Source organism: Mytilus californianus, unplaced genomic scaffold (assembly GCF_021869535.1).
Source record: "Mytilus californianus isolate M0D057914Y unplaced genomic scaffold, xbMytCali1.0.p SCAF_5, whole genome shotgun sequence".
NCBI lineage: Eukaryota > Metazoa > Mollusca > Bivalvia > Mytilida > Mytilidae > Mytilus > Mytilus californianus.
Window position 1 is genome coordinate 120,396,580 of NW_026262701.1, and position 144,179 is coordinate 120,540,758.

Consider the following 144,179-nt stretch of genomic DNA (forward strand, 5'->3'; position numbering starts at 1 on the left):
GCTATGACGTATTTCTTGACGTACAAGGAAATAAAATACAAAATTTATACTAGATACTTTGAAACTCATTCAGCCCAATTTTGGCTGCAATTGATTCAACGTTTTCAAAGGAGAAGATTTTTTAAAGTAAGCAAACTAGTTGAACAAATTGTAAAAACATGTCTTTAAAGGACAATAACTCCTTAAGGGGTCAATTGGCAATTTGGGTCATGAAACCTATTTGTAGATCTTACTTTGCTGAACATTTTTGCTGTTTACAGTTTATCTTTATCTATAATAATATTCATATAACCAAAAACTGCAAAATTTCCATAACATTGCCAATATAGTGGCAGCAACCCAACAATGGGTTGTTAGATTTATCTGAAAATTTCAGGGCTGATAGAACTTGACCTAATGAACATTTTAAGCCATGTCAGATTTGCTCTAAATGCTTTAGTTTTTGAGAGATAAGCCAAAAACTGCATTTTACCCCTATGTTCTATTTTTAGCCATGGCGGCCATGTTTTTTTTACGAAACAGAAAATAAAACACAAACTCTATTCAAAATACCCTAAGGATCATTCAGCTTAAGTTTGGTTGCAATTGGTTTAGTAGTTTCAGAGGGGAAGATTTTTTAAAGTTAAAAAAACATGATAAACAAATTGTGTAAAATTGTCCTTAAAGGGCAATAATTCATTAAGGAGTCAATTGACAATTTTGGTCATATAAAACGTATTTGTAGATCTTACTTTGTTGAACATTTTTGCTGTTTACAGTTTATCTTTATCTATAATAATATTCATATAACCAAAAACTGCAAAATTTCCATAACATTGCCAATATAGTGGCAGCAACCCAACAATGGGTTGTTAGATTTATCTGAAAATTTCAGGGCTGATAGAACTTGACCTAATGAACATTTTAAGCCATGTCAGATTTGCTCTAAATGCTTTAGTTTTTGAGAGATAAGCCAAAAACTGCATTTTACCCCTATGTTCTATTTTTAGCCATGGCGGCCATGTTTTTTTTACGAAACAGAAAATAAAACACAAACTCTATTCAAAATACCCTAAGGATCATTCAGCTTAAGTTTGGTTGCAATTGGTTTAGTAGTTTCAGAGGGGAAGATTTTTTAAAGTTAAAAAAACATGATAAACAAATTGTGTAAAATTGTCCTTAAAGGGCAATAATTCATTAAGGAGTCAATTGACAATTTTGGTCATATAAAACGTATTTGTAGATCTTACTTTGTTGAACATTTTTGCTGTTTACAGTTTATCTTTATCTATAATAATATTCAAGATAATAACCAAAAACTGCAAAATTTCCTTAAAATTACCAATTTAGTGGCAGCAACCCAACAATGGATTGTTAGATTCATCTGAAAATTTCTGGGCTGATAGAACTTGACCTAATGAACATTTTTATCTCGTGTCAGATTTGCTCTAAATGCTTTGGCTTTGAGATATAAGCCAAAAACTGCATTTTACCCCTATGTTCTATTTTTAGCCATGGCGGCCATGTTTTTTTTAACGAAACAGAAAACAAAACATGAAAATTATTCTAGATACCCTAAGGATCATTCAGCTTAAGTTTAGTTGGAATTGGTTCAGTAGTTTCAGAGGAGAAGATGTTTTAAATAGTTTACACCGGACGGACGACGACGGACGCCAAGTGATGGCAAAAGCTCACCGTTCGTTCCTTCGGAACGGTGAGCTAAAAATGTAATTTTTTCCACATAGTTGATTAAGTAACGTTCATTTCGCTTACACTTACAGTTTTAAGTACGACTGAAAATGAGCGATTGCCTTGATCAAAAAGATATTTCACTTAACTATATATCTTTCAAGACAAAAGGAGGGGAATGCAAGTTCTTCCCTTCGAAACATGAAAAATAGGGACACATCATACGGAGCCTCAATGACTACCGTTATTGTAACGCATACCTCGAGAAAAACACCGCGCTTTTTTTGGAACGTTTCGAGAACGCAAAAACGAAAATTAAAACCTAGAATCTGAACTTATCCGTTCGGTTTAATACCGAAGTTCAGATGGAATCACATGCCTCCCTCTTTTTCTCGTTTATGTCGTTTATGAGATCACTGTGGTATTATAAACATTTTATTGTCCACATAGTTCATTTAATAACGACAATTTCACTTAAAAGTTTTTATTGTGACTTAATATGAGCAATTGCCTTTCCCAAAAAGACATCTTTCTGTTGAACACTTCAGTCAAAAATATCGTTTGTATGAATATTTTGAACTTAATGTAACAAAAAATAAAAGTTCTGTATCAAAGTCTAGTTCAAATTCTCGAAAATTATAAAAAATGAGGGAAAAGGAAAGTAAATGAAGATAAAAACTAGCGGTCGTTAAGTAAAAGTTTAATTCTTAGAAAAATTTCCAATTGCATGTATTTCATAATTGTGTAAAGCAATGCTGAACGTGGTGACTTGAAATTTGTTTATCTACCGGATTAAAAAAGAGAATGGAAAGATATAATGATAATAAAGGTAGTTGAAGAAAAAACAAAACATGATAAACAAATTGTGTAAAATTGTCCTTAAAGGGCAATAATTCATTAAGGAGTCAATTGACAATTTTGGTCATATAAAACGTATTTGTAGATCTTACTTTGTTGAACATTTTTGCTGTTTACAGTTTATCTTTATCTATAATAATATTCAAGATAATAACCAAAAACTGCAAAATTTCCTTAAAATTACCAATTTAGTGGCAGCAACCCAACAATGGATTGTTAGATTCATCTGAAAATTTCTGGGCTGATAGAACTTGACCTAATGAACATTTTTATCTCGTGTCAGATTTGCTCTAAATGCTTTGGCTTTGAGATATAAGCCAAAAACTGCATTTTACCCCTATGTTCTATTTTTAGCCATGGCGGCCATGTTTTTTTTAACGAAACAGAAAACAAAACATGAAAATTATTCTAGATACCCTAAGGATCATTCAGCTTAAGTTTAGTTGGAATTGGTTCAGTAGTTTCAGAGGAGAAGATGTTTTAAATAGTTTACACCGGACGGACGACGACGGACGCCAAGTGATGGCAAAAGCTCACCGTTCGTTCCTTCGGAACGGTGAGCTAAAAATGTAATTTTGTCCACATAGTTGATTAAGTAACGTTCATTTCGCTTACACTTACAGTTTTAAGTACGACTGAAAATGAGCGATTGCCTTGATCAAAAAGATATTTCACTTAACTATATATCTTTCAAGACAAAAGGAGGGGAATGCAAGTTCTTCCCTTCGAAACATGAAAAATAGGGACACATCATACGGAGCCTCAATGACTACCGTTATTGTAACGCATACCTCGAGAAAAACACCGCGCTTTTTTTGGAACGTTTCGAGAACGCAAAAACGAAAATTAAAACCTAGAATCTGAACTTATCCGTTCGGTTTAATACCGAAGTTCAGATGGAATCACATGCCTCCCTCTTTTTCTCGTTTATGTCGTTTATGAGATCACTGTGGTATTATAAACATTTTATTGTCCACATAGTTCATTTAATAACGACAATTTCACTTAAAAGTTTTTATTGTGACTTAATATGAGCAATTGCCTTTCCCAAAAAGACATCTTTTTGTTGAACACTTCAGTCAAAAATATCTTTTGTATGAATATTTTGAACTAAATGTAACAAAAAATAAAAGTTCTGTATCAAAGTCTAGTTCAAATTCTCGAAAATTATAAAAATTGAGGGAAAAGGAAAGTAAATGAAGATAAAAACTAGCGGTCGTTAAGTAAAAGTTTAATTCTTAGAAAAATTTCCAATTGCATGTATTTCATAATTGTGTAAAGCAATGCTGAACGTGGTGACTTGAAATTTGTTTATCTACCGGATTAAAAAAGAGAATGGAAAGATATAATGATAATAAAGGTAGTTGAAGAAAAAACAAAGCAAGATAAACATTAACTTACCCTGAACGTGTTTGCTTTAGCATGCTGTTCTAAACTTGAGATAGAATATATGGTCTGGTCACTTATTTTTAATCGTACAAGATGGAAAAAAGAAACAATGAAAAGTTCTTATTCATTGGAGAAAACCAACAATCAATAAGATATCGTAAAAAGAGTTGTATTGTATTGATAATTAATCAGAAGATAAAATACAGAAAATAATTAATAATGGATATTAATTATAGATAATACGTAAAATAATAGGATATAGCATTCATTATTTATATTTATCCTGGAATCGACCTTTCTGCTATTCAAATACATACTAGGTAGTCTCCTGGTATCCTGCTTCTGTTGTGAGCGAACGGTTATATTCAAATTACTGTTTTCGTCACAGTTTAACATGGGGTATTCATCGCGGTCTGCGTTTAAACTTTAAGTCATGTTGATTTCATTCAAAAACAAATTCAACAGTTTAGAAGTAAAAAAACCCATACGATTAAGAGTAAATGTTAAATTGCAGGATGAAAAAAATATTCGTACAGGGAAATATAAAATGTATGAGTACTCGCTACGAAACAGGCAAGCCTATCTTTTCTCTCTCTTGCTAAAGCTCTTACAAATACACATTTTATATTTTCCTATATATTTATGTTTATGCCTTTTTTAAATTTTTTATTCGAGCGTTACTGCTGAGTCTTTTGTCTGTCGTACAAAATTATAAACCTGGTATATTTGATGAGGTTTTATTTATGACAGTTAAAGAGGTCATCATTGAAGCATTTCATTACAATACCGACAACTAATAGATTAAAACAATAATACTTTCGAAGCAACTATAGTGAAACTTAAATGATTATTATCGAATCAACTAATAGTAAAAAAAAAGTTGAAAAAAAAAAATTACAAGCTAAAGAAAAAGAGGCCTCATGTGATTGCCAATGAGACAAGCTTACCAAAGGATAAAGATAACAAAACGAGAAAGTGAATATCTACACATATGAATTTGGGCTGTATGCAAAAAAAAAAAAAAAAAAAAAAAAAAACAATAAGAAAAGGAAAAGAAAAGATTGAGCAAATCTGTTTTGTACTATTGTAAATACATATTACTTGAAAATGTTCAAAATCACTGCATTTACCAAAAGAATTGAGCAAATACTTAAACATGCAAACATATTTATGCACTTTGCTTATGATAAAAAAATAAAACCTCAATAGCCTAGCAGTATTTAAATATATCATAAAATGACAAACGATGAAATAATCTAAATAAATATTGCAATCAAGCATAATGACGTATAGAGATTAGTTTCAGATGTAGTTTATGTAACATCTTAATTCAGTAATTTGTGAAAGTTAGATTACTTACCCCTTAAGATGGAGAAATTCGTTTTGACCGATCTTATTTGGTAACATAAAGTATTTGTAATCTGATTTTATAACAAACTTATAACTATGTAGCTATGGCTAACAATTTTATTCAATGAAATATTTGATCATAAACAACGGTATTATCAAGGGTCAACTTTTTATCTGTACTTTGATCATTTAAGTCCTCGAATGTTGCAACAATTGAATGTCTCATCATTTTAGAACTGTTTATACACACAAAGTTTGACACCAATTTACTGGTCAAATGAACAATTATAGTTTCGACGAATCGTGATGAATACACAAGTATCACAATAATATTGTCTGGCTTTTGAACTGCTTAGCTGATAACCTATCTATGATAAGCAGATAGATTTGGGAGAAATCCCTTTGCGCCAAAAAATGCGGCCTTTTGCGCCACTACTCATTTGAGCCAATGCCTCAATTTGAGCCACTAATTTTTAAAAACCCTAGTATCATTTGCGCCAATAATAAATATACGATTCTGATAATTGATTTTAATAATAATAATAAGAAGAAAACAAGCTTGTGATGGTAATTTACACTGACGGAGTTAAAGTTAAAGTCAATTAATAGTTCCTTTTAAAGATATGCAAGTAAAACATCAAACTACTTACAGTCAGACACCATTTTTTAATTGCATATTCAATGTGCGCAATGAATATAATACTATCGGATTTTGTTTTGTTTCCTTCCTTCGTTAGTATAATATAAACAACAAACAAATTGAAATTAGAGAAATTTGGCTGATTATTTCTCATGGCATTTATTCAACAATATTCAACAATATTAAACCAAAAACAACCAACATAAACAAACTGGCCAACAAGTGAAAACTTGATCACCGACGGGGGAAACCAACAGTGAATGTAAAACAATTTCTAGCTGCTGGGCAGATCCATAACAGCTCAATGATCAATATTTGAATAAATAACTGCTTGATGTTGACATCTAATACACTTTCCTCAAGAACTGAATGCCTTGAAGAGAGACATAATTATTTTTATTCATATATTGGTGTACTCTTTGAATTTTTGGTTTTCATTGCTACTGCAAATGAATGTTGAACTTCTCAGTGACATTGATGATGATATACATGACAATCTTAATTGTACATTCAACACATATGGATCTGTTCACCATGCAATCTGAAAAATAATCTAAAACATCAAAAATGTTGTTTATTAAAAGGAGGAAGGGTGGGTTGTAATTACTTATTGAACATTTGATGTGGAATACAATTTTAGCGGGAACACGTGTTTATATATAAACAAAGTCCACGAGGCACTTCAAATCATATTCTAACATAATTTATTAAAATAGATATGTGTACAGGTAAATTGACTCAAATAATTACATTACATGTATGGTTCGTTATAATACGTTATTTTGATTGGCTAACAGCAATCTCGCGTCATTCTGAAATTAACCTTTATTTAAAAATTTCAAAATGAAATGTAACATTCATGATGACACGAGCTCCCACAATAAAGTGCACAGGTAAATAAAAGAAAAACTTGATAGAAATCGTTTTTTCATGATCCTAGCAAAAAAATGTAATTATAAGTTTTGAATGCTTCTTTTAGTAATTGTATAGGGTTGTAAAAGCGTTGACCGTGCGCACATTTTGTAGAATGAAGCGCTTCATACAAAATGGACTTCGGTCAACGCTTTTACACCCCAATAAATTCGCAAAAAAAGCGTTCAAATCTTAAATGAATTCCGTATTATGGCGCAATCGATACCTTTGAAAATAGTATTTGGCGCAAATGATTATCTTGAAACTAGCAATGGGCGCGAATTTTTTTAACACTTTAAGCCAATTTTTCTATTCTTTATTCTTTGTGTGTATTATTCTGTATTCTTAATATTTAAGCACCGCACTACTCTCTTTTTTTTCCTTTTTTTTTTCCTTTTCCTTATTTTTTTGGAATAATTTTTCTCTATTCAGGAATCCCTATCGAGACCCTCGTGTATAATGGGACATTGTAATTAACAGCCAATGCATTGTCCATATGTAGATCTCACTTTTACAGTTTTTTTCACCATATACTCTGAGCTAAACACTAAACAAAAAAGTGCATTATTTTTTATAAAATTTGCTAGAATGTTTTCATATTTCTTTTTGATAATTCAACATGATGTAATTTTTACAATACGGTTTTTTGGCTTTTGGACCTTATAGTCTCGAATGAAATCTATATTATGTAGGGAGAAATAAATAGCCATTTCTTAATTGTGTTTATACCTAACATATAACCAATAAAAGTTTTTTAAAAAACTTGCCCAACCTTAGCAATCATTTATTATCATTTTGTAAGGGATTTCATAAATCACAAGACGTCGACATGCAGCATGAGAACTTAACACTATACAAACTTGCATATGAGGACATTTATTCCCGTTTTCTATAGGAACTTTTTTGACACAGGAATATGCTGGGAATGTATGTACTTCATATTTCCGGTTTTGTCGACAAATAACAACGATGTCGTGGTTCTAAATGTTTTTATTCACAGTGGGATAAGTGTTGAGTCGAGAAGGACCAAAAAAAAATCTGTAAAACTATGTTTTTTTTAACATGCAAATACATATAACCTTACATTATTATTTTTCGAGAGAATTTCATTACAAGTTTGCAATGATATTCTAAACATTTAACTCTTTGCGGGCATATTGTCTTTTTATTTTTGGCCATGACGTTGTCAGTTTGTTTTCGATCTATGAGTTTGACTTACCCTCAGGTATCTTTCGTCCCTCTTTTGTTTAAGATAAGGAAAATTTTTAAGCGTCCAGAAACTCTTTCCACAAACCAATTCTCAGAGAGTTCTTCGAAGTACTATAATCAGGATACAATTTTATGCTTAGGACTATTTTCAACAACTCTGTTTTTCGATCACATCGGTCTAATAATTGTTACGGGAACGTTTGATATACAAAATACTGTCTATGTCAGAATATAATGATATAAAAATCATGGCTGTTCAGGTTAGAATATCTAATGGAAAATAATTTTACAACGATAAATATCCGTTAAAAGATTTTACATTATTTTTACAATTTTTTGATAAATTAGGGCGTTTAAATTTTTACACAAATATGGCGTCTACTCGATTTATTCACACTACATGTTTATGTCAGAATAAGGTCTATTTGAATTTGCCTGTTGGCGTTAATTCAAAAGTGTTAATCTTTGCTGTTTACAAATTGAAGTTGGTCTGTTAGGATATTGTTCGAATATGAAACTAATTTCACACAAAACTCCTATAGTCTGCTATTCTCAACGTTTGTTATATTTATAGGAAAACAATAAGATCATATGGTTATTCTGTTTTATTTTAATTCATTTTCATTATTCACCAGAACTTTTTCTTGCGAACTTGTAATCAATGGTGTTCTTGCAAAGAACATGCCAAACAGGAGGGCGATAGTTGTGTCAACGTTACTGTTATCCCAATACTTGTATTTACCTTGTTGATAGCAGTTGAATGTTATACTCAATCCACAATATAAGTATACAAGTATTCAGTCATCTGGTCATGTGATCTTATTTTAATTCTAAATCATAAGATGTTTTTTTGCTTTCCATATAACTTTTTGTGTCTCCCTTTTAATATTTTAGTAGATCAATTGCACTAAATCGCTTGCAACAAGAGTTTAATTCTTCGTTAGTAGCTTACTTAACATCTTGCATTCACTGTATTCTTTTCGTGGTAAAGTACAATGTTATATTTATTTTCCGATTTTGAATTTAAGTGTCAGAGTGTATATCAAACAATATTCTGCTCTCAACCAAAAACGTCTTCAATCATCCCAAAAGCCAAAATGAGAATATGTGTTTCAAAAGCCGTATATATGCATAATGAATGACTTCAACAACATAGTTGACTGATGAATTGGCCGCAGACTGCGCAATTACTATACCAATGTTGCAGCTGTGTACACATTTCTTGGGTCTGCCCAAAGACCACGTCTACATACGATTGTTACTGAGATCGTTTGGGAGCCATACAGTGCCTTACAATAGTTTACATACGATTGTTACTGAGATCGTTTGGAAGCCATTCAGTGCCTTACAATAGTTTACATACGATTGTTACTGAGATCGTTTGGGAGCCATACAGTGCCTTACAATAGTTTACATACGATTGTTACTGAGATCGTTTGGGAGCAATACAGTGCCTTACAATAGTCTACATACGATTGTTACTGAGATCGTTTGGGAGCCATACAGTGCCTTACAATAGTTTACATACGATTGTTACTGAGATCGTTTGGGAGCCATACAGTGCCTTACAATAGTTTACATACGATTGTTACTGAGATCGTTTGGAAGCCATACAGTGCCTTACAATAGTTCACATACGATTGTTACTGAGATCGTTTGGGAGCCATACAGTGCCTTACAATAGTTTACATACGATTGTTACTGAGATCGTTGTGGAGCCATACAGTGCCTTACAATAGTTAACATACGATTGTTACTGAGATCGTTTGGGAGCCATACAGTGCCTTACAATAGTTTACATACGATTGTTACTAAGATCGTTTGGGAGCCATACAGTGCCTTACAATAGTTAACATACGATTGTTACTGAGATCGTTTGGGAGCCATACAGTGCCTTACAATAGTTTACATACGATTGTTACTGAGATCGTTGTGGAGCCATACAGTGCCTTACAATAGTTAACATACGATTGTTACTGAGATCGTTTGGGAGCCATACAGTGCCTTACAATAGTTTACATACGATTGTTACTGAGATCGTTTGGGAGCCATACAGTGCCTTACAATAGTTAACATACGATTGTTACTGAGATCGTTTGGGAGCCATACAGTGCCTAACAATAGTTTACATACGATTGTTACTGAGATCGTTGTGGAGCCATACAGTGCCTTACAATAGTTAACATACGATTGTTACTGAGATCGTTTGGGAGCCATACAGTGCCTTACAATAGTTTAAATACGATTGTTACTGAGATCGTTTGGGAGCCATACAGTGCCTTACAATAGTTTACATACGATTGTTACTGAGATCGTTTGGGAGCCATACAGTGCCTTACAATAGTCTACATACGATTGTTACTGAGATCGTTTGGGAGCCATACAGTGCCTTACAATAGTCTACATACGATTGTTACTGAGATCGTTTGGGAGCCATACAGTGCCTTACAATAGTCTACATACGATTGTTACTGAGATCGTTTGGGAGCCATACAGTGCCTTACAATAGTTTACATACGATTGTTACTGACTTGTTCCGTTGTGGAGCCATACAGTGCCTTACAATAGTTTACATACGATTGTTACTGACTTGTTCCGTTGTGGAGCCATACAGTGCCTTACAATAGTTTACATACGATTGTTACTGACTTGTTCCGTTGTGGAGCCATACAGTGCCTTACAATAGTTTACATACGATTGTTACTGACTTGTTCCGTTGTGGAGCCATACAGTGCCTTACAATAGTGTACATACGATTGTTACTGACTTGTTCCGTTGTGGAGCCATACAGTGCCTTACAATAGTGTACATACGATTGTTACTGAGATCGTTTGGGAGCCATACAGTGCCTTACAATAGTTTACATACGATTGTTACTGAGATCGTTTGGGAGCCATACAGTGCCTTACAATAGTTTACATACGATTGTTACTGAGATCGTTTGGGAGCCATACAGTGCCTTACAATAGTTTACATACGATTGTTACTGAGATCGTTTGGGAGCCATACAGTGCCTTACAATAGTCTACATACGATTGTTACTGAGATCGTTTGGGAGCCATACAGTGCCTTACAATAGTTTACATACGATTGTTACTGAGATCGTTTGGGAGCCATACAGTGCCTTACAATAGTTTACATACGATTGTTACTGAGATCGTTTGGGAGCCATACAGTGCCTTACAATAGTCTACATACGATTGTTACTGAGATCGTTTGGGAGCCATACAGTGCCTTACAATAGTTTACATACGATTGTTACTGAGATCGTTTGGGAGCCATACAGTGCCTTACAATAGTCTACATACGATTGTTACTGAGATCGTTTGGGAGCCATACAGTGCCTTACAATAGTTTACATACGATTGTTACTGAGATCGTTTGGGAGCCATACAGTGCCTTACAATAGTTTACATCCTCGTCGTATGGTTAAAGGTTACTGTGGACAGTTGTCTCGTCGGTAATCATACCACATCTTCTTAATTTTATTTATGTCATGTAGGACATTCAACAATGAGCAAAACCGCTACCGTAAATAGACAGCTTTAAAAGGAGCCACCATGACAAACTGTGAAATATATAAACCAAAAAAATTCTTAACAAAACGATAAACGAACAGTCAGAATCGTCAAAATCATTTGTTGCTCCATAAGCACTGTGTGGGATTTGCTTTTATTCTCATCGCTTTTGTTGTAATGGCTCGCTGCTTATACTAGTAGCTCTTGAGAACTAATGGGTTTCCCTGATATCAACCGATGGCTTTTATTTTTTCTGACTTCATCTATAGGCGGACTGTCTTCATCATAGTGTTGTCTCTCCCGTTGCAAATATTGTTTTCCGTGTTGAAACCCATCTTTGCCGGATTCAATTATTCCAAGATCATCAATTTTGTAAATCTGAATTTCCTTTCCTAAATATGATTGATAATTTGTAACTTTTGATTAACAATATCTGGTATATATTCGTTTATCTACAATACCTGTTATATCTTACCTCTTGACTCTGGGAATTATGTCTGCTGTGCAAAGTTCTAACTCAAAATAGTATCATCTGAAATTATGCAGCAAGTATGTGCTGCAAACTTGAAATTCTTCAGCTGCTTTAGTAGTATCAACTACAAAAACGAACATAGTTTTCGCTTACCGTTTACCGCTAAATACTAGTAACTTAAATGCAACATATGTATGTACTAAAAACCAAAATAGGATATAGATGTGTTTTGTCCGCTAATCAAATAATAAAATTTGTAGTATAATGTTTTCAGAAGTTTTTTTTTATAAATCATGGAAAATGTGTTTGCACAAAAGACAATATGAAACTATATTCTCAGTTTGATCTAAGAAAGACAACTTTTCTTTTTTTTACAGTACAATTTTCACAAGTTTATACTTTTCAAAAAGACCATATACCAAAAAAGTGAAAATTGAAGTGCAAACAAAATAAGTCAACAAGGTCTGGTGCCACTCCACTAAAGGTCCCGTAGGCCCTTCCCATTTAGCTCTATCTAGCAGTGCATTTGAATATACACGCGTAAAGATGCTGGTTCAAAGTATAGAAGCAGGCTCAAAATTGAAAGAATTGAACATACATTACCTAAGATATATTCTATTATATTGAAAATAGTCAAATCAGACATGAAATTTGGCACCTATATATTGGATCTCCCCACTGTGTAATCCATTGTCTATCTTCAGCAGAAAATCTTGCACTGGTTCAGTTTTTTTTTGTCAGAAAGAAATCTAAATACTCATGAAATTAACCTATACTAAAAAGGACTAAAATTCACTCCCACTCCTTACGATTGACTAAGGAAGAAGACACCGTGAAGAGTTCTGCCTGAAATCACGTTTCATATTCAAAGAATACAAGATGAATCCTTTTGTTCCAAACAAGAAAAGTCTAATCACGTAATAGAGATAAAAAATGAACGATATATATAACTTAGTCGGGTATATATGTATATCCGACTTTAGGTAAATCTTTTATTCTTTTTATGCTGACTGCCATAAGAAATCGGATGAAAAATCGTGCTGAAAAATTAATATCCCCACTTAACATATGATAGCAGTCATACCGATAATGGAGGGAGTTACTTTAAGTCAAAACTCGCAATTTTTATGGATTACATATAAAATACACATTCAAAACTATATATACCGGTATGTGAATGATAAAAACCAAACATACATATAAATACCCAAACCCGGCAATCTAAAACTACGCTTTATGTATTGCTTGAAGTTTCTGTAGCACTTATTATATATTCATCATACTTTTAGTCTTTATATTCTTGAATCATTGTGAAAATGCTATAGCTACATCACAGATAGTGTGGATATAAAAAAAAACACTTAATACAAGAGAGAGTAAAATGCGAATTATTATTAGTTTTTGCTTTGGCAAGTCTTATTTTACAAATATTCCTCATAGTCTGAGAATAGAAGTTGTGCGATATTTTATGTGTGCGATTGTCAATTGTCCAAATGTCGGAAATTTTTGTTTACACTATTATATATATATCATATATAAAATATTATGATTCATCGGTTTGTGGGCTGTGGAAAATTGTACTTTTTTTTATATTTTATCGGATTTATTTCTTGTTTCAGTATTTCTCAATTCTACAATGGGAAAAGTTTTGACGTTTGTTAAAGATGTCGGAATTGTTTTGTAGATAAATTTTTAGTTCCTGCAGCCTTTCGTCCCGGAGGTGTGGGATGTTAAGTGTGGTATACGGATTGTTAGAACGCGGAAGATCCCAATATTGATGCGTGTCAATGTCCTTGTAGTACAACTAGTAATTTTCATCTTCCCTATTAAAGAGGATATATACTGAGGTCTGGTATTAATGATTTTCATTGTGAATTTTAGATTCGTAGAGATTATATTTAAATCGTGGATCGTTCAATATCGGATTTCTATTTTGTTCAAAATATGAAACAATCGTCCAGATATATATCTTTTCCAGTTTTTTGTCATGTAATTTCCAAGGTTCATATATATATGTAAAATTCAAGCACTTCGTCTCTTAAAACCGTATTTTTGTCCACACTAGTTAACTATATGTAATTCCTAAAACTTAACTCAGAATACAGCCACTTTAAATGATATACAGTTAGAAATGCGGATGTGACATGTAACATGATAAACTTTAATTTACTTTAATATACAAAACAAATTAGATTTAACACTATTTTACGAGCTACTTATCCTGCCTGGTCAAGATCATATTATGATGGAAGGTATTTACAAATATTTAATAATTTATTATTTTCGTAGTTTCATCTTTTATATGCAATATGAAACGCTCATGGTATGGTTTAAAATATCTAAGAAGGAATTTAGTAATACATACACATGTACTTGTAGCAATATTGATTAAACAGAATGATGCATCACATGACGGATTCTCTACATTTATATATATATTTAGTAATTAATGAAATTAGTTAATATAAGTATGATAGACCATACCGGGTAAATCTGGTCACAGTTTAAAAAATATGTATGTTACAGTAGAAATTAGAATTCAGTAGGATAAGGAATTATCATAGTACAAATTGGAATTCAGCAGGGTGGGAATTATCCTTGTACAAATTGGAATTCTGATTCATACAAATTAAAGTCCAATACAAATCAGAATTCCAATATCTTCTATAGCAGACATTGAGATATCCAGATTTGTACTAGGAGGATTCTAGATTGTACTAGATGATTACCCAATAAGACATAATGATACCAATTTTGATTTACTTCATAATGATTTATAAATGTTGGTTGTTTAACCAGGACGTATGCAACCAACAATCAATTAATCTTGACTACAACAAACATTTTATTGGAAGTTTTTCTGTAATATTTTTTTTTACAGATACAAATTAAATTCGTTTATGTTATTAATGTCCTTCGATACATAATTAGACAAAAAACATGTGAAATTTTTAATATTGTTTTAAAAGCAATATATAGCTCTGAATAACATTTTGATTCTAAGGAAAAATATAAAATTATTGATCTTTGTTTTAATATAAAAATGTGGAGATGTGGTATGACTGCTAATGAGACAACTATCCACCAGTTAAAATGAAGTGGTAGTAAGCAATTTTAGGCCACTTTACGGCCTTCAACAATGAGAAAACCCCATCCCTTTTCGGCTATAAAAGGTCCCTTCATGAAAAATGTGAAACAATTCAAACCAGAAAACTAAGACCTAATTTATAACAAAAAGCAATGTACGAAAAACAAATATGACAACCACTGAACTACAGGCTTCTGACCTGGGGACAGGCACATGCAGAATGTGGCGGGGTTAATATAAAGAAGAGGATGTGGTATGATTGCCAATGAGACAACTCTTCACAAGAGACCAAATGACACAGAAATTAACAAATATAGGTCACCGTACGGCCTTCAACAATGAACAAAGCCCAAACCGCATAGTCAGCTATAAAAGGCCCCGAAAAGACAAAAACCATAGAAGGGGGGCAGGATAAAAATACAGTAAAAAACATGTTTTTGGGCGCTCAACCCTCTCTCTAACCTGGGACAGTTGTTTAACAGCACAAAATAAGAACATATATATATAAGAACCTATATAGTTTTAAGTAATATCCTGAATCCTAATAGAAATTTTGTACAATCCAGAATCCTCCTAGTACAAATATAATTATCTTAATTACTACCAGTAGATATTGGAATTCTAATTTGTACTGCATGGATTTTAATTATATAGTATAAATCAGAATTACAACTTCTTCTATAGTAGATATTGGAGTTTCAGTTTGTACTGGGAGGGTCCTGGATCCTACTGGATTCCAACTTGTACTGTAACATATATATATATTGACTACGAAGAGAACACTGATTCTTTTGTATGCTTGCAGTGAGCTCATCTTTGGAAAATAAAATCCGCCCTATCCTTCCAAAAAGTAAATAACAATCTGTACTAAGTACCATTTTTTAAAACGAACAGAAAGAAATATAACGTTACACATTCTAATTTTAGAATTATTCCAGAAGCATTGGGCAATAATATGTGTTACATGACTTTCTTTTCGATGAGACTGGATATCATGTTGAGAGACACACCAAGATCAAATGCAAAATCGTGTAACCGCATCAATACTTTATATTTACAGTTCTTTATAATTATGTTCAGCATTAGCATGGTAATCGGCAAAAGCTTTGATAAATAAACATATTTTCCTCTTTTTATGACTGAAAAAAAAAGAACATTTGAAATATAAATTCAACTAGCCCTTTTCATGGGCCTCTTATAAAATGGTTGTTGCTGAAGTCTTGACCCTTAGACGTAGATATATAGATAGTTTAATTCAAATCAGTCATGCTAAATAGTCATTGCATTTCTAGTCAAAACTGTAACGTTGTGGTTTACTTTTTAAATAGGATTGGACAAACATAAGACAAAGGTCATATATATACAACCGTTTAGAAATATACCACTATAGACGCTACTTGTAAAGTTTTTGATTTCCATTTAAACCAGTACTATTTCACTGACTGAAAATCATTGTAGTTGTTGGAAAGGCAAATACTAATTGATTAGTCGGAACGAAATAAAATAAGCCAAAGGTGTATTTGACTGACGTGAATGAGACCAAAGAATAACATAGATCACGTAGATGTTTTTCCTGGAGAAAATATTGAATTTTGTGTAAAACAAGAATGTGTCCATAGTACACGGATGCCCCACTCTCACTATGATCATTTTCTATGTTCAGTGGATCGTGAAATTGGGGTCAAAACTCTAATTTGGCATAACAATTAAAAAGATCATATCATAGGGAACATGTGTACTAAGTTTCAAGTTGATTGGACTTCAACTTCATCAAAAACTACCTTGACCAAAAACTTTAATCTGAACGGCGGGACAGACGGACGAACGGACGGACGGTCGAACGAACGGACACACAGACCGAAAAACATAATGCTCCTTTACTATCGTATAGGTGGGGCATAAAAACCAGGCTCTCTCATAATGACATGGACATTTGTAGATTTTAAACCAGTCGCATTAATCTTTTCAGCTGGTGCCTCGACGAGGGGTTTCCTTCATTTCTGCATTCGTTAATTTTTAAGTCATTTTTCACTATTCTGTATATTTTTTACCCATTATTCTCTTCTTTTTTTTTATATTTTAACACCTTCTGTAATTTTTTGGCCTATATTTCTCTATTCTTAATTTTTTTGCACTTTTTCTGCACTTTTTGCACACTATTTTCTATCTGGTATTAAACCACATCCAGACCCTCGTACAACACGGTACAGTAATTTTTCATTATTCTATTCTATATTCTATTCTATTCTATCAAATAAATAAGATTTATTTAGAGTCGGCTTGGTCCAAAACAAAGGATATAAAATATGCTCTATTGAACGTTTGAAGCATGAAAGCATACAAGGGAGACAATTTCCCCGCGGTTTTATGGGTTTCCGAAAGAATATGGATAAGTGCCGGTGTATTCCGATAAAGGAAGTCGGGGAGGGGAATTCCCGATAAACTTTCCTAGCCAAATCTCCTACAAACTTTCCAAATGAGGAGGAAATTCGTTGTAAACATGGTAAATAAGGGTCGAAATGCTGTATACAAAAAGTCTATGTCTTCTACATAATTACAAGTAGTCATAATTTCAAAGTAAACTGCTTATGTTCAACACACATGATAACCATTTTCGAGGTATCAGTGGGGGACTCGTTAATCGAATAAATAAAGGTTTTTCCTGAAATTTGCTTTCATTTTTTAACGTTTTCCGTGAATGATTTCCTTGTGTTTACAGAAAAAAAGTCACAAGATTGTAAATCAGGTGGGTTATTCGGTCATAGAACAAAACCAATCACATTTTTATTCTCCACCCTGTCAAACACCTAAAATTCACAAGATTCATCATTGTTAAGCTATGCACTCCTCTGTATTAAACCCACCACTTGATATGTGTCAATTTTTTAAAACTGTTGATGTGGCAAAAAGTTACAAAAGGTAACCAATATTTCATAAAAATAACATGTTAACATGGTAATTAATAAAATAATTTTGTGTTATATCATTCATGTCATTGGAATTTTTGAATTAATATCAATGTATATAGAGTGGAGTAGTCCCTGTTCAAGTTTGAGTATAAATTTTCATACAACATACCTGTGTTACTTGTGTTGTTGTCCAGGGTCGTGTTCTTTTATTATGGGTTTCTTGTACAATGTTATATATATTACATGATTGTGACAAAGTTACCTATATCAGGGTCCATTCAGGGACTCTTTACACTAAACATTGTTTTCCCAATAATATTAACCATTCAAAAAGATTATTGTTTCCTTTCCTTTAGTGTGGATTTTAGTTTTTCTGTGAAATTTATACATGTTTGTAGGAAATTAGTTATTTGTTTACAAATTTCTAGGCTCACCAAGTGAGAGCCAATTTAAGGTCTTTGATAGGGTATCATGGGTATAGTTCTTACTTTTTGTAAATTTATCCTAATGTATGAATGTTTTAGTTGGAAATGTCATTTGATGTTTTAAGTGGCATTTGCATTGTTTCAACTACAAAACACACCATTCGGTATTATTAACAAAATGATTTTGTTCATATAAAAATAAACGTGATGTGGTACTGGTATGAATGCCATTGAGAACTTAATCGACCAAAGACAAAAGAACAAATAATGTAAAAAATCACAGATCATCATACAGCCTTGATCTTAGTTTACTATGAGGAACCCAAGGGTGACTAGGGGATAGAAAAAAGGTAATTTTGGTCTTCTTCCAATCAGAAATAAAACTGACAAAGTGGTGCTTCTGTTTGGTTGTAAGGGATGTATCAGTATAAGAAAATTATATCTAATTCCTCCCGGGTGCACTAGGTTTGGGTGTTACCTAACAATTATGGGTTCCATCTGTTCCAATTCCAGCAGACATATATTATTCAAAATGGAAGTTAGGGTTACCACTACAGCTGCACTGGCAGTTATTGATGATGAAAAATATAAAAATAAAAATTTTGCAAAGGCATTATTCTTATTTTTTCGTTGCTCACAAAATTTTTGAGTTTCATACTGTTAACCATGGAATACAGTGTGTCAAGACTAATTACACCTGCCTTCACTTTTGCGTTGGCTGCATCGATTGTTTAAAACAATGCATGACATTAATGACATTTATAATGTCAAAATAAAAATTTCTGACTTCATTAAACCAAAATGACATCTGACAGCTATTATAAAGTGTTTGTCTGAAAGAAAAATAGAGTTTTAATGCATATTTCCTTAAAATATACTTATATGCTCAAATACACTGATACATGTATATATATTCAACCAATGATTTGTATAGTCTTACTATACATGTACAAATCCTTGCTTGAACTGATTATCAATTTGCAGTTTTCAGTTCACTGTTAGCTAAAGATAATTGTATCTTTACTCTTCAGTTCCCTTCTCTGCCATTTTGAATTCTGTTTACACCTATTTTTTTGCGCAAATAGAAATGTTCAGAATGCAATTTTGTCTTGTTTCATTGAACTTCCAGTTTACTCGGTGCATTCCAATCCTCTGGAACTCGCCAATCAAGCACCACCATGTAGAAAGAGTGCCAGACTGTCTGCACCTTAAAAATCCTTCAAACAAATTATTGGGTGGTCTGTAGGTGGCCTGATGAAGGCTGTACATTGACCTTTAATTGCTTATATCTTCGTAAGTTTAACTCCGGTATATAGCTATCAGAAATTAGGACTAAGGTGTTGATGACCTACATTAAGTGAAGTGAACAACACTAGTACTCAATCTGTCTACTAAGTGGAAAACCATATCATAAACAAAATGTGAAAAAAATCAAAAGAGAAAACAGCTTGATTTAAGCTAATGACATATGATTAAAAAAAAAAAGATTATAACAGACAGCAAACAAGTACAACCACTGAATAACTGGCATATAAAGAATCGAGTGACATTAAACATGTTTGTGATCAGGGCTCGACAATAACGCTTGTCCGATTGTCCGGTACCAGAGGAAAAAAGGGTCGGACAAGTAAAAGTCATATCAAGTTTGTCCGATGGGACAAGTAAAAATCATTCTGTTTGAAAATAAATTAAATCCAACTTTGATGATCAACATTGATCAAAGTAATTTAAAAAAAGAACAAGAAAAGAAGATATTTGTTTGACATGTTTACTTGCGATCGATAATTTAAAACTGGTTCTTTGTCAGATACTCTATAACAGATAAAACGCATACTATTCTCAGAAACCCGTTTTACCGAATGTGGCTTTGTAGATAAGGTAACAAGACAGTTGGGCACCGTCACGGAAACGAATCGGCTCCATGTTTAATAGACAGTTCGGCACGGTTGGAGACATTTCGGGACCAAGACAAACCAGTACCTCGTTTTCCTACTTATTCGGTTGCTTTATGATAAATATATGATAAATTTTTTGATCATAAAATTTATAAAATCATATTTGATCATATTTAGACAAAACAATATTTGATTGTGTTTGAATAAACATTTTAATATATTAAAAACAAAACTGATTGTAGTAAGGCATTAATCATAATAATCAATATTTTATCAACTCAAAAGACCAGGATACAAACCAAATGAGTGTAGACTGACAGGCCTAACAGACTGTACCTGATGTGCAGAGTCTGATGAGACTTTGGCATTGATGAAAAATAGAACCCAAGTCCTGTGACTAGACTTGACTAGATTCAGTTTTTCTGGATTCATATTTTTGAAAAAGGATACCAAGAGATATAAATCAAATTCTGTTCTATTGTTTTAATTCATTTTGTTCATTAAATCAACCTAAAATGCAAAAAAGGTTAATATAAAGGTTTATTTTTGGACAAGTTATAATTCCATTCGGACAAGTAAGTTTTGGTATGTACTTGTCCTATTGGGCAAGTTGAAAAAAAAGTTATTGTAGAGGCCTGGTGATCTGATGTTCAGTAGTTGTCTGGATTTTAGTTAAATATAGTAGGAATCTGATGTTCAGTAGTTGTCGTTTGTTGATGTGGTTCATAAGTGTTTCACGTTTCTCATTTTTTATATAGATTTGATCGTTGAATGATTTTACACTAGTCATTTTTGGGGCCTTTTATAGCTTACTGTTCGGTGTGAGCCAAGGCTCTGTGTTGAAGACCGTACTTTGACCTATAATGGTTTACCTTTACAAATTGTGACTTGGATGGAGAGTTATCTCATTGGCACTCATACCACATCTTCTTATATCTATTATGAATGATAAACTGTCTTCATAACCTCAAACAGCTAGTGTAACAGTACATTAGTACAAACAGTAAAACGCAGTCGTAAAAGCCTTATCTCACCAGATTACTTGTAATTTAAGATCATAAAAAACTATAAAAAAAACTACACAAACTATATATACATTATTATTTGGGGAATATGTCAATGAGCATGATGAGACGGTAACCAAACAACAAAATTACAAAGATACATTTACATGAAGAGGGCAACATAAAGTCTTCAACAATAGACAGGTGTCTGTATGATTTGCCAAGATCTTAATTTTTTGAGTCCATTAAAGTGAATAACAGAAACTATGAAAAAAAATGAAAACACATTACAAATTTCATGCGTCCGAAGATGTGTCATCAAAGCCTAGATGTACAATGTTATTTAGATGTGTGTCATCAAAGCCTAGATGTACAATGTTATTTAGATGTGTGTCATCAAAGCCTAGATGTACAATGTTATTTAGGTGTGTGTCATCAAAGCCTAGATGTACAATGTTATTTAGATGTGTGTCATCAAAGCCTAGATGTACAATGTTACTGTAAATTCAGAAATTATTGCGATGTTTTTATTATTGCGAAAAATGCGACAGGGTTATAATCGCAATAATTTAAACTCGCATTTTGATATTTTTTATATGAATTAAACAGGATTTTTCTCAATATCGCAAAAATTCAAATCGCATTTTAGTCTAAAATGACAAAATCGCAATAATAAATGCACGCAATAATTTCTGAATTTACAGTATTTAGATGTGTGTCATCAAAGCCTAGATGTACAATGTTATTTAGAGCCTAGATGTACAATGTTATTTAGAGCCTAGATGTACAGTGTTATTTAGAGCCTAGACGTACAATGTTATTTAGAGCCTAGATGTACAATGTTATTTAGAGCCTAGATGTACAGTGTTATTTAGAGCCTAGTTGTACAATGTTATTTAGATGTTATTAGTGAGAACTAGGGCTGTTCCTTTGAGGTTTGTGTGTTTTTTGCTGTGCATGTACTGATTTTGTGTCATGGATGGATATCCATATCCTTTGTTTAAAATTCTATCATTGCAATATATGTCAAGATTTCATTCTCTTAGTACATGTAGTATACAAAAGCAAAGATCTTCCAAACACAGTGGCTGATTTAGGGAGGGTGGGTAGCTATATATATATAGTGTACACATCCTCCTTTTCATCAGGAAAAAACATCATTTGTGTAAAAAATATATTTTACCTTCCCTACTCCCAGCAGTATTACAACGAGCTGATTACAATTATTACAGAATCTTTCGCCCCTCTTTTCATTAAACTGTGGGTTTACTTTTGATAAACATTAACAGAAAAATCAAAATAAGATATACTATGTAGTTTAAGGCAGGCTCCGACAATGTTCAGGGCACATGCCAATGAACCAGACTTGAATTAGTTCTTAGGTTTTTGATTTGATTGTAATCTCCAATCAGAAGTGGTGTTACATGTGATTTGTGTCCACCATGGACTTGATTGTAAATCTCCAATCAGAAGTGGTGTTACATGTCATATTACATTATAATTTTTATCTTCATATTTATCTTCCCAAGTTGAATAACAAAAGGTTAATAGAAGAATGTTCAATAAAAATCAGTTCAGAAAAGGGACTTAACTCTGTCAAGTCTATGATAAAAGTATAGTAGACAACAAAAACAACACAGAATCAAGTAAAGCTATGTTTTACAGCTTGATGTATACACCTTGTATGCTGTATTGAAAAACAATAGAATTCACCTCAAATCTGCCAGTAGGCATTTATTGTACAATTGATTGGTCTATGAACAAAATCAGCTTAGTTTGAATATTTAAGATGATATGAGCAAATGTTTGCTCAGTAATAAAAATATGACACCAAAAAATACTAGGGGAAAACATCAAATTCATAATGTTGATAATCAGTCATACAAAATCATAAATGTTTAGCTAACCTGGAATGAAGGGCAACTATGACAGTTCGACATCACTTAGAAACAATAAAAATGTTTGTCACTTCAAATTTGTATTGGAAAGAAAGTAAGAATTTTCTAGTGATGATTAATTACATGTTCTTATATTTTACAGTGATTTCAGGAAAAAGATAAAATGTTGGAGGGTGTTCAGTATTATCAGTGGTATCACTGACCTATAACCTTTCAGTATGGATCATCGAAGTCAAGCTGAAGAACTTTATAAACTCACCAGGTGTAACAGTTCTGAAGACAGTAATCAATTAACTACAGTAAAAGAGTATCTACGACATTTTGTCTGTAAATGTCAACCTTCACAGAAGTTCAAGGTCAAAGAGATTCCAAGTATCATTATGAAGAGTGCGAAACAAGCAAGTTTTATATCATCTAAGGCCAGTGAATCTTTTGAGAAGTTAGAGTATTATTTCAGTCTAGTGTCAAGTAACCCATGGAAGGCTGAATTCCACACAATTAAGGTAATTTGGGGTTAATATAATACTTCTTGTTAGTCGGGAAGGCCTTTATTGAATATTGAATTTGACATAAAAGGGTAGGAAGTATATATTGCTAAGACAGCAACGTTAACCCATCAATAGAGTAATTGGTAAAAAAGACATCTAGGGGTCAACATAGTATCAAGGCTTTTTCTGACCAAAATGGGAACTGTCATGTAGACTAAATTTACCATCTATCCCAAACTTAAACAACTGAGTACAGTAATAAAGATTAGGCAAATCTATGTAAATACTTACCAGAGAAAAGTTGGTCAGACAAACAAATTTTCAGCTTGAATGATAGTACAAATAAATATAATTTTGACTAATGTTATATTCTTTATTGAAAAAGCACTTAACGCCCATATGGGCCAATGGCTTACAAACATACATATGTAACAAACAAGGAAAATACTGTAAATTCAGAAATTATTGCGTGCATTTATTATTACGATTTTGGAAGAATTAACCAAAATGCGAGATTTATTATTGCGATTTCAGGAAAAGCTGAATACATCATATGTCTCAGATATCAGAATGCGAGTTCTTATTATTGCCATACTCACCCTGTCGCATTAATAAAAACCTCGCAATAATTTCTGAATTTACAGTAGACAATACACATATGCATCTTGCAATAATTATAATTATGCTAATATACATGTATGTAGTAATAACCTGATCAAGGTAGGCAGCAAACTAGCTTGAAATGATGACAAAAAGATAAACAATGAAAACTCAAATTTATGATATTTGTAAAGATGTTTACTTTCAATGTCCAATTCTGGATATGATACCACATGAGGCTAAACCAGGCTTACAGTTCAGAATCATCTGCATTTTATAAAAGGATAAATGGAGTTATTGCTCTTAAATGACAATTTTTTACCAATTTTGGAATATTTGCCTATTACCTTGAAACTTTAGAAGATAAGTACAAACTGTTCATGCCCTGGAATAGATTTTTAGAAGTTTTGGATATTATCTTGAAAACAGTAATATATCGAGAGAAAACTGAAAAGTTAAATTAAAACAAGCATATTGAGATCTACAAATAATTATTTCATTGGTCTTTGATATTTTGATAAATTCTAAGTGGAGGGCCATTTGTATCAAGGGTGTGATATATTCTGTTCGATTTAACTTGAATGCTTGTGAAAAAAATGTTTAGAAAAAATATTTTTGATTGTTAAAAAAATATCAAATTGCCATATTGTTATCAGGTGAGTGTGTTAAGCTCTTAGAAGCCTCATGTTTAACATGTGGTGTACATTTATTATTAAAAGTTAAAATTTCAGCTTGGCAGTAAATGTAATCATGGTAATAGTAAATCTTTCTGTGGATATGGTGAGGTAATATCTTTAGACTTCTTTGTTACATTCTATATATACATGTAGTATTTTGTTTTTATTCTTTTCAGAAATACAGTGGATTTTTTCAGACAAAGATAGCATCTCATCTTACTGGAGTTGAAGAATTGTTTAGAATTGCTGGATATAGTGAAAATCCTATAAAAAATGAGTTTAAATTAAGTAAGAATATTAACAAAGAATTGCTTTTAGCATTGGCATTTGAGTGTTTTATTGCTTCTGTAGAATGCATTATTATTCATGAACTGCAGATAAGAACTAAGTTCTCGATAAATGCAGCTGAAATAGCGGACTTACGAACAACATACTGTGGTGACGTTGAAGAAATGTATTCTGTTTTGAGAAAATCGTTTAACTTAAAAAAGGACGATTGCATTATTACATCACCAGATCATACAATAAAAAATATTGATTACGTTGATCAGTTGTCTCCAAGGCAACCACAAATGAGGACACAACATGGACAAGCACTTTCTGTTGTCGAGAGTGATGTTAGACCAGAAATACAAAATAGTGAATTTAAAGAAGGCACATTGGAAGATCATATGATGGCAAGTTTGCAATTAATTGAAGAAGAAAAAGAAGAAATGTCACAGACACCTAAACAACCTTCTGTTCGACCATCAGATGAATGGTCATTTGTAAATGAAGGCTTATTGAAAAAATACGGAGAAAAATACTTCAATGGACAAAGAGGAAACATCCTACAAACTCCTTCAAGTAAAGAGAGTCGACCTTATCGTGACTCTGGAATAGAATCTGGAGTTCCATCGGAATTACCATATGCGGACGTGGATACCATAAGGACTCGAAGTACTCGTGTTATTAAGGAAAAAAATCCACATAGTGCTGTTCATGCTCAGATTTCATGGCCAACTCATCCAGAACAATCACCCCTTCATCGACCACAGTATTCATGGCCACAGCACGAGCCTCCGGTACCACCGGTTCACAGACCACAATTTTCTTCTCCCTTTCCACAAGGACAACAACAAACAACGAAAGCAGAACTTTTAAGGGCCAGAAATAAATCCGTTAGTTCAGCTTTTGCACCTGATCAATGGCCGCCAAAAGAAAATATTAAGTCTGAAATCTTAGAACAGTCAACAGCTGATGACATTGTTGGAGTTATTCGACCCTCAAGGTCAATAACAAAGACGGACTTTGTTGGTGAGACCCCACAAAACCCTACTGCTGCACCTGTTTATTCACGCATATCCAAACCTGTTGTGAATGATAAGCTCTCATCCCCTGGGCATTGTCAACCATATGCTTTCAGTAGCCATTCTGCTCCTGTTGCACGTAGGGAGCCAGAAGAAAGAATACCATCATGTAGCCTGGGAGATGAAGAGACATGGATTTGTGATCACTGTACCATGAAAAACAATAGATATGTCAATACATGCTACATGTGTTCTAAAAGTAGGGATATCGTCAAATCTCCAGATGTACGATGGGGAAAGCAGTGTCCACGATGTACATTACTAAATAAAGCAGATTCGTATGCCTGCGAAGCGTGTGATAATAAACTCCCAGAAGCTTGTGATAATCCTGTGTAGCATTGTTCGTCAGGTACCTTTAATAGTTCAAATAGAAATTTAGTAATTGATAAACTAATCTTAAATATTTCGGAAAAACTAGACTACCTGATTATACAAATATTAACCTTTTTTGACAAAGTTAATAGATTTTATTAAAATTTCTCAGCCCTGTCATGATAATTTTTTAGTTTTATTTCGAAGTTATAAACAATTGAATTATATATTTTATTTTAGTGTGAATATTTTAGATGAGTAAATGCTTTATGTTAGGACTAGTCCATTAAATGATGCAAGTATAAACTATAACAATTATTGTCAGCTGTCACATGGGTTCCAATTAGTGTGGTTCCAAAGTCCAAGAGCTGTCTTTTCTGGGAGTTACTGTTTAATTTTGAATTGCAAAAGTCAAGGACTCTAATTTTTGTCGAGCCTTCGACTTTTGTCGAAAAAGCGAGACATAGCGATCCTACATTCCGTCGGCGTCGTCGTCGGCGGCGGCGGCCACAAATATTCACTCTGTGGTTAAAGTTTTTGAAATTTTAATAACTTTCTTAAACTATCCTGGATTTCTACCAAACTTGGACAGAAGCTTGTTTATGATCATAAGATAATATTCAAAAGTAAATTTTGTAAAAAAAAAATTCCCAATTTTTCCGTATTTTACTTATAAATGGACTTAGTTTTTCTGCCAAGAAACATAACATTCACTCTGTGGTTAAAGTTTTTGAAATTTTAATAACTTTCTTAAACTATCCTGGATTTCTACCAAACTTGGACAGAAGCTTGTTTATGATCATAAGATAATATTCAAAAGTAAATTTTGTAAAAAAAAAAATCCATTTTTTCCGTATTTTACTTATAAATGGACTTAGTTTTTCTGCCAAGAAACATTACATTCACTCTGTGGTTAAAGTTTTTGAAATTTTAATAACTTTCTTAAACTATCCTGGATTTCTACCAAACTTGGAAAGAAGCTTGTTTATGATCGAAAGATAGTATCCAGAAGTAAATTTTGTAAAAAAAAAATTCCATTTTTTCTGTATTTTACTTATAAATGGACTTAGTTTTTCTGCCATGAAACATTACATTCACTCTGTGGTTAAAGTTTTTGAAATTTTAATAACTTTCTTAAACTATCCTGGATTTCTACCAAACTTGGAAAGAACCTTGTTTATGATCAAAAGATAGTATCCAGAAGTAAATTTTGTAAAAAAGTAAAAAATAAATTCCATTTTTGCCGTATTTTACTTGTAAATGGACTTAGTTTTTCTTCCAGTTAACATTACATACAGTCTGCACTTTAAGTTTTTAAAACATTTATTAGATTGATAAACTATCCTGGATTTTTACCAAACTTGGACAGAAGCTACTTACAATCAAAAGATAGTATAGAGAGGAATATTTTTATTAATTTTTTTCCTCATTTTTGTTGAGCCTGCGATTAACAGCAAAAGTAGGCGAGACACTGGGTTCCGCGGAACCCTTACGAATTTTTTACACAGGACCTTTGACTTTTTCAAGGAGGACCTTTCACATGTTTCACTTGAAAATTCAAATGGCCCTTGACCGTTTCTTATTTAAAGCAAATTTGAACCCCTGCCCCTGATGGTATTCATTGCTGATTATAAAATGTATGATATCAATTACCATGCATACATCACATGTTCTAGAATGATATCAATTACCATGCATACGTCACATGTTCTAGAATGATATCAATTACCATGCATACGTCACATGTTCTGGAATGATATCAATTACCATGCATACGTCACATGTTCTGGAATGACCTTGATACCAAAAGTTTGGCGAGCCAAAAAATAACATGTTTTATAGCATAAGAACAACAGGGGCAGAGAACAGTCAAAACTGCAGAATATGAGATCTTACATTACCATACTAAACATGATGATGAGAAACCAGTTCGTCAATATGGTGTCTTATTTTTAGGCATGTTCTCCTTTGATAGTTTTATGTTTAGGTCCTTTTGGTATTGGAACTCTAAAACATATTGCGCTCCAAATCCTATTGTCTGATTGAAGGTTATTCTAGAAATGTGCTTTGTACAGTGAAATCTATATCACCTGTATAGCCATGTGAAAGTATAACGTGATAGATAGACAAACTGAAATCTATATCACCTGTATAGCCATGTGAAAGTATAACGTGATAGATAGACCAACTGAAATCTCCTGATACAAACACCTTCAATTATTGGTAGACATTATATGTCCATGTGTCATTTTTGTCAAAATGCCAGATTTAATGGATTAGTCCTCAAACTAGACTGAAATTTACACTTGTCCTACACTCATCAAACTTATGAATTCATGCTTATATTTATTAAAAGATTTATACACTATTTGTATACATGAATATCATGGCAAGTTTTTTTGCTTGCAGAAATGTTAGTTTTTTTTCAGTAATATTTTTAAGCAACTGTACATGTACTTATATGTTACTTTTTTTTATTAATCACAAAGGTTGTTTGTATTTATGCTAAAATTGTCATGGTTCATTGCATGTACTAGTAGAAACACAATGTATGAGATACCAACATTTTATATATTACAATTTTTTTTTCAACAAAAGACATAAACATGATAATAGGATGTTAAGTTCCTCTACTCAGATCCAAAAGTTTTGTAAAATTTGAAAATAATCTTGATTTTCTTATTACTTAGAATTGATAAAAAATGTCTAACAAATCAAGCATATTTATGACACAGATAGTAAGAAAAGATAGTTCATTATTATTCCATTTATAAACAGTGTTTTAGACAATAGAGCATTATGCTACAATACATAATGAACCAATACAAACTGAAAACACTCATTACACTGATGGTACATGTTGAATATTAAATACTTAAAAATATTTGTTCACAAAAATAGTGAAAACAGAATTTCCCATTCAGACTAAAAAATAATTCCTGCTTAAAAATAACATATATTATGTTGAATAGAACACAGACGTATTATCAAATGGTTAGCAGATCAAAAAATTTGTAATCAATGTTCTTTATTTTTTTCGTATTTCCTGTCTATTTGTATTACATTATTAATGAATTTATGTCGGTATCAATATTTCTTTGTTTTCTAGCAATGTGCAGTTGATTATCCATATCTGTTCGATATTTATGAAGGATTATCGTTATAATAAACGTATCAACCAGGAAGTTCCTGGATGACAGATTTATCTCCCATTTCGTCTATGTTGTTTAAAAATGACACGTTTGCCAGTTACGTTGCTTTCGCAGGGAAATTTGATTTTTTTTTTTACCTGAATGAAATGATAGCTGAGTAAGGGTGTCGTTGATCAGAAAATCAATACATGCTTCTGATAGAAGAATCATTTAGGAAGGACATGAGTGCCTTCAAAAGGTACATAGTCACATAAAAATGTTTTTAATTATTTTTTATTTAAAGATGGGTAGGCGACTTAGATCCTTCAGGATTTTTCAGTATACAGATATGGATAATAAACTGCACATTGCTAGAAAACAAAGAAATATTGACGTTAAATACATTAATTATGTAATACAAATAGACAGGAAATACGAGGAAAAAAAATTGGAAAAACATTGATTTAAAAATTTTAATCTGCTTACCAATAACAACAAAATATCGCAAAATATTTGTACAAAACATTAATATTATTTTATGATTCTTAAAGCATGAATAACATTGAAAATTGTAAATGCACATATTCATTTACCAGTCAAAGAGTGTTTATAAAAAAATATATATAATATATATATATACGAAGGTTGTGTTTCTGCTAGAACTTTTTTTTGTTTGTCTTTGTTTTGAAAAGTTTTTAAAACATGTATTTGTCAAATGCATTATTTTTTAAAATACCAACTTACAGCAGTGTGTATGTGTGTATTAACTGGAATGGAAGTATGGAATCATTTACATCAGCAAAAGAATGTTTTATTATGTCAATTTAAGGGGAATCACTAATGGTAAGTCAATGATATTTGGTATGCAGAAGTATTAGCACTAGCAAATCTCATATCCAAAAAACATAAAACTTTATATTTATTTTTTATTTTTTTCTGAAAACAGAAAAAATAAGGTCAATCAGTCCGTAACCCAACAAATTAAAAAACCATTGGCCTTATATGTATTGTTCTATATTTTCGGATGAAAGTAAATCCAGAAAAGTGCTTTGGACACATGAAATTCTTAAAGAGTTGTTTCATTTTTGATATTTTTATTTGATCTTTTTCTGAAAAAGGAAAGAATGGTCAGTGGGTCATAACCCAACAAATTAAAAAACCATTGGCTTTATCTATCGTTATATATTTCAATTATAATGGTTATTTCTGCTAATCTTCCTTTTAAAAAATAACATTATATGATTATTATTTAACAGTACATTATTTTTTTTACTCAAAAGCATCACTCTCAACATATAACAATATCAAATATATGACAAGAGTGATTAGAAATAAAATTTTGTGAGATCATTTGAAATTTGTACTGTTTATTCTTTTCTCACACAGTGTAATGCAAGCAGGTAATGTAAAAATATGCTAAAATCAAAAATCTTGGCGAGGAAGAACTTTGTGATTTTTTCACTTACCTATGTTTGCTTATTACAAAATTTTCATGTGAAGTGATTCCTTGATTAAACACTAATACATTTTGTGTATTGGCAAGGGTGAATTGTGAGACCAAATGTACAGTGTTAGGTTGAAGTCCGTAAATATTTTTCCCTGTATTGTATATTTTTGTCTTTGTAACATGCTGTATGTACATCAATGTTCCAACAATTCTACCTCCTTTTCAATGTGGGCATACTATACTGTTTACCACAGAGATTAACAACAACAATATTCTCTTACACACCAATTCTGAAATAAATTATTAATTGAGGTTTCTATTTAACCCCATGCTTGCACGGAACTGTACTCCAATGTTCACAATATAGATACACATTTTCAATACCTACCACTTTTTTTAAATACCAGTAATGACCCATCAAGACTTGAAATTGAGCATATATTCACCCAGTTATAAAAAAGAATTTAAATGCTTTAATTCTCTTCAACTTTTGAATGTTAAAGCATATTCCAGAATAAAAAAGTTGAACTAGTGTAAAATATCCAAATAAAAACATTGGTCAAAGTAAAATATAGATGCTCTTTTAAGGCTGTTCAGCGACCTGTAATTGGTGACTTCTTTATCCTTTGGTAGTTAAAGAATGGTGTCATTAGCAATCCTCCCACTTTTACTGATTCTTTTATTTTTTCATGTCCTTTGGTTTTATTGTTTTGTTGGGTTGTCTCCCTTTAATGGCTTTATTCATGTAATATAAGCTGGAGCTATCAGTTTAAAAGTAAAATTATAGTATGCTATTATATTTCCTTTGCTTTTTAGTTCAACATGCATTTATTTCATTCACTGTAGTAAAATATTTTCCATTTAAAGTAAACACAAAATTAAAAACCAAGAACACCATCTTGAAATGATTATTTATTCATGACTGTCCTGATTTTACATTTATTGCTCTACATATGAATTAAACATTTATCATAACATATCATTACACATTTTTAGGATCATGTATTTGGTATCAAACAAAACGAAAAAGAACTCCTCAAGTGAAAGTTCTTTGGAATACCATTATTTTGAATATTTTCTGTGATTTAATTATTAATGTTGTGTTTATAAGTTATTTTATTAACATGATATTTTTTAAAATGCTTGACTGAAAGTGTAGAAGAAAATTCTTGCCCCATAAAGCATATTTTTTTGTTACACATCTTATCTACATTATAAAGTACAATATTTGTTTGAATCAATATGAAATTCCTGAAAAGAATTATAAAATTTTGAAGCATAATTTTTTTTTTTAAACCAAATGAAATTATTACATAATAAGGTGTAGGACAAGGGTGAAAATTAACATCTAGTTTGTTTGTTTTAGATATAAATGATTTTGCTATGATTAAAGGAATGAATTGATAATGTTATATGATATATGTATTTGAATGAAAAAGTTATAGAAGATCAACAAATAGTTTTCATTTTATTTGACCTCAGTCATGATTGTGGAAAAACTGTTCAACTGGATATTTCATAAAACATGTTTTTACAGGAAACATATAAAAAAAAAATTAAGTAGATATGATATGATCTATGAACAATATAGTTATCAAAGGTACCAGGATTATAATTTAATACGCCAGAAGCGCGTTTTGTCTACATCAGACTCATCAGTGACGCTCAGATCAAAATAGTTATAAAGCAGAACAAGTACAAAGTTGAAGAGCATCGAGGACCCAAAATTCCAAAAAGTTGTGCCAAATACGGCTAAGGTAAAAGAGGGACGAAAGATACCAGAGGGACAGTCAAACTCATAGATCGAAAACAAACTGACAACGCCATGGCCAAAAATAAAAAGACAAACAGACAAATAATAGTACAGATGACACAACATAGAAAACTAAAGACTAAGCAACACGAACCCCACCAAAAACTGGGGGTGATCTCAGGTGCTCCGGAAGGGTAAGCAGATCCTGCTCCACATGTGGCACCCGTTGTGTCGCTTATGTTATTACAAATCCGGTAAATAGTCTAATTCGGTAAGTCACATATGTGAAAAGGGAAGGGTATTGTTGTTACGACATAAGGAACATATCCGATATCATCTGTGAAACGGTTATTCCATAACGGTCAACCAACTCGTGATGGCGTCCGTAAAATTTACGAAGGGATGATTTCAACTTCACCATTTGGAACTCTTGGCTTAATAGCTTCCTTGTGAGCAGCAATCCTCTATCAAGGAAATCATGATAGGAAACACAAGCCCGGGAATATCGTATCAATTGGGAGATATATACTCCGTATGCAGGCGCTGCTGGAATGTTGCTACATAGAAATGGAAAGTTCACAATTGGGATTCTGAAATCATCTCTTTTGTCGTAAAGTTTTGTTTTCAACCGACCCTTATTGTCAATTTCTAGATGTAAGTCAAGATATGAGGCAGACTTAACTGTATCTATAGTATCCTTTATCTCTAGTTCGATGGGATAGATTCGTTCAACATAGTCACCAAATTTTGTATTATTTAGTGAGAGAACATCATCTATATAGTGGAACGTAGAGTTAAAGGATATTGCTAACTTCTTATCTTTCTTCCTAAGAAGTTCCTGTATGAAGTCAGCCTCATAATAATAAAGAAACAAGTCGGCAAGAAGAGGGGCACAATTGGTTCCCATTGGAATTCCGACAGTCTGTTGAAAAACACGTCCTCCAAACGTAACAAATATGTTGTCAATCAAGAAATCAAGCATCTTGATAATGTCAGTTTCAGAGAATTTTTTGTTTGAATCAGAGTGATTCTTTACAAACTAATCTATTCCTGGGATAAGAAAATCCTTAGTTTTTCGAAAAATTCAAAGTTTTGTAACAAGAGGACAATTTGGTCCTTTAAAGGAGAAGTATGTAAACAACTATATATATATAGGGAACTTTCCACGTCAATACCGCTGCTGGTGGACTATCAGTCCCCGGGGGTATCGTCAGCTCAGCAGTCAGTATTTCTGTACTGACATGATTCACAACGAAACTTTCTAAAATTAAGAAATGATTAAACAGTAAGTTTTTAACTCCTTAGGCAAGTTTGACCTTAGATACATTTGGCTATTATTTTTAGGTCCTTTTTGGTCATATGGCTCCCCAACTGTTTCAGTTCTTATACATCCTTGGCTTTCATCTTTTCGGCTTAGAGTGTTCCTAATGAAGATAAATCAAGAAAAACGTATGAAATTTATAATGTATTTGTGTCTCAACTGGTTAAAGATATGTTTTGCGGTCATAGATCATTAGATACAAGAATGATTATCTGAAATTTACCAATTGTGTTCTATTCTTCGTTGTGACATTTTGACTGACTGTCGACTCTCATGGCAGATGGATGCACACCCTATAAACGCAATTAGGATCACTTCATTCAGAGTTCATGCGATTCCATCAGCTTTTTTTTTCTACTTTTGGTTATCTCAACTGCTTGATAAAGGAATTAGGTATTGACAATTCACTTGGAAACTGAACATCTATGCCACGACACTTACCAAAGATGAAATTCTGAACAATTATTATTCAATGTTTCTTTGGAATTTCACCAAAGAATAAAAACTGAATCTTCCTTCACTGTATTGGATACATATCCTTACAAAACAACGTTATATTGCTGGGTCTTCCAAGTGTCCTCGAAACCTCTTTCTAAACTAGAAACATCAATTTGATCAGCAATCGAAGCTGGGCTTCATAGAAATTGTAGAGGCTGTGTAAATTAGATGTGGATACTTAAAAATTTCAAAGATCTGTTAGAGAACATACAATCTAAGGCTCTTTCATCTTGCAGTAGTATTAAATATTTGACTTTTCTATCCTTTACACAAGTATTCCTCATCCTAAACTTAGAGACAAATTGAAATAATTGGTCTTGCTTTGTTTCATTAAAAAAATGGCTAACATAGTACAAATATCTTATTTTAGGGAGGGACACATCATACTTTGTTAAAAAAAAATCACTCATGATTCAAACATAATATACTCTGAAACTGTCATAATTGCTTTATTTTGACAACATATTTGTTAAATTTGAAGGAGGTGTTCAACTAACAATCGGTATTCTCTTTGGAACCAACTGTGCACCTCTTTTGATCCTTTATTCATATGAGACATACTTTATGCAGGAGCTTCCTAGAAAGAATGTTTAGATGCTATATCTTTTAACTTCACGTTCCACTATATACATTGATGTCTGCTCGCTATCTAAATGTTAAAGTTTGGGGACTATGTCGAACGCATCTATCACATCGAAATTTAATTGAACAGATACAGTTAAGCCTGCATCATATCTTGACTTACATCTATAAATTTGTAATGTCTCGGTCCACACTGAAAAGAAATTCAAAAGTGTTTATCTTTACTGGTTTCTTTCGATTTTGTTAATATTTTTTTCCTAAATCTCAACTAGTTGCTTATATACACGGGAAATTTGCAAGTTCCGGTGACGTAAACAGCCAGTAGAAAAATAAATTGAGCTTGAAACGCGAGGAATTTATTCACATAGCAACATTTTAAATCAATTTTACACAAATTTAGCTATAGCTTGCTATCCTCGTCGATTGTTACATTAAGAGGGAAATGCTAACGTTATATGGTAATTTTGATTTATTTTTAATTTCTATCAATATTACTATTATCTAACGACGATTTCTTGAAAAGTTAGAACTAGTAGTGTCGTCGCGGAGATCCCTGCAAAACATTGAAAAGTTCAATAACACAGTGTTTGAAGGTGTCTCTACTGAAATTTTCCTTGAAATCCACAGCACAGTATTTTATATTGACATACAGTTGAAAGGAATGCATATATGACGTCATCATCAGAGTTCACAGGCTTATAATAAAGTATGCCAGCTGCGCAATTCCTCTACAAAAGACTCATCAGTGACTGTTTATAAAAAAAACATTAAATTTAAAGATTATTCCAAATAAATAATTTCCGAAATATTCCAAGGTCCAAAACCTGAAGACCAGCTATGTCAGCGATAGAAAAACCTTCGTTGATCGAATGATTTTCACATTTTATGAATATTATTTATTCAATATTTTACCTGAAAACGACTGCATTAATGATATTTTATGTCGGCACTGTAGTATTGACATATAGGCTTGTTACACTTGCTCTTCTATAAGAGTGTCTCTCTCAACACAACTAAAGGTAGACATCAAGACAAAAATGACGGCAATACAACTTTTGTTTTATTGATTTGGCATATATGGTAGAATCCAGGAAATCCGACACAGCGTTTGTCTTTGACAGACAGTTGTTTATCATCTTGATAAATTGTTATAGTGTTCTTTGTATTGCCTTTGTATAATTTTATCCTTTATTTGGTTATATCCTTTTGGCGTGGCTCGGTATTTATACATCCCGCCATTGTGTTATTGTGCTATGGTCATATTTTGTATTCTTGTCTTTCATTTTTGCTTATGAGCTTAGCCTATAGAGTGGCTATTTGCCATTTTGTTTTTCATTATTGACATTATAGTGATTAAGATTAAAACACAATGTTGACTGCTGTATCCCAATTTTTACCCATTATGTCGGTTTGTTTTGCTCACACTTTGTTGTAAATATAATGGAATTCTATGCGACTGCCATACAATTGAGAGGTTTAGCTAGCTATAAGTCAAGTTTAATCCACCAATTCTACATAAGGAAATGCCTGTACCAAGTCAGTCCTTCTATTAGGAGCTTTCAATTCAGTGGTTTTCGTTTGATGCTGTTATATTTAATTTTCGTTTATTGGTTTGTCATAAATCAGGCCGTTGGTCTTTTTGTTGAAATATTTTTTACATTTTAATATGTTGAGAACGAATATAGATGACTATGGATTTTGCTCATTGTTGAAGGTCGTAAGATGACCTATAGTTGCTTAAGTGAACGTCATTTGGACTCTGTGGGGTGGGTGTGTCCCATTGCCGATCATACCACTTCTCCTTATTTTATATTATATAAACTCATCAATTATATCAGGCTAATAACTCTGTACGCCAGACGCGCGTTCGTCTACAAAGGACTCATTAGTGACGATCGAACCAAAAAGGTTAAGGGGCCAAAATATGGCTTGCGGAGGTAGTTCTTTATGTTTCGATAGAATGTGTTTCAAATTTGTCTTTATGCTTGGTTGATAAAAAGTAAAATAACAAAAATACCGATCTCCAAGGGAAATTCAAAACGGAAAGTCCTTTACAAAATGGCAAAATCAAAAGCTCAAACACATCAAAAACGAATTGTAAACAACTGTCATATTCCTGACTTGGTTCAGGCATTTCCTTATGTAGAAAATTGTGGATTAAACCTGGTTTTATAACCGCATGATCATATTGTTAATCAATGTTTAATTTGCCTTTACATAGAAAAGGGTTAGCATCTGTATACCTTTGTGTCGGATTCGTCCCTCATAAAAAAACATAAACTTGATATGCAATTGTTTAAATGAAGGAACTTACATCGCGTGAGATATTTGAAGAGAGTTCAATTTTTAGATTTTATTGAATCAACATACACGTTTTATGAAGGCCAGAGAATCGATTAAGAAGACTGTTTTGAATCACTTTCAATCTGACCTTCAATGTAGTTCTTTTCGATAGCAAACAGCTCTTTTATGTTTCTATGAGGGTTTAGTTTTCAAACATTTTGACCTCGAGCATCACTGAAGAGACATCAATTGTCGCAAATCGCGTCTGATACAGTAATATCTATACGATATAATATGTTATTATGACATTGTATATGACTGGGCACCAGCGTGTCACTCGTCGTGAGCTGATAGTCCAGAGCTTCCTTTGACGATTCGGATTTTCTTGATAGAATGTTAACCCTCGGTTTTTGGTTTGGTTGTTGTTGATCAATCTTTGGTGTTTTACATTATTCTTCGACTTTTGATATACAAATATGAAGTGGTATTTATTTTCAATGAAACATCTCTCCACCAGAGATTTTAATGACGTAAAATTGAGCAACTATAGGTCACCTTACGGCCTTCATTAAAGAGCAAAAACCATACCGCATAGCAAGCTTTGAAAAACCCGACATGAAAAATGTAAAACAATTCAAACGAGAATGTGATGTAGAGCAACAAAAGACAACCGCTTAATTTGAGGCTCCTTACTTTTGACAAGCACATACAACATGTGGTGGAGTTAAACAAGTTTACGTGTGCCCAACCTACTCCTAACCTTAAACAGTGGTGTAACAGCACAACTTAAGAACATTTTTTTGTGCCTTCTTTTATTTTGGTGGTAGTGTTGCATGTCTTTTTGTCGACTTGTACTTTTTGATTGCCTCCTTGTGTCGTCTTACTGATTTCTATCACATTTATAAATGACACGTAAAGGGGCTAAATAATCCTGCAAACATTACTTAGAATGGCTAATAAAATATTATATCGAATTGTGTTTTTGTATTTTATTTATTAAAACATAATTCGTGAAATATTTGTTATCATATTATACTAAATTATATTAAAGAATCTTCCAGTTCGTCGAAGTAAGCTCAAAACTCTGATTTTATCATTGTTACTTGATCTAAGGTGTTTCACTCTTTCTATTGCACTCCACAAAAAGTCTTGCCCGGTTGCAGGTTGTATATTTACTTGAACAGACGTAAAAGTAAAACATTTAATTTCAAGCAAAGGTAATATAGAAAAAAGTAAAATAACAAAAATACCGAACTCAAAGGGAAATTCAAAACGGAAAGTACCTTATGAAATGGCAAAATTAAAAGCTCAAACACATCAAACGAATGAAAAACAACTGTCATATTCCTGACTTGGTAAAGGTATTCCCTTATGTAGAAAATGGTGGATTAAACCTGGTTATATAGCTAGCTTAACCTCTCACTTGTATGACAGTCGCATAAAATTCCATTATATTGACAACAATGTGTGAACAAAACAAACAGACATAAAAGGTAAAAATGTCATAAATAGGGATACAGCAGTCAATATTGTGTTATAACTTAATCCCTATAAAAACAAACAAATATGCCAACAAAGAAAAACAAGATCGCATAAAGACAAAGCACATAAGCAAAAATGAAAGACAGGAATACAAAAAATGACCATAGTTGAGCGCTCACAAACATGTTTAGCCCCGCCACATTCTTCATGTGCCTGTCCCAAGTCAGGAGCTTGTAGTTCAGTGGTTGCCGTTGGTTTGTGTCTGTCATATTTGTATTTCGTTTACTGTTTTGTTATAAATTAGGCCGTAAGTTTACTCAATTGAATTGTTTCATATTTTTCATGTCGGGACGTTTTATAGCCGACTATACGGTATGGGTTTTTCTCATTGCTGAAGGCCGTACAGTTGCCTATAATTGCTTACATCCACTTTATTTGAACTTTGATGGATAGTTGTCTCATTTGCAATCATACCTCATCTCCTTATTTTTATATAGCACAATAATACAATGATAGTATAAGTACCGAGCCACGCCAAAAGGATATAACAAAAAATGGACTAAACAGTACAGATTAAGTATTTACAAGGACTAAATAAAAAGAACTCTATAACACGTAATTAAGATGATAAACAACGTCAGTACCTAGAATCTATACTTCAAGACCATCATGTATTATTTGTGAAGTTTAAACGGAATAATTATCAACAAGGTCTTGGTATCTTCCGATGTACTTTTTTAGAAAAAAGACGATACGTTCTTTGATAAATAATAAATAAATAATAAATAATAAAGCCTTTTAATACAATTACTCTAATTTTAGCCGTTATAAATCTGTGCACATTCAAAACAGTAACGAAACAAACATTAAACCCGCTGCATTTGTTTGCACCTGTCCTAAGTCAGGAATATGATGTTCAGTAGTTGTCGTTTGTTGATGTTGTTCATAAGTGTTACTCGTTTCTCGTTTTTTACATAGATTAGACCGTTGTTTTTCCCGTTTGAATGGTTTTACACTAGTAATTTTTTGGGGCCCTTTATAGCTTACTGTTCGGTATGAGCCATGGCTCCGTGTTGAAGACCGTACTTTGACCTATAATGGTTTACTTTTATAAATTTTGACTTGGATGGAGAGTTGTCTCATTGGCACTCATACCACATCTTCTTATATCTATATAGCAAAATTAGATACAAAAAAAAACAAAACAAAAAACAAAAAACCACACACACATTTGACGACTTCAATTCTAAACCTACTGATCGCAACTGATCATTGTGGTGAGGCTGTGAGGTCGTAATTGACATAGTGAGGTACGTGAATAGCCATGCAGTACTTACTTTTTTTAATTAGGTAACAAAGGTATGGAGCAACATTTTGTTTAGTCATATAGCTTCCAATGTTCTTACGTAGACATGATAGAATACGTCCATTTCAATGTTTTATGTTTGAACGTTCCTGGTGAAGCTAAATCCAGAAAAGCGCTTAGAAAGCAGGGATTTTTATAAAAGGCGATTTTAATTTTCGGTCTTTGTAGGTGGATGTACTCTTTATACAAACTAGGTACTGAAAATTCACTTGAATACCAAAAACGACACTTGCATGTCCTTTATACTGCACAAGTATTTCTTAAGGCAATGTTGGTTTAGTTGCTAGTACCAAATAGTAGTCTCCAAAAGTTAAAACAAAATGGGTCTATGAACACTCATGCTGCATTAATTGTGTGTATCAATCATATAATAAAAACTGGGTGATAAGGGAATTAGGAACGAGCACTTCACCTCGAAGCTCAACATATACTTAAACGACACTTACTAAAAATGAAATCCTAAACATATATATATATAGGTTTGTATTGTGTTTCTTTGGAATTCTAAACAATTATATGGTGTGTATTTTGTTTCTTTGGAATTCTAAACAAATATGTTTTATTTCTGAGGGATACCCAAATAACATAAGTGTCCTTACAAACAACGTTTTATTGCTTGGTCTGACAATTGCTCCACTGAACCTCAGTCAAATTAGGGGTTGACCATTTGATTGGGAGAGGGGGGCAGGAGGATTTTGAAAATGAATATCCTGGCCTGGTAAAAGCTGAAAATATATAACCTTGCATAAGAAATGATGAAAATTAATCTTCTGCAACACAAAATGCAGGAAACAATTGTGTACAAAAATGAGGCTTTCAAAAAAAACAAAACAAATAAGCATGCGTAGAAACAGATAAACATGAATATATAGTCCTTCCACAAAAAATCCTCCCCGAATATCAAATGATCGTCCCCTTATTAACATATATTTTCATGACAACTCCTTGGGCAAAGTTGACCTTTAATGAATTTGGCTATACTTTTTTGGTCCCTGTTGGTCCTCTAGCTCCTTACGTTTTTATGTATTTATACATCCTTGGCTTTTATATGCTTGGGTTTGAGCTTTCTCGATTATTTGGACACACGATATAATAGTGTTTTTTCAGTTTATCACCAATACAAAACGGGCTTCAGAGTTATACCCTTTATTCCGTACGATACACATACTGTAATATTAGTTCCAGTAGAAATAAAATTACAGAATTGTTCTTGCACTTGAAACTTATATTATGAAGGAACTTCAGAAAGCATCAGAAACAAGAGCCATAAATTCTACAGTTTAAATGGACACATACTACAGCAAGTCCAGCATAACCCGTACCTAGGCCTACAAATTTCGGAGGACCTCAAATGGACCACCCACATATCAAACGTGGCAAAGAAAGCACATTCAACTAGGCTTTCTAAGAAGAAACTTGAAATACTGCCCACAAGATTGTAAAAAAACAGATTACATCTCGCTCGTCAGATCAACGATGGAATATGGAGCCATAGTATGGGACCCCTACACGTTAACTAACATAAATAAGCTTGAAAGGATACAACGTCAAGCGGCAAGATTTATCATCAGAGATTACAAGTCAAGAGAGGACGGATGTGTCTCCAAAATGCTTGCCCAACTGGAACTCCAAGATCTCCAGACAAGAAGAACAAGCCAGAAGTTAATATTTATGTACAAAGTGGTTGAGGTTCCCGCTATAGAACCAGACGAATTCCTCAAAAAAGCACGTCCGAAGAGAACCATAACTGCCAAGAAATTCGAAGAATACCACGCAACAAATATTGTGGAAAAGCAAGTAAAAAATCACTCCAAGTGTTTTGACATTCCACCAAGCAAAACACCACAATATTCAAACTCATTCTTTGTAAAGACAGTGATCGCGTGGAATCAGCTAGACGACACTGTAGTGCGCGAATCAAGCGTAGCGAGCTTCGAATCTGCTCTCACGCCCCGTCAATAAATCGGCGGCGCTCTCTCAAACCGTTGTATTAAAGCCAGTATTGGTATCGACAACGTATTCATACAGATACAGACTTCTATTTCATGACACGAATAACGTAGGAATTTACCAGTACATACATACATTCCCTAAGGGCTAAAAAATCCAAAGATCTGTTCGAGTACTTACAGCCAAAGTTAGCCTCCTGGTGCTTTAGTGTAAACACTCTAAATTCATCTCTTTGTGCAATAATATTGAAGAATTTAGCTTCTCTGTCCTTTATTAGTAATTCCTCGTTCTAATCTATGACTTACAGACATATTGAATGACTTAGTCAGACCTTGTCTCTTGAAAAAGAATGGCCAACATGAATATAAATATCTTGTTTTAGGAAGGGACAAATTAAACTATAGAAAAGTCAACTCTGCTTCAAACAAAAACTTCACTGAAACAGACTATATACAGATGCTAGATATTTTATTGACAACATATTTGTCACATTCGGAGGACTTGATTTTCAACAGACAATAGGCATTCCAAAGGGAACAAAGTACTCCCCTCTGTATATCGACTTGTTCCTTATTATTATGAGGCAGTCTTAATACAGCAGAAGACAAAGGGAAAAAGCTGACATTAACCTTTAACTTTACATTCTGTATAAAGATGATGTATTTTCAATGAATAGTTCAAAGTTTGCGGTCTTTGTTGACTGCATCTATCCCTTGAGATAAAGGATTCCACCTATATATAGAGAGGTCGACTTTCATGTAGAAATTGATAATGAGGGTCGGTTGAGAACGAAACTTTACTATAAGAGAGATGTTTTCAATTTTCAGATTTTGAATTTCCCATTTCTGTGTAGCAACATTCCAGCAGCCCCTGTATCAGGAGTATATATCTTCTAGCTGATACAATATTTCAGGAATTACTTTTCTTGATAGAGCAAATGATAAAATTACAGTAATCCATATGAAAATTTCTTGGGTGCCCAACCTGATTTGGTAGAGTGTTATGATATATTGGTGTCACAGATGACCAGTGATATATTCCATTAATTGTAACCACAATCCAGTGGTTTGTAACATATCCAAATGAGACTTGTCACCTTATTTTTACTTGAAATGAATAGAACAATAGGTGCCACTCGCAGTGCAGGAACAGCTCACCCCCAGTTTTTGGTGAGGTTCAAGTTGCTAAATCTTTAGTTTTTATATAGTGTTTTGTTATTTGTCTTTGCATAATTTTTCTTTTTGGTCATCATGTTCTCAGTTTTTATTGGGCTTCGAATTTTTTATTGCCCTCTTTAATTATAAGTCTAATGGTGATTTGGGGTATAGCCTGAACAAGAATTATAAGTTAATTGGTTATATGGCATGACCACATGGCATTACAAGTTTAATGATGATTTGGTGTATGACGTGACAAAAAATCGTAAGTTTGATGAGGATTCGATGATGCCATGACCAAGCATTAAAAATGTTGACGAATTGGGGTAAAGCCTGACCAAGTTAAGACATGGTTAGGCATTACAAGTTTGATGAGGATTTGATGTATGCCATGGTCAGACATTAAAAGATGACAATGGAAGTATGCAATGACAAAGCATACAAACTTTGATAGAGATTGGATGTATGCCCTGACATAATTATAGTTTGATAATGATTTGATGTAGGATGTGCAATGAATATCAATTATTTCATTGTTCATTTTTATAAAATGACATGGTTCAAACATTGTAATATTTTCAATATAAACCATCAATTTAAACATACAAAACTACATACATAAATATCACAGGCCTCTCTCCAAGCTAGGTCTTTGTTTCACTTTGGTGAATATGACATACATGAAAGATTATTTGTAATGGGATATATTCTTGGTTTTTAAAACAGGAGCTTCGAAATCAATACAAAAAGTTTTGTAATTCATTATCAAGATCTGTACTACACATATTCACTGTATCATTATGCTTCACTAATTTTATAATTGAAATATTTCATGCATGGTTTTCTATTGCAACTGTTTTGCATTAACAGAATCAGTAGTATCGAGTGTCATATTTGTATTTCAATAATTATTCTGACTTTGCCTTTCTGATCATGGCTTCCAACATGTCCCATTGTTCTTTAGTGACAACCTTTAAGTCGTTGAACTCACCAGCTCTACTTACGTATTCTCCACCATCAAACTTAACAACCTGTAAAGGAAATGTAAATCTTATACCATTTTCACTTTGAATGATCATCATAATCTAAAATAAATTAAAGTGAAAATGCAATCCGTCAGAGAATTTAATATGTGCATTTTAGTGTAAATCCAGTACAATCAAATTCAAATGCAACTCTAGCTATTGTAATTACTGAACATAATTTAGTGGAATTAATCTTACAAGAAAAAAATAAATGCATGCTATAAGCAATTGATGGTCCTCAGACAACATGATAAATTATTCTTTTTATATGTCTGTATATGAACAACATGTGCATATTTTTTACAATTGAATAGATTTTTTTCAAACTTGGCAAAATCTGCTTTATATCAGATATATTAAAAAAAAATACAATAAAAAGCATGGATCACTGAGCTTTTTTTAAAAGCTTGAGAATGTGCAAATTGTCAGATTTTGTAATAAAAGCACTTTTGTGTAAAAAAAAAAAGAAAAGTAAACAATAGAATTTAAAAAATAAGATAGAAGATATAGTTCTAATAATATGCTTTCAGAAAATAAAAAGAAAAATTGTGGTCACCATACTCTTTTTCTTACTAAATAACAAAATATACTTATCAACTGCATGTTCATTCCTTTTATTTGTTAATTATAAAAAAAAAGGGTTTTAACATGTTTAACAATGTTCTATATTTTGTTATTTTATTAATTAAATTTTTAACAACACAGAATTCCTCTTCATTTTGTATTTATATGAAAACCCATGAGTAATAGAAAATTTTAACTCGTCTAAAATTTAATTTGCTTGTTTATGGTTATAATAACTGCAAAATATATATCATATACAGTATGTTTTCTTACCTCTCCTGTCATCCAGCTAGCATAGTCACTAACCATATATGTTGCTAAATTGGCTATTTCAGGGACCTCTCCTAATCTGCCAACAGGTAAAACATCATATAACTTATCCTTCCATTCTCCTGTAGGATCTAACCTTCCAAATGCTCCCTGTAATGTATTGAAAAGCTTTATTGCCATATTCTCAAATTTTCCTTTGATCTTTTTTTTGTAATAATTTTCCTTACCTCTATTTTGTGTATTTTTTCTTTGCTTTTTTTTTTGTGATAGTTTTTCATATCATGCTACTTGCTGCCTTGAGATAGAAAATTATCGTCAGAAACAAAGGGCCCACATGACGTTGTCAATGTAAACATAAACAACATTGTTGGCAAAATAGCGATAAACAGATTATCAATGGTCTTTCAAACTCAATGATGTCTCTCGGCTTCATTTCATCTCAGGGCTGTTGCCCTTGGATGAGATTGTAGCTGAGAAACACCCTCTCCTCTTAAAAACCATTGATAACCTGTAAATACCACGCTACTCAAGTGATATGGGATTTTCTCAGTCAAGTAAAAAGAGAATGTATTGGCCTCATAGGTATTGCCTAAGAAAACCAGGATAAACAAATTATCAATGGCCTTTTAAACTCGAGGATGTTTCTCTGCTATATCGCATCTCAGGGCTGTTGCCCTTTGACGAGATTGTAGCTCAGCAATGCCCTCTTGTTTGAAATACCATTAACTATCTATAATTATTTTAATTTACCTAATATTCTTCCACAAAGCATTTCAATTCCTACATTTTATATGTTAATACTGTGGCTTCATTTTTTTTTCGTGACTTACAATTTTCTTGGATGGAGGAAAAATTGTTATTTTATGAAGATATTTGCTTTCGTGGTTTTAATGAAGTTTGCATATAAACCTAGAGAGAACTATGTATACATGTGAATTTAAAATATCTTGTCAATATCATTCAATTTAATTAACTTTTCAAACCCGCAGTGTGGATTGATTGATTGTTGGTTGCTTAACGTCCAGTGCCCTCATTGCAGAAGCCTTTTTTCTATTAATAACTGTCAGAGAACCTATTTTCTTTATGATATTTCATCTGACTTTCACTATTAAATTATTATTATTACAGAAAAAATCTGTTTTTTGGACTTTCAAAATTCACTCCGGACAACAAATCAGACAATAAGTTGACAAAAGGCCTAAAAGTACATCTAATGATGCTCATAAGATAGCAGATACATTTACCTTATAAAATTAAGCTGTTATTGGTTTTCAAGAGCTAAATTAACAGCTGATCATCCCTACAATGGCTTCCTTTTTAATGATTGAAAAAATTGAAAAATTAGGTGGTACAATGGGGATAAAATTTTTATGAAGTAAAAGCTTGACTGATTTGACCTCTAAATCAGACTGGTCTTAAGAGAATCATTTCCAATATTTGTTTTTTTATAGATTCCAGTTTTATCCTGAAAGTGGTTACCTATGTTTTCACTTTATTATCTGGGTTTTACCTTTGTTTCTATTGGTCCTGGTGCTATACAGTTAAATCTTATCCCATATCTTCCCCATTCTGCAGCTAGGGACCTGCAAAAAAAAACTGGTTACTGAGACTTGTAGGAAATGAAAAGTAAACAATTTATTAGGTTTCTGAGCACAAAATATGGTGTTTTCAGACTCTGAGCAGTTTGTAGTGTATGTCATTTGGTCATTTGGTGGAGAGTTGTCTCATAGGCAATCAAACCACATATCTTTTTTTTTATACAAAAAATAAATTGTAGTTTCTTATTTTTCTTACTTTGTCAAGCATTCTACTCCAGCCTTTGCAGCAGCACTTGGTGTAACAAAACCAGAGCCACTGGTGGCATATATTGTTGTTATAGCAAGGAATGCTGCACCTGTGAATAAAAATACACTAATTACAACCAACTGAAACTGTCCACTAGAACTGTGGACAATAAATATATCTGCCTTCAGCTTCAGTTTTATGCAATTAAAAACTGATCTGATATTAGTAGCTTACAAATTGTAATAACCTTTCACTACTGGTTGTGAAATAGACTTGAGGACATCTTACACCTTCTGTCCATGGCTAATTATTGTGTGATGAATAACCTGGACCCAACACATATATGTATAAAAATAGGGTCATATGTCTTAGAAACTTTTTTACTTTGACTTGACCACGGCCTTTAAAAAATTAAGCCTGTCAGACATTCTGTCCCTCCTATTTTCAACCTCTGTTGTATTTGAAACTAATAGCATACCCCAGGCAGATTAAGTGCAAGGAAACAAAGATGTGATCCTTGTAATCATTAACTACTGCAGTACTGGAACTTGCATCTGCTGTGACTTTGATCTTTCAAATATGACCTTCGTAGGACAAGACCATTGCACATCCTTTGGGTAAGTTCAACATACAGATACAAAACAAACTAATTTCTGTTTAATGATTATTGTTATGGCAAGGGAAAAAACTGCATTCATAAATATTGTTGTTACTAGGACAAGGAAGATACTGGGGTCTACACTCTACAGTAATGATAACAATTAAGAACTAGATCACACAATATGTGATTTCCACTTATACATGTTATATGTAAAATTACCTTGACCAGCCTCTATTAGTCTTTTACCAATCTCTAATGAAACCAAAGCTGATCCGTTCAGGACTATATCAACGACTGTTTTCCAGGCATTGGCAGATAACTTCTCTGATGGTGAGATAAAGTTTCCTGCTGCATTGTTGATAATGACGTGTGGTAATCCTAACTCTGATACACATTCATCTACAGCAGATTTAATAGATAAAGGATCTCGTACATCAGCAGCTATAGGTAAAACCTGGGGAAAATATGTATAAACCATTGAACGAAAATTTTATGGCAAAAAGGTCTCTAAGTTCAGCAGAAGTACCGCCAGGTAAAACCTTGGAAAAAATATGTATCGAACTCATTGAACCAAAATCTTATGGCAATAAGGTCTCTAATTTTGGAGATATAGTTGCAACCCTGAAAATGCAAACGCATATATAAAATCAGCAAGATTTGATAGCTAATGGTTCTATAATATTTACAGCTATAGGTAAAATATCTTCTAAAGGCGATTTTATGACTAAAGGGCATTAACCTGAACAATAAATGTAAAATATGTGCACAGCCGATTTGATGGCTATGGTGTCTTTTATTTCTGAGGCTTTGATACAACCTGGACAATCACCTTCTAAAATTTTATGCTGATACAGTGGCTAAAATGCCTCTTATATCAGCAGCTGTAGAAGGTACCAATTTTTTGTGCCAATGCTAATACATCTACATACCAAATATCATTGACATATTACTAAAGTTCCCCTTATTAATATACATATGTCAAATATATGATGTCACAGTGATATTACAGATGACATTTCTGCATTAAAGCGACCAGACTTCTGTAATTGTGGACATTTTCATCCAGATTATTTTTGCTTATTTCCTCATATACATAGTTTGAAGAAAGGCAGGCAACCCTATCATTGATGTGGGAATTTAACCTCTGTGAGTAGAGTTTGTGTATTGAAATCACAAAAATAACAAGCCACAAAGCCTGTATAAATAGAATGTCATATGTATCACTTATTATCAGACAATATTTGTACCTTGTTTCCTGTTTCAGAGGTAATTTCAGATGCAGCTTTCTCTAATACATCCATTTTTCTGAAGAAAATAGCAATGTGGTAAACTGTAATTGTATGCTTTGACAAATTTGACTACTATTTATGCTATATATTTTCTGTGTAGATGTACCTTTATTAAGTAAAACAAGATTATGTGTCCATAGGACACCATGTCCTGCTCGCACTATCACATTTCCATGTTCAGTGAACCACAAAATCTGGGTCAAATCCTAATTTGGCATATAATTACACAGTTCACCTAATAATGAGCTTGTGTACTAAGTTTCGAGTCAAGTGACCACAAACAACCTTAACCAAATTTTAATCTACAACAATGTATCACATTTCCTTGTTCAGTGCAATGTGAATTCCAGGTCAAAACCCTAGTTTGGAATATATATTTTAAATAGTTCACTTTACAAGTTTCAAATTGATAAGACCACAAACTACATTAAAACACAATTTTGATCTCCCTTAAAACAAAACTTTAACCTTATATGGGACGGAGACACAGACTGGAAAACATAATGCCACTCTTCTATCATGGGGGAGGGGGACAATGAAAATAGTATGAGGAGATATGTGGGCAAACCTTTATAACCATGTACCTACCCTTTTTGCAAATTTTTGCAAATCAATATTTCCCCACACTCTTTTCCTTGGACAGACATCAAAACGCTTATTTATTACATTCAATTTTAGATTATCTCCCCTACTCTGTCTAGTTCTGTTATAAAATGACAGAGGCAGTTTAAGCAGTTGTTGAAGATAAAGCCATTACTCCTTTTCTCAAAAGCAATTAGTGCTACTCTCCTTAAGAATCAAAACAATAGTATATGGATGATTGATTGTTGTTTGCTTAATGTCCAGTAAATATTTTATGCATGTTTAGGAAGAGAACAATTAATATAGTGGGTAAGTATTGTCATAGGGGGTCAACCAGGATTGAGGGCTGAAAATTAGGAATGCCACTGGAAAATGAGGGTAAATTGGATAGGGACAGAAATTAAGTCCTGCAACAGGCCAACATGCCATCAATAACCCCTCAAAGAGTTGCCTTATCTCCCCATCCATTAAATGATATATGTATACTACCTGCTTGATATAACCACTTGAGCACCTAGTCTAGACAACATGGTAGCCATGCCTTTCCCCAGTCCAGTTCCTCCACCAGTTATAAAAGCTATCTTTCCATCAAATGTTCCATCTGGTAACATCTTTCCCATCTGGGCAGGGAACATTTTGGAATGGTCTTTAACATGGCTGACAGGTGTTGTGGAGAATTTCTTTGTCTGAAGTGGTAAATGTAAACATCATTCTAATTACAAACCGTGTGATGTACAAAATTTTCAAAACACCAAAATATCAAAACAGCAAATTAAAGATACACAAATAAACATGATAAAAGTAATGTTTCATTGCATTTGATGGAAAATGGTGATTTTGTTGCAAATCAAGCCAAAATTTATACAGAAAAAAACACATACTTTCATGACTTTAGATTACTCACTTGAATGTCTACGTTATACTACCGCCTATCTAATCCAAATAATTATGATGTCTTGAAAGGCTTTTTTAATTTTGTCACAGCAAAAAATTAAAATAGCCCTTAGGCAATGTTGAACGTCATAATTATTTGGACTACAACTATTATGTCTATTGTTTATAAAAATTCCTAAACAACCTTTGAAATTAAAAAAAAAACCTTGTGCTGAGTCACTTAAGCTGAAAGAAACCTAGAATGTGTAGATATAAGAAGATGTGGTATGAGTGCCAATGAGACAACTCTCCATCCAAGTCAAAATTTATAAAAGTAAACCATTATAGGTCACAGTACGGTCTTCAACACGGAGCCTTGGCTCACACCGAAAAGTAAGCTATAAAGGGCCCCAAAAAATTACTAGTGTAAAACCATTCAAACGGGAAAACCAACGGCCTAATCTATATAAAAAAGGAGAAACGAGAAACACTTATGAACCACATCAACAAACGACAACTACTGAACATCAGATTCCTGACTTAGGACAGGTGCAAACAAATGCAGCGGGTTTAAACGTTTTAATGGTACCAAACCTTCACCCTTTTTCTGAAACAATAGTGTAACATCACAACATAGAAAGACACACTATAAAATATCAACTGAAATAGCTTAACTCAATCAAAGGACATATTAACACCATTGAACATACACTGAACAAATAAATTTGACCTATGACACAATGTAAATACAAAATAAATAAACAAAGGGTAGAATAATAAAAGTAACATGTTATATCGGTAAGAAATGTCAAACAATTTTTTTTTATTGTGTGTATTGCTGTGTGTTTCTTTATTCTACATTGGCTAGAGGTATAGGGGGAGGGTTGAGAACTCACAAAACATGTTTAACCCTGCCACATTTTTGGGCCTGTCCCAAGTCAGGAGCCTCTGGCCTTTGTTAGTCTTGTATGTTTTTTTTAATTTTAGTTCATTTATAACATTGTTTTGGAGTTTAGTATGACGTCCATTTTCACTGAACTAGTACACATTTTTATTTAGGGGCCAGCTGAGGACGTGACCTCCGGGTGAGGGATTTTTTCACTGCATTGAAGACCCATTGGTGGCCTTCGGCTGTTATCTGCTCTTTGGCTGGGTTGTTGTCTCTTTGACATATTCCCCATTTTCATTCTCAATTTTAATTATTCAATTTTCCACATTTTTTTTTCATCATGCTTGAAGATATTGACTTGATATTTGTTATATAGTTTACACCATGAAAAATTATAGATCAAGTTAGCATTTTGTTCCAGTACAATGAATTTTTAACCGGTAGACTATATATATATGTATCGCCAGGCAATCATGACTCACAGAATGCTTGTTTTTATGTTTTTGTTAATATTTTTTATCAGAGGGGCGGATTTAGAGGGTTTTCCAGAGGGCCCAGGCCCCCCCCCCCCTTTTGAGGGAAAAATTTGGTTGATTATATAGGGAATCACTTAAGCATGACTGGAGCGGGCCCCCTCTTAAGCAGTCAGTGGGCCCCCCTTATGAAAATTTCTGGATCCGCCACTGTTTATCCCTTAAATTCAAGCGACTGTGTTTTAACTATATATCTTAATTTTAAATAAAAACTTTGTTATATAGTCTTACTATACAAATCCTTGGTAGCATCAGAGACATATTACAAATGTCTCTGGTAGCACTGGAAAAAATTAGAATTTTTTTTGGTTAGGCTTTTAGTTTTACATTTAAAACATTTATCATTTAATTACAAAAATAGCAAATTTACATATAAGTTATAAATGCCTAACCTGTGTATATACATGGCTCCAGTTAGAGTAAAAATGTGTTTTTGTCAGACTGGTTAATTAGCAGACGAAAAGGGTCAAAATCTGGGACAACGAAAGGACATTCAAATGCTCTAAATGATTTATTCCAACGGCAAATTATTTAAAATACAAAATTGTTGAAAAAAAAAAAAAACTTTCATACTTTGCATAAGTTTTTCCACAATACCGAGTCGAGTTTGAAATTTAAACAAAATCTTGCACTTCGACAGGGCGCTGCCATTTTCCCCAAAGAATTTCCGAAATAGCTGTTTTTCCAGAAAGTGCAATATGAGCAAAGGGAAACAGGGTTGAATATTAAGTACCAGTACGTCCTCTTTTCGGAACAATTGTTTAGAGGTGAATCTGAAATGTTTCGATATTTTCGTCTTACACAGGTAGAAACCCTTAAAAGATAAATAAACCGTTGTAGAAATCTCTCTGTGGAAAAGCAATAACCTTTCTAACACCCGAGTGCTTTTTAAAGCAGTTACAATGTGGGTTCGAACGTTTCATAACTATGCATGGTTTGATCAAGGAAACTTCTCAGCATCATGAGCATGGCATGGGTTTCCAGTTAAAAAAAAAGGTTAAATGTTGGTTGTTCCTTGTTTTGATATTGGAATGGGGAGATTGATGAGGAATGCCCTTTACCGTCAGGCGTCAAACGGTCATTTTCGGCTACCGTTAGCGTCAAATTGGTTAAAATGATACCGTGATTCGTCAGAGGTCTCAAATAATTATCGGTAGCATTATTAAATTAATGTGATTCACAAATCAGTCGATTTTTTTATCGTTTAAAAGAAAGTGTACATTTTATCGTCATGGACCAAAAACTACCGTTAACGTCATTTGGCAAGAATTTTTACCGTTATTCGTCATGAGGGTACTCCCATTACGACCCTCATTGATAGGCTTAATGCTCATCTGATAGAATAGATTTGCAACTTTTAGTTGAATAGACGACTTTCAAATTCATGCACTTTCCCGTAAATTTAAGTAAGTAAGTAAGTAAATGTTATTTTAAGTGGGCATATATTTACACAACAACAGAAAAAACATGAGCTCTGGTGAGCTCTTTCAGCGACTATCATACAAAAACCATGCAGCTTCATGTAAACACCAATAAATAAAAATAAAAAAAGCATGCAAATATACGTAATGAAAGCAAATTAATTTGGATTTCTGAACCTCCAGGGTCAATGCTCATGCAGCAAACACCTCTATGTGAATCTGGGTCCCTTCGCCCAAAAACATTTTCGCACCCTACACGTTTGCACCCATTTTATTAGTTTTTTTGTTAAATAAATTTTCAATCGTTTTTTGGTTAGTGTATTGCTATAAATATTTTTTTTGTTCATTGTTTCAAAATGAAGTGACTTTCTAAGTGTTGAATATTTTTCTAAAAACGATTTTTGTGTTGAATAATTTTTAGTCTTATTTTGGTTATTGCATGTATTGTATTGCTATTAATAAGGTTTTTTCATCATTGTTTCAAAATAAAGTGACATTTTTTGTGTTGAATATTTTTTTAATCTTGTTTTGGTTAGTGTATTGTTATAAACTTTTTTTTTCATTGTTTCAAAATAAAGTGACTTTCTAAAAAGTTTTTTTGTGTTGAAAATTTTTTTAATTTTAAGGTGGCTTGGGCGTCTTAATTTAAATTGATAGAATTTTTTATTTTAATAATTTGTCAAAATGAAGTTTTTATCATGCTTTTTTCAAAAATATAATAAAATATGTGGGTCACCGGACTTTTTTTCAAGCTACAGATTGTGCAAAATTGTCAGATTTTGTATAGATTATGCATGGAAAATCAAATTTTGTGTGCTAAAAAGAAAACTACATGATATAAATTTAAGATATAATGTGAGAAGATAGCTCTTATAACATGCTTTCAGATAAGAAAAAGAAAAAATGGGGTCACCGAACTTGTTTTCTTGCTACAGATTAAGGTAGCAATACACAGTTAGGAAAAAAACTTAAAATTGACACTCATAATTTTTAAACACCCTCTTTCCCTTCCTTTCTAACAAATAAGGCTTAATATTTGTGTTATGCATGTGTATATTTATAGAAAGAGAATCTTCCATAGATTTGATTTCTAATGGTTATAATGGTGAAATATAATCTCTTTTGGGTGTAACCATGGCAACAATCTGCATTTCTTTGATACAAAATATTGCATAAAAGGGGGGTGAACATGTCACAAAAGTCTCCAAAATTTGGTCCAAAGGAAAATTTCAATCAATTACAGTGATACCTTTCCTGAATCCATAGACATATATCTATCAAGAGGTCCAAAAAAAATCATATGCATTTCTGCTCGTTTTTCCATAAAATTGAATTGAAAAGATCGAGCGCAAAATCTTTGTTGATAAACACTACAATAATTTATGGACCTATGGGCGGTACGGATAGGAAAATACGGACTGTCAAACAGAAAAATGGCCTATAAAACATGCTAAAAACAATCTAAATGTTCATATAAACCCACTAAGAAGGCTATATTATTCTTCAATTATCTAAAAATCAATTTTATTGTACAAAAACTTTCATATTTAAAAAATTCACCATGGCCATAATGCGGAACTAAACTTCTAACTGTGTATTGCTACCTTAAATAGGTAAATTCATAACACTTTCTATTATAAAAACTACTTTATCTGAGTTATCTCCCCTTATTTGGCAAAGTTGACAAAAAATTAATCAAACACAAATAAGGTGTTTTTGAGAAATTACAGCCGTAATTATGATAAAACACACAATTTTCTATATTTACATCAAAAGTCTTACACATAAATTACATAATACCCTCAAAATTTGCACATTTCATCAAAATATTTTTATATAAACATATACGCATTGGGTGAGAACGTGTAGGGTGCGATCGTGTATTGGGTGCAAACGGACCCGATACCCCTCTACGTGCATTGAAATGGGGGAACCAGCAATCACTGAAATATCATAAAATTCTAACAAGCTAAAAAGCACAAATGAATAAGTAAATTAAGCATTGGCATTTAGTAGCATCGAGATATCTGAATAATGCATAAAAAAGTAGAGCAAAAAGTCAGAAAATAAAAAAGAAAGAAATTTCAGCTATGAGGCAGCACTGGATGGAAATGGCACAAACTCCATTTGCACTTTTGACCACCCACTCTAGGAATTTATATAATTCCTAAATTGGTCAAAAGAGGTCATAGTTCTGGCCTCATTGGGAAGGGAATTCCATACTTGTGCTGCCTCAAATCTACAAGATCTTTTACCATAACTTGAGTTATTTTAATTAATTGGAATTGTCACAATGCTTATGTTATTACGCCGCAGTAAGAACCGATTGTTAGATGACGTTGTTAAAGTCAATTGACCTCAGCTCAACCGGTGTAACTCATTTATTAAAAAGAACTCAGGATTGGTGTATATTAGCACTGAATACACCAATCTCCAGTTGTTTTTTATGAATGAGCTACACAGGTTGACCCAGAGTCAATCAGTGTAACAATGGCATTGGGCAATCGGTTCTTACTGTGACGTTATAACACTCATGACATAAGCATTGTGACAGAATATTTACAGGAAAGTGCACGAATTCGAAAGTCACCTATATAGATATAAGAAGATGTGGTATGAGTGTCAATAAGACAACTCTCCATCCAAGTCACAATTTGTAAAAGTAAACCATTAAAGTAAACAGTCAGCCTTGGCTCACACCAAACAGCAAGCTATATATGACTTCCTGATAACTTGGCCCATAACAAACTTGGATTATAATGTAACAAATCCGGCCTAAAACACAAATACCTTCCAAATGAATTAAAAAATAGGTTTATTGATTTAAAATCAAATCTTATGCTCCTCTTCAATACAGTGTAACTTGTTGATTTCAAGTGACTAAAACTCGTGGTCAGTTCAGATGTAGCGAAAGAAAGAAGGGCTGGAAAGACTTCCTTTTGAACCCCTCTTATTTACAGAATAAGCATAGACATACATAAAGGATGATTCAAAAGGAAGTCTTAGGAATTTATGGACAGAATGACGATATGTTTGGTTCATTTGACTTACATCCATCTCTTCTTGCCAAAAAATAGCAAAATATGACATTAATGTTAAGATTAAGTTTAAATTTCTATTATTTACACTTAAACACATACAAATATACATGTAGATGCAAGCACTTTGACCAAAGGAGAACAGCAAACAAATCATAAAGAGGTCTTCTAATAATTGTCACTGAAAAAATGTTCTTCATAGAGATAATTTTCACCCTTTAACAATATCTATTATACTATAGTTGACAGCTCTATGTAGATCTACACTTAGACAAAGATGTACAGACGCAAGCACTTTGACCGAAGGAGAACTGAAGATTGTTAATGTACTCAAGGAAAAATTTCCCAAAGCTTCTGACATACAAGCTTTAGATATATCAGGTAACATTTATTATCATCTCTCACATCTCCAGAGGAGTTATATTCTTTTTTTCTGGCCTTCACTTTTTCAATGCAAATTCTTTCCCATGCTTATATTTTCATATAAAAATCTCATTTGTCTATTATTTTCATAATACTGCTGATTTATAAGTCTCCAGAGAGCAAATATTGAAGACCTTGTACAGTTACTTAACGTCTGTTCACAGAAGATTTCTTTGTTTAGTTCTTGGGATAAAAGGTTGAACTCTAATTAAAACGTTGTAAGCAAACCAGACAATTTTTTGGAGGCATGTTTTGCCCTACCTAGCCTTGAGAAATTCAGAGGTTTTGTAAAAAAAAATTGTTTATATAAGTAAATTTTTAGAGAAGAATTTGGGGGCATTATTCAAACTTTGAAAGAAAATTTAGATCTGACTAACTTACTTATACAAGTAAATTTTATTTACATCTTCAAGTATATAAAGTGGACTTGTTTAAGCACTGACTGACATATTATTTTTTGAAGATAACCCCTTTTAATGACCCAAATGATGGTTTTAATAAATGTATAAATATTATACTTTAGATTGAAAAAAGTAATTACTTTAAACAGTCTTTAGTGACAGCCATTATGGTGAAAAGAAATAACAAAAGATAAAGAGAAAAAAGTAATAGAAACTAGTTATAAATAAATGTGATAAACTCTATATTACCAATTAAATATGAAATTGCTTTTGTGGAGCCTTCAACTTTTTGTCGTTTGGTTTATATGACCTTGACCTCATTTTCTTGGATCATGTTAAGTTTATGTGATAGTTGTAGTAAAGCTTTATATTTAGGACTATCAACATAATATCAATGGTTAGTAAAGAAGGTGAGACATTTCAGCGTGTGCACTCTTGTTTCTCTTTTTTAGGAGGATGTGGGTCCATGTACAAAGTTTATGTAGAATCAGTAGAATTCTCTGGACAGAGAACATTGAATCAGCACAGAATGGTGAAAGAGGTAATGCAATTGTATGGGTATATAATATCTGTGACAGTGAACTTTTATAGCTCAAGTTTGTATTGATCATCACATTATTTTTGGGGCTTAAACACGTACAAACTCTCGTTCCCCTAAGTCTGTAATTCAGGTCAATCGTTATTTATATGTATGATGTAGGGACATGAAGTGTAAAACCATCAATATTTGACAATGAAATTGAGTTTTATCCACTTATAAATGAGAACAATTATTGTCTTCAAATAACATAGTAATAATGGTAATATTGGAAAAAATTGTCTATTTCTTTTTCATTCAACAATAGACAAATCGTCAATTTGAAAATGTGAGAAAATTTGATTGATGTTGATGATTAAATCAAGTAAATTAAATCTATTGATGATTGTTACTTGTTTTTTTTTTAACATCCAGTGAATTAAATCAAGATCTTTTTGTTATTAAATCATGTAAATAGAATTATAAAAGATAAAAAAAAGGGTTATTCCATAGCAACACATTAGACTAAATTGAATATTACTTTGATAGATATAAAATTCCTAATTCAATTGTTTCACTGTATATAATTTTCATTCAAGAGAAAAATAATAAGCTATCCATAGTTGAATGTTCTAACTGATTGATTGCTATACATTCTTACGACAGATATTTCATGCATATGGAGGATAAGAACAAATATATAACAATATATGTTATGTTAACTATACAAAGACAACAAAATCCAGGTTTATTTTGATGTGTCGACATACTTTGCCACTACTCTGGATACATCAGGACAATTATACAGATTTTTTATGCCCTCACCGTAGCGGATGGAGCATTAAGTTTTATCCTTGTCATCTGTAGGTCCGTACATCCATACAACCGTATGTCCGTATGTCCCGAAATTGGTTTCTGTTCTCTAACTTTTGTTTGACTCAACCAAATGTTATGAAACTTACACACAAAGCTTATTACTGCAAAACACAGATCAAGTTTGAATTTTGGTGGCGTCCTTTTTACTGTTCTAGAGTAATCCCCCTTTACAAATGGAAAAATTGCTGAATTTTTTCGTTTCTGTTCTCTAACTTAAGTTTGCCTCAACCAAAGGTTATGAAACTTTTACACAATGCTTAATACCACAGAACTCAGATCAAGTACTAATTTTGGCATCATCACTTTTTAGCATTTTTTGTGTCGCCGGCGACGAAAGTCGTGGAAAGCGAGACATAGGGATTGCTTTTCTGGCGACAGTGACAGTGACGGCGTCAACAATTGTTAAGTTTTCTGCTCAAGTTAATTTTATAGGAAATACTTGTGATAGATCAATGATATTTTGTATGAAGTTGCATTGCTATCAGTACATATCACTTTGACGAATATTTTGAGGCCCCGCCCCCTAGGCCATGGTCCAGTGACTTAAAATTAATTAGCAATTTTCAATGTTAAGTTTTCTGCTTAAGTTAGATTGATAGGAACTACTTGTGATAGATCAATGAGATTTTGTATGAAGTTGCATTGCTATCAGTACATATCAGTTTGACGACCATTTTGAGTTCCTGCCCCCTAGGCCATGGTCCAGTTACTTAGAATTAACAAGCAATTGTAGATTCATAGGAACTACTTGTGAAAGATCAATGATATTTTGTATGAAGTTGCATTGCTATCAGTACATATCAGTTTGATGACTATTTTGAGGCCCTGCCACCTAGGTAATGGTTCAGTGACTTTCAATTAAGTAGTAATTTTCAATGTTGAGTGTTCTGCATAAGTTAATTTGATAGGAACTACTTATGATATATCAATGATGTTTTGTAAAAAGTTGCATTACTATCATTTCTCACAGTTTAAAGAGTATTTTGAGGCACTTCCCCCTAGGTCATGGTCCAGAGACTTTGAATTAATTAGCATTTTTCAATGTTAAGTTTTCTGCTTAAATCAATTTGATAGGAACCACTTGTGATAGATCAAGGATATTTTCAATAAAGTTGCATTACTATCAGTACATATTAGTTTGACAACTATTTCAAGGCCCTGCTCCCTTGGTCATGGTCCAGTGACTTTTAATTAATTAAAATTTTCAATGTTTACTGTTTCAAGGTTTTCTGCTTAGGTTAGTTTGATAGGAACTACTTTCAATAGACTACAATATTTTCTATAAAGTTACATTGCTGTCTGTACATCTCAGTTTGTCAACCATTTCAAGGCCATTTGCACTAGCTGGTCCAGTAACTTTGAATTAATTAGCAATGTTGCTGTCTACCAGATTGTCTTTTTGTCCCCTGCGTAAAGCGTTGGGGGGATATGTAAATAGCGGGCGTCCGTGTGTCCGTCCTGTCTTGTTAGCGCTCTCACGGGTACAATTCTTGCCAGACTTTTATAAAACTTATACTATGATATCAGCAATATCTAGGACAAGTTCTAAAATGGTGGACGATCGACATTTTTTAATGGAGTTATGCCCCTTGGAAATATTGAATTTATGGAAAATGACCTTGTTAGCGCTCTCACGGGTACAATTCTTGCCAGAATTTTATAAAACTTATACTAGAGGTTAATATCAGCAATATCTCGGACAAGTTCTATAATGATGGACGTTCAAATTTTTTAAAAGAGTTATGCCCCTTGGAAATATTAAATTTATGGAAAATAGCCTTGTTAGCGCTCTCACGGGTACAATTCTTGTCAAAATTTTATAATACTTATACTATAGGTTAATATCAGCAATATCTCGGACAAATTCTAAAATGGTGGATGATCGACTTTTTTTAAAAGAGTTATGCCCTTGGAAATATTAAATTTATGGAAAATGGCCTCGTTAGCGCTCTCACAGGTACAATTTTTGCCAGATTTTTATAAAACTTATACTATAGGTTAATATCAGCAATATCTCGTACAAGTTCTATAATGGTGGACGATTGACTTTTTTAAAAGAGTTATGCCCCTTGGCAATATAAAATATGTGCAACGCAGGGGACATTGGAACTCTGTTCTTTTATTCTGAATGTTATGCAGACAGGCGAGACATATCTCTGTGTCAACAGTTTATGTTGATTTTTCATGGGTTACTGGGTATATATTTCAATTGTTAGAATAATTATGAACAACACAGCTGAAAACCTGATAATATTTTAGAGAGCTCATAATTTTGCGGCCATTTTTTTTTTTTATTTTTTGAGGCTTCATATCCAAAAATGTTCTTGAGCATCATAATTAACACTGTGCAAAGTTTCATGCTTTTACCATAAAGTGATCAATTCTGCCAATTTATAGGACTTAGCTGCTGGACTAATATGGAGAGGGAAGGTTCTGTTGAGTGGTTTGACCTTGATGAAGGTCAGGATTTTGAACTTTAAATATATTTTTTCTGTGTTGTTTAAAAGTCTTTCACACTAAGTGCTTCTTGAAGTGGCATTATAATTTTTTTTATGTTGGCAATAAGGTAATTTGTTTTCATAATTAATCTAGCAATGCTGTTCACATGATTGCAATTTTAATTTACAAGAAATTAATTTAATGTAGAATAAAGACATACACAGGTGTTATATGTTAGTAGTTCAATGTTCATATATAAACTCTGAAGTTCAGAACCAAATGCTATCAATTTTAAAAATGTTTTATAATGTTTTTGTTTTCTCTGAAATTAACAATTATTATTATTTTTTTCTGTAATGGAAAACACACATGCTCTTTAATTGATTTTAGAAATATAATACAGTAATATCAAGGGAGACAATGCCCACCTGCTACCTTCATGAGCTACACCAAGCTCTTTGATTTACCATGTTACGGAACACTTTTACAAAAACAAAATCAATAAAATGTTAAAGATGATATTATTTTATTGATATTGAAGATAGTTTAGGGATGATTTTATAATTGAATATATGAAATAACTGAAATACAGGACTGATAATTTATGCTAGCTAGCAGGCAAATGTCTAATTGAAATGCTGATTCTCTTAGGTTTTGAAAGTCTTGAAATATATATGACTAGCAAATCATTGCTAGTTACTACACACATGTGTTTGAAATACCTTTTTTAATATCATATAATAAATAGTCAATTGTAACAACATCTCAAAAGAGTTTTTGATTTTCTTTTGAAAAAAAGATCAATTAAAAATTATCAGTAGAATGACAAGTCAATCTCAAGATTCTATCCAGTTTAGCCTTCATAGATTATGTAATTAGCAATGATTTTTATCACCTAGAATCTGTGAAACACAACTTCTCATTGTTACTTCTATTGAAAAGGTCCTTTGATAGATATTGTGAGATATTTTTTTTAAATATTGCGGAGCTTTTTATTGAATTTGCATTGGAATTCAGTATTTTTGTTACATATTACAATTATATGGAGAAAAAAAAATATCTGACATTGTAAACACTTTTATGTTTTAATATTGATGTATTCTTCTCTATGAAATTGATATTAAAATTGCATATTTCTATTGTATCTGTCATGTACAAAAATTCTTGCATTGTTAATACTTTCATAGTTCTTTAGACTCTTGATAATGTAAAATGCTTGAAAAATGGTCCTGTTTTAATGTAATCCAACGCATGCCTACATGTGTGTATGAATATCATTGATAATTAGTAACTGAAAGATTTAAATTACCAATATCACACCTCGGGTAATGGATTTCATCTGTGTCATGAAACAAGATATTGCAATCAAAACAGAAAGAACCAGGTAGTGTCATCCAATAAAGGTACTGTTACTAAAACCAGTGTTTATACAAGTACATTCATACTTTGACTAAAATAATTGTAGTCATAGAATTATTTGTTTAACTGGCAATTAAAGAAGAAATAATATTAGTAATACAAACTTTTTGTTTTACAGGCACTGAAAGAAGAAATAAAAGATATGCATGGGTTAAATGTAGTGACAAAAGTACCTAGCTGACATGTACCTTGCTTTATTATACCTTGGAGATTTATATTAATCCATATAACAAACAAACACACGGAATTGTCATCTATACTATGTATATAAGGCAATTCAAAAGTATTTTGAGATCACATAACCGAACAAATATTGATGGATGCAGCTTTGTATTTTGATTTTTTCTTACATTTTGTAACTTTATCATCAGACTATTTCCAAGCATTACAAATCCATAAATGCTCTCTTTGTCGCGCAATATCATGAAAATGAAAAGTGTATGAATGTTCTCTTCTTTGTATCTTCACTACCACCATGACTTTTTATTATACTCCATGTAAAAATGCAATATTTTGATTGGCTTATACCAGGATGTTAATTTCCTCTATTCTATGGTAAATACTCTATTACCCTTCAGGGAGACGCTTGATCAAGTGTGCGCTTTATTAAATATGACTCTATCCTATGGCAAATACTCTATTACCCTTCACAGAGACGCTTGATTAAGTGTGCGCTTTATTAAATACGGATGGTTGTTATGTACAAGACGTCATAGTTTATTACTTTGAATTTGAAATTTAATCGACAGTAATAACAGAACATTCAGTATAATAAATTAAATAACACATATCTGAGAGGGAAATAGAGCAGATTGTTACCCCTCGAAAAGACATTGTCAGCCTTGGCTTCGCCTCAGTTGACAATGTTTTCTCGGGGTAACAATCTGCTCTATCACCCTCTCAGCTATGTGTTATTTATATAATGTTAGCTCATCTGTTTCAAGCATTATGTAAGCATATTGTATGACATTGTTGTCCGTTGCTTGTCCTGCATTTTAGAACAACTTTCAGTCTGTAACTATTGGAAAGGTTTAAACCAAAGTTCCCCTGAATCAACATTTAGAATATCTTCTTTAAAGGTTTGTGATTTTGTTCAAATCTCAGACTATCATGTTGCCATTGCTATACATAGATGATTTTCAGTAAGTGTATAAACATAAGATGATGTTGTATTATTGCTGATGAGTATATTTTAATAAGAAGTTCCAGATTACCTGCTAGTTTATTTGATGTTCTATTATTTACACAAAATACTAGTATTGATAAATGATCTTTGGTCTCTGAAACTTTGACGAATATGAGTTTCTCAATCATTAACAAAATTCTATGTAGATTTTAGACTTGTACATAGTTGTTGAATGAGTAGTTAAATATTGCATTTGAGTTTTGTGTCAACTTCTGTACTTTTAATATCATTGCAGACATTGGACTTACAAATTCTTAAAAATGTTTAGTTTCTAGAATTTTAATCTATCCTCTTTGCAGATATTTAGTGGATGTTTAGTATATCTATAATCATTATTATACTACTTCTATGGGTTTTTTGTAACGAACCTGACTGGCTATAAAGCCATTGCACGGTAGGCATAACTATAATAGATGGAGATAAACTTTAAAAAGCAAAAATGATCAGCAAGACAACATCCACAAATGTGAAATCGTCAAATGACTCCTTATTGGAGTTGTTTTACCAGTTTTTTGTGTTTTTGCCTAATATCTTCAAAACTATAATAGATGACAATTTTTACCCATTTTTAGTGCTTTTTCCCTATTAGTTTGAAAACTATAATAGATCTATAGACACTTTGAATAGCAAAAATTATCAGCAAGACATGATCTATAAGGGAGCTACCATTTGATTTTTATGGGGGGGGGGCTAGGATGAAATTTGAAAAAAATAGGCAGGACAGGAGTTTTGAGTAAAAAAAAAAGGCAGGATGAGACACTTTGCCAAAAAAAAAAGGCAGGATGACAATTTATGTCAAAAAAAGTCAGGATAAACTAAAAAAAAAAAAGAAGGCAGGACCGAATAGAGTAAAAAATAAAAGGCAGGACAGAGATTACAACTAAAAAAAAATGCAAGACAAAATTTTTCATCCTAGCCCCCCCCCCCCCATAAAAATCAAATGGCAGCTCCCTAAATATGTCAACATGGCCGAAATTGTCAGTCGACTCCTTGTTGGAGTTCTTGCTTTTTAATGACGACACAGGCTCTGTTGTGTTTTTTTCACAAATGCATTTTGTATGCACTTTTGAAAATTAAATTCTCCCAACTATGAAATTTTCTAGGATCCGTGTGACAAACTAAGTCCGTATTTAAAAAAAAAACTTATTCAGTTGTTTGTAAATAAAGGATATATTAGTATACCGCTGTTCAAATGTCACAAATTGATTTAATTGAAACAAATCCGGGGCACAAACCAAAACCGAGGGAAACACATCAACCACAAGAAGAAACAAAATGGAACAACAGATCACTAAACTGCCACAAAAACAAATGCAAAATACATAGAAACGGACTATGTGACAACAACCGCCACACTCCTGAACTGGCACAGGACATTTCAAGAAAAAATAGTGGGTTGAACCTGGTTTTATGGCTAGCCAAACCTTCTGCTTATATGGCAATGTTAAAAATACTGATAAAATTACAACATTACGTGACAGGAATACAGTACAAATAAATGCAAGAACATTCAGGACAGGGAAATACATAAATAAATAATATAATAGTACATTTCAACATGTAAACCATTTACGCCCACGAAGATCCTTGTGTATTCCGTGTTATCAATAATTACTAACAACCAATTTGAGTGTTTTCCGATACCTAATATTATCAGTGTTGTCTCCCTTTGAATCAACCCAGTTTTACAAATATAAACTCGAGGGAAATATATACGGTTTAACTGATCAGTCACAAGCAACAACATATTGCTTGGTCTTCCAAGCGCTACCCAAAACCTCTTTCTTTGTTTTTCGCTTGTTCCGTTGATTGATAGCTTTTGGTTTTGTCAGTTTTTATGGACTTAGACCCTTTTTGAATTTGCTTTGGAGTTCGGTATTTTTGGTATACTTTTTTCATAGTTCTTGTGCAATTACCTATGGTAGGGATGCCGTCAAACAGATGTGATTACAAAGATATGTTAGAGTACATAGATCTAAGTGTATTTCCTGTTGTTATAGTATAAAAAAACATTTACACAAACATTCCCCATTCCAAACTTAAAGACAAAATAAAATAATTGGTCTCCCTTTTTTTCCTAAAAAAAGAATATCCAACGTAAATACAAATATCTTATTTTAGGGAGACACAAAACATACATGGTAAAATATCACTCTGATACTTACAATATAAAGGTGTTTTGTTTCTTGATTGACAAAATATTTTGTTACATTTGGAGAACGGGATTTTCAACAAACAATCGGCATTCTCATTGGAACCAACTGTGCTCCTCTTTTTGGTGATTTTTAATTCATACAGGCAAACTTAACAAGAAGGTATCATTATCATTTAACTTCAATTTCCGCTATAAATATATGATGTCCCATCACTTAATAACTCAAAATTGAATGCATCTATCCCATCGAACTTGAAATAAAGCTACAACAGATACATTTAAGTCTGTCTAATATTTTGACTTGCATCTAGAAATTGACAATGAGGGTCGGTTGAGAACAAAACTTTACGACAAAAGAGATGATTTCAGCTTCCCAATTGTTAACTTTCCATTTCTATGCAGCAATATTCCAGTAGCGCCTGCAGATGGAGCATATATGTCCCAGTTGATACCATCCTCGTACCTTTGATGAGTGTATCAATACGATATTCCGGAGCCTGGATTTCCCATCATGATTTCCTTAATAGAGGATTGCTGCTTTAAAACAAAGGAGCTATAAAACCAAAGGTTCCAATTGTTTAAGTTTAGTCATCCCTTCGAAAATTTTGCGTCACGAGTTGGTTGAGTTGGACTTTGCTATTATTGTTATTACTCACCTGAACTAAATGTAAGTAAATTAACTGCATTTGCAGTGTCTTTAATATCAACTCAACTGATATTAGAATATTTTTGTTTTGAAGGCCTTAAAATTGAATCGAGCTTCCTTGATACACGCAATACATAAGTCGTATCCCACTTAGTTTTTTGGGTCACGAATCGGAAATGGTCTAGTTTAGTCTGTAAAAACATGGTTTATTTCTAGTCAAAAATTTATTTTGAACTAGCTTCTAGCAACTGCGAGTACTTTTAGATCGATACTTTGTTTATATTGTCTTTTTGTAAGGTCTTTTTGTGCTTCTCGACGATCTTACAAGCCAAGTTCTTTTCAATTGATTTCTAAAGACAAACACCAGTATACAAAACATGAAAAACTGACTACTAAGCAACACGAACTCCATTTTATGTATCAATGCGTTAACTTTGAAAACATTTGAAGCTGTTAATTGTGAAATAAAAACATTAGCACTAGGAATGATGGTGGTATAATTTTATAATTTAAAACAAGTCGACAGTAGTTTATTAATATTCAAATCGCGTAAATACATTAGGAAGAAACAAACGAAGGCAACATACAAAAACTGAGGGAATCGCATAATCTCCAAAAGGCGCGAAATCGGATGCATTCAGACGTCACAGGGTAAGCGTTTCCTGCTATGCACGCATCACCATGTGAATTCATAATCAAAATGTCACAATCGAAAATCGGACACAATCCGTAAAATTAAAGACTTACTGGTATCTAAAAAAAAATGAAGACCGCCGGGTTAACACGTCGTTAATGAGTTGATACACTGACACATCTTATCAGTCAACTGATTCGTGATGGTGACCTTAAAACTTGTAGTGTTGATTTCAGTCATTCTTCCAAATAACTTTGTCTTTGTTTTATACCTATTATGTCTGTTTGTTTTGTTCACACATTGTTGTCAATAAAATGGAATTTTATGCTACTGTTATACAAGTGATAGGTGTAGCTAGCTATAAAACCAGGTTTAATCCACCATTTTCTACATAAGGAAATGCCTGTACCAAGTCAGGAATATGACAGTTGTTTTCCATTCGTTTGAGGAGTTTGAGCTTTTGATTTTGCCATTTGATAGAGGACATTCCGTTTTGAATTTTCATTGAAGTGCGGTATTTTTTGTTATTTTTCTTTTTTCTATGTTTTATTTTGTGTACTGTTGTTTGTCTGTTTGTCTTTTTCTTTTTTACCCTCGCGTTTTCAGTTTATTTTCGACTTATGAGTTTGAATGTCCCATTGGTATCCTTCGCCTCTCTTTTAGAGCAGTTTTTATTGTGTAAGGAGCACACTAATTTGAACAACTATAGATACGTAATCAGTACTATTTTGTGAATTGCTGTTATGAAAGCATAATTTACATTGCTTTCCTTTGATCAGATTCTAATCAAGCAATATAACATATTATACGATAATAATAAAAGAACTCTAGAACTCAAAGACATTTACAGCAATATCGTATTTTATAATGATTTTTATGTTTAAATTCATAGAGATTCTAGTTTCTAATTCCGATAATTATGAACTCCCCGAGTTTCGTCATGTAACAAATAAATTCACCAGACATACTACCTAAATCTTTCATCAACTTCAAATCAACGAGCGATACGGTAACATATATGTTGCACTGTTAAACTAATGCAGTGAGTACTCAGAACCCGTCTTTTAATAACCAAAGGAATTAAATTAAGATAAAAAAAAATGACAGAAATATCATTCCTTATCTATTGCATAACAAAAAGAAACAACGCATAAGAGCTCGGAAAAATGTGTGAAATTAATTAAAAATAAAAAAAATTCTGCGAAATTTCACGAATAATCTTAACAAAAAGCAAGATCGAATACGAATGAAAAAAGTATAACAGAAATACCGAACTCTAGTGTGAACATATATTTGTTCCGCATAATACTTGTTCCACCTGGAACAAAACTATGGATACCAAAAGTTCTTGGGAACAAACACTACATAATATTATTTCCACCTTCATAAGTTATTTTCCTGGAACTAAAACATCATATGGTTTCATAATATTTGTTCCTTTAAAGAAAGAGTGACATGTGTCATGTTTATATATTAAATATTCCTGGAACTTTTATTATATAACAAATATTCTTGGAACTTTTAATTTTCAACAAATATTCTTGGAACTTTGATTACATAATAAAAATTCCTGAAACTTTTATCAATCTACAATCAACATCCTTCGATGGATTTTACCCAAACTTAGTAAACTGTCCTTGTCTTTTAGAACATTGACTTTCAAGGTCAAAGGTGAATATCACAGATGAACTTACAAATTTCAGTGTATACATATATTAATGAATTTTGCCCATACATTGTTGGCAATTTGTACCACAAATTTTGTAGAGGTCTTTTATTACAAAATGTGTATACAACTGATTCTGATTGTCAATGAATCATATAGATTTTAACAAGTTGAATGATATTGTTTGATAAAATGAATTTGTGTTTAATGTTACATGTCACCCCTATTTGGTATTGTTCTTGGTACTTCAAATGTCAAAACATTGTCCCTTATATTTATTCCAAAGAACTTCTGGCATATAACAAAGGTTCCATTGGGAACTTTCATTATGTAATATTTTATCCTTTGTATAGGAAATATTCTTATAGTATTGGATAAAATATTATATAAGGACAGTTCCCAGTGGAACTTTTGTTATATGATAAAAGTTCTATGGGACAACTATTATGGGGGAACTTATTTTCTGTCACTCTAAGGCAAATTCAAAAAGGGGAAGTCAAAAAAAAAACTGACAAAATCAAACGCTATCAATCAACTGAACAAGTGAAAAACAACTGCCGTATTCCTGACTTGGTACAAGTATTTTACAAAGAAAATGATGGGTTAAACCTGCTTTTATAGCTAGCTAAATCTCCCACTTGTATGACAGTTGTTTTAGTTCCGTCATATCGACAAAATTCGGTAAGCAACCCAAACAGACATAAAAAACCCCAAGCTGAAGATTATTCGATTACATGTACGCTTCAAATTATAAAAATATTGTATCAAAATGAAGTTCTTGAGGTAGGTGTTGTTTCACTTTTGATTCTATAGCATTAAAGTCTTATGCAACGAGTTTCTTGTCATTATAATGTTAATGATATTATTGAACCAATGTATGCGTATATACTAAACTAAGACCTCTATGGATGTTTTTTTACATTTATTACGATGCCCAAACGAATAATCAAAATATTCCCTTCAGTGATTTTTGATCAAAAACCTTAGCTGCTTATTAAATTTCAGGTTTTGTTGCCGAAGTTTAGCGATCGTGAATTTTATAAAGAATCAATAAAGAATCATGGAGTGCATGGAAAATATGTGAGTTAATAGAGCGAGATTAATTTTGTTTAATGTATTTTCTACCCGTTTCCATAAGTTTACTAAACTTTGACATAACAGTTGTTAAATAATTTGGTGTATTCATTTTTCTTTTTTTTTCGAGTCAATTAACACTATCTGCCTTTCAGTCCACGTTTGTTTACCTTTTCTTTCATCACGAGTTTTCCCTTGCCGAAGTTTCAACAATAGGTCTCGTAGTTAAGGTCACTGCATGCATACAGAAAAGCTATCGGCGAATTAGAGTACGGGAAGTCAATAATTCAATAGCAGTACATTTCATAAGAAAAGGGAATTTCCTACACAGTAAAGTCCACTGACACTTGCGCTTCGGATGTATGACATTTATGACGTGTTGTTTTCATTTTTTTTAAAGTAAAACTTATCCCTAAGTAAATAAAACATTTTCAAATTTCTTTAAAAAAATTGAAGTATAAAATAATTTCAATCCTGTTATCTACTATGAGTTTATTACTTTAAATCGAAAATCAATGGATTTCAGCAAGTCAATATGGCGGCTCACTCCTTATTTGCGACTGTAGATTTGACGGCATATAGGAGCCAATGAATAAAATGGTTAGTTAAAAATTTCTAATGTTTGGATTAAAAGTTTTCACAATAAAACACTTTTTTGGAGGGGTTATTGATGTGTATACTGGGCCGTTGATTAACAAACTTCACATAAAAGTCCTTCTTTAAATTAGTTTGTGAGTTTATCGCACCAGTTTACACATCAATAACCTCTAGAAAAAAAATGTTTAATGCTATTATGATTTTTTATTGTAGACTACCTGTAATGGTGAAATCTTAATAACTGCACTTACGAAGTGTACAATACCCTGAAGCAATTTCTGTAGGATTTCAGCCAAAAGGAAACTAATAATTCTTGGATATTGTTGTTTGTCTTATTGTTATCATGAACACAGGTGACTAGAATCATTATAAATCTTTTTTTTAAACTGAGTTCTACATATTGATAACGTTATAGTAATATATCATAAGAAAGAAAATAATAATAAATGGGGAGAAAGGGTAGGTCGAATGAAAATTTAAGTAAATATTATCTCAGACACTAGAATCAATGTTAAAATTACCGTTTATATATATATATATATTTTAATTAGATCCATTTTGTAACATCTTGTGATTCGTTTATTTGGCAATCGCCAATGACAGTCAGCAGGGTTTAAGAACATCTGTTGTTCGACCTGTTAGTCAAATGCGTTTTGTTAAAATATACTTTTTCACTTTTTTGGTCTTTTGGAGAATGTTGTTTGTGCTGTATTTAGACCCCTCTATCAAGAAATTTGTTTTGCATGCACACGTATAAAAATTGCGGTTTTTATCCAACGCAATCATAGGTTTGAACGTTGTTTTCAATTAAGACTTGTTTATATATATATATATATATATATATATATATATATATATATGTATATAGAAGTCTATAAAAAGGACCAACCAGCAAATTTACTATGTACCGGATCGTCTAGAATAGACGATACTGTGCAGATAAGGAAAAAATTATATAAGTCTAGAAATTTGCACAACGATACTTTTATAAGATATATTATACGAAGATGTTGTTATTAAATCGTGTTTACAAATATTTCGGCTTAACAAATAGCCTTCTTCAGTGTCAATTATTTTAACAATACTGATTATATGTATAAACATAGCTCAATAATACAGGTAAGTTTTGGTCTATTGATTTAATCCAAAATCCTGAACATCATAATATAAAACAAAACTCAATACTCAAATATACGTGACTGTGTATATTTACATCCCAAAAATGAGTGAAAAATAAAACTTAGTATTTTTTATTGATGCCGTTTGGATGATGTACATTTAGTTCCTTTATCCAAAAGCTTTCCCGAACCTGTCGCTGGGCATCACTCCAGTGAATGTTCTGTTCAATCACTAGGATCTTCATGCGGTTAAAGTCATCAAGTTTGTGACCAGACTGTCTGAAATGCTGAGAAACTGGGAGAAGTGGCTTCTTAGAGATATCACTCCTATGGCCATTGAGGCGTTTGTGGAAAGGCTGCTTTGACTCACTAACATATTGGAGGCCACAAACCGAACATTCTAGAATGTAAATAACATTCATACTTTTGCAGTTAACATTGCAAAATATCCTATAGTTATTTTCGGTTGCCTTACTGAGAAAAGTTGATGAGTGATGCATCTGTAGGCAGCATTTGCAGCGTTTTCATCACACGAACGACATTCTCCAGAAGTACTTCTATTATCAGACACTTAAGTTTTTCAGTGCAGTTCGTTCTTCATTGGTAAGATTGTCAAAAGGTTTATTGTTATTTCTCATAATGTCCGAATTAAAATTGTCAATAAATGATTAAAAGGTGGCATTTTTGCTCGGTTTAGGGATCCAAGTACTCTTTTTTATAAATTTGTAGTTGTTCTCGTCTTCTGAAATTTCTGAGTCGCTATCCGAGCTTCTGTTGTTATTTTCCTTCGACGCGAAATATTCCTTAATGCGTAGACTTCTGGCAAAATTGTCAAGGTCTTCCGACAATTTAGTTTCATTGACAGGGGCAGGTAGAGGACAGAAATTTAAGCCTCTCGAGAGTAGAGATGTTTCAGCTTCCGTTAACTGGTGTTTAGAAAGATTGACCACAATGTTGGAGGGCGAATCAGTCTCTAGTGACCTACGTTTAAAGCGCCTTACTCATTTTCTCTTTTTTTCAGATGGTAAAGAAGGATTGATATGTTCGATGCCATCCCTACGGAATTTTCTTTTCTGCCTTTCACTCAAATTTTGAGATTGTATGGTTGTTATGTCTTTAAGGCGAGCATTGATAGCATCACAATTGTCAGATGTGAGATCTTTTTTGCAGTTATTAAAAAGGGTGTTAAATTCGCCAGTAAGAGTTTTCAGATGTTCTTCGCAGTGTTGTTTGAGGAGGACCATTAACCGCTTGGAACAATGGTAGAGGGTTTGATCCCATTTGCAAAGTAATGTGTTGGATAAATTGCCAGGTGTTTGTGGTATGAGCTTGATTTGTAGTCCGTTAGGAATACTTTCATTATACACATAATGGGTTAAATTAGATAAGTGGTGTTCAGTTCTAATTTGTTTTTGTTTAATAGCTCTAAGTTGTTTAAAATAATCATTGATGTTCATGATATAAGAGCTGAAAACTTAAATTCACTGGGATTATGTGAATAACATAATACAGGTCATTCAGAGGAAAAATAATATAGAAGTCTGTAAAAAGGACCAACCAGCAAATTTACTATGTACCGGATCGTCTAGAAGAGACGATACTGTGCAGATAAGGAAAAAATTATATAAGTCTAGAGATTTGCACAACGATACTTATATAAGATGGTATCACCTTCCTCGATACCTCCAGCTCGCTCACAGATGGCATCATATCCACTGATCTATATTCTAAACCTACTGACACTCACCAATATCTGTCCCCTAAAAGTTGCCATCCTGCTCATTGTACTAAGAGCATCCCGTACAGTCAGGCACTCAGAGTCAAGCGAATATGTTCCATCACAGAAACAACTAAAAAACAACTACGTCAACTCGAAACCCGCTTGAAGAGAAGGGGCTACAAACACAGAACTATCCAAAAAGTTTTCAGAAAGCGGAAACTATTCCAAGGAGTAAACTGTTAGAATACAAATATAAAAAAAAAAATAAAAGGACTCCATGTGTTCTTACTTACCAACCCTCTCTCAAAAACAGTTTCGGTGTCATTCGTGAGCATTGGAAAACAGTTGAAAAGAATTCCAAACTATCCAAGATTTTTCCCGAGCCTCCCATGATAGCTTTTAGGCAACCCAATAGTCTGCGGAACCTGCTGGTGCGGGCTGAAGTGTCTGATAATAGAAGTACTTCTGGAGAATGTCGTTCGTGTGATGAAAAACGCTGCAAATGCTGCCTACAGATGCATCACTCATCAACTTTTCACAGTAAGGCAACCGAAAATAACTATAGGATATTTTGCAATGTTAACTGCAAAAGTATGAATGTTATTTACATTCTAGAATGTTCGGTTTGTGGCCTCCAATATGTTGGTGAGGTAAAGCAACCTTTCCACAAACGCCTCAATGGCCATAGGAGTGATATCTCTAAGAAGCCACTTCTCCCAGTTTCTCAGCATTTCAGACAGTCTGGTCACAAACTTGATGACTTTAACCGCATGAAGATCCTAGTGATTGAACAGAACATTCACTGGAGTGATGCCCAGCGACAGGTTCGGGAAAGCTTTTGGATAAAGGAACTAAATGTACATCATCCAAACGGCATCAATAAAAATACTAAGTTTTATTTTTCACTCATTTTGGGATGTAAGTATACAAAGTCACGTATATTTGAGTATTGAGTTTTGTTTTACATTATGATGTTCAGGATTTTGGATTAAATCAATAGACCAAAACTTACCTGTATTATTGAGCTATTTTTATACATATAATCAGTATTGTTAAAATAATTGACACTGAAGAAGGCTATTTGTTAAGCCGAAATATTTGTAAACACGATTTAATAACAACATCTTCGTATAATACCATCTTATATAAGTATCGTTGTGCAAATCTCTAGACTGATGTATATATAATATATATATGTTACAGTGAATTTGTATAATCAGGGATTCTACATAATCCCTGAAATTTTCAGGGATTATGTAAAATAACTGGTTAGTTTAGGGATTATATATAATCACTGAAATTTTCAGGGATTATGTATAATCACTAGAAAAGACGTCAGGGATTATGCATAATAACTGAAATGAAGAAACAGTTTTGTGTATGAAGAAAATGAATGTAAGTTAAACTAAATAACTTATAATATCAAATCATAATAAAACTTCATTACAAACATTCTAAAATATTTCCATACACCAAATTTGTAGACCTATTGCATACAGTATAAGAAAAACAGATCATAACAAAAAAACTGAACTATAACCACTGAACCATGAAAATGAGGTCAAGGTCAGATGACACCTGCCAGTTGCAAATGTACACCTTACAATCCTTCCATACACCAAATATACTAGTCCTATTGCTTATAGTAACTAAGATATAGACTTGACCACCAAAACTTAACCTTGTTCACTGATCCATGTAATGAGGCCGAGGTCAGGTGAAAACTGTCTGACGGGCATGAAGACCCTGCAAGGTACAATGTACGCACATACGAAATATAGTTATCCTATTACTCATAATAAGAGAGAAATTAACATTACAAAAAATATTTAACTTTTTTCCAAGTACTCACTGAACCATGAAAATGAGTTCAAGAACAATGGACATGTGACAGACAGAAACTTCGTAACATAAGGCATTTATATACAAAGTATGAAGCATCCAGGTTTTCTTCCTTCTAAAATATAAAGCTTTTAAGAAGAAAGCTAACGCCGCCTCATCACTATCCCTATGTCGAGCTTTCTGCGACAAAAGTCGCAGGCTCGACAAAAATGATAACCTTAAAGTATAATAAAAATGTTAGGCATAATATTTTAAAATGTCACACAAAATTAAAATATTAAGCACTATATATTAAAATGATAACCTCAATATATTTTACACAAACTACAAAAATGTTAAGCACAATATATTAAAACATTCATTAAATAAATTTGGATGGCAGAAACTTTTGCACATTTGCCCTGTTTTTCTACAGGCACATCTACCTGATTCGCATCTGTTTTACTACACTATCCACATTAAAAAAAAATCTTGTCTTTCTCATATCGAATCAGATTTCAGGGCATGTCTAAGAGAAATAAAGTTTGTAATACAATCATCTGAAGGTACCCAAAAAAAGGGAATCAGCAGCCGTGAACTGGATTGCTGATGCTAGCAGAATTCTGTTGCGTTATTTCTCTCAGAATTGAATTTCATGTTCTTTAACCCCGCTATGGACAACGCCCTCAATTCAACTCGAATCAACCACTGATTTGTTATAAAAACTAGTATACTTATGAGACGCAAATCATATAAATGGTACTTCTGTTTTTGTATATCTAGTTTTGACAACTTTTGCTTTTCACAAAATATATATTTGTTTCGTCAAATATTGAAGACTATCTATTTTTAGATCCATGCCCACCAACCCCGTCCCCTCCTATAGTACTGCATAATGCTGTAAAGAGTGTAATATGTATGAAATATATAGGATAATAGCAGCCTTAAAACAATTTAAATATACACTTTGTTAGCAGATAGAATTAAGCAGGATTTTAATCTTTTTTACTTGGTTCTTTTGTCATCAAAGTAAAAATACCATTTTTTGTTCCTTGTCCATAGCTTGCATTTTGTATTTTCCTCTGCCATACTTATTTGTTTGTGAAATATTGTGGTTCAACATACAGTTAAATAAAATATCACTGGTAAAACCTTTCCCTTATTTTATTTTTTTCATTATTGATAATCCCTGAAATCATATTAGGGAATTTGTAAAATAATTAGTAAAATGTTCAGTGATTATGTAAAATCACTGGTCATTTTCAGGGATTATATATAATCACTAATGAGTTTAGTGATTCTACATAATCCCTGAAAAACCAGGGATTCTACATAATCCCTGATTATACAAATTCACTGTAACATATATATATATATAGCAAAGGAAATTTGTAAGAGAGAAAAAAAAAACAAAAACAATAAATCGATAGTAAGCAATGTATCCCTTATGTCCTCTCAAAGATTATGTCATTGCTATGTCATTCCATCTGTTGAAATGATCCACACAGATGATTTAGATGTTCTTTACTTAAATGGAAATCATATTAAGGTCATATTAATAACAATTGGAAAGGATGTAATGTCATTCGCGATCATGTGAATATCTTCTTAATTGGGAAGACAATACTTACATAATAGTTATTGAAAAACTGGTCATTTTCGTGATATATGGACTGCACAAAGGACAGTGGTATTGACTAAGACAGCTATAATGACTGAGCCGTAGTCGAGGTCCATATCGCTGTCGCAGTCAATACCACTGTCCTACGGGCAGTCCATGTATCACGATAATGACCAGTTCTTCAATAACTATTCTGTTTATTTCATTGAGGAACCATAGTTTTAAAAATTCTCATAAACTCAAATTGTTCAAAACAAACTCAGTTATTGAACGATTTCTATAGGAAAGAGTAAGGACCAGTCATAGTGATAACTATAAGTCACTGCCATTCATTTAAGTGCAATTTTTTGTATATGAAAACAAAATAAAGTTTTCTATAATTTTATAACTAACGAAAACATATGGTAAACAATTCAACAACTTCAATATAAAATTGAAAACAGGAAAATGTTTTATTAAAGGGACATCTCTATCAATAGAGAAACCACGCCCCATCGGTCATTAACAAGTCTGTTAACGACCGGTTTTCTGGTCCGTTTTTTTCCCTGTTAAAGACCGATAGAATTTATTACTGAAGAATAAAGAATGTCATGTGGCCCCTTGTTATCCAATAAGAGAAGCTAATTCTTAACCGATATGAAATAATTTGTCATATTTTAAGTACATTTAAACCATATAAACTTGTATTGTCTAATGTTTAAATAAACATGTAGCATTTAACTTTATACAATGTTAATTTCATCCCTTGAACACAACTTTACATTTGGATGATGTTTTTACTCGAATTCACGGATAAACATATATAAATTGCTAATGATCACCGGTCTGTAATTAGTATATTATGAAATTACATTATTATAAGCACCGCATGCCCGCTACAGAGGTAGCGCAAACTGAATAAACGTTTGCAAAACTTTTAACAACCCGTATAACTACCAGAATTTAAAGAATGCTGTACCGTGCGAGTTGATCGAGTAGTCTGACTGCTGTAGATTTGTATGTGAGAAGCTTAAATTGTATGTACACTTTTTCTTGCAATTTCATAATTCAACAGATGATTCAATATTAGGGAAAAAAGACTAAATTTTGACACCATGTGTGTGACTAAGCTTCAAGTGTGACCGTTCAAATAGCGATCTTGGTCTTTTGAAAACTTTCTTGTGACCAATAACGCCTTTTAAATGGCTTAGGGTTGAATGACGTCTACAATAAATTAAAAGTTGGTCTTTACGAAGTTGTTGATATTTACAAAGTTATAAGTCTGGTATTTTTTATGAGTTATTTTTACTAATTAACACGACACTCTAGAAACACTGAGACTTTACTTAATATGAACATCCCGCCAAGTTAACATAGTGTAGCGTGTAGAGTCCGTGTAGGTCAGCGTTGCATTTAGCTCTCATCATCTTTATTTGCATTGTATTGAATTTCACTCTTTATAAAGTATTCTTGGATGACACCCCATGGTATTTTGTCTGGATCCGCCCTTTAGTTTTGTACCAAAATACCTTTAACAGCAACACTTACAGCTGAACAACATTTTGATTTTGATACAGACTCTCTAATCTTCTTTTCCATACGGTCGGTGGTTCTCTTCGGACACTCTGGCTTCCACCACCAATAAAAACTGACCGCCATAAAATAGTCAAGAGTGTTGAAAGCAGTGTTTAACACTAATTATCAATTAATAAATCTATAAACTTTAGATTCCAGTAAGGCTTGATAACTTTTAGATTTTCAGCCTGTAAAAACTAATCAATGATAACAGGCTTATAATTTTGTACGCCAAACAGAATACAATACCATTTAACGTACTTTACTGAGAACATGTGTTTTTTCATTGACCTACAACTCAAATGTTCACAGATTACAAAAAAAAAAAAAAGGAATTCATCTGATTTTTTTCTTCTTTTGTGTCCACGTTTAAACGATAAGTTGAATGATCAAATTAAAATAATTAACCGAGAGCCGATGAACTGCAACAGCTGATAATTTGTAGGTTATTATGCCAACAAAAACAGTTGTATGTGTTACAATGTTTAGTATGAGGCTTTCGTTTAATTAGTCTAATTCAAAGATATTGTGAACACATAATTTAATTCATGGATAGATATTGAAACACAGATTTAAAAAAAGTAAGTACAATTGAATTCTAATTAAGATTGTTGTGATCCAACAGCTGCATTTAACAGGTCAGGATTTCCATAGGAGGATTTAAGTGGAGAAACAGAGGCCCGCCCCTTAATGAAGCTTCATATATGGTTAATGTATATACAGACTTTTTACTTGTCCCTCTCCTAACGTTGTCTAGTTTGAGGGCCCTCTTTTTTGAATATGACAGTTGTGTTTGAGCTTTTGATTTTGCCATTTGATAAGGGACTTTTCGTCTTGAATTGGAGTTGGTATTTTTGTTATGTTTACTTTTTTCAGTCATTTTCAATTTCTTTTTTTGCTACTTATTGATTTACAACATATTTACAATGAACAAAATGTACCCGTTTCCCACTTACATAAAAGCATTATACAAAATAGAAAAGACTTTATAGGTATATGATTTGCCGTGCATTTCTTCATTATCCTGAGTTCTTTGCACGAACTTATCTTGTCCATTGAATTAATAGTATAAGTTACTCTTAGATGTTCCCAACGTGGGAGTATTTTTTCTTTGTAAGATATTTTGTAACATAACCCCACAAACTTTTATGATATTAGCTCTGCACATTTATTATCCTTTCAAATGAAACAGTCGGGGGTGTGATGGTAAAAAATATTTAAAACAATTTTTTAAATTTGTTTTTGGAAGAAAGTTTAATTTTATGTATCGAAATGTGAAACAAGTGATTATTGACATCCCCACTGGAAGGCTTCTGACAGACTGTGTATGCGTAAATTCATTGTTATCGCTAGCCGATGACAAACCAGTCAAAGGTAAATGATTCACTATAATTAACAACATGCATATTAAGGTCGTCCACACTGTTACGGCCTCTATTCTAATTGTTCACCCGTCTTGAATTCAATTTAAAGAAATAGCAAGCCTCCTCGCCTCTGTGGTAGCTATAATTTTAAGTTCAATGGAGCCAATAAGGAAACGGTACTCTAAAAGTGTTGTAGAAATTCTCAAAATTTGAGTGAAAAACAAGCAATGAAAGCGACTATAGAATTAGTACCATACTGTTGTTGGAATATTATTCCACCAAACTCAATAATTATGTCACTTGTGGAGCAGTTATCTGCTAAACCTTCCAGAGCACCTGAGATCAACCCCAGTTTTTGGTGGGATTCGTGTTGCTCAGTCTTAAGTTTTCTATGTAGTACTTTATGAATTTGTATGTTTTTCGTCGTCTTTCTGTTTTAGGCATGGCGTTGACAGTTTCTCTTAACTTATGAATTATATGTTCCCATGGTATCTTCCGCCAATGTTATGTAACTGTAATAGTCTCGGAAAGGGTCTTAATGATGGAATATTTAGGTGATCACATTATGTAATGTCCATTATATTTTTGTGTTAGGAGCGGTATGATAAGGTTCATTTACTACACCTTGCCCTTAAGGAAAAACTGCTTTAACTGCCAGTTTTACGCGGTTCAGAGACTTATGGGTTAGGTAATAGGCAATGATAATTGAAAAACATGAATATACAATAAAATATTCATTATATAAAAAAAACACATAACTGTAATGATACCGATATAACGGGATATCATATTCTTATTTTTGTTAATGGAGCTCGTAAGTTAAAATACGGTCCATTCAACTACGTGTTCATTTGAATAAACTCATTCTTGAATCATTGTAGTAAGAGCATTCATTATGCTGTTTCAGTACTAGCATTGATTTTATTTGCAATACTTTATTAAACATCTTAATACATACTGCAATTCATTTTAAATATTTATGGTCAAACATCCTTTATATATTTTAGAATTGCACAAAATTATGTTTTGCTCAGGCTGCTAATGACGTCTTTATGCTTAATCCGTTATATGTGAACTGATTGATATTGAAGTAATTTTAGAAAAATTAAACCAGGCATTGGAAGTTGGCTTTGAACTAGGTTTTGTAACTGCAAGTACCTTTAAATAAAAATGTACGTTGATCATTGTCATTTTGCTTAGTTTCTTCTGTTACCTATTCTAACATCTGACTCGGACACTTGTTTTAAACCGATTTTTACTATGCGTATTGCTGTGTGTTCGTTTATTCCGCATTGCCTGGAGGTATAGGGGAGGTTGATATCTCACAAAACATCTTTATCCTCGCCGCATTTTTGCACCTGTCTCAAGTAAGAATCCTCTAGTCTTTGTTAGTCTTGGGTGTTTTTCTAATTTTAGTTCAGTTGCATGTTTTGGAGTTTAGTGTGGCGTCCATTTTGCTGAACTAGTAAACAATATAGTTAGGGACCAGCTGAAGTCCGCAAATAAGTGCGGGATTATCTTGTTGCGTTGAAGACCCATTGGTGGCTTTTGGCTATTCTTTGGTCGGGCTGTTGTCTCTTTGATGCATCTTCTTTTCTATTTTCTATTCTATCACCATAGACATCAGGATTGAAATTTGTATGCCAGTCTGTTAAAGACTCATCAGTGACGATCGAATAAAAAATATTTTGTCATTGCACATGATAATACTTTCCTATACTCTTATGACATCTTGACTCTTGGCAGTGAAAACATGGTCAATCTACTAAGTTTGAATTAGGCTGTAAATTAACTTTCGGGTATTCATACAAAATGCACATAGGTTTATTAAGGTGGTACCCAAAACCTTGACAAACACTAATTTTAATCATTGAGAAGCTTAATATTTCCTTAACAACACAACGTAATTAAAACGTTTAGATGATTTTACAGAGTTATCTCCCTGTAGTGTTAGGTACCACCTTAAGGTGTTGGATGAACATGTTTGATAAACATGATCCTATGATACATATACTTATATATAGCCGGTGTGGGTAAAAATAATTCAGTAATTTATCCTCAAATTATACTCTTACAGCCAGTTTCCGCTAGTTATATCTGTAATAGATATATTCAAAATGGAATAATTGCTATGCTATTATGTTATGTCATAGATAAATACAAAAATTATTGTAATACAGGAGAACCATTCAAAATATAGCCTTCAAATAGAAACAGGAAGATATGAAAGATAATAATTACATAACTTTAATTGTGATTCTTTTAGAAAATATGATATACATTGAGTTTGTTTAATTATCCACATAAAATAGATTTAAGGCACTTAATGTTACACAATGCGTATACTTGATTTAGACAATTTGATTAATTTGCTGGAGATGGGAACTATTTAGTATTATAGACGGAACCATGAAACAGGTATAATTATAATATTTAGATAACAATGTGTATCAATTCTAATTAGATTTAAATTACATATATGTTTAAGCTCCCTGTTATAGAATGACACATGTATCGGATAGAGAATGGTTATAGAATGACACATGTATCGGATAGAGAATGGTTATAGAATGACACATGTATCGGATAGAGAATGGTTATAGAATGACACATGTGTCGGATAGAGAATGGTTACGGGGAAGATAACAATCAGACAACAACCCGACCAAAGAGTAGAAAACATCCCATGGCCACAAATGGGTCTTCAGCGCAGCGAGAAAATTCCGCACTCGGAGGCGGGCTTCAGCTTATGTATTTTAATGTTTGTAGTTCTACTGTTATAAGTCTGAAATAATTTGAATCTGATAATGACTATACTAATGCTATTTAGAAAGTACACAAAATATGTTTGACAGTCGTGGTTACAAGGAAGTAACTTGATAACTATTAAAAGTTTGAAGGTGATATAATTCTATATTGTTAATCAGCATTTATGTTACAGTATATAAGTTGAAAAAAGAACTCAACCATTATATTTTACTTTTAAATATGAACAAAACTATTGAAATATTAATGCAAATATTTTTGAATGTGTCTGATATGTTACGGGTGAAAAATTAAGGCATAATAAGACTTCATGGTATTATCTTAATTATTATTTTCGAGTACAGTTACACGGGCACTTTTTGGATATTCATGCCGCTGACTCACAAACTCCACACAAAAGATTGTATATATATGTTTTTCTAATTTTCTTGAGATCCATGAATCCTATAATACACATACTTAATATATATAGCCGACTTCATGGTATTATCTTAATTATTATTTTCGAGTACAGTTACACGGGCACTTTTTGGATATTCATGCCGCTGACTCACAAACTCCACACAAAAGATTGTATATATATGTTTTTCTAATTTTCTTGAGATCCATGAATCCTATAATACACATACTTAATATATATAGCCGACTTCATGGTATTATCTTAATTATTATTTTCGAGTACAGTTACACGGGCACTTTTTGGATATTCATGCCGCTGACTCACAAACTCCACACAAAAGATTGTATATATATGTTTTTCTAATTTTCTTGAGATCCATGAATCCTATAATACACATACTTAATATATATAGCCGACTTCATGGTATTATCTTAATTATTATTTTCGAGTACAGTTACACGGGCACTTTTTGGATATTCATGCCGCTGACTCACAAACTCCACACAAAAGATTGTATATATATGTTTTTCTAATTTTCTTGAGATCCATGAATCCTATAATACACATACTTAATATATATAGCCGACTTCATGGTATTATCTTAATTATTATTTTCGAGTACAGTTACACGGGCACTTTTTGGATATTCATGCCGCTGACTCACAAACTCCACACAAAAGATTGTATATATATGTTTTTCTAATTTTCTTGAGATCCATGAATCCTATAATACACATACTTAATATATATAGCCGACTTCATGGTATTATCTTAATTATTATTTTCGAGTACAGTTACACGGGCACTTTTTGGATATTCATGCCGCTGACTCACAAACTCCACACAAAAGATTGTATATATATGTTTTTCTTAATTTTCTTGAGATCCATATGTTGAGACTTTAATACATAGAGGCTTTCACGTTTTGTCGTTTTCCTGAAATATTTTTGCTTCAGTTGATGAGGAGTACAGATAAATATCAAAGGAAATATCAGTTAAAACCTAGTACGTTTAAAGAAAAAAAATGTCCACAGAACGTAAAATATCATTCAGACTTGAAAAAATTATACAATACACACTAATATTAAAATAGGATTGCTACCATTTGGTAGTCATTGCATTATTCATACTAATAACATAATCTATCTTTTAGTTCTAAACATGCTAAAATGCTGTGAATATAGGCGTGGTGAAAAACCATTGCATTTGTAAAGGATTGTTAACTGTAAATAATAAATTAGCTGTTTTTGTTAAAATCAATAATAAATTAGCTGTTTTTGTTAAAATCAATAATAAATTAGCTGTTTTTGTTAAAATCAATAATAAAATTGTTTCAATTTAGGTAAAAAAAAAACTTTTACTTAAACATTTATCAAACTTAAGAACGCATATGCTTTACACAAGTAAAAATTCATAATCAAAAGTATAAAACATAAAGAAAAACATTTTTTTTTCGGTCGCTCAAACAATCATTAAGATTCAAATACAGTTACTGTAATGAATATATTTCAACTGGGCAACAAGAACCCCGCCAAAAACAGGGCTGATATCAGGTACTCTGGAAGGGTAAGCAGATGCTGCAAATTAAATATAGAATCTGAATATTTTTTACGCATAGCTTTAAGAAAAACCTTTCTTTAAATAAAAGATCTGGTTTTTTTTCTATTGATTCTCAGTACAAAAACAATTTTATTAAATGTCAATCTTTAATGCATCCAGACATAATAAACGGTCTTGAGTCGCTATAAACCAAATGGCGTGTTTGATTTCAAAGAGTTCAAAATTAGGAGTAATGCTATCAAAATTATGTGATACTGAAGGCAATACTAAATTGAAAGATGTAATTGTAAAACAAATTACCATAGGTCGGTGATGTCTTCTGTTCAAATATCCATATTGCTATAGAGATAGCAAGGTAAGTATGGTTTGTTCATCCTACTCAAATCATTTGTACAAACTTCAGATCATCAAACGCCTGATATTTAAGTAACAATTGATATAAATATCAGTTTAATAGTTTTCCCACTATTTCCTCAATTAGACGATGCAAAATTACATGATTATTCTGCATTGATCAATGTACTATTCATCAATCGAACCAGAAAATGTAATTGTTAATTAATTCTTGAAAGTAAACTCGAGAGGCATAACACTTGATATTGATGGATGCAATTTCTATTAAATCCTAGCTCTTTATTGTCAAATGCATCTTTAAAAGCTGTCTTCTTGTTTTCAGTCAATTATCTCCCCAATATACCACATTTTTTTTCAATCAAGAAAATGGAAGCTATTGAAGGGATATGACGCTATCAATTAAGCACTTGAAAAAAAAACCGTTAAATTTATTCATATGACATTATTACGATCCCTTCTTGAAAGTTGTATTGTAAATAGAGAATATTATATGGCATTTTCAATATCACATCCGTATCAACCCGAGACACCAATATAATCATGAGAGCTCTGCTCGAAGGATTATATTGGTTTAGGGTTGATACGGTGTGTGATATTGAAAAAGCCATATCATATACACTTTATTATATACTTTAAATAAACAACTCATAGACAGCACAAATTCTTCGGTATACATTTCAAAGTTTGCTACATCACCACCGTCAACATCTTTCATCTTTGAAAAAGTAGCGTTATGACGTAATGACATGACGTCATACAAATAAGGGGTTTGATAAAGCCTTTGCAACCGTGCTGATATCGATATCATCACGGGTGGCTGATACAGCACGCTTGCCAATGATTGCATTACACATACAATGTATCTGTATTTACTACTAAGTATGTAATAAAATAAATGTATCAACTAACTATTAAGTTGCCTGTGCCAAGTCAGGAATTTGACAGTAAGTTGCCTGTGCCAAGTCAGGAATTTGACAGTAAGTTGCCTGTGCCAAGTCAGGAATATGACAGTAAGTTGCCAGTGCCAAGTCAGGAATATGACAGTAAGTTGCCTGTGCCAAATCAGGAATTTGACAGTAAGTTGCCTGTGCCAAGTCAGGAATATGACAGTAAGTTGCCTGTGCCCAAGTCAGGAATATGACAGTTAGTTGCCTGTGCCAAGTCAGGAATATGACAGTAAGTTGCCTGTGACATGTCAGGAATATAACAGTAAGTTGCCTGTGCCAAGTGCCATGTCAGGAATATGACAGTAAGTTGCATGTGCCAAGTGCCAAGTCAGGAATATGACAGTAAGTTGCCTGTGCCAAGTCAGGAATATGACAGTAAGTTGCCTGTGCCTAGTCAGGAATATGACAGTAAGTTGCCTGTGCCATGTCATGAATATGACAGTTGTTTTTCATTCGTTTGATGTGTTTGAGCTTTTGATTTTGCCATTTGATAAAGGACTTTCCATTTTGAATTTTCCTTGGAGTTCGGTGTTTTTGTTAGTTTACTATTCATTTACTATCAGTTCTGTACTTTTTGGAATATTGGACAGTTAGAAAAAAAACCAGTAACAAAATGATATTTTAATATTTCGTTAAAGGGCAGACAAGACATTTTCAGAGGTTAAAGACTAACTACACTAGATAAGACACACAATCAAATATTTGTTTTAGTTATGCATTTTTAAGATCCAAAAGTAAAGTCTGCCGTCAATGGATTTATTAAAAAAAATTAAGGGGGTTATTGTAAACGGTGTGTCAGACCTTTTTCTTTTTTTTCTAGTGTATTTCACTAATGAAACAATTAACATGCTTTAATTTTAATTAAAAAAAGGAGTGAAGAAAAGAAAATTAAAAAATACCAGAAATACACTGCACGAAGTTTGTTTTAGCTATTTGAACATGTTATTATGACTCATTACGAAGGTAATCATTTGACCCAAACATTAGAGACTTTTTCGAACATTTTGGTTTCCACTTATCTTAAAATAAAATAGAGTCGAATTTCTGAAAATAACCGGGACAGTACACATTGGGACGACAGGAATACATTCGAAGAGTCTTTAAATAAAGTTCAGTTTTAGCCATATGTTATGAAGCGCAAATAACTTCTTTAAATTCTTTGTTCAAAAATTTAGAAATCACTTAGAAACTAAGATTCCAACTCCATAAGCCAAGTTAAGCTAAGATGGATTTCATATAACTCATTGCATATTTAAATACTTATACATCATTGGGTCAAGGTTTTTGGCTTTCGGCTTTCCGGATTTAGGTAAATCTAGAAAAGCGCTTCGGCTGCAAATAATTTAGAAAATGTTAATTTCTTTTACTTGCACTGGGTCTTAACATATATTGGTGAAAAGTAAGTCTCCTAGTGTATCTTAAGCTCTGTGGTAAGTCTCCTAGTGTATCTTCAGCTCTGTGGCAAGTCTCCTAGTGTATCTTCAGCTCTGTGGTAAGTCTTCTAGTGTATCTTCAGCTCTGTGGTAAGTGTTTCTCCAGCTCTGTGGTAAGTCTCCTAGTGTATCTTCAGCTCTGTGGTAAGTGTTTCTTCAGCTCTGTGGTAAGTCTCCTAGTGTATCTTCAGCTCTGTGGTAAGTCTTCTAGTGTATCTTCAGCTCTGTGGTAAGTGTTTCTTCAGCTCTGTAGTAAGTCTCCTAGTGTATCTTCGGCTCTGTGGTAAGTGTTTCTTCAGCTCTGTGGTAAGTCTCCTAGTGTATCTTCAGCTCTGTGGTAAGTCTCCTAGTGTATCTTCAGCTCTGTGGTAAGTCTTCTAGTGTATCTTCAGCTCTGTGGTAAGTGTTTCTTCAGCTCTGTGGTAAGTCTCCTAGTGTATCTTCAGCTCTGTGGTAAGTGTTTCTTCAGCTCTGTGGTAAGTCTCCTAGTGTATCTTCAGCTCTGTGGTAAGTCTCCTAGTGTATCTTCAGCTCTGTGGTAAGTCTCCTAGTGATCGTCAGCTCTGTAGTAAGTCTCCTAGTGATCTTAAGCTCTGTGGTAAGTCTCCTAGTGTATCTTCAGGTCTGTGGTTAGTGTTTCGGTGCTGACATGATTAGTAACATAGCATTATCATTGTTTTGAAATCTTCTTTCATTTATTTAGAAATTATTAAGAAAATAAGGTTTTTGCCTTGGATGAATTGGTTATTCTTTTTAAGTTATCTTAAGTCATTGAGCACCTCGCGTTTTCAAGTGGATAAGTTATTCTTTTAAGTTATCTTTGGTCATTGAGCACCTCACGTTTTCAAGTGGATTGGTTATTCTTTTAAGTTATCTTTGGTCATTGAACACCTCGCTTTTTCAAGTGGATTAGTTATTCTTTTAAGTTATCTTTGGTTATTGAATACCTTGCGTTTTCAAGTGGATTAGTTATTCTTTTAAGTTATCTTTGGTCATTAAGCACCTCACGTTTTCAAGTGGATTGGTTATTCTTTTAAGTTATCTTTGGTCATTGAACACCTCACTTTTCCAAGTGGATTGGTTATTCTTTTATGTTATCTTTGGTCGTGGAACACCTCGCGTTTTCAAGTGGATTGGTTATTCTCTAAGTTATCTTTGGTCATTGAACACCTCACTTTTCCAAGTGGATTGGTTATTCTTTTATGTTATCTTTGGTCGTGGAACACCTCGCGTTTTCAAGTGGATTGGTTATTCTTTTAAGTTATCTTTGGTCATTGAACACCTCGCGTTTACAAGTGGATTGGTTATTCTTTTAAGTTATCTTTGGTCATTGAACACCTCGCGTTTTCAAGTGGATTGGTTATTCTTTTAAGTTATCTTTGGTCATTGAACATTCGCGTTTTCAAGTGGATTGGTTATTCTTTAAAGGTATTTTTGGTCATGGAAAACCTCGCGTTTTCAAGTGGATTGGTTATTCTTTTAAGTTATATTTGATCATTGAACACCTCGCGTTTTCAAGTGGATTGGTTATTCTTTTAAGTTATCTTTGTTCATTGAACACCTCGCGTTTTTTAAGTTATCTTTGGTCATTGAACACCTCGCGTTTTCAAGTGGATTGGTTATTCTTTTAAGTTATCTTTGTTCTTTGAGCATCTCGCGTTTTCAAGTTGATTGGTTATTCTTTTAAGTTATCTTTGGTCATTGATCACCTAGCGTTTTCAAGTGGATTGGTTATTCTTTTAAGTTAACTTTGGTCATTGAGCACCTCGCGTTTTCAAGTGGATTGGTTATTCTTTTAAGCTATCTTTGTTCATTGAACACCTCGCGTTTTTTAAGATATCTTTGATCACCTCGCGTTTTCAAGTTGATTGGTTATTCTTTTAAGTTATCTTTGGTCATTGATCACCTCGCGTTTTCAAGTGGATTGGTTATTCTTTTAAGTTATCTTTGGTCATTGAGCACCTCGCGTTTTCAAGTGGATTGGTTATTCTTTTAAGCTATCTTTGTTCATTGAACACCTCGCGTTTTTTAAGATATCTTTGATCACCTCGCGTTTTCAAGTGGATTGGTTATTCTTTTAAGTTATCTTTGGTCATTGAGCACATCGCGTTTTCGAGTGGGTTAGTTATTCTTTTAAGTTATCTTTGGTCATTGGGCACCTCGCGTTTTCGAGTGGATTGGTTATTCTTTTAAGTTATCTTTGGTCATTGCGCACCTCCCGTTTTTAAGTACTTATACATCCTTGGCTTTCGTTGTTTGGTTTTGGGCTTTCCTGATGAAGATTAATAAAAAAGAGCCTCGGGAGCAATTAATTTATATCGTGTAATTTTCCTTTAAAACAATTAAGCCACATCGTACGCTCCTCAGATATCAATTTACGGGAAATTGTATGCTGATTTGTAATTTTTTACAAACAATTCTGAAAAAAAAGGCTAATTAAAACCTTTTCTGGCATTCTCACACGAGATGAAGTTTATCATCGCTTTGTTGTTGAATGTTTTTCAATACATAGTGAATTACACCAAAATCGACCCTTCCGCCATTTATGCGCCATTCGGGAGGATATAAACAAGTGGAGAATCATTGAAGCAAGTAATTACATTTTAAATATCTTTGATAAAGGTTACATGTTACCGTAGAAACCTTTACCTTTGCCTTATCAGCAATTTGTACATTTTTCCTTTGATCCTACTGCCTAATATCTGTATAGATCATGGACAGGACTTAATACTCGAAAATATTAGGCAATGAAGTCACGTATCAATGCAGTAACGTCGCGTGTTCATGGACATCCGCGTCAATTTATCAATGAAATGGACACTTCATTCATACAACCGAATAACTAGCACAACGTTTTGAACGCGTAAAAGTATTTTTAATAATTAATACATTTTAGTTCATATTCTCAACCAAAAACACATATTGTTAAAACAAATTGCCGATAAAAAGAATAATGGCATTTTATTTTCTGATATTGACTTCACTGCTCGAATATAAGCTCGCCCTTGCGGGCTCGCTTGATATTCTTGCTGATAAAGTCAAAAATGCCTTTATTCTTTCAATGATGTATTAGATAATAACATATCAGCTAAAGTCTACACACAGTATGTAGATGATAAGATACTGAGAGTATCATCTTAAGACTGTATATCGCAAGTTATTTAAAAGCCTGAAGTTGTAAATTCATAACGGTTGCGGCGAATAAGACCCCGTTCACACTAGCATTTTTCTTTAATCGATCTAATTTGAATCGATCTAAATAAAACCAATTAGCGTTCACATTATCTTTAATCATAACGATCTCTATCGGTCTAATCTGAACCAGTGCGTTCACACTACAATTAAAAATGCAATTGATCTGACCTTATTACCCGTAAAACTGTAAACATTGTGTATAAATAGAACTAATTTATCAAATTGATGTGTTGATACACTGATACACACACTTGGAAAAAAAAATTGGATGAAGTTATTGTTTCTCTTGAATCACAAGTTTAAATTTTGATACTGGTGTTCTTGCAGTTTTCTTCGATTTTGAAACAAAAAACTGTAGCAACGAAGTTACAACACGACGAAATACTGCTGTTCCTGAAAAGAAAAAATCAACTTAAAAAAGAAGACACAGATTTCGCAAATTTATGCTACGGCGAAGACAACATGTTTTCAGTTTGTTTTTACGTGCATGTACACAAAGATGATAACAGAGAAATATGGGTTAAACAACGAACCAATGATATAGTTGTGCCGCTATACATGCGCATACATTATTTTCGATTTAATCGTACTAGTTTAAACCGATCTCTGCGTTCACATTTAAAGTAAGATCGGTTTACTTTAGATCGATTCAAACTAAACTACTTCTTTTGGTGTTTTAGTTTAGACCGATTGAAGATCGATTCAACGCGTTCACATTGGCCCTTAAATCGATCTAAAGTGAATCGATCTAGTTTAAATCGATCTAAATGTCCTAGTGTGAACGGGGTCTTAGACAAAACATACTAGTAGATTAGTTCTGGACTGCCACCATATTAACCTTAATTTTTATCACTTTAGATTTAAATATGAAGTTGTAATCGTGACAAGAAAATTGTTTTCAAGTGGTTTTGTTTATTTTTCTTTGACCTAAAGTCAACGTTAAATGGTGAAACCCCGAGACAGAAATTATTTCGGTTTTCAATAGCAGTCTATATTTTACGCATATAACGTTCCGTGTTTCGATTTAACAACATCGGTTTTTTTTATATTTTCAAAACATTTACTTGATTTTGGTTTTATTATTTCCGGGGTAAAAAGTGAAACTGGAATCCAGTTCTAATTGCAGGCACGTTTTGCGATGAAATAAACTCACCATAGATACCAGACACGCGTTTTGTCTACAAAAGACTCACTATAGTGCAATAGAATAAAAAAAGTTGAAAAGCACAGGTACTTGTCTCTGAAAAAAAATCCTATATTTACAGATTATCGTTGAGATGACCAATGATAATCTGTTTATCGCTATCTTACCTATGAAGACGTTGTTAATTTCCTTGACAACGGCACGTGTTCCCTTAGTTTCTAGCGATAATTTTCATATCACTCGACTCCGTTTTCATATCACTCGACTCCGCTGAGAACGGAAATTATCTTACCTCCTATACATTTCTAGGAATATGATTGGTTAAAAGCGTCCGCGTGGAGACCGTGTATATTCCATATTAGGTTAGTAGGGAGGCGGGGCTTATTTCATACACGGTTAGTAGTGGTGTTACGTCCCTTTATAAAAACAAAACGGTACTGAGAAAAAATCTTAAAGGTTTCAACAGACGAAGAAATTGATGATGAAGATTGAAATAAATTCATAAAACACATTTAAACCTAACAAGTTGTTATTGTTGGCATCTGTTTTTGTAGGATCAATGGAAGTAGTTTCTTAATGCTAACGGTATTGAAGACTTGATCATTTTGATAGGTCACTAGTCTAAATTTCACACGTTAAGATAGTCGGTAAGATAAATTCGTTACATAGTGTGCTAGTGACGTAATACGGTATATATGGGGTCAGTAAATTCCATATGGGGATTCGAGCTTCGCTGTCACCCCATATGGAATTTACTGACCCCATATATACCGTATTAGGTCACTAGCACACTATGTAACTAATATTATCAGTCAGCAACATCAATGGAAAAGTTCGTAAAATAGCGATAAATCTTAATATAATACCGGTATATAGGATTTTTTTCAGAGACAAGTGCCTGTGTTGAAAAGGCCAAATAAAGTACGAAATTGAAGAGCATTGAGGATTTAACATTCCTAAAAATACACCAAATACAGCTAAGGTATTCTATTCCTAGGATATTTTCGAGGTAAGATCATAACAAAAGAAAAAAATTACAGAATTTGAAAATGCATATACGGCAGGACGGTGTACCAAGTTACACGAAAAACGGGAGATACTCGTAAAATTACTTGTTTCAGTCATTGGCCTTGATATCAACAATTCAATCTCGGCTTCATAAGTAACCCGAACCAGTGCGCCTCCATTTATGTCCTATCCTGAACGTTATCATAGGTATTACAAGTACTTTATGTTTGAACTTAACACAGCCTACATATATGTTGAAATCACAGTTTTTAACAGTGAATATATTATGAAAATTATATGCAACATGTGAACACCAATTATCAGGGATGCACACATATACATCAATATCTTAAATTAAACTGTAGTGAATGAAAAAAAATACTTGCATGGTTTCACTTCACAAGGATTTTTAATCCTTGCATCTCACGTTCGTAATTAATATATCGAAATACTATTAATCATTTATCGTTAATAATTACAAACTACGTTAATTAAGTCATACCGTTTCAGTATGGATTTGTAAGTCTCTGCTTTTATTTTGAATAGCAATATATTCATCAATTGGAAAGTTAGACTTGAAGAAGAGATTGATTCATAAAAAAATGTCCATCAGTAATACTCGACGATTGTGTTTATTGATAGAATATTTTAAATTTTCGGAATATAATTAATAAATGTATGTAAATGAAATTTCGATTCATTTTGTTTTTGTATTAATAGTTCAATCTTATACCTTCTAAATCTTTGCAATATGGTGCGATTTTGTAAATCCGATTTGACAACAATATCGGTTTCGTTCACACACATTCCGGATTAAATGACAGTGACAAACCACTTGAGGATATATAGTTTGACATCCGAATTCAACTAACATCAGATTTAAACCTAGAATATACGTGATGACGCAAATGCATATTCTAATCTAGAATATAAGTGCGCAAGAAAACCACGTGCATGCATACATTTCACTCGCGGAATGTGAATTTTCTCATTTATTATCTAAATTCAGGACACGGCAACAGGAGTTTGACATATAACTTTTATCATGGTCATAATTTTTTGAGTTACAGTCAGGAATCTGATGTTCAGTAGTTGTCGTTTGTTGATGTGGTTCATAAGTGTTTCTCGTTTCTCGTTTTTTATATAGATTAGATCGTTGGTTTTCCTGTTTGAATAGTTTTACACTAGTAATTTTTGGGGCCCTTTATAACTTGCTGTTCGGTGTGAGCCAAGGCTCCGTGTTGAAGACCATACTTTGACCTATAATGGTTTACTTTTATAAATTGTGACTTGGATGGAAAGTTGTCTCATTGGCACTCATACCACATCTTCTTATATCTATTTGAAATTTTTTTTAAAACCAAGGATTTTTGACTCCAGGTATAGATTACCTAGCTGTATTTGGCAAAACCTTTCGGATTTTTAGGTCCTCGATGCTCTTGAACTTCGTACTTTATTTGGCCTTTTTAATTTTTTTTAGAGCATCACTGATGAGTCTTTTGTCGACGAAACGCGGATCTGACGTACAATAGTTTAATCCTGGTATCTGTTTAACCATGTTTAACCCCGCCGCATGTTTGGGCCCAAGTCAGGTACCTCTAGCCTTTGTTTGTCTTGTGTGTTTTAAAATTTTAGTTCATTGGTATATTTTGGAGTTCTGTGTGGCGTCCATTTCGCTGAACTAGTTTACATTACTGTTTATGGGCCAGTTGAAGCCGCCTACTGGTGCGGAATTTTCTCGCTGCATTGAAGACCTTTGGTGGCCTTGGGCGGTTTTCTGCTCTTTGGTCGGGTTGTTGTTTCTTTGACACGTTCCCCGTTTCCATTCTCCTTTCTATCCATACATATCTACATATTTTTTTTTATATAGATTGGTTCTTTTGAGAGCATGTTCAGGTATTTATAAAACTTCTGAAAACAAGATACTCTTCAAAACTAAGTTTTTCCTGTTGAATATTTGGATCTATTTAAGTAAATTCAGGAAATCCTTAAACTTGTGAGACAAAATAATTGTTAAAATTGAGAATGGAAATGGGGAATGTGTCAATGAGATAACAACCCGACCAAAGAGCAGAAAACCGCCGAATGTCACCAATGGGTCTTCAGCTAGCCCCTAAACAAAAATATGTACTAGTTCAGTAATAATGGACGTCATACTAAACTCCGAAATATATAAAAGAAACTAAAATTAAAAATCATACAAGACTAACAAAGGCCAGAGGCTCCTGACTGTGGAGCAGGATCTGCTTACCCTTCCGGGGCACCTGAGATCGGTCCCAGTTTTTGGTGGGGTTCGTGTTGCTTAGTCTTAATTTCTCTATGTTGTGTCATCTGTACTATCATTTGTCTGTTTGTCTTTTTTTTTGGCCATGGCGTTGTCAGTTTGTTTTCGATCTTTGAGTTTGACTGTCCCTCTGGTTTCTTTCATCCCTCTTTGGACAGGCGTAAAAATGCGGCGGGGTTAAACATGTTTTTTGAGATCACAACCCTCCCCTGTATCTCTAGCAAATGTAGAAAAAACAAACACACAGCAATACGCACAGTAAAACTCAGTTTAAAAGAAGCCCGAGTCCGATGTCAGAATAGGTAACAAGAGAAAATAAACAAAATGACAATGATACATAAATTAACAAAGGACTACTAGCTGTCACTGACATGCCAGATGCAGACCTCAATTAAACTGATTGAAAGATTATGTCTTCATCATATGAATATTAAGCACAATCCCTCCCGTTAGGGGTTTAATATCATACCATCATAAAATATATGAGAAGAACATAACCCGTATCATGCTAACAACTGGTTTTAGAATAAATGTGTTTATTTCCGATGCAAAGACCCTATAAGTGAATCAATATTAAAGCCAAAATATGACATCTTAAATGACCTGACAACAGTATTGTAACTATATTCCATCTTAATTAGCCTGTTTAAAGGTTTTGTTAGCTTTAGAGGTGAATGCCGACATTTTTGTGCATTGTAAAGAATATTACCATAAAAGATTGGATGTAAAATACCTGAACGTATAAGATGTCTGCATGTTGATTTATATTTACGAATGATATCCTTGTACCGATGTTAAAATTTAGTAAATGTTTTGACTAGTTTGTGATATCAAAAACCCTGGTGTAATAATTTTTCATAAATACATAGATTTCTTTCGCTAAAATCTAATACGTTGTTACATACACGAGCGAATCGAACAAGTTTAGATAAATAAACACCATAAGATGGTGGCAAGGAAACGTCACCATCTAAAAATGAATAATTAACAATAGGAAATGAAAAAGCATCTCTTTTATCATAAATTTTGGTATTAAGCTTCCCGTTAATGATATAAATATCAAGATCCAGGAAAAGGCAGTGTTCATTGTTAGTATTAGCTTTATTTAAAGTTAGTTCAACAGGACAAATCTCTTTAGTGTATATATTGAAATCGTCATTATTAAGAGCAAATATATCATCCAAATATCTTAAAGTATTATTAAATTTTTATATCAGACGTTGTTTAGATGGGTCTTTGCTGATTTAAGTCATAAATCATAACTCATAACAATACAGAAACAGGCCATAAGAGGCCCTAATGAAGCTGGTGTGTTACTCTGAAGAACAAAATACAAAACCTTCTTACAAGTTGCATGCCACAGAGTTACACTCCACATGGAAATTGAACTTTTAAATTCTCTATACCACCTCTACCATGAGAACAGACAGCTTCAATAATGAGGAATAATTGAAAGCATCCAGGAAACAAAATATAAAGATATGAAAGATGAAATAAATGCATCTAGATTATAAAGCAAACTGAGTGCTGACATTTATAATGAGATTGATCTGTGCAATTTGCTTAATACATCCAGTTTGCAGAAAATGGGAATTGCAATAGGATTAGGACTTTGTATCTTAAGCACGAAAAAAAAAAATGTTAACTCCTAACCTTAAAAGGTGCATTCAAATGGTAGCTGTATACACTTTTCTATTTACAACTAAAATTAAACGGTACTTTTTTATTGACTTGTGCAAGCAAGAATCTACACACACTTACATATTTTCCATAATAAAAATGTTTGTTTTAACATCATCATTACCGTATTCTATCCACATTATTTCAAATCAAAATAAAAAGAAAAAAAAAAAAAAAAAAAAAAACAACAACAACCATTCAGCCGTCTCGGGTTCACGTATTGCTTTTCTTTTTTTAAAGAAAGCAACTTGTTTTGTTTCCTTTGTTCTCTTTTTATTCGAATAACGAGATTCGAACATCGGTAAACTACTGTCGCCTTAATTTAAGTATTTTGTAAATAACGCTCAAGTTCACATTATTGCGACAAACAATGGGAGAAGTTTGAACCTTATGTCACTGATACATTGTTTACGTGTAATAAGTAATAGACGCCACTCTAATATAGATATATTTGTATTTCTTATTTTAATCATTTCTCTAGTCTCAAAATCAATTAGTATGCATGTGAAATTTTTTTTTCTGAAACCGTGCCTCATATCAATTCAAATTCATGATCAATATACATGTCAGTTTTACGTGCATCAATTATTTTCGCTATTTTTCTATATTTTTTTCCGGAAAGCTTTTACGAAATACACTTAAAATAAAACCTTAATGAACGTTACATTTGTCTGTATATAAAAGCGTGTTATTGTCGAAGCCAAGATAAAAACACGCTATGTAAATTTTAAAGAAATCCATATTCTGGAGAATGGAGCTGAAATTGTATTCAAATAACATCATGGAGACTAGTATGCGATAATAAATGATATGTGATCAATATCCTAAAAGGCAATCACCGCAATATGAAAAAGTATTTTAAACAATCGCACAACTACCACCGTCATCATCATTAATCGCACCACCACCACCTCCTCCTCCTCCTCCTCCTCGTCCTCTTTCTCCTCCTCATCCTCATCATTATCATCATCCATCACATTCTTGCTTTCTCAAAAGGTGGCATGGCATTAATAACAATAGGTTACAGAGTTGGAATGAAATGTTAAGACTCTAGACAACAGGTTAATACGTACCCAAACGGGTAACAACTGTTCGGAAAGGTCATTTCGTAACCTGGTTACTTTTAGTAATCTAAATTTCTTTTTTTATCCAAGACAAAGTTATTTACAAGTGGTTATCCCTCATTTCTCACGGTGTATCCACATTTCAGATCCTATAGACTAATGTGTTATCTCCTCTCGTCTTTAATATGCATGAACTATACGCCACAGGACGTCAAGTACCAACATTTCTTAATAAATCACAAATCCAGCTATAATGAAAGACAATAGTCTACCTGATGTTTTTTATTTATAAGAATCGTATACAAAATATAAAAGCAAAGATCCTTCATTGTATATTTAAAAAAAATGTTTGCATTGATATAGTTTTGAATAACACTATTAACCAATGAGACTGTAAATACCCCTGGGTAGTAATCTTTTATATACGCTGATATAATAAAGACCACTATTAAACGTCCTTAAACTTTGACATTCTTTTGAGCTTGACTATAGTTGTCAAAGAGAAGATGTTGATGTCAAATTGATTTTAATCAATACAAAATATATGAAATAAAAAATGAGACGACCAAATTTTTTTTCAGAAATTCGTGTGTGCTGCTTTTTGAATTAACAAAGGCATACGATCAGTTGACCCAGTACTTATCAACATTATTCACAAAGTTAAAAAAATTAGTTGAATATTTTTCGACATTTTTTAACATAATATTCCTAGCATGATAATGGTAGTGTAACAGTCTGCCCGTATGAAGCACCCGACAGCGTTGTTAGGATAATAATGGTACAGTCTGCCCGTGTGAAGCACCCGACAGCGTTGTTAGGTTCATAATGGTACAGTCTGCCCGTATGAGCACCCGGCAGTGTTGTTAGGATCATAATGATACAGTCTGCCCGTATGAAGCACCCGACAGCGTTATTAGGATCATAATGGTACAGTCTGCCCGTATGAAGCACCCGACAACGTAATTAGAATCATAATGGTACAGTCTGTCCATATGAAACACCCGATAGCTTTATTAGAATCATTATGGTACAATCTGCCCGTATGAAGCACCCGAAAGCATTGTTAAGGTTATATTGATACAGTCTGCCCGTATGAAGCACCCAACAGCGTAGATAGGATCAAAATGGTATGGTCTGCCCGTATGAAGCACCGACAGCGTTGTTAGGATCATTATGGTACAGTCTGCCCGTATGAAACACCCGACAGCGTTGTTATGATTATAATGGTACAGTCTGCTCGCATGAAGCACCCCACAGCGGTATTATGATCATTATGGTACAGTCTGCCCGTATGAAACACCCTACAGCGTTGTTATGATCATAATAGTACAGTCTGCTCGCATGAAGCACCCGACAGCGTTATTATGATCATTATGGTAGAGTCTGCTTGTATGAAGCACCCGACAGCGTTGTTAGGATCATGTATATGTAATGTGTTGTTATGCTCTCTGAATATTTCAATATTTTATTTTTGTGATATTCATTTGAATGACGATTGTATAGTCTAGTATCATCTATGTAATTTGTTATTCATTATAGATTGAATTGTGCATGCTAAGGTTATAATTAGAAACACTCCATACATCCGTTATTAATGATTCAAACTAGTCACGCTTCAAATACAAACACTCCATACATCATTGAAACAAATTAATGGCTCGTTACCGAGCATATATACACGTATTACAGGAAAACAATGTTCAATATATATTAACGTAAGTGAATATCCTCCATGCAAAAAGAAGAGAAGATAAACTATTAAACACTACAGGGAGATAACTCTGTAAAAATCAGCTAGACGTTTTAATCACGGTGTATTGTTAAGGAAATATTAAGCTTCTCAATGATCAAAATTAGTGTTTGTCAAACTGCTATATAACCAATGAAATTTTTCTGATAAAGTTGTTGGTTGAAATTTTTTGAAATTTTTATATTTTTGTCAAAGGGTCAAAGTAAACATTTTGTCAAAATTTTATGAAAATTAAACGAGCCAAATTAATATTAGTCAAGGTGTTGGGTACCAACTTAAATACCTTTTGTTCTCATTAGAAGACTATAGACATGTTTAATACACTATAACTTGTGATTGCTATTTGGATTACAAGTTTGATCTTTACTTATGAATCTTGACACAAATATGCCACATTTTCTGACTGGCCAAACAAACACCAATTAAACTAATCTTACTTTGACTTGGAAAAGAGAGGCGAAAGATATCAAAGGGACATTCGAACTCATAAGTCAAAAATAAACTGACAACGCCATGGATAAAAAAGAAAAAGACCAACAGACAAACAACAGTACACAAAACACAACATTGTAGTTACGATAGAAAGAAATTGGAAGAAATTTTTATATTCTATACCTGCTACTTAAAGAATGAATGTCTTTACCTTTTCATAGGCAAATCATTCCGTCAAAATATATCTTCAACCTGCCTTTTATAGCAAAAAGTACTTTATGGTTTTACATCATTCGTAAATATAAATTAACATGCAGACATCTTATACGTTCAGGTATTTCACATCCAAAATTTTATGGTAATATTCTTTACAAAGCACAAAAATGTCGGTATTCACCTCAAAATCTTACCAAACCTTTAAACAGACTTATTAAGAAGGGAAGGGATATAGTTACGATACTCTTGTCAGGTCATTAAGGATTGCATATTTTGGTATTAATATTGAATCACTCATAGGGTCTTTGCATCGGAAATAAACACATTTATTCTGAAACCAGTTGTTGGCATAATACGGGTTATGTTCTTCTCATATATTTTATGATGGTATGATACTAAATCCCTAGCGGGAGGGATTGTGCTTGATTTTCATATGATGAAGACATAATCTTTCAATCAGTTTAATTGAGGTCTGGAGCTGGAATGTCAGTAACTGCTAGTAGTCCTTTGTTAATTTATGTATCATTGTCATTTTGCTTAGTTTTTTTTTGTTACCTATTCTGACATCGGACTCTGACTTCTTTTTAATTGAGTTTTACTGTGCGTATTGCTGTGTGTTTCTTTATTCTACATTGGCTAGAGGTATAGGGGAGGGTTGAGCCTCTGGCCTTTGTTAGTCTTGTATGTTTTTTAATTTTAATTCAGTTATATGTTTTGGAGTTTAGTATGGCGTCCATGTTCACTGAACTAGTACACATTCTTATTTAGGGGCCGGCTGAAGCCCACCTTCGGGTGCGGGATTTTCTCGCTGCGTTGAAGACACATTGGTGTCCTTCGGCTGTTATCTGCTCTTTGATCGGGTTGGTTGTTGTCTCTTTGGTCGGGTTGTTGTCTCTTTGGTCGGGTTGGTTGTTGTCTCTTTGATCGGGTTGTTGTCTCTTTGGTCGGGTTGGTTGTTGTATCTTTGGTCGGGTTGTTGTCTCTTTGACATATTCCCTATTTCCATTCTCAATTTTATATTTTATATCAATCATTCTTGACAGTTAAATAAACACTATCGATTTGAACATATCTTTTTAGTTTTTCAAACATTCAAATAAATTGTATATTGAGAAACTTTTTTAAGAATTAAAAATAAAACATCGTTATAACTACAAGTCGGATGAAAAAAATATTAATAAAAAGCCCCTTATGAGATCGAAAGTTTAGTAGTTCATATCCCAATTCTGTTTTATAAATGTTTAGATTTCTAAGGCCCAGTATCATATGAACATTACAGATCCATGTTTTAACCAATCTCCCCATTTCGAATTTAAAACACTGACCAGCTTCAAGAACACTTCAACTACATTTTTTTATCAACACTCTCCTCTAGTTTAGTTATTCGTACATCTAGTCCAGAATCTACCGACCCTGCATGTTCATCATCTTCATCTAAAGTCAAAACATCTATGTCCTCCTCCATAATAGTCTCATTTCGTCTTTCCAGTCGAAAAACATTTTGACCATTTAACTGCAAATAATACATGTTAAAAATTAAAATTGAGAAAAATCTCCTATTAAGCTACGTACTGTTTCCGAATAAAGTTATTAGTTTTTTCTTGTAAGATTATATTAAAAAACATTGAAATATTGTTTTTTTTTTTGCAGGAACATGTTGGAAGTTTGCAGGACTTCTGCATGAAATTTGAGTAGTCATCATATCCATTTCAGTATATCAAAAGAATTTGACAAAAAGTAAAATAACAAAAAAACCTAACTCCAAGGAAAATGCAAAACGGAAAGTCCCTTATCAAATGGCAAAATCAAAAGCTCAAACACATCAAACGAATGGAAAGCAACAGTCATATTCCTGACTTGGTACAGGCATTTCTTTATGTAGAAAATGATTGGATTAAACCTGGTTTTATAGCTAGCTAAACCTCTCACTTGTATGACAGTCGATGCTCAAGAGTTGTATGTTTACCGTGTCATTCCATACTGTGGACAATTGATTAACTTCATGGCTATATAAAAAAATGTTTTGCAATGACAGTTTAAAATAATCTGACATATAAAGAGAGGCGGAAGATACCACAGGGACATTCAAACTCATAGGTTGTAATCAAAATGACAACACATTGGCAAAAAACAAATAGCGGAAAGAAAAACAGCATTTTACAAAATTTGATTTGATTTGATTTTTGGTGTTTTAACGCCACTTTAAAGCGCCGCTTTTGGGCTATTTCGTGGCGGCCAGTTTTTATTGGTGGAGGAAGCCGGAGTGCCCGGAGAAAACCACCGACCTTCGATAGGAAAACTGACAATCCTAGTCAATTAAGATTGGAGTCGAGTGCACCCGCACGAGCGGGGTTCGAACTCATAACCTCAGTGTTGACTTGCTAGTGATTACAGTAGTAACTACTTAGACCACTCGGCCACCGAGGCCCCGCATTTTACAAAACTAACCATAGAAACTCAAGACTGAGCAACACGAACCCCACAAAAAACCGAGGGTGATCTCAGGTGATCCGGAAGGGTAAACAGATCTAAACAAACAATACAAATAAATCTTAAAACCAAAAGCAATGCAGCTATAAATTTGAAATCGTCATGTGACTTTTTGTACCGTTTGATTGCTGTCTTATTTACGTATACCCACATATTTTTTTTATTCTAATACAATCAGAACTGAACACAGCAATGAAGGTATGATCACCGCATGTCTGTTTCTGGTCTTAATCTAAGTGCAACAATAGAAATGTATTTACGACTTCATTTCTAGATTCGGGCCAAATTATAACTGGACATAATTGTATTGTATCAGAAACTTGCCTCTTGTTAAAGATTGTTTGTTAAAGTCTACTTTTCTTATGTTTTGTGTTTTCTTGAGTCGTAGGATTGTTGCTGTGCTAGGGGTAACCGCCGTCTATATTAATTGTTTTACTTGGAGATGTGGTATGAATTTATTCATCTTGAAGTTCTAAAGTGGTGCAAAAAACTAAACTTGTTCAAGGGAACTATCCGCAAAAATGCATCCATTCAATCTGCAATCATTGTGTGCAAACTTAACTGTTTTGGAGACTTTATAAATCGACTGATTATAAACATATCTAGTTACTGTAATCTCTGCTGTATCATTAATGAACTGCTGCTGTGTTTGAAAACTTTTAACGAGAAAACGAAAAAAAAAAATCACTTTCTGTTATTTGAGTATCGATAATATACAGTCAGACATTTTATAATTATACAAAATTATGAAGTTGTTTGTTATCTAACGAAACGAAAAAACGAAAAGTTGAGCAAACTTGAAATTGAATTCATGATGGTCGTTGTTATCTTTGTAAATACCTCAAATGTTATCAAACATGACCGCCTACATGTACACTTCTCAAAAAGATTGATTTTCCGGAGGTTTTGCTCATTTTTGAAGGCCGTACGGTGATCTTATAATTGTAAACTTCTATTTCATTTGGTCTCCGGTTGAGAATTGTCTCATTAGCAATTATATCACTTCTTCTTTTTTTTATGATTGGTGTTTGTTCAAAGTTCAGGGGCAAACAAACCTGTTAATTCAGTACGAGAACAAATTAAAAAAAGAATAACTTAGTTAAATAGGTTCTGCGAAGTTGGTTGGCCAGGTTTGATCCACCATTTTCTACACAAAAAGAAATGCCTGTACCAAGTCAGGGATATGACAGTTGTTTTCCATTCGTTTGATGTGTTTGCGCTTTTGATTTTGCCATTTTATTAAGGACTTTCCCTTTTTGAATTTTCCTTGGAGTTAAGTATTTTTGTATTTTACTTTTTACCCGTCGAAACAAAAGATACATACATAAATAAAATATCATAAAATTCAATACTGAAAACTTCAAAAAAAAAGCAACCCAACGCCCGGTAGTTAGTCAAGATATGGATCAGACTTTTAAGTTCTATGGAGTGATGGGCTGAACAAAGATAATAAACTTTGAACTATTCAATTAGCCAAAAAACGCAGAACATGAAGTTAAATGAAAAATTATTTTATATTCTTCTTCTGAAGTTTTATGAAGTTTTACGGGAAAAAAAGTACAGATCAATAATTATTGTTTGATAATTACTCTTGTGATTTACAATTCATAAGGAATGAAATAAATAAATGAATTAAAAAAAAGCCACCAAAGGCCAGCTACTACCACACTGTGGTCAAATTATAAATTTGTGATACCAACTATTAACCAAAAATCCATTAAAAAATAAATGCCCACCATCGTTACTTAAGATAAATGATAAGTTTAGGGATACATGTTCTTTGCAATCGTTTGTTTAGTTGTTCATGACTTGCACTGCAACTATGTTTATTTGTATATTATGATTTGACAAATATCTTACCTGCGAATCGATAACTTCAGTCACCAGGAAGCAATCATATGCTTTAATTTTAGCACATAAAGGTAGAGATATCAAAACACTCAAATGTTTCGCAGCCTTTGAAATGGTAGTCACCTTTTCTAATGCACTTCCGAAAATCTGGTAACGCCCGCTTTTATCTAAAACTTTTTCATGTAAAACTTCCAAAGTAGCACATATTGAGTATTTCAAATCTTTCGGCCGTATATCATTTTGGATAATTTTGTTCAATTGAAGACACATATTTGCCGTTTCACATGGTATGGAGTTAGCTCCATTTTCAGCACAATCCATGCCAAGTATGAACACAACAGAATCGAAACTAATACTGTAAATAAATGCTGAAAATTCCTCAGCTAGAACTTTGAATCTAGAATGAAAATTTTCTATACTTTTTATTTTGTTATTTATTTTCTTCATTCCTGCAATCAGATAATGAAAATTTCTCACATCAATGTATATTAAACCAACGGGTCCTATTCGTCTAACCCCAAGTGTTTTACCATTTGTCAGAGAATGTATTATTGGTTTCGGGAGGTATGTAGTTAAGATGTGTTGTAAATGTTGTATTGTCATGTTATGCTCGACGGTCTTTTCGTCAATTTTTTCCTCTAGAAGAACCGTGTATTCCTCTATTGTTTCCATCATAGAATCCAAAACAGATTTAGTAGTCGGACTGGATCTTTTTAGCATTTTCAAAATCTGTTCAAAGGAGGGTCTATCCTCAGGAGAATGCCCCCAGGCGATCTCCATACACTGACGAACACTGATGGGCATATCGTCGATAGGTTTCGGACGAATACCTCCAATCTGAACAACAGCGTTGACTACATCTTCCGGGGACATTAAATCGGCGAGTTCCGAATAAGGATCCTCTCTCGTATAAATTTCTTGTAATATGATAGCGAAGCTATAGACATCAGATGCAGTTGTAGGGTTGCATTTATATTCCAGTCGAATTATCTCTGGTGCAACCCAAAATTCTTGATATTTTATTGCAAAGGTTGTTTCCTCCACACGGTTATTTTTGCGAAGTGCGTGTAAAGAATTCCTTTTTTCATCTTGACATATGATCAAAGAGTTGTATTCCCAATCACATATTTTAACTGTCCACTTTGAATCAATAAGGCACTTTGTCGACCTGAAATTTCCGTGGATTATATTTTTAGAATGTAAGTAATGCATTCCACTAGCAATGTCAACCGATATAGATAATTTAAGTTGTTTACTCATGTTAAATTTCTCGTTTTGTAAAAGATCGATTAGCTGACCTTTACCACAATATTCGCTGATAATATAATGATCAGAGTCTAGCTCCGTCAATCCAAAGAATCTTACTATATTATTATGAAAAAACCTATCTTTCATAACCAACATTCTCGCCTTCATAGGTCGAGTTATTTTTTTTAATTGTTGTACTTGTAATAAACGTAATCCGACTGTTTCGCTATTCCATTTCCCTGGCCACTGTAAAACTTGTTGAATTAAATCTGGACACTCTGATGCCTGTGTTGAAGAATTAAGAGAAAATATTGACTTTCCGCTAATGAACTTAGACTGAAGTGAATTCAAAACCTTCTGGTCATAAAAAAATATTACATCTTCAATCGGGATAAACCAGTCATCATTGTTGATTTTTCTATAGAATTTGATCCTTTGAAAGCATATATAACTAGAAAAACTTAGAACAACAAATATAAACAATGGTACTGAAACAGCTACAGGGACTATCCATGTCACTGGCTGCTTATTTTCTGCTGCAATATTAGCTTTCATCATATCCCAAACAGATTGACTTTGGCACGTAAACTCTTTAAGGACTTTTTCAGTGATTCTCGCCACCATACTGGTACTCAATGGTGCCATACCATAGGAAATACAAACTTTGCGTTGTTCGGAATCTGTCATGAACCAGTCTATATATCTTATAAATTCTCTTGCAGATACACAGCTTGACATTGATGTCTTGTATGCAATAAAATGAGTAAATCCAGCGATAGGATACGACGTTTCACTACCTGCGTTGTGTAAGGAAAATGTAAGATCTGAATTTATTTGAGCAAAATAATCCATTGAGTTTTGCACATTATGTGCAGTTGCCTGACAGAAGAAACCCTTTCTGTTTTCGATATATGCTGTTTGCAAACTAGATTCTTCTGCACTGCCAGCTGATAAGTATCCAATAGAAAAATCGAAAGACATTAAAATTCCTGAAACACCAGCAGACGTTTTACCAAAATAAGCTATAACATCTGGTTCCCACCTTTCATGTAAGCCAGTAACTGAATTAACACCATTTGAAAATATTCCATACGCATTATCCCATGCAGGACTAAATGAAGAGAGTGCTTCGGTAAACAGCGAAGTCGTTCCGGATTTATCAGCTCTTGCTAAGACAATTAACCGATGATACGGGAATATAAATTTTGGATTACTATGCTGGATGAGTGTATCGTTCCACCATCGAATTGTTCCATTAAAAATACCAACAACCACCTCTCTTGTCAAATTTAACTGAGAATCGAATCCTGGTAGTTTGAAGGCGAGGACTACAGCACTGAAAATAAGATGTTTTAAGAGTTTTATATTTATTTGTGTTATATGATCGCATTAAATTCAAATTTTGAATTTCAAAATAAATCGATACTACTACAACTTAACAATTAAGGGGATTTGTAACAAAATTGTCTGCTCAAGAGGGAAAACGAAAGGATATGGTCGTTAAATTATTTAATATTTATATGTGTGCGATGACACCCCATCGTTCCGCGTAAACACACAAAAACACCACCACACATCAACCATACACGCGAAACATAAATAAAAGCATTTCCATTAACCTTCACCGTAACAGAACCAACAAATATACAGACAAAAATAAAAATACCGAATATTAGCATATTTGCATAAACAAGTCTTGTATACAATTATCCAAAAAAAGTTCACATCACAAAATACATTCAAATGAATAAACTATTTATGCAATATTTTGTCCTTCATTTCTATTTTGATCGGGATGACATGAGGTACATGTCGTTATCAAATCTGTCAAAAATCATTGTTTTATCCTCATACCTTCAACTCGGGCTTTTTAAGCTGTAGTATTTTGCACCTAACATGAAAGAGTCATAATTGTACATAACTGCAAAAAAATATTGTTCTTATATGATTGGTATGACCTCAATTTGTTTGTCAAACAATAATTTTAGAAATATCAATGGCTATAAATTGAAAAACAACGAAATACTAATGTAAAAAGAGAATGCATTTTTAAAGGTTTCATAGTACGGTAAAACTACAGACAAATTGCAAATTGTGAAACAAAAAACATGACATTAAAATGCCTCTTGTAACAGTATGCTTTAATGCTGATGTTATTTCTAAAAAATGTTAACATACGTGATTGTTGGTGTTGTTTTTTTTTCTTTGTTAGACGCTGTAAGCACATACACGATATTTATAAATCCTACTTGTTTATCATATAATGTATTTGCTTTTACAGTTTTTGTAGTTTATCCGTTTAATATTGCCTGTCAAAACTTTAATCAATTAACTATAAATACGTATATATTCAATTTGATCAGCTGTCAAGATGAAGAACAGGAATAAAAGCCCTGTTCATTGATAATTTTCTATGTTTCTATGTATTGTGTGCGATTTTGTCCCATGTACATTTACTCCATATCCTTTCATTTTTTAAGAATTGAAAGTACTTATGTTACAAGTTTGATGTACATCCTTGGCTTTCAAAATATTCGGCTTTGAGAGTTCCTGATGAAGGTAAATCGATAAAAAAAAAACCCCAAAATGCTATAAAATAGCTATTTGAAACAAAGAGTGCAATAAGTAATCGATTGACTTGCATTGCTGATATTTTTTAATGTTTAATACTACTCTCTGTCTATCAAAGTTTCACGATGATAGCCAAAAAACGCAAAAATGAGTACAAAAATTGTCCTTTTAGGACAACAACTTTCCATTCTCAATTTTAACTCCTATGAGGAGACCATTGACAATGTCAGCAATTAGACTATTTGCCGCTTTCGGTCACTATATACTTAAGTTTCTTGATAACGGCTAAACAATGGTAGAAGTTGTCATTTAAGAGCAATAATTTGAGTCGATTGACGTTATCGATCATCAAAATAATTTTTATATCTTTTCTTTTTTAGATTTGCTGTCAACATTTTTTTCTCAATCTATTATAGCTTTTACGATAATTTTGAAACAGTTAGTTCTAATGCAATGCTGTTACACCAAGTCCGAAGTAAGGGAGGGGATTGGATCAGCACAATCATGTTTAACCCCGTCATTGTCTTTATATCTCATGTCAGGAGTCTGTAACCCAATAGTTGTCATTGGTTGCTGTCTGCAAGAATTGTGTTTCGTTATTTTTGTATAGAAATCAGACCTTTGGTTTTCTCCTTTGAATTGTTTCATATTTTGTCATATCAGAGTCTTTTATAGCTTACTGTATGATATTGGTTTAGTCATTAGCGAAGGCTGTTCGGTGACCTGCAGTTGTGTACCCCTCGTCTTATGGTCTCAGATTGATAGTGATTTTATAGACAATAATACCACACCTCCTTATTTGTATACGAAAGGGAAACGCGCCTTTAAAGAGTCAATTGACGATTTCGTTTCAATAGAAATATTTGTAGATCATAACGAGCGCATCGTTTTAAGTGACTTTTTAGCTTACCTGGCCCAAAAGGGCCAAGTGAGCTTTTCTCATCACTTGGCGTCCGTCGTCCTCCGTCGTCGTCGTCCGTTAACTTCTACAAAAATCTTTTCCTCTGAAACTACTAGGCCAAATAAAACCAAACTTGGCCTAAATCATCCGTAGGGTATCTAGTTAAAAAAATATATCCAATGACCCCGCCCATCAACCAACATGTCCGCCATGGCTAAAATAGAACTTGGGTGTCAAATTCAGTTTTTGGCTTATATCTCTGAAATAAAGCATTTAGAGCAAATCTGACAAGGATAAATATATTCATCAGGTCAAGATCTATCTGTCCTGAAATTATCAGACGCATCAGACAACCCCTTGTTGTGATGCTGCAACTAATTTGGTAATTTTAAGGAAATTTTTCAGGTTTTGGTTATTATCTTGAATATTATAATAGATAGAGATAAACTGTAAACAGCAAAATTGCTCAGCAAAGTAAGATCTACAAATGAGTTAACATGATCAAAATTGTCAATTGACCCCAAAAGGAGTTCTTGCCCTTTAAAGTCAATTTTTACAATTTTTCGTAAATTTTTGTAATCTTTTACAAAAATCTTCTCCTCTGAAACTACTACGCCAAATTAGACCAAACTTAGCCTAAATCATCCTTAGGGTATCTTGTTTGAAAAATGGATCTGATGACCCCGCCTATCAACCAAAATGGCCGCCATGGCTAAAAATAGAACATAGGGGTTTACTTTAGAAGTCTATGGGAAAATTGTAAAAAAATAATTTCAAATGGTCACAACTTGAAAACTAATTTAAATAATGGGGTCTTCAGTAACTATTGTAAGCCTACAATGGGATGGCCTGCTTTTAATTTAACTACTGGGCCAAATTAAACCAAACTTGGTCTCAATCATTATTGGGGTATCTAATACCGTTTTGTTATGATTTTAACCTTATTTTACATGATTTCCAAAACCACAGTAGATACAGGTGAGCGACACTGGCTCTTGAGAGCCTCTAGTCTTCTCTATCTGTTATGACTTTTTTAGATATAGCTGAACACACAAATAATTTTAATTATTGCTAGTCGGACATACGTGACATCATTTGTAGATACCCTAAAGATGACTGCAGGAACTTTTGGTCCAGATTAGCTTAAAGACTTTCGACGAGATGATTATTGAAAAAGTTATCGACGACGACGACGGAAGATGATTGATGCCAAATGATCGCAATAGATCAGGTTGACGTTAGGTCCAATTGTAGCTTTACGCCAATGTACATATGGAGTAGCTAATTTTAGGAAAATATCTTCTCAAACCGATCCTCACGGAACAAATGGCTTCTGTCTTTTAGAGTCCTAAATTAATGTCCCTTATGTAGACACCGTGACAGTGGAAGGTTAAATAAGGTTTTTCAATGATTGTCATTTCAATATCAAGTAATTACTGTAAATTCAGGAATTTTGGCGTGCATTTATTATTGCGGTTGTTGAATGAGCAACACGACGGGTGCCACACGTGGAGCAGGATCTGCTTATCCTTCGTGGATTACCTAAGATGACCCCGGTTTTTGTACGGTTCGTATTGCTCCGCCTTTAGTTGTTTATGTTGTGTTTTGTATACTGGCGTTGTCAGTTTATTTTTTGGTATCTTTTGCCTCTCTTTTTGAACAATTATTTATTACACTGTTGAGCAATTAACAAAAAAACGAGCTTAATTGTTGTAATTTCCTAAAATGCTATTTAGAAAAAAATGCTATGCAAATTTGAAATGAAAGTAATGAAAGTTTTCATTTTTGTGAAGCAGTATATGTATATAATTCATACAAAACAAATGGACGTCTTTCAGTAAGAGTAGCTACAATGGTTTTGTGCTTCCAGAGAGCATACCATACTCCCATACAGTGCCTTTAATGAACGTTCCTAATTAGTTTGAAATTTGCTTCTTTCTATTAAACATTGAAACACAATGAACCGGCTTCGATTGACAAGCGTAGTTGTAAGAGTAATGAACATTTTCAAACAATACACTTAGACAGTTGGTGCAAAGCAACACAAATAGTCGGAACATTAACAAGTACAATTAAAAATCATCCTCCCTACGTAACACAAAATAATATTGAAAAAATATCTTGAAAGTCAAGTATCCATAAAGACTAAAACGAAAAATTTAAACCGTAATAACCGATTGAAACACAAAATGAAGTATAAGTATCCTGTTGGCAGCAAAAAAGACTTTTTTGAAACAATCAACGCAATTTTCTCATTAAGTTTTAGTTTTCTAATGGTTTCGTATATTTTATTACAATGCATGTGTTTCAAGCGTAGCTCATTTGAACAACAAATGATAACTTCCGGAACCCATTTTGTAAAAACAGAAAACTTGTCAGATGGAGATTAAAATGCACTTTAATTAATAGGCAATACGTGTATCACGGTATACACCCGGTTTTCAAAAACGCGTTTAGACGGCCATTTGGAACGATTTTCACAAATAATAAGGAATTAAAAAAATACTAACAACAACAAAAGGCCATCAATAATAAACCACACACTCTTCCAAGAGTAAATAATACAGGCTAGTATAAACGATAAAATACAATATGCGGATTTGATAACCTGTTAAGGCATAACATATGATTTGGTTTAACAGGACATCTAGGTACCAAAAATATGTTCATCTAGTCTTCTCAAGTCCGGCAGTAAGATCAATGTTCAGGAGCTCCCTCAGGCTGTGCGGAATTCATACATACGAAGCCACGTCCGGTCGAACAAGGAATGTTCAATCCGATGTCTTGAGATAAAAAAAATACCACGATCTCTACTTTACGTTAAATAAACCTTGCAAATACTACCCGATGGTTTTGAGGAAGCATGTTACTAGACTCTCTTTCTGCTTCTATCCAACCTATTCTTTTTTTTCAATAGCAGGCTAAATTCCGCGCCATTCATCAAGTCCAACAACCTTGCAGAACCTTATTCTGTAATGTATTGTTTAAACTTGTTTTCATCCAAACATGAAATAGTTTGGACGTTAGGTTAACACCAATATTTCAATCAAACAATCTCCAAATATGTGAATTTATAGATAATTAAACTCATCATTGATACAAGTATTAAAATTGTGTACGCCCGTCTCCAAAAGACTCATTCGTGACGCCCGAATCATAAAATTTAAAAAGGCAAAATAAACAACAGTTAAAATGATGAGGAAGAGGGAGGCTAAAACATTAAAATTTATTGATTGTACTACCTATACATATCATAATCAAAGTGAGACTCAAACTTTTTTGCGTTATTAGGATCGAACATGTATTGTCTAAGTGAAAATCATATTGTTTTTTTTCAAAAACAGGAAGTCTACTTATCACATGATGTCTTCAAGGTGTTTAAGGTAGCACTACAGTCAGAATTTTCTGACTCCAACCAACAGTCTTTAAAGATTAATTTCTCCAAAACTACTCAAAGGATTTTTAAAATCTTTAACTCATTTTAAAGCTGAAATATTACTCTTTCTTAATCTATAGATAAATTTGGTATGATAAATCTCAAAATATTGCTCATTAATTGCCAAAAAAGTGGTCTTCCAACTTGGATGAAAATGGCACATTCAGGTCAAATGGTAGTAAAAATTTGTTTTCATCCCTTTAATTAACCATATACAAGCTACAAAACCGTGTCTCAGATTTTTGATATATGCCTCCAGTAAGAAGATATATTGATTTAACTGCTGGGTGCCAAACCTCATTTCACCTTTCATCTTTGGAGACCTATAAATTCATTTAGAAACAAATTATCCAAAAACTGGGACATGGTATTGTAGAAAATACTCCCTTTAATCACATATATCAAAGTCAAGCCAAAGGGGGTACCCATAAAGTTTATATTTTCATTTTTTCCTAACAAATCTCACGAAAAATTGTTCTGAGAAATGACCTAAAAACGGAATTTCCCCCTAAGAACCCCTATAAATGCAACATAATTACAAAAATTCCACTGGGAACACCCCAGGAGTGTTCTGACACCATTATTTTATCAATAGAACCACACACTTTGTGTCTTTGATGCTCTGATGCTGTAAATTTTGCATTATGTGTGGCACTGTGCAACACTAACTTGGCATTTCGCGGGAGTTTGACGTCACAGATTTGACCAACATCTGTGATGTAGTAATTAAACAGAGACAAAGCTCCGCCTCTGTCCAGACAGTCTAAGATAAGAGAATAACAAGATTGCCAGCTGCATATAATCAATATTTAACATCATTATTCTCACTATAAAGAATAATTTTCATTTGTATTTTAAAAAGAAATATACTATTACTGAAATTAGCTAGAACATTAAAATTGTGCATCAAAAGACATGTTTATAAAAAGATCCAAGACCATCCCCTTCTTTAAAAAAAAGACAATCCCACATGAGTTTTGAGTTTTATGGAATAGAAAAATTTCAAATAAACTTAAAATTGGTTAAAATGCCTAAAACTGTATTTAAATGTAGAAGACCATATAGAAGAAATTTATACAGGTAGTCGCAGGTTTTCAAAGATACTTTCACACTATTTTCCATATTTTTTTTCATTTTTGGTAGATTTCTTCCCTTTAGATTTTCATATCTTTTTCTTTTTCTCTGTTTATAAACATGTTATATAAATTACTTTTGTTGCAATACAATGAGATAAGACCACAAAATTTATCTTGTGGTCAGGGATTAACAACTGGACACTGGTATCAACAGATGATTGACATATTAGTTAAATTTAGACAATAAATATGAAGATTTTGTTAAAATTATACATACTGAAATGGATTTAAAGCTAAATAAACGTAAAACTAATATATATGATGGCAAAAGTAACAAAAGGAGACGAATGAAAAAATCGTGGTGGATCGACAACTTAACACTACTTTGGAACGATGTATGTAAAGCCGAGCGTGCGTGGCATAAGTGTCATAGCGGATGCAAGAAGGATTTACGCCATATATTTGTAGAAAAACGGAAATTATTCGACAAAAGCAGTCAGAAAGCTAAACGACAGTTTTGGTACCACAGTCAGGAACAACTTCTAGATGACCAACAACGGGATCCTCGAGAGTTCTGGAAGAAGATTGGTGAAGTCGGCGTTGGAAATGAACGACAGAAATCTATACCGATGGAAGTGACACTAGACGATGGGACAACTAGTACAGATACAAACACTGTGTTAAATAAATGGAAAAACTGTTTTGATAAATTATTAAATTGTAATAATCAGACCATTGACACTAATGTTAATATTAATATTCCAGATGATTTTTTAGATAGGGAAATATTGTTTGAAGAAGTAGTAAATGCTGTTGCTAAAAGTAAAAATGGCAAGTCACCTGGTATTGATCAGTTGTCAGTAGAATTATTTAGAAATAATGCATTGATGTTAACTTTGCATAAGTTATTTAATATATGTTTCAAGTATGGAAAAATTCCTTCTGTATGGGGTAAAAGTATTATAACCCCAATTCCTAAGTCTTCAACTTCAGATCCACGAGATCCTTTATCATACAGGGGCATAACTTTAGCTCCCTGTGCATATAAATTATATTGCAGTGTACTAAATGATAGATTAGTGTATTGGTTAGAACAAAGAGATATTATTCATGATGAGCAAAATGGCTTCCGTAAAGGTAGAAGTACAATTGACCATCTAAGTACATTAACTTCAATTATTGAAACTAGAAAACTGAAAAAGTTATCAACATTCACAGCTTTCATAGATTTTAAAAAAGCGTATGATACTATTAGTAGAAAATTATTGTTTACTAAATTGGATGATTTAGGAATTAGTACACATTTTTTATGTACATTGAAAGCTATATGTTCACATGTAGAATGTTGTATTAAACTTAATGGTAATATGACAGACTGGTTTAGCGTTAATTCAGGTTTAAAACAAGGATGTGTATTATCGCCTGTTATGTTCAATATTTTTATTAATAGTTTAATTGATGTAATAAAAGCACTAGACATTGGTGTAGACATTGATGGTGAAAAAGTTGGTATACTTTTATATGCTGATGACATTGTATTTATTGCTGAAAATGAAAATAATTTACAGACTCTATTAGATGTATTAAGTAGTTGGTGTGTTACCAATTGTATGAATGTGAACTTAGATAAAACTAAAGTTATCCATTTTAGGAACCCTTCGGTTCAACAAACATCTAAATCTTTTTTGTTGAATAATAATACAGTACAAATAGTATCTTGTTACCAATATCTGGGTCTACTGTTGACAGAATATCTCGATTATAATGAGATGGCTAAAGCTGTAACAAGGTCGGCAAGTCGAACTCTAAGTTTATTGATTGTTAAAAGTAAAGCACATGGTGGTTTCCAGCACAGTACCTTTACAACATTATTTGATACTCTGGTCTGGTCAGTCATAAGCTACGGTGCATCCATTTGGAGCACTCGTTCATTTTCTTGTATAAACGCTGTCCAGAACAGAGCTATCAGGTTCTTTATGGGTGTTGGCAAGTATACGCCAAATGATGCTATTAACGGGGACATGGGCTGGAGACCACCTAGTGTAAAACAATGGACATGTATCTTTAGGCACTGGGCAAGATGTAGTGTCATGACCAATGACAGAATAAATTATAAAGTTTTCAAATGGTCACATAAAAATGCTGTGAATAATAAGAAAAACTGGTGTAATAGAGTCATGAAAAAACTTAAAGATAGTAATTTTGAATTGTATGCTTGTATTGATAGTGTGCTGCATAAGAATATTGTTCTACAACTTGAAAACGTTTTATTTAATAAATATATTGCAGAATGGCAAACGAAAATTTTGTCACAGGGTAATGGTAACAAGCTTCGTACTTATAAGCTATATAAATCACAATATTGTACAGAGTTATATTTAAAACAAAATATGTCTATTAAATTTAAAAGTGCTTATGCAAAATTTAGGAGTGGTGTTGCTCCACTTAAAATAGAAACAGGACGATATGAGAATAAACCAATAAATGAAAGATCTTGTTTTATGTGTAAAAATGAAATTGAAGACGAAAAACATGTATTTACTTTATGTCCTTTATATGCAGACCTTCGAAATATATTGTATAGTGAAGCAGTAAAACATAATGATCAATTTTATAACTTGTCTAATGACGAAAAGTTTATATTTTTATTCAGAAAGAAGAACTATGTCAGGTAGTTGCTAAAACCTGCTTTAATATTTTATGTAGAAGAACAAATTTCTTATTTGTATATAGCTGATGATGTATTTTAAATCTTAGATAATATATAGTTTTAAAATTATGTTAAATATTGTATATAATTAATCATTTAATAGTCTCTCATAATTCTTAATAGAATGGCGCTTGTATATGTTTTAGTATTTAAGCTAATGATATTTTACTGTTAATTTTAATATATTATATGTTTTATATATGTTTTTCAATATTTTATGTTATACGCAATGTTTTATATGTATATTGGAATGTATAATGTTATACAAGTGGTGAGACTTTAATAAAATATTGAATCTGAATCTGAATCTATAAGCCCCTCCTAAATGCCTATGTATTTAGATTAATTACCATGTGCTTTTATTTACATAAGTTCATTATCAATTTACTCCCTGTTGTGATATGAGAATGACTTTGGGATTTTTACAAACTGTGCAGAATAATACTTAATTCAAAATTATGTGATAAAAAAAATATCTTCAAAAAATCATTGTTAGACTGTAGTGCTACCTTAATAGGACGAAATGTTTCTCTAACTGTTTTTGAATAGTAGTGGTTGCTTTTTAATAACAAGAAAATGAAAAGAATATCCAGGTATTGAAAAGAGTTGCCGCAATATGTAAATATTTTCTGTTTGTCTTTTGATTTTGATATCTTCTGCCTCTCTTAAAACAATCACGGCATAGCATATTCACTTCTAGAAATTCAACACCTCCCAATTCTTTTACTTACTATCATTACAATGGTACGTTAAATATACACCCATGTCTCTTTGTCTGCTTTTTTTAAATTGCGTTGACTGTATCCTTACTAGGGACAGAAAATTAAACCTAGCGGAGTTTGACAAGTTTCTGAGCTCTCAACCTTCCCCTATTCTAGGACAGTGATGTAAATTAAGGAAACAGTAGTTTTACGATGTAAAAATCTCGTAAACTGATTAGTATGAGAGAAATCAAGGCTACTAACACAAACTGAGGGAATCGCATAACTTCCCAAAACAGGAACGAGACAGGTTGCGTCGACGGGGAGCGTCTCCTACTATGTACGCATCACCGCCATCAGAATTCAAACTCAAACGAAAATGCAAAAATTGGGAACATTTGTATAACATCACAGTATAAGTACAAACAGAAAAAATCATTTGGATAAGGATTGCTTCATCAGATCAAAATACAATAATAGACACAAAGTACCGATCTAAGTACTGGCAGTTTAAGAAAGCTAGTTCAAAGCCAAGTTAAACTAGTTAATAAAGCATGTTTTCTTAGAATAAAGTATCGATAAGTACACATACAAAAGAATTGATTTTTAAGACGTCTGAGAAAAGCATGCCTCTACGTCTTTTTCACGTTTTATATATTTTCTATTACAATGTCTATGATAAAGTGAAGTATATTTTCTAAAGCCAAGTGGTGTTTTAATGTGAGGACCACTCACATTAGTAGAATTGGTATTGTAATACTTGATTTCTAAATTTGGAAATATTTAAAATAGAATTAATTGGTATGTGGCTGTTTTTGTTATTAGTGCTAATGGTTTGTATTCATTAATTCCCATGACCATATATAAGAATGCTTTGAAAGTTAATTTCATTTTTATTTGATAATGTTTTCTATCATTTTTCTGTGTACAATCTTATAAGTCAGGTGATTAACATAAACATCGTCAACGTATCATTAGCGTTGACTCTTTTTGTGTATTGACTACATGCCTTTATCTTAAAATAGAATTGATGACTACTCTCTTGGTAATAAGTACCTTTAAATAATATTATACATTTACATCTAAGCGATTCCGTTTTTCATTTATATATTGTAAGAATCAAGTCAAAATTGCATATGAAGTGTGCATTAAATGATAAAATATATACATAAGGCAAATTGCCTAACTGAATGGAATACAGCAACTGACGATATATCGTTTTATCATTGCAGATGGAATCTTTTTATTGTATTTCTTTCATGTATTTAAATATGCTATTTATCTTTATATTATTCCACTGAAAGATGCTATTTATTTATATGTACATTTAATCATAATGACCGTAAAATTATTGCATAGAAAGGATGATTAGATGAAAAGTAATTTAAAATTTTTCATTTGGGACCATACGGAATTTCAGTATATAGTGTATCTGGAGTAATAACGACGTAGGCGCATCGCAAGTGCACTTTTGCTCTGCAACTTCGTGCTATATTTAGTCTTATTTATTTGTTTGATTCGAGCGTCACTGATGAGTCTTTTGTAGACGAAACGCGCGTTTATCGTACAAAAATTAAATCCTGGTATCTATAGAAAATGAAAGGATATGGAGTAAATGTACATGGGATGAAATCGCACACAATACATAGAAAACATAGAAAATTATCAATGAACAGGGCTTTTATCCCTGTTCTTCATCTTGACAGTTGATGTTGGGTCTTCAACAATGAACGAATGATGAGTTACTGTAGGTATACTACTAATAATTATGCATGATTAATTAGGTAATGAATGCTTTCTAAATTCTAGACATTTTCCGTTGCGGGAACTAAAATAATTGTTTGTCATATATAGCAGTTTTTTGGAGTTTGTAAAACGTTCGCTTTTGAAATTGATGGTATTTAATTGATGCAATATTTTAATAGTATTATCTTTCATTTTTGCTGGTGTGTTTTGTACGTTTGACTTTATGTGTTTCTTTGTTACATATGACGTGGCTCTTTACTTTTGAAGATCCCACCATTTTGTTATTGTTCTATTATAATACCATTATGTTATTGTTCTATTATAATACCATTATCTATTATAATTTTGAAAATACTTTGAACGAAAAAATTATTTTACTCGCGTAGTGCTATTAACCATGTGTGGATTCTTTAAAAATTCTAAAGAAATTCTGGATAATTTTAAATCTCGGTCTTTTTCTGAAATTAGTTCTAACAAAAACTTTTGATTTTTCAACCCTGTATACCACCATTCCCCATGTGAAATTATAATTTTGAAAATACTTTGATCGACAAAATTATTTTATATTTCTTCCTGTGTGACGTTTACATTTTCTGGCGTCAAACACGCGACTCTACACTACCCGTAGATGTGAATGCAGTCACAGGACTTTAAATATTTCAATTCTTTATTATTTGATATATAATAAATATATAAGTAAGCAATGAATGCGGTTGTTAAATTTGATAGATGCTTTTTGTGCTTCTTTGTTAAATGTTTGTTTGTTTTGAGATTGTGACACAGTGATGACTGCTGTACCCATATTTTGACAATGTTACCTATTATGTCTGTTTTGTTCACGCATCGTTGTAAATATAAGGATATTTGATGCGACTGTCATACAAGTGAGAGGTTTAGCGCTATAAAACCAGGTTCAATCCACCATTTTCTACATTTGAAAATGCCAGTACCAAGTCAGGAATATGACAGTTGTTGTCCATTCGTTTGATGTGTTTTATCATTTGATTTTGCCATTTGATTAGGGACTTTCCGTTTTGAATTTTCCTCGGAGTTCAGTATTTTCGTGATTTTACTTTTTACTGCGTCAAAGAGTAGCAACATTTTTTAGTCAATAAGACAATAAGACAACACTTTTTCATTGATTGTATTTGTTGGGGATGTTAAGTATTTTTGACCAAGGAATTGTCTGCTTGTTTAATTATGAATTCAATCTCTTCTTCTTTTTTACAACGTTCTTTAAACAACAAAATAACGAATTCCAAGGTAAATTAAAAAAAAGTCCATTAAACATTACAAAATGAAGCGCTCAACTACAGCAATTAACGAAACAATTATCATATTTGAATCATTATCGCTGCGTTAAGAGTTTATGGGGTTCCATCAGTTTTTATATCTTGATTGTATATTAAAGTAGGGTTTACGAGTTTTAACGTCGGTATACTTCTGTTGACTCTCATCGTAAATCGATTCCAGGTTAAACAATTTACCAATACCATGACAAATAAAAACTTTGTTCTGCTACCTATATCTACTGTTCGTTGTCTTTGTTTGCTATAGATAATCCTTTGAGGTAGACGTCGAAGGAAACATCTTACAAGAAAAAAAAATGAAAAAAAAATACGCGACTCACGTGACTTACTTTCACCATTCCCATCCCTAAAACCTTAATCCAATTGAAAAATGATAATTTGATTATGAGTGAGTTTCTGCATAGTCCAATATAGTGTTTGGTGATTAGTTATCTCATTGGCTCGCGTTCAACATCTCCTTATATTTTTACAAATTTCACACCACATGTTTCTCGGATAAGCTCGATAACAAAAGTTAAGAAACAAAAATACATAAAATATATTCTCTTGTTGTTAGTCGTTTCGTCGTTTTTCGTTTTTTTGCCATGGCATGATCAGTTTGTTTTCGACTTATGAGTTTGAATATCCCTTTGGTATATTTCGCCTCTCTTTCACCTTAGATGATTGATTGTTTGTCTGTGTTTTAACGCCACGACACAAGTGTCAGGTTTCTGACCTGTATATGCATGTTTCGGAGAAAATTGTGCTTTAAAGCTGGTTTTATAGCTAGCTAAACCTCACACTTGTATGATAGTTGTTTATAGTTAATTGTGTTCTTTTAAGGGTATACCTCCCTTCACACCGTTCACAGTATATATGCTGTTTCGGCTCTTCATACATCATTAAATTATACGGTGATTCATAGTTGCTTTTACGTTATTTGGTCTAATTTGGCAATCCGATGCTTTCATTTATCACGATATTGACTTCCGATAAATATATATTTACATTTATTTCCTTACTGTTTTGAAATTACATGCATGTAATAATTAACTGCGGGCGTTGCACAATATCGTTTGTTTTTTAATTTAATTATTATAATCTTTTACGCAATATATATTGAAAAGAGATCCCTATCCTACAAAAAGAGAAAACATTATTTGTATAACAGCAGTCGAAATTGTTTGAGCTAGCTTTAAGTGTATGTAAGCAAGTTTGATACAGTTTAATTTATCGATAGTTTTGTAGCATTGTTTGTGTCATATCAATATACTTAAAATTAAAAAAAAGTTTTTCAATCAATCTTCCATATGGGTTGTGCCTATTTTAAGTTTAAGGTTTTCCCTTTTAAAAATGATGTCGATGGCAGATCTCTGGCTGCCTGTTTTTTTTTGTGGTAAGTGCATGCATTGCACGATACGTTTACCCTGTAGATGCACCTGCTCCTTTTTGTGTTCATATCAATGCCTCGGGTTTTGTTTGATTCCTTGATTTGTCTCATCTTGATGGACTTATGAGATTTTATCATCGGGAAAATTCTGTTGGCCTAATTTGTTCACGACATACATTCTCTTAACAACTAATGTATTTTGGGCTTGATATATAATATAGATTTTATATAGTATAGGACCCTTTGTTGAACTCGTAAGAAAGATTGTTGACTATTATAAGATAAAACCAATTATGCCTGAAGAATATTTTCAAGTTTCAGATGGGATTGCGTGTAATTTTAGACCATTGACCCTTGTTACGTGCCTACGTAATCATTATTTCTCGTATTCATGTCCGTAAAGTCCTCATTAAAACTGTTTCATCAAAAAGAAAATAATATACAATTCGAAGTTTATCCGTATAGATCATGACACTAATCATTTTCTTATTGTCTATCAAAATTCGTGTCATTTATTCTGATTTTTTTATATAGATATTAATAATAATTCCTCAGTTTTCAAGAGTTAATAAGTTAACTTATTTTCAATTTGACGCTGTACTTTTGCACATTATCAGCAATACACATGTACCAAATATAAAACATATCTTTTTCAATTCTCACAATATATTTGAAATGTTGTGAAATAATCTGTCTGAAACGGGCGAATCATTGTCTGGTATTAACTCTGTGTATTATTTTGAAAATGGTTGTAAATATGGTCACTCCCTAATGTGTCCGTACTAAAAATGCGTTCATTTGGTCCAAACATGTTTGACATCAACAGACGGCTAGAACATTATCCGTTATTCGTGTGATTCTCAAATGTATGCATTTTATATGTAAAAACGTGCCTGTCCCTTTTTGACAACAAATATTCATATTTTATTACAAAACATGACGTAATCTCGATATAAATGTTTCTGATACGTGACGTTATCGAATATGTTTACAAAATCGTTCTCATGTTGGTGTTTATGTAATTATGTTATTCATACAATTCTGTTTATTATGCTTTATTTTAATGATCACATGATACCAGCTAAACAACTTCCATACATTGTTTCCGGTAGATTAATTTTAGAATAACGAAAACTCATTTACGCTTACAAAAGTTAATAAATATTTAATCATGCATAGGAAATTGTATCAATTTGTCAGATACAGTTATTCCGTATGAAGAGTCCTACGTACTCCCGCATTTTACTTACATAAGGATTGTTAACGGTTAAAAATATATGATGATATTTCTTTATAATCTATCGAAAGCTCAGGATGTCGTATTAACTTGGATATATATACACTACAATAAAGCGCTGCTACATAAATTAATCCGATATTAGTTTACCGACGTTCAAATATAGTGAATCGATTAAAAAAGACAAATCAATGTAACAAACGAAAAAAAAAGAAATGTTCTCAGTGACACATTAAAGACCTTCTCTATTATCTTAAACATGTTAAAGTCATATGAAACTTCAAATTTAAAAAAAGTTCAATATGTTTTATATACTTGATATATTATTAAAATCTTCCTAAAAGTAGTGCAATTCACCGATATTTTCCCGTATACAGTGATCTTAACCACGAGACCTTTCGTTAGAACTACGATCGCCACACAGCGCAAGTGCGAGATGAAAACCGTGATGAAAGAATGTAAACAAACGCGCACTGGAAGGTAAATAGTAATAACTGTTTCTTATGAGAACACATTTAATACAACAATTCATGTAACAACCGTTAAGAAATACAAGAGGCTCTCAAGAGCCTGAATCGCTCACCTAATTTCAGAGGAGAAGATTTTTAAATGTTAGCAAACTTGATGAACAAATTGTGTAAAATTGTCTTTAAAGGGCAATAACTCCTTAAGGGGTCAATTGACAATTTTGGTCATATTTACTTTTTTATAGATCTTACTTTGATGAACATTATACCCAACAATGGGTTGCTCGATTCGTCTGATAATTTCAGGGCCAATATATCTTGACCAATTTAACAATTTTACCCCATGTCACATTTGCTCTAAAAGATTTAGTTTTTGAGATATAAGCCAAAAACTGCATTTGACCCTTATGTTCTATTTTTAGCCATGGCGGCCATGTTTGTCGATGGATACAAACTTCGGATACAATTTATAAACAGGATACCCTAAGGAACATTTAGTTAAAGTTTGAAGGTAATTGGCCCAGTAGTTTCAGAGGAGAAGTTTTTTAAATGTTAGCAAACTTGATGAACAAATTGTGTAAAATTGTCTTTAAAGGGCAATAACTCCTTAAGGGGTCAATTGACAATTATGGTCATATTAACTTTTTTGTAGATCTTACTTTGCTGAACATTATTGCTGCTTACAGTTTATATATATCTATAATAATATTCAAAATAATAACAAAAAACTGCAAAATTTTGTTAAAACTACCAATTCGGTGGCAGCAACCCAACAATGGGTTGTTCGATTCGTCTTAAAATTTCAGAGCTGATAGATCTTGACCAATTGAACAATTTTTCCCCCCATGTCAGATTTGCTCCAAAAGCTTTAGTTTTTGAGATATAAGCCAAAAACTGCATTTGACCCCTATGTTCTATTTTTAGCCATGGCGGCCATGTTTGTCGATGGATCAAAACTGCGGATATAATTTGTAAACTAGATACCCTAAGGAACATTTAGTTGAAGTTTGAAGGTATTTGGTCCAGTAGTTTCAGAGGAGAAGATTTTTGAAAAAGTTTACGACGACAGACGACGACAGACGACGGACGACGACGGACGCCAAATGGCATAAGCTCACATGGGACCCTTCGGGCCCCGGTGAGCTAAAAATTAAGTAACAAATAGGAACGCATGGAAAAAATCAACAAAAAAAATCTCATGGCTCTAACAATTTACTTATTTGTCACGAGCTGCACGCGCTCTGTGTTGATTGTTTATCAATGTCACGACCCAGTAGACTTCGGCAACACACTCGAACGTTAATTAGCTTCCTATAAACAATCAATGAATGAAACATTATTTGTCGATAATACGTTATAGATTCGTAATAAATATTAAAAATAAAACGTGCATACAGGACTTAGTTTAGTATGTATGCATGCACTGGTTCAATAATTTCGATAACATTAAAGTTACAAGAAACTCGTTTCATATGACTTTAACCTAATTTACTATTCTTTTCAGATGCAAGTCAAAATGTTATGACTACTGAACTGAGTCGGTGATATCCTTCAACTTCGAATTTCACCAAGATGGATGTTGTCGTCCTCAGGATTTTGACCTCCAAAATTGAAAATTACTTATTTCAACCCTAATTAATTTCATTTAAATTTTCAAATTTTCATATCTAAAATATATATAAACAAAAAATGTGCTGTTTGAAATACCATTTAAATTGGACAAGATGATTTAAAAATTCAGATTGGAGTTTATATAGAATTTACTACCATTTTAAATTCGTCAATGTTTCATACCATCCATGCAAATAATTCTGCATAATTTCTGAATCATACAGAACATATTATTTTTTTATATGTAAGCTTTATGTGACAGTAGTTTGAAATATCTGACAGCCTATGCTTTACCTTCAAGCTAAATGCATATAGACATTAGATATAACCGTCAAACTTGAAAAAAATATCTAAAACCCAAAGTCAAATGCAAGTATCGGCGTTGTTGTTATACAGAGAAGAAATTATGGCCATTTGAATATCTAAAATAATCAAAATTGATGAAACTATTGAAACACAGTTTTCATTTGCCTAAGACGTATTGCGTCTCGTTCGGTCGTTCGGTACGACGTAATTTGACGTTTACCACCGATGATAAAAAAAAGTTGGCAAAGTTGTTTATGATCAATAACAGAATAACGAATTGCAATTTTACATTGGAAGATTTTGATTTTTAATCCGATCATAAAAGAGTCCTTTGAAACTTTCGAAACAGGGTAGAACGAGCAGAACAGCGCAAGTCATTAAAATACTTTGTTCAATTGTATATGGCCTTGGATCCTATCTATTACAACCGTACCCACCATGCCTTTTTCAACATTATTGATAACGCAAATGTCTTCATTTGTATCAAAATTTGAGCATTTTAATATATTTTAAATTTCCAAAGAATTGCCTTTTTCTTACAATCGCTTATCACTCCATTGAAACGGCTATTACAGTTGTATTATCACGATAGGTCTCTGACTAGAAGATACGTATATCGGAGTGGGTGGATATAATTTGGTGTATTTTGCGATTCTGTTCATCGGTTTTTAAGTTTTAACATAATTTAATTGCTTATTCACTGATAAATTGTTTTAATATATTTTATTTAGATAGGTTTATTTATTGAAAAATCATGTACTCGTTGTTTTGTTTTATCTTTTGTTCTATCATATACAAATAAATATATGAGAATATTTTATTCCGTGTTGTTCTCTTATCTTGGAATTAATGAGATAGAACCATACTTTTTATTTTATTTTTTTAAGCCTTAAATGAATAAAGAAAAACACATTAAAACGTTCAAATAAGAAATTCGAAAATCTTTTGCTTTGATTTCGTAAAACATCGTTGAGTATACAAACTTGCAAGACATTGGATTTTTCCAAAAAATGAGGTCTTATTGAGTAAGCAAACTATCAAAAAGAATGTTATCGTTTTGGAGCAGTTCAAGTACAATTGCAGAAAAGCTCTTTGTTATATATTTGGAATCGAACATTCTAATAAATGATGTTGCAACTGACAGTTCACATGTAAAAACTGCCGGCATTCGACATTGGACATTTTGCAAGACATTTACTAAATACCGTTGCGTTTTTATTTGTGGCGTGAATGTTTTTAAAGCTTATATGTTGTGATTTTTTACCAGAGTTGCTTGTCATTGTGTTGTGCATGATTTTGTCGCATTGACGCAATAACGTGCGTAACGTCTTAAACAAAAGGTTGCTATTTGTGGATTTTAAAAAAATTAGACAGTTACCTTCTTACGTAAAGAAGAATTTATGATAAAGACCTCTGCGACTTCCAAGGTAACTAGTTAAAGGCTTTAATGCTGATTTAGTTTATATGTCAGTTTGATCAAGCCATCAGAAAATCTTATTAGCTGTTTTCTGGTCTGGAATTAAGGATGTTCGCTGCTCTGTTTCAAAATAACAAGCTTTTTAAAAGACTGTTATAAATTGATAGAATACGAATAAAGGAACTAAAAAAGCAGAAAAAAATGAAGGGTCCGTGTGCTCCTTTTCGAGATATAAGCTATTGAAAATTTGGCGGGAAATGATTCTCTCTAGACTTTTCATACATTTAACATTGGCACCTTTTTACTTTCAAAAACAATGAAAAAATAACAAGGATTTTAAAAGATTTTCAAATATGGCTTTTTAAACTATATGTAATAAAATTATAAAAAGAAAAGTAGGGGTTAGCGGGCAAAATTTTTAATGGCACTACATGGATAAAACCAGAGGATTCCGAATATCTGGCAAAAAATCAAAAACAAGAGGAGCGAACATCCTTAAATCTATACTGTTGGATGAAATGTAAATTTTCAGCGAAAAAAAGTTTATCATTGTATGTTTGGAATTAAATCGTTTTAATCAGTCACAAAATGTCTTCTTGATACACATATCAAAACATATATCACTGCATAGAATTTAAAAAAAATAGATTTTAACCTCTTTTTGAAATCATTTGAACTTTGAAAATTAGGTAAAAGCTCCTTTGGTTATTTTTCAAACACTTTAGGATAGAGCTTAATCGCAGGAAATGTAGATTTGATAAAATATGTAATTTTTGGACTTTTGACATTCCCGAGGTTTATCTTCTGTAAAGACACTGTGGGGTTCTGACTTAACCGAAGGTATATCTTCCATAGCGACATTGTGAGATTCTGACATTACCTTACGCTAGATCTTCATTACGATAATTAGGGATTGTGACATTACCGACTGCATATCTTCTATAGAGACTCTGCAGACTTTTGACGTTACCTACTGTATATCTGCCATATCGACTCTATATGATTTTGACATCGCCGACAGCGACACTGTAGACCTACTGTATATCTGCGGGCACAGGACTTTTTCGCTTTTTTTTAACTGTAACACGATAGGACATTTGCACTCCAAACATTATAGACATTTGCGCTGTATTTTTAATTTTGATACACCTGCATTAAATTGACCGGACATTTGCGCTTTTTTCCTAGTTCACATTGACACAGTCTTAAATATAGAGTTATAGACTAGTTAAGGAAAAAATGTATATCTCATGATAGACTTTTATCATTGGACAACAGTCGGTTAATCATATTAAAATTCGTTTTATTGATAAATAGGGACCTTAGTCAAGAATCGAGAAAGAGAAACTAGAATATTTATTTGAAATGTGGGCGAAATAGCAGTCAGGAAAGATTACAAGAGCTAAATTTGTTCATTCCCGGAGCTTCAAATATCAAGCAAAACTGACCCTTGATGACTATGCGTATCCTTATGTCTTTAGAATGTTTACTTTTAGCTATATATAACTATAGTTATGTGCTCTGAAATGAATTTTAAACAGGAATGAATTATGAAATGACTATTAAACTTTTAACCATATTGCAAATTATGACTTTGACTGGGCCAGGTCAAAGCTACCGGTCCTAAGCCCGGATCAAATAGGAAGGAAGTTATAATAAGCAAATATTGTAAAAGCGCAAATGAAAAAGCGGAACGTCCGATATCGACTCTATATGATCTTGACATTACTGACTGTATAGTTTCCAAGCGACTCTATGGACTTCTGACATTATCAACTGTTTATATGCCATATTGACGTCATCGGATTTTGACATTATTATTAGGCTCTTTTGAAATATATGTACTTTAGCAATCAGGTAAACGTTTTGGGATAGAGCGAAGTTACAGAAAATGTAGAATTCTGTCGGGAATGTAAAAAGTCCACAAATAACATTTTTATCAATTTTGATATTACTGACGGTTTATCTGCCAAAGCGACTCTGTGGTATTCTGATATATTCTATATGCAGAAGTTTACAGTAACGTTCTTTTCGGATAAAGTAGAAACGTAGAGTATTGTGTTTGTTTATACATTAATCTTTTTGTGACGATTATCAGTCAAAATTGTTATTACAGTATTATAAATATTCCTATTTTCAAAAGTGCGATTGCAATCCATTTATTGCATCTATTAATGGAAACAAAGCACATTCTTTGGGACTGGTTAGTGACTTCATCCAAAAAATTGTGTAACTTCAAAATATTTTTTGATTTTCTCCAATCTGTTGTATAAAAAGAATTAAGAAACAGCTAAATGTCTCAAAATTTTGGGAGAGTGGATGATTCGATATTTTTGAAAATAATGTGACAGTGATGAGAATCATAATTAAATGTAAAAGATTTGTATTTTCAAATTGATGATAGAGAATTAAACGAAGAAAAAGAACACCAAAAAGACTTCTCTGACATTTGTAACATTATCCTCCTCTTTATTAATTTATGTCCAATTTGAAATTATTTCAACAGACAGAATATATATTCAATTCATATGAATTAAGTGTTTATATTAACCTCTATATCAAAATGGTTGCAGTATTGATGGCATTAATTATTTAAAAACTTTGTAAATAATCATATTACTCCCCCAAACAATATAATTCAGATTTCAAGATATCGTTTTCCTTGCGTTATGGTTGTTTTAAACGTTTGGATTTAGGATTTAACTGAACACTTGTGAGGGTCAAAATCTTACCTGCTTTATATAAGTCATAAACAAATTTCAAATTAATATGCTGACCACTAAAACTTTGCTTTGTTTTTTATGAATCAAATATGTCAATCAAATAGTGAAGTGATAGCTGCTATGTCTCATTTTCAGAAATTACCACATGCAGCAAATGTCAGTAGGATTTGTGTTTCAGATACATGTACATGTAAATGAAATGTTATCGTTGGATTTATATAGAAGACTCGAGAGCCACGTATGTGTTATTGGATAGTTTGTTTTATACATTTGTAGTTTAATCCGCCCAATACAGAACGTAAGTGGTTTCCAAGGAGTTACAATCTTCCAGAGAAAAGAAACAGGAAAAAATGAACTTTGTTCATATAAAAAAACAGTTCATTTTTGTTTTGAAAAATAGTTATTGACGCAACTGAATTGTTGATTGGCGCAAATGCAAAACGTCTAATGAAAGATGAGTTGTGACATACGTCATTAACCAAAAGTCTTACATAAGACATCATACAGTAAACGAGACAAATGTTTTACAATATATCCTGATTCTTAAAACAGATAAATTAATAGAAACCATCAAGATCTGTCATCAACACCAAATTAAAAAAAAAATGTTAGCTAACCACTGAGAAGCTTCTCCTTGTGGGGTTAAACTCGTGGTTTTTATTTTGTTTTAGCTGTACCCCGCTTTTCAATCTATATTAATGACTAACAAAATGTACACGTGTCTTTTTATGTTGTAATGGTACACTACTGTCTCAGGTTAGGGTGAAGGTTGGCGCCTGTTAAAACGTTTAAACCGGCTGCAATTTTATGCACCTGTCCTAAGTCAGGAGCCTGTTGTTGAGTGGCTGTCGTTTGTTGGTGTGGTTCATATGTGTTTCTCGTTTCTCGTTTTTTATATAGATTTGACAGTTGGTTTTCCTGTTTGAATTGTTTTACACTAGTCATTTTGGGGCCCTTTATAGCTTGCTGTTCGGTGTGAGCCAAGGCACCGTGTTGAAGGCCGTACTACTTTGACCTACAATTATTAACTCTTTATACATTGTGACTTGGATGGAGAGTTGGCTCATTGACAATCATACCTCATCTTCTTATATTTATAAATAAAATCATTATTAGTACAATGCAAACAATAAATGATACAAAATATTGCACCGTATAAAAAAATGTTCTGTAATACTGAAAACACGGTTCAATTATTAACAAGCCGATATGCAGTCCTACACTCCAATATAGGCTGCTATATCTGCTTGATAATCTCATGCAACAATCAAATTACGGAACTGGAAGATGAGATCATGTTGCAATACCAATAAACAAATTTGGTAAACATTCGATGCATATAAACTAAACAAAAACATATTAGTATTGCTTAACACTATTGATAAGAAAATTTATGATACCCCCTAAATACCTGACATAATTATTAAACAACAACAGCATAAGTATAAACTTAATGTTACCCCCCTAAAAACCAGACATAGCTATTGAACAACAACAGCATAAGTATAAACTTAATGTTACCCCCTAAATACCAGACATAGTTATTGAACAACAAGTATAAACTTAATCGATAAGTCCATTAAGCTAAGGAACATTATTTGAATAAAAGAAATGGAATTGCAAGCCTTAAAAATAAAACTAAAAGAAAAAGCATTTCATCAAATTTCTGGATGTGGACTCTAACACATACTTCTTAAAATTAATAAAAAAAACAACAACCTTATCTCATAAGATAAGGTAAAAAGAAAACGTAATATAACGGGAAACCTATAACAACTATACTTTTTTTACTGCAGAGGAAATATTGTACATTAAAACTAAAACACAGAATCTTATTTCTATGTGCATAAAATATCTCTTGCACGTCTAAACTAACGTTAGTTGTGCACATTGAAAACAAATATGCATTTAACAATCCGTAACTATATATGTGTGTTCAAAAATGAAATTCGTGACTTTTATAATTGTAAAAAACAGTAAAGCAAATAGATAAAAGGCACTATTGCTTGTGATTGAGTTTCCTTTGGTTTTAAGCCTTGTCTAGTCAACATAATACATATCACGGTATATCGATGTTGCATTTCCGTCTTTGTACGGAACATGCATACATACATGCTGAATAAATAAAGTCAATGGTTGAAAGACGAAGAAAGTTTTGTATTTAATTATTTACATCTTCCGTACATTCTTTTGATCATAAAAATATATATATATTGATGATGTCTGACAAACAAACTATGTTCAAAGCTCTCAAACAATGCTACCATTCGATATCAATATATGTTTTTGTAAATTGTTCAAAAGACAAGCACAATGAATTAAATGAGAAAAATATTACTTTTGCTGCAAAGGAAAAATAGGAAAACCAGCTTAACATGACAGGCATTAATTGGAAAAAAATACACACTGCATGTACAAAATACACTAGAAACAAAAAGATTCGTTGTTTCCGATATAGAATAATCCATAAAATTTTGGGAACTAATACACTACTTTATTAAATGATGCAGGGTTTCTAAGATTTTCTGAAATGGTTAATTTAAAAAGATCTGATTTGAAATTTGCCGATACACATGTCTCATTGCAAAACTGATCATTATCGAGAAGGCACGCAAGTTTTAATTGCTAGAACTACTACACAAACATGCCCTGTTATAATGTTGGAGAAATATTTATTATTATCTAATATAGATGTATCATCTTCAGATTATATATATAGGTCCATGTATTTATGTAAAAAATCTAGATCTTATAGATTGAGAGGTCTTAAACCTTTGTCATATACTAGAGTTAGAGAAATTATATTATCAGCTCTGGAACCAATCGGCTTAGATATGTCTAGATTTGAATTACATAGCCTGAGATCAGGTGGAGCTACTGCAGTTGCAACAGCTGGCATTCATGATAGATTATTTAAGAATCATTGTAGATGGGCATCAGATAAAGCAAAAGACGGTTATGTAAGAGAAAATATTAAAGAAAAACTGACACTATCTAAAAGTTTGGGAATTTAATTTTTATAAATATTATTTTTGTTCAGATCTACTTGGCTTTCTTTGTCTTTCGAAAGGCTGCTACACCATTAAGCACACTTATCCTATTTATGTGTTGTTTTATTTATCAAATAATTCATATTCGTTTGAGCTTGGCGTATTAGAATATAAATATATTTATTAAAGTTATCGGTCACATGACGTTGTAACGGTCAAGTGATTGTTTACTATAAACACGTGTTTGTGTTTATACTAAGCACATGGTTTATGTTTATGTTAAATATGATTGGATGGCATATACCCGCAAATGCGGCTTTTACGGGTATTTGCAGCTCATGAGATTAGTGAAAAGCATGATTAAGTATTACTTAAGAGGTTCGTTTGAGAAATTAAAGTTATTCAAAGTTTGCCTATAGTTAACGTAGCAGCAGTATATTAATATTTATTTTGCCTCTTTTGTCTCTGTATTTGAACATCAAACATTCATATATTTAGTTATGATGTTTTATTTGTAATTCTGATTGGATATTGTTTTATGTCTTATCGTTTGTGGTTCTAATTCTCTTCTTATTTTCTATATGTATGTTAAAGTAAAGATAATTAATCACCTAGTTCATTTGTATGATCTTTGGTTAAAAACATCTATATGCACAGGATTTATTTGTTTTTACACAGTTTGATTTAGAAGAAAAACCGACTTGGTTAGAAAATACAATTAATTGAAACCATTACTAACACAATTCTATATTAATATTCTTGTAATTGTTAGAACATACATCAAATAACACCATTACAAACCTAATCCCGATTTTATATTCAATTTTTAGAAATTTACCTGTGACGTCACTTTTTGTTGCGTTGATACATTCGTGTGACGCACAGTTCATAATTCTATTATGCTGTATGTGCGTACTGTCGTAAATTAATTTTAGGTGTTCGTTGTTATTCTGTGGTTTACATGTCGAAATGTACTATTATATTATTTATTTATGTATTTCTCTGTCCTGAGTGTTCTTGCATTTATTTGTACTGTATTCCTGTCACGTAATGTTGTCATGTTAACGGTATTTTTAACATTGCTATATAAGCGGGAGGTTTGGCTAGCTATAAAACCAGGTTCATCCCACCATTTTTTTCTTAAAATGTCCTGTACCAAGTCAGGAATATGGCAGTTGTTATCAAATAGTTCGTTTCTATGTATGTTGCATTGGCGTTTGTTTTTGTTGCACTTCAGTGTTTCTGTTGTTCCGTTGTTTTCCTCTTATAGTTGATGTGTTTCCCTTGGTTTTAGTTTGTAACCCGGATTTGTTTTCTCTCAGTCGATTTATGACTTTTGAACACCGGTATAATACTCTTGCCTTTATTGTAGATAGATTTTGATTGTGTATACTATTGTGATTGGATTGGTAGTGCTTGCCCTAATATTTATAGTGAAAGACTTTATTTTGAAGCATATTTATTGTAACAAATATTAAAGGCTGCTACACCTGTAGGCACACTTATCCTATTTATGTGTTGTTTTATTTATTAAATAATTTATATTCGTTTGAGCTTGGCGAATTAGAATATAAGACAAGAAATTTGTATCTACGTAAGCCATTCTTTTTTTTTGAAGTAAATCATGACCAACTCTTTCAATTTGTCTTTTAGTTTGGAATGGGGAATACTTGTGTAAAGTGTAGAAAAGTCAAATGTTTTATTACTATTGCAAGATGAACGAGTTTTAGAATGTATGTACCCTATTACATCTTTGGAATTTTTTAGTATCCACATCTGATTTACGACACCTCTAGAATAGGTAGTTTCACAATAACTTTGAAGCCCTGCTTTGATTGCTGATAAAACTGATGTTAATAATTTAGAAAGAGGTTTCGTAGAGCACTTGGAAGACCCAGCAATATAGCGTTATTTGTAAGGACACTTATGTAGTTTAGTTATCCAACACAGTGAAGGAAGATCCAGTTCTTCATCTTTGGTTGAAATTTCAAAGGAACATAGATCAAACCTATGATTATCCAGGATTTCCTCTTTGGTGAGTGTCGTGGGTGTATATGTTGAGTTTTCAAGTAAATTGTCAATGTCTAATTCATTTATCAAGCAGTTTATGTAATGTGATTTACACACAAAAGCGATGTTGTTTGTGGCTTTATCTGCGGGGACAACAACATATTTGTCATGGAGGTAGGACAGGTGTTTTGCAACATTTGGGTCTTTAGATATTGATATAGCATTGGTGTTCATAGACCCATTTAGGTTTTTAATTCTGATTTGTATCAACGACCTCACAGCCTTAATCCATTCGGAAAGAGTATCTAGGTCTTCTTTCTCGCGTTTAACCCATTGTCTGGCATAGTCCTCGACTGAATTCATCAGTATTTTGAAGTTGTGTTTCATATTGATGGATTTAGACTCACGATATTTCGAGCCTTTGGATAAAACATTTCGCAGAGAAGTGTGTATTGACAATGTTTAGGTCACCAGTAATAACGTGGCCGGATTATATATGAAAGGGGAACTAGCACAGGTGCAATCAGGAGGTTTAGACTTGAAGTCGTCAATATTGAAATCCTGCAACACGAGTTCTTAATTGAAAATTTTAGTTGCAATTGGTTTAGTATAGTAATAAGAAAAGATAGGTACAGACTGATCTTTAAAATAGGGAGGTATGTTCGATTGAACTGATTTATGATGAAGGATATTGTTCAAGTTGATGGCACCGAAACCTTTATTGGCGAAGGAAAGTTTTGAATTGTATTTTGTGTGTGTGCTATTTTGAAATCTTTTGTATTGATTTATACACTCACATATATATACAATAACGAAATAAGACTCTCACTTTGGTTATAAGATAGCTATTTATGTTTAACCTAATAATATATCTCATTGTTGTTTTGATTAAAATTTTCTTGTTAAAATGTCTTCTGTATACCTATGTTTATGCATATTGTGCCAGTCCATTTGTTATATTAAAAGAGAAAAATATATAAAGGTCTGTCAAAACAAAATATGCTGAAAACATAGTTAGTTAAGACTCTAAATACGTTAAATGAAGACACATTATTGTAGCCCTAGACTGGTTTGCCTGTCCTTTGTCAGTTTGGCTCTAACATATTTAAGCTTGACAACAAGGGGTTTGTTGCAAGGGATAGAACTAGCCTTGTTGTAAACCTAACATTTGGTCACATTATTTAACAATTTAATTTTGTAATTTTTGCCATAAAATATTATTGATATTACAACTGAAAATTATTGATTCAGTAAATCTTCTAATATCTGAGAGGCGGACGATACCATGGGGACATTCAAAACTCATCCTTCAAAAAGAAACTTACGAAACAACGTCAAAAATCGAAAAATGAAATAAAAAAAACAAACAAACAAGTTCACAAAACTTTATGTGTTTATGATGTATGACCATTTGTTTACCGTATGGTTCGATATCTCTTTCAGAGATTATTGATATATATACACTACAATTTTTACAATATACCTTGATAAATTAATACAGGAGCAACAGTTATTTACAGTTAAATCCTTTGATTGAACGACTGCGTTCCTCGGTTTACACGGCTACTCTTGAAAAATATACATTCAATCTTGTTTTTTGTAGTCGTTGATGTTTTCTATTCAGACATCAAAGTGAGAAGGAGCCAAATGGGTTCAACACCGTAGCATATATATATATAAAGAGCTGGAAGAAGGTTAAATGGAAGTTCATTTAGTATGTGAAAGAGGAGATTGAAGGGGTATATATTGCTTAGAAAAGAGTCTCCTTCAGAAAAACATAATGGAAAGAAAAGAAACCACAGGAATAGCAATAACAAATTTACTCAACGTATTAGGACCCTAATAAAAATGTCGGTCAAATATGAATAATGATAATTGAAAAAGAATTACAAAAGTATGTTATCAAATATATTTGGACAAATGTGATGTCCCCGAGAAGGAAAACCCGTAAAATAATGTTTAAATCCTCAAGACAAAAGATACCATATAAATAGTATTCCTACGTTTTCACACGTTTGTCATAGTCTTAAAGTTTTCTTTTGGATTAGATCCCTTTGTGCATTTGAAATGATTATGGGGCCACTATCAAATGCCCGAATACAGTACTTACCACACTCTTTATACAGAAGAAATATTACCAAACGACTTTGTTGTGCTCGAAGCACCTGTCTGGATTGGCCTATTTCAGAAACATTCAGGATCAAAGCACAAACGGAAAGTAGATTCATTGAGAACATACAATCGATGTTACTCCGATATTGAAGTCTAATTTGAAATATTAGATTTGACACTCAATTCTTTTTCTTCTAATTATTACCTATTTTATTGACATTTTTATGACAGTAGCTGTACTTGAGTTTCATTCAGTTAAGAATAGATGGATTTAACTATATGTTTATCACATTATCAATATTACAGATTTTACAGATTTTATAAATTGTGTATGCATACCAATGACGCATTTAATTATAGCGATTAATGATTTACATATCCGGTTGTAACATTGAATTAAATATGGCATTATTTCACAGACCAATCTTTACCAAGAAGTTATAAAACTAAAAATGGTATCATAAGACCACATTGGTTCGATTGCGTTTTTCAAGTTCAAGTTGAGTACTACAAAATGAATCAGAAAAAGGTGACATTGGAGTAAGTAACAGTTTGACATAAAGAAAATATTCTGCTTTGGCACAATGTATTAAAGACGGAAACCATTTTAAATATTTAAACGACTCAAGAATGAACAGGATGAGGATACCAAGGGGACAATCAAAAACCAAAAATCGAAGAAAAAAAAAACAAAGGGAAAATGGACGAAAAGCGCTAATTGTGTTTTTTTTTTTGTCTTAAATATCTATAAAAAACTATTCAGATAAGTATCTGTGAAAAATAGCTCAGTAAATTTAAATAATGTGAATATGAAGTAAGTTGTGCAAAAATTTTCTACATTGAATATAAAACAACAAACAATGATTAAAAGTATAATATGATTGTATGAAAGGAAAATATATTATAATTCACAATTACTGTAAACAACTACACATTTTGACATTCAGCTTTGATAAGTAACATTTTATTCACTCACTCATTTATTCATGTATACATTACTATGGATGTATAATGAAAAATATGATATCAAAGAGGTAACGAAAATGAAAGACAGTCACAACCTTTGTCAACGAATGAGAATACAAAAACAAAAGTCCAAGATACCATACAGTAATGAACCCCGGAATATCAAGCATTTTATGTTTCTTTATTGGCATTCGTCAAATTGCTTACGACTAGCAAAACAAAATCCGGTTTAAGTCACTATATTCAACACACTAAAAGTGTTTTAACCGTCGGGCAGGATTTCCTTAGTCGTATTTGGCAAAAATATCGGAATTTTCGGTTTTAATGCTTTTCAAATTCGTTTTTTATTTGGCCTTTCAACTGTTTTGATTCGAGCGCCACTGGTGAATCTTATGTAGAAAAAACGCGTGTCTGACGTATTCAATTATAGGCCTGGTCTTTTTGATGAGTTTTTATTAAGTGATGAATGTCAATGGGCTATAATGAAAAATTTTGTCCTGCATTTTATTTTAGTTGTTATCTCTGTCCTGCCTTTTTATTTTTCACTCTATTCGGTCCTGCCTTTTTTCTTTTAGTTTATCCTGACTTTTTTTTGTACATAAATTGTCATCCTGCCTTTTTTTTTGCAAATAATCTCATCCTGCCTTTTTTTTTTACTCAAAACTCCTGCCTATTTTTTTCAAATTTCATCATACCCCCCCCCCCCCCTTTCCCCCCCTAAAAATCCAATGTTAGCTCCCTTATCTATGGTATCATTTGTAAAATACAATTTGATACATACGACCAACATAGTCACTAAACGTTTATTATTTTGGGAGGTGACATTATCTTTTTAATGAAACATGAATTCAAGGAATAATGCTAGCTTCTTTTCATTCTTTTTGAGAAGACCTTGTATATATTTAATCTACCGAATAAAGAAACAGGTCTACAAGAAAAAGGAGTATAGCTGGTTCTCATAAGAATGTTCTTATCCCGTTGAAACGAATGTCTACAAGAAAAGGAGTATAGCTGGTTCTCATAAGAATGTTCTTATCCCGTTGAAACGAATGTCTACCAAATTTAACAAATATTTAAAGAATCCAGCATCTTGATGAAACCAGTTTCAGAGAATTTCATATTAGAAGAGTTTTTTACAATTGGTAAATAAAATAATGGTTATGAGAAATGTGAATATAAGTGTTTGATACATATTTTCCAGAGCACCTGAGATCACCCTGGTTTTTTTGTGGGGTTCGTGTTGCTCACTCTTTAGCTTTCTATGTTGTATGGACTGTTCTTTGTCTTTTCATCTTTTTTCGTGTTTTGCAAGGGCGTTGTCAATTTGTATACGACTAATGAGTTTTATTATCCATCTGGTGTCTTCCACCTATCTTTTGCATTCATTTATACATTTCTTTTGAGAGATAATAAAAAATTGTGTTATAATGATGTGTTTAACTTACCCTGCCATTGTCGGGAACGTTACTAGATCTGGATGATTTGACTCGTCTGTAGAAGATAGAAGAGTATCTGATCCTGCATATTCTATATCTTTATCATCTTTAATTGCTGCTTTTCCGTTCCCACTTCCCACAGTATCATAGTCCATGTTCAATGAAATATACGGTGATCGGTACCGTTTGTAGGCTGGTATCCAATTTTTGTATACAGCTCCAGGAAAACTTGCTCCTTTCCCGCGTAAATTTATTTCTCCCATAACAGACCATAACGATAATGCAATAATAATCAAAAGCATATCAAATATTTCCTTCTTAAATCTACAGAAGCGAATTTATATGTACTAAGTATTAACATCTCGGGTGTGCTCATTGTTTTACATTTTTTCAACATCTACACTGCTCGCTTTTCAAGTGAAACGTATTAATGCTGTACAATTAACGGATGTGATAATTTATTGGACATTCTCGTAATAGCTTTATACACTTATCAAAATGATTATCTGATTGGCTCTGAATTACAAGCCATAAGACAGCCAGGCTTACCTGTATAAATATAATTAACCTTATGTATTACTGAAAAGTTATTCATTCTTTGTCTGCTGAAGCTGAATAGATGTCAAATATTTCAGAAGTTCAATTAGATTTCAAAAATATGTGGTGTTCTATCGGCAAAAATTGTATTATTTTATCTTAATCAAGTTGTTGATTATCATGCTTTATTACAACTTTAATGATTGTCTTTTCGATATTATATATTTCCTTGGTATTTATTTATGCAAATTAATCAAACACACGTGATCAAAACAAAACATTCAAACCGTCATAAATATAAAAAAAAAAAAAACACATACACATTCTAAACCACATTAGACCAAATATGCAAATGACATGTACCTAAAAACATAAATGGTACCAATTTTCTGCATCAGATGCGCATTTCGACAATCAATGTCTCTTCAGTGATGCGCGAGGCCAAAATATTTGATAAACCAAAGCTTATTAAAAAAATTAAGACCTATAAACCAAAAAAGGACAAAAAAGTAAAGCCAAAGCCGAGCAACGTGTAATAAATAATTTTAATCACTTTCTGAATCGTGAATTTGATAAGGAAAAAAACCAAGTAAATCGTGTCAAGCACAATTTAGCAGCGATCTAAAAATTGAAATATAGATATTTCATTATAAGATTGTCCTTGACTTTGTGTCTGTCCCAAGTCAGGAGCCTGTTATTCAGTGGTTGTTTTTTGTTGGTTGCTGTCTGCCATATTTGTTTTTCGTGTATTTTTATAGCACAAATCAGGCCATTGGTTTGCTCTATTAAATTTTTCACATTTGTCAAGCTGGGGCCGTCACTATCTCATTTTACAGTGTGGGTTTTGCCCAATGTTGAAGGCCATACGGTGTTTACATCCACGGCCTTTGGTCTCTGGTGGATAGTTGACTAATTGAAAATCATACTGACAATCATTTGACCACATCTTTTTTTCAAATTGATTACATATTTCATGAACGTAATAAAATTGACGACATTTTTTATTTTATTTTCATTAATATTTAATTGAACTTATAGTTAAAACGTATGACATAGTTTATCGAGCATGCTGGGGTAGATAAACCATAATTACAAAAAACAAAAGTTATTATTCAACAACAATATTGCACATGCTGTTAACAGATTTCTTCACTTGTACAGCTATTTCAGTGAAGATTCTTGTATATTAGTACATAAAGACCAGGGTATCTTAATGTATATATTTAATCTTGTTAGTATATAATTATATCATTTATCATAAATTCATTATTTTTTTAATTTTCTTACTATTATGACTCCATATAGAAACTTTATATAAAAAACAGTAGTTCTTATGTTTTTGATCATTTATATATATACATATACAGGTAATACAGTTTTTAGTATATGCCTCTCTGAGTAGACAGATATCAAAATTCAGCATCCATTAATTTGGAATCATATGTGTTTATATTCTATCTTATATGCATTTGAATAAAAGGAGATATGTGTAATACTTTGATGAAACAGCAAACACAAAACACCAAAAATATCACCTTTTCAATAAATATTGCGCGAACGAAAGTTTAGTATGTCAGATGCGCGTTTCTTATACACAAGACGCATTAACGTCGTTTGAAATCGAAACAGTTGTCAGGCATAACCAATACGAAGTTGAAGAGCATTGTAAACCAAATAATCCAAAATGTTTTACTGGGCCAAATCTGACTTAGGCCATCTATGTTTTACTGGGCCAAATCTGACTTCGGCCATCTATGTTTTACTGGGCCAAATCTGACTTAGGCCATCTATGTTTTACTAGGCCGAAACTGACATATGCCATCTATACGTGTGGCAGAAAACTGTTGTGTTTTGAGCAGTACATTTACTCGTTTAAACATAAATGAATGAATAAACTCATCATAGATAGATGAAAAAGTATACTTAATGAGAATAAACGACAATGTATTCTCATGGACTAAGTAACCCTTGATTTTACAACCAACCAGTTGATCTACTATGAAAAATGTTAAATACAAGTACTGTTAATTATAAAAACCCTTATGTCTTAGTATTCCTTTAACTTTTCTTACCAGATTCATATAATGAATAAACATCCGAAGTTATTGGTTTTTTTTACAGATAGTGTAAAAAAAAATATAGATTACAACTTGCTATTGTTTCTATCAAGGTCCCCGTCTTGGACAGAGGACTAAATAAATGTATTAAAATTGTTTGGATTCAACAGACAATCAAGCTACTGCACCTTCAAAAAGAATTCAATATTCATTCAATGGATAAAACAAATCCCTAGGGCTTCCACAAGTACTTGACTAATAGTTAACGACTTGCAACCGTTAATAGTTTAAATCATTTATGTAAGTGCTAAGTACAACTGTATTTGTATATTTATAGTAGTTAAAAATCAAATTAAATGGTCATCTATATACACTATTACAACAAATGGTCTCGGTATATACATATTTTTCTATATGTTGTAAAGACACCGAAAAGGGGTCATTTTGTAGAGTATTTCCACCCTGTTCCTTCTGTAACGATTAAAACTATTCAAAGGGAAATATTTTGACATGAAACAAAATCCGTGAACATTTATTCTTTCGATGTCATTAATTCAATTCAACAACTATATATATTTGTAACCAAGCATGTATTAACGTTTGTTATATATGCATTCACTAGCTGTATCAAAGATTGTCTCTGACGTAAGAATTTTTTCTGTAGGTTTCGGAATAATTATATGGGAATTGCAAGGAATACAAGTTCGTATTATTGTTACATCTGCCATATTACTAACTCGGTATAAGAATTTTCCAAAGAAAATGGTGGGTTAAACCTAATTTTATAGCTAGATAAACCTCCCACTTGTATGACAGTTGTTTCTGGTTCCGTTATATTGACAAAATTGGGTGAATAATCCAAACAGACATAATAGGTTAATGTGACAATAATTGGGATCCAGCAGGCAACACTGTGTACAAATACATCACAGACATACAACACACCTGACAAAAAAATTCAAAACACATATAAATAAATCTAACAGAGACGCCAACATTTATTTGCTGTAGTTGGTAGTAAATTTGACGGAGATTCCAACGAAAAAGACTTTCGAACAGCGGTATACTACTGTTGCCTTTATTTGTAGTTTTTGATAGATTGACAAAGACGCCGATAAAAATTTTTATGATGTATTTTTTTTTTTTTTAAACTCGGCACGAAAGAGAGTAATTACATTCTCGATTACCCTAAGTTTTTTTTCCGACTAATGAGTTTGAATGTCCCTTTGGTATATTTCGCCTCTCTTTTATGTCTGTTTGAACGATTTGTTCAAATGACTTTTATACTCCGAATATTTATATGATAAGTAAAAAGAGACGGAAGATACAAAAAGTGAAAATCAAAACTGGTGAGTTGAAAAATCATGTTACATTATCACTTGGTCTAACTCAGTGTATCTAATCATGTTACATTATCACTTGGTCTAACTCAGTGTATCTAATCATGTTACATTATCACTTGGTCTAACTCAGTGTATCTAATCATGTTACATTATCACTTGGTCTAACTCAGTGTATCAGGAACCTCTAGCCTTTGTTAGTCTTGTGTGTATTTTAATTTTCATTTATATGTTTCGGAGTTTAGTGTGGCGTCCATTTTGCTGCACTAGTATACATTATTGTTAAGGGGCCAGCTGAAGCCCGACTCCGGTAACGGGGTTTTCTCGCTGCGTTGAAGACCCATTGGTAGCCTTGGGCTGTTTGTCTATTTTTTCGTTTCCATTCTCAATTCTATTCAATAAACAAAAATCTATTCAATACCATCTACTTTACAGAAGACATAAAACACGAATGCCTGGTCTATCTTTATCAGCATAGTACAAATTAAACAAAACTTTTGGCAATGAAACAGTTGAACAAAATCCAAACTTTAAATTTAAAATGTCATGAATTACAAATTATTTTAAACATGTTTTTAAATTTTGAATATGTAATTGATAACAGGTAATTAATAAACAACTATAAAAAAAATAAACAGCCTCACAGAACACACAGGTTAACATTTACTATGATAACATAAAACATTCGTAATACAATATCTTCTCCATCCGCTACAATCCGCCAAGAAACAACACACATTTCAGTAGGTATGTTGAAAGAAAATGTATCTAATCATGTTACATTATCACTTGGCCTAACTCAGTGTATCTAATCATGTTACATTATCACTTGGTCTAACTCAGTGTATCTAATCATGTTACATTATCACTTGGCCTAACTCAGTGTATCTAATCATGTTACATTATCACTTGGTCTAACTCAGTGTATCTAATCATGTTACATTATCACTTGGTCTAACTCAGTGTATCTAATCATGTTACATTATCATTTGGTCTAACTCAGTGTATCTAATCATGTTACATTATCACTTGGCCTAACTCAGTGTATCTGATCATGTTACATTATCACTTGGTCTAACTCAGTGTATCTGATCATGTTACATTATCATTTGGTCTAACTCAGTGTATCTGATCATGTTACATTATCACTTGGCCTAACTCAGTGTATCTGATCATGTTACATTATCACTTGGTCTAACTCAGTGTATCTAATCATGTTACATTATCACTTGGTCTAACTCAGTGTATCTAATCATGTTACATTATCACTTGGTCTAACTCAGTGTATCTAATCATGTTACATTATCACTTGGTCTAACTCAGTGTATCTAATCATGTTACATTATCACTTGGTCTAACTCAGTGTATCTAATCATGTTACATTATCACTTGGTCTAACTCAGTGTATCTAATCATGTTACATTATCACTTGGTCTAACTCAGTGTATCTAATCATGTTACATTATCACTTGGTCTAACTCAGTGTATCTAATCATGTTACATTATCACTTGGCCTAACTCAGTGTATCTAATCATGTAATATTATCACTTGGTCTAACTCCTAATGTGAATATAATGTATCATTGTCTTTTGTCG

General features: G+C 32.6%; 4 protein-coding genes across 7 annotated transcripts; 2 read left to right on the forward strand and 2 right to left on the reverse strand.

Moving 5' to 3' along the window:
* Nucleotides 1–17,507: 17,507 nt before the first annotated feature.
* LOC127700909 (uncharacterized) lies at nucleotides 17,508–27,637 on the forward strand. Of its 2 annotated transcripts, none has more exons than XM_052204625.1 (3): nucleotides 17,508–17,607; nucleotides 23,378–23,738; nucleotides 25,177–27,637. In XM_052204625.1, the coding sequence occupies exons 2-3, from the start codon at nucleotides 23,454–23,456 to the stop codon at nucleotides 26,683–26,685; spliced, it is 1,794 nt and encodes a 597-aa protein (XP_052060585.1). In that variant the 5' UTR covers nucleotides 17,508–17,607; nucleotides 23,378–23,453; the 3' UTR covers nucleotides 26,686–27,637. The 2 variants fall into 2 exon arrangements, with proteins under 2 accessions (XP_052060585.1, XP_052060584.1); XM_052204624.1 differs by lacking the exon at nucleotides 17,508–17,607 and adding an exon at nucleotides 17,792–17,850.
* Nucleotides 27,638–44,194: 16,557 nt separating this feature from the next.
* LOC127700912 (2,4-dienoyl-CoA reductase [(3E)-enoyl-CoA-producing], mitochondrial-like) lies at nucleotides 44,195–114,782 on the reverse strand. Of its 3 annotated transcripts, none has more exons than XM_052204631.1 (8): nucleotides 114,434–114,782; nucleotides 50,237–50,433; nucleotides 49,124–49,181; nucleotides 48,096–48,330; nucleotides 47,285–47,384; nucleotides 47,001–47,073; nucleotides 45,494–45,640; nucleotides 44,195–44,662 (listed from the first exon to the last, which is right to left on the reverse strand). In XM_052204631.1, the coding sequence occupies exons 1-8, from the start codon at nucleotides 114,560–114,562 to the stop codon at nucleotides 44,540–44,542; spliced, it is 1,062 nt and encodes a 353-aa protein (XP_052060591.1). In that variant the 5' UTR covers nucleotides 114,563–114,782; the 3' UTR covers nucleotides 44,195–44,539. The 3 variants fall into 3 exon arrangements, with proteins under 3 accessions (XP_052060591.1, XP_052060592.1, XP_052060593.1); XM_052204632.1 differs by lacking the exon at nucleotides 114,434–114,782 and adding an exon at nucleotides 52,616–52,744; XM_052204633.1 differs by lacking the exon at nucleotides 114,434–114,782 and adding an exon at nucleotides 52,435–52,499.
* LOC127700913 (bolA-like protein 3) lies at nucleotides 52,749–63,024 on the forward strand. The gene is made up of 4 exons (XM_052204634.1): nucleotides 52,749–52,847; nucleotides 56,744–56,882; nucleotides 57,778–57,866; nucleotides 62,695–63,024. Exons 1-4 carry the CDS (start codon nucleotides 52,821–52,823, stop codon nucleotides 62,755–62,757), a joined length of 318 nt encoding a protein of 105 aa, XP_052060594.1. The 5' UTR covers nucleotides 52,749–52,820; the 3' UTR covers nucleotides 62,758–63,024.
* Nucleotides 101,117–106,409, reverse strand: LOC127700911 (atrial natriuretic peptide receptor 2-like). The gene is made up of 2 exons (XM_052204630.1): nucleotides 104,316–106,409; nucleotides 101,117–101,478 (listed from the first exon to the last, which is right to left on the reverse strand). The coding sequence occupies exons 1-2, from the start codon at nucleotides 106,404–106,406 to the stop codon at nucleotides 101,311–101,313; spliced, it is 2,259 nt and encodes a 752-aa protein (XP_052060590.1). The 5' UTR covers nucleotides 106,407–106,409; the 3' UTR covers nucleotides 101,117–101,310.
* Nucleotides 114,783–144,179: the final 29,397 nt, after the last annotated feature.

Coding starts and splice junctions, on each gene's coding strand:
- LOC127700909 (XM_052204625.1), top strand. CDS start 23,454: ATGGATCATCGAAGTCAAGCTGAAGAACTTTATAAACTCACCAGGTGT. Junction 23,739..25,176: donor CTGAATTCCACACAATTAAG/GTAATTTGGGGT, acceptor TATTCTTTTCAG/AAATACAGTGGATTTTTTCA.
- LOC127700913 (XM_052204634.1), top strand. CDS start 52,821: ATGTTTCGATATTTTCGTCTTACACAG. Junction 52,848..56,743: donor GATATTTTCGTCTTACACAG/GTAGAAACCCTT, acceptor ATTATACTATAG/TTGACAGCTCTATGTAGATC. Junction 57,867..62,694: donor AGCACAGAATGGTGAAAGAG/GTAATGCAATTG, acceptor TTTGTTTTACAG/GCACTGAAAGAAGAAATAAA.
- LOC127700911 (XM_052204630.1), bottom strand. CDS start 106,406: ATGGATTATTTTGCTCAAATAAATTCAGATCTTACATTTTCCTTACAC. Junction 101,479..104,315: donor CTGAAGTTATCGATTCGCAG/GTAAGATATTTG, acceptor TATTATTTGCAG/TTAAATGGTCAAAATGTTTT.
- LOC127700912 (XM_052204631.1), bottom strand. CDS start 114,562: ATGCCCCTGTATGATAAAGGATCTCGTGGATCTGAAGTTGAAGACTTA. Junction 50,434..114,433: donor TATTAAATAACTTATGCAAA/GTTAACATCAAT, acceptor TTACCACTTCAG/ACAAAGAAATTCTCCACAAC. Junction 45,641..47,000: donor CAGGACCAATAGAAACAAAG/GTAAAACCCAGA, acceptor AATACATTACAG/GGAGCATTTGGAAGGTTAGA.